Below are 144179 nucleotides of genomic sequence, written 5' to 3'. Positions count from 1 at the left end.
ACAGATTTGAGTTAGAGGTGAAATGAGCACAGGAGACAGGGATCTACCAATTTGTGAGGGAATAGGATCAAGAGGACAGAAGGTAGAGTAGGAAGATAAGAAGAGCTTAGAAATTTCCTCTTCATTTGTGGGGTCAAATGAAGAGAGGGTGTCAGAGGGTAGTGGGAAGGAATTGAGCGGATTGCTTGTCGAGGAAGAGGATACCATTTCTAGTCTTATCTTATCTTATCAATCTTGTCTTTGAAGTAGGAAACAAGATACTGAGCACTGATAGTAGATGGAGGGTTCGTGGTGGGAGGATTGAGAAGATGTTTAAATGTATTGAAAAGGCGTTTGGGGTTAGAAGCTTGAGCATAGATAAGAGATTGGAAGTATGTTTGTTTTGCCGTGTTCAGAGCATTTCGATAGGAGTGGTAGACAGAAGTATATGTGGAGAAGTCATTGGAGGTGCGAGTTTTACGCCAGTGACGTTCTGCTTTAGGGGACAGTTTTTGAAGATTGCGTGTTGCTTTAGTGTGCCATGGTTGACATCGAAGTCGACGTGTAGTATGTAGTGTCGCTGGAGCCACTTGATCAAGGGCCGTTGCTAAGGTTAGGTGAAAATGAGGTACTGCCATCTCAGGGGATGAGAATGTAGAGATAGGGGAGAGAAGGTGTTGGAGAGAGGTGGAAAATTGTTGAAGATTAATAGAATTCAGATTTCTGCGGGTATGAGGAGGCTTGGTAGAGTTAGACAGTAGAGAGGTTAGAGCAGTGGGGGTGAGTGAGTAGCTGATAAGGTGATGATCTGAGAGGGGGAAGGGTGTGTTAAGAAAATGAGAAACTGAGCATAGTCTAGAGAAAACAAGATCAAGGCAGTGGCCATCCTTATGAGTAGATGATTCAATCCACTGGGAGAGGTCAAGTGAGAAGGTTAGAGAGAGTAGTTTGGAAGCAGCATTGGAAGGTGGGTTATCAATGGGGATGTTGAAATCACCCAGGATGATGGTGGTGATGTCTGAAGATAAGAAGTGAGGGAGCCATGCAGAGAAATCCTCAATAAATTGTTGGTGTGCTCCAGGGGGACGATAGATCACCGCAACACGAAGAGAGAATGGATTAAAAATGCAAATAGCATGTACTTCAAAAGATGTGAACGTGAGTGATGGGGCATTTGGTAGAACTGTAAATGTGCACTGTGGGGAGAGAAGTAGTCCAACCCCACCTCCTTGTCTGCCTTCAGGTCTGGAGGTGTGGGTGAGATGGAGGCCACCATGTGAAAGTGCTGCAGGTGAGGCAGTGTCTGATTGCATGAGCCATGTTTCTGTTATTGCCAGAAGGTTGAGGTTTTTTGAGAGGAAGAGATCATGAATGGAGGTAAGTTTGTTACAAACAGAGCGTGCATTCCAAAGGGCACATTTAAAGGACTTTGGAAGAGAGGGGAGACAGGTGATGTGTTTGAGGTTTGCTATAGAGCGGTAGTGCATCTGATGTATGTGTGTGTGAGGAGTGAGGGGGACCTGGTTTAGGTGATATATCACCAGCTAATAGAAGCAGAGTGAGAGAAAGATAGTCAAGGGGATTGTAAGATGTGTGGCCTTTTATTTTCTGGCGACAGGTGGAGGTTGTACTTGTTAGAGATAATAAATAGGACAACAGTTCATGGGTGTGGACTAGAGGTGAGTGGAGTAATGCAGGTGCAATATGAACAAATGTTTGTGTGTTGGTGGAGGAGTGAAAGATGACACAGTCCTAAAGATCATGCCATGAAAAGAGACCAAGAAAAGCAATTTGTTAAACATTGTGATAAAAGGAGTTAAAGGCAAAAGTTTAGGGGATTAAAAGAATTACCTCTTTGCAGTCTTCCATATAGATAGACAAGTAATGCAGGAATAGGCTGTGGCAGGTGTAGCTTCTTGCTGGAAGTAAAATCAATTGAAATGTAGTCCAATGTTTGTCTAACTGTGTTGTCTAACTGTGCCTTTTCGTCCACTTTGTGAGAAAATCCCACTTAGTGTAGAAATCACACACTTCATGGTTTGTCCCGGAGAACATTTACTCCTTTTTTTGCCTTAATGACTTAGGCCCTAAGTGTTTAGCCAGAGTAGCAGGATGACACGTAAAACTCAATAAATTGAAGTTGTATGAAGGTGTATAACCTCTTTAAAGGAAATAGCTCCTGTGATTAAACACTTTAAGGGTGCAGTGAAATGCTGAGGTGCAGCTTCCTGCTTGTAATGTTATGTCTGTTCTTGCACCATTAAACCCGTTATAACAGTTACACACAAGGGTTGGCGATGACTTATAGCAGTGGTTACAGGATGAGCACAGTTTAGCATTTAATGATAAGTAGTGATGGCAGAAGATGAGGAGATTTGGATGCAGAAGGCCTCTCATACTATACATGATTGCCAAACCTTAATATCATTATAAAAGTTTAATATCATTATTTTATGTGTGGGATGCATTTTGCGAGAGTCTCCCGGACTCCAGGGCGAGTGTGGCAATCTCCCGAATTCTGCCCACTTCACTAGGAAGTGCCCCATTTCCTAGTGAAGTGGGCAGAATTAGATCCCAAACGCCGCGATTCCCGGTGAATCGCGGCATTTAGCCCCGCCCCCCGCTGTCAAATGACGCGATTTGCGTCATTACGTCACGGGGCCAAAATGACGCGATTTCGGCTCCCCGCCCCCCGCACTCCCACCTACTGCAGAGAGTCTCCCGGACATCAACTTAAAAAAGTTGGTAAGTATGTATAAATGGTGAGTGCTGATCTCATGGCTTATAATTGATGAGTTCTGGTGTCACTTCAGTCTTCATTAGAAAAGAATTGTACATACAATGCGTTCCCTACTGCAAATTATTTTGGCTATTAGAAGTCACTTTGGATTTCCTTACTTTATATGACAGCACTCCCTGGCAGCCTATGTTCTTTATATTGTCGTAGAATTCAGTGGTAACTTAAAATAACATTATAATGTACAGTGTGGAATACATTCCGCCATATATTATTTAAACTAGGGAATACAGAAGGCATAACTCAATGTATAAAAACTCAGGTCAGTGCCTTGGTTTTGCACTGGTGGCCCTGGATGGTCTTTCCAGCACAGGTGAAGGTGCCCACACTGTGCACGCGTGTAAATGTCACATGACCAACTTCCAGGCTTCTACCACATTAGGACCACCCCTTTCAATAAATAAAACTTTTTCATTTTTTTCTCTAGAATACTGCTCAGTTTAACCTCATTTATGGCTTACATTAATCCTGATGAGAAAGAGGGGACTGTTTTTATTACATGTGACACTTCTGTTATTGTAACGTGTGAGTGCGCCCTGATGCGCTTTTTCCAACAAAGCGCAATATTCAAGTGCAAAAAAAGCCAATTACCCTATTAGTATGTTTTTGAATTGTGGGAGGAAAATCCGCAAAACCCAGAGAACCCAGAGGAAACCCACGCAAACACGGGGAGAACATACAAACTCCACACAGATAAGGCAATGGTCGGAAATTGAACTCATGAACTCAGAGCTGTGAGGCAGAAGTGCTAACCACTGAGCCACCGTGCTGCCCTAATCCCTCACTCCACTCATCTCCTCCTCTTAACTAGTGCAAACATGTGCTCCACCTCTGGATCGTTTGGTTTACTGATTTCTACTGTAAACCCCAAGATAAAGACAAGAAGCATTGTATCCTACTGCTGACACCACATGGACAGCAGATCACGCCGGGCATCTGACAAGCTGACATATGCAAGGAACGGAATCCACATTTTAAGAATCTGCTGCGCCCAGGAGATCAAAGCGTTTTCTTCTGGCTGACTGGCATGCCGCCTGTTCCCTCCAATGCTGGCAGACCCTGTAATGAATACCAAGCATGGCATCCTAATGGTAGACAACAAGAAGTTTTCTCTGGATAGCAAATGTATTAAATAGTAGAACAAGGGAGATGAAGCTGTTATGGGATTGGCAATTTAAAGAGATGGTTTTCTAAACAAATGACATAGGTTGAATGTCTGTACTTGTTGAATGAAGCAAGAGTACTCCCATGTGGATGTTGCATTACTCCAAATTATTGCTTGATTATTCCAGTAGCTATTGTACATAGTTTATGTTCAGTTAACCAGCAATGGCAGTAGCACTGTTTTTGCTATGGGTAAAATAGAGTGGGGCTGTTAGATGGGGGCATGGCCCTTGTATTTTGGTTTGTAATCAAGACTGATAGAAGGCTGAATATGCTGCAAGATGGATCAGGTCAGGATTAGATCAGGGTTCTTTGAAAGACATAATAGATGTTTGCTCTGGAGGAAGCAGGGTTGGATATTCCTAATTGGAGACAGTAGGCTCAAAATCCTTGGTGCCCTAATCTACGCCCCATCAATTAGCTTCACCTTTTACAAATAACATTCTGGGCCTCATTCATCAATGAACACAAAACAGATGTAATGTGCTGGGTTTTTTTTTTTTTAAAAAATGCAAGTATATCAGATGTAGGCACATCCGTATTCATCAAGGAGTGGATGTAAAGATACATCTCTCGATTAATACGGGTCAAACAGAAAAGTGAAAATCAAAAATTAAATTAATGCAACCTGTTAATAATATAGTCATTAATGACAAAAAGTTGTTTTTTTTTCCTTCCATAAAATACTTCTATTAGAATGTTATTAATGTCTATTTTACATAAAATGCATCTTTACAGTTGCTCTTGATGGCAAACACATGATCCAGTGTGTATACGTGATGCCATCACTAGCAATGGGCATTTACATCAGACCTGTAGTTGGTGCAAGTGATATGACTGAAAAACATGTACCTTAGAGATGCCCAGAGCTTGAATCGGATGCTGCTTTGTGCACTCGACCTTGGGCTCACTGTACACTGTACGACTGCACTGCACACTGTACGACTCACTGTACATTGACTACCTGCATGCGCCCATTCAATTCCTGTTCCACTCATTTAATTGTAGGATGTAGAAAGGGTCCTTGAAGATGAATTGGACGTTACTGCATTCACTGGCGCCCGCTCCAGATCTGAGCACCCGTAGTGCAATTTCACGCAAAATACGGCATTTACGTTTTATAATGATTCAGGCCCTCTGCGTTTTTCGTTGCTGATTTAGGAAAATAATTGTTAGCATGTGGGCAGCACGGTGGCTTAGTGGTTAGCACTTCTGACTTACAGCACTGGGGCCATGAGTTCAATTCCCGACCATGGCCTTATCTGTGTGGAGTTTGTATGTTCTCCCAGTGTTTGCGTGGGTTTCCTCCGGGTGCTCCGGTTTCCTCCCACACTCCAAGAAACATACTAATAGATTAATTGACTGCTAACAAATTGACCTTAGTCTCTCTGTGTCAGTCTGTCTGTGTGTGTATGTTAGGGAATTTAGACTGTATGCCCCAATGGGGCAGGGACTGATGTGAGTGAGTTGTCTGTACAGCGCTGCGGAATTAGTGCCGCGATATAAATAAATGATAATAATAAATACCATACACTCACTGCAGGGGAGAAGCTACTTCTCAACTAGCTAATACATTGGCAAACAAATTATTTTGAGGCTTCTAATGCTGGGTACACACTACAGGTTTTTCACCCAATTAGTGTGCCGATCACACGACCGTTTGGTAGGATATCGCTTTAGTGTGTACGCTCCAATGATCATGTATTATTGTACCAAAGCACATCATATTGTTTGATTTGATTTTACAAACTTCCTAAAAATCACGATCAACGATGGAACAATGTCGGGCAAATCCTGCAGTGTTTACGCACTCAGGGCCGTCAGTGTGCATAGATCTCTATGGAGTGTGCAGAGTCAGGATCTTCTCAGCCGATGGTTATGACAGATGAAGATCACAGATCTGAAGGTAAATCATGTATAGTGTGTACACATGAATCTGCATGCTCATCGGGACTTTCCGTCATTAAAATTGTTACAGAAATGACATCTGCAGTAATCTTCAGTAGTGTGTATCCAGCTTAAGTCTGTAGCTTAGTTTATAAGACCAACATGTATAGAATTAATAAATGTTTGTGACTGTTAATAACTACCAATGGGGAATAAACAATTGTTTAATTACTTATTTTCTGGTTTTACTGCAGGTCAGGTAATTTGAAATGGATATTGTTACAGTTGTTATATTGTGATTGTTAATCCACAATAAGATACAGATATATGCTGAACATCACTGCCTAACAACACGCAATTATCTGCTCATTGTCTCCCGGTGTAGAAGACAAACTGATTAAAATATTTATTATTTTCCTGATCCACTTGATGAACACGTTGAGAGAACATAATTTATTGTGTACTTGTCATGTCTGAGATTAAATTCATGTCAGTCTCACCATATGCTGCCAGATACTCTGTAAATGTCACACTAGTTGTTATGCAAATGAAATCCATCTATGTATTAAGAACTCAAATAAAGATTATCAAAAAGATGCAGTATCTGTGTTTACTGAGCAAAAGAAAAGTCTCATAGGAATAGAATATGTTTCTCTTAGACTATTGATAGAAGAGGCAGTATTACCATATATTACAGGAGTTTATTTTACTTCTCAACAAAGTTACAGGAATAGTACTTTGCTAGGACTTATAGGTGTATCTGCACTATTGTCACAAGACCATGGCGCTTGTCACATGGGAGAGGAGATTCTAAGGCTTTCTGAGCAGGAGATTCAATCTACCTGGGCTGGAGGTGTGTAGTGAATATGGAACCTGATTGGACAGGAACTGTGGATATCTAATATCTAACAAAGTGAATCACTGCAGGTGAAAGGTCCTATTTCTGAATGACCGCATTTCTCCCAGTTAATTGTCATCCCTTATCGCATCGAAAAGGGATGATATTACACAGCCATTTATTAATAAATTATCCCGCTAGAGCGCATCAGATAAGAGGCTGTCACGGCGATTACTTTACTTTAACGATAACTTCGGGATCTGACCCAGAGTCCTTAATGCACAGGAGCAGAGTCATTCTCAGAACTTAACGGATGGGAGAGCAGGAGGGCTGAAGATCCCTCTCCTTTGATGCTTTCCCCATAGTGCAGAATGGTTGGAGCCATCTTTAGAAGGCGTTAGCCTTCAGGGTAAAGCTTGATAAATTGTCCCCATTGAAAATCCTGGGGACAGCTGTTTAATGCAATACTTAGTATTTTATATTATTATATAACATTCAGTAGTTATCTATCATCATCATCATCTATTTATTTATATAGCGCCACTAATTCCGCAGTGCTGTACAGAGAACTCACTCACATCAGTCCCTGCCCCATTGGAGCTTAGAGTCTAAATTCCCTAACACACACCGACTAGGGTCAACTTGTTAGCAGCCAATTAACCTACCAGTATGTTTTTGGAATGTGGGAGGAAACCGGAGCACCCGGAGGAAATCCACGCAAACATGGGGAGAACATACAAACTCCACACAGATAGGGCCATGGTCGGGAATTAACTCATGATCCCAGTGCTGTGAGGCAGAAGTGCTAACCACTAAGCCCCCGTGCTGTCTATCTATGATAGCGCCTGCATTAGGTTTTTGTTAGATAACCATGATACTTAAAAATACCGTTTCCACATGGTATAGACAGCTGAAGATGGCGTTACCAAGGAGGACACACAACTGTGAGTGACAGGGTTTGTTTTTTACCCAATAAGTCAAGATGCTCCAATATATTTAAATCAGAAAGTCTTATATTTAAAATCATTCCCAGTTCAATCAAATCATGCAGAACATCGCAGGCAAAAAAGTGGGATGGTAGGCGTATATGTTACAGAATGGCTCACAAGTTACAATAAAGTACCACACCCTAATTAGAAATCTATAGAGAAGGTAGAATGTTACTTCTGACCAATCATGTTCAAGCATTTGTATTTAAGGAACATTCTAAAACTCCATCTAGTGGTATCAAAACATATTGCACCTTTAACCAAGATAAAGTCTATTGCTTACAACGACAAAGGGGACAAACTCATTAAGGGTATTTATTGATGCACGAAGATATTCTTTGGATTTTGTTTAATGTATTATTATATTGTCTAATGTATTTACATTCACAATATTATCGTAATGTGTTTTAATTTAGATATGGAATAGGTCTCATTTTGTCCAAGTTCTGCTAAAGATAATGAAAGTTATTTTGGTCCTAGCACTACTTTATCCATGCATGCCAAATTGTCTCACTAGTTATTTTGTTCCAGTTTACGAGATAGGAAGATTTTCAATGAACCTTTTTATTAAAGCATCATCAGATAGCAATTATTTCCAAGTCACTGGATGACAATCGGTTGAATTTATATTGTTGATGGGACACTGTGAAGGGGGGCTGCCTACGCTAAACTATAGTGAGGGTGGCTTCCTACACTAAACTATAGTGAGGGGGTCTGCCTATGCTAAAATATAGGAAGGGGGGCTGCCTATACTAAACTATAAGGAGGGGGCTGCTATAATGTGTGAGGGAATAGAGGGCTGTCTTAATAGTACATGGGTGGAAGGTAGGCTATCAATTTAATGGTGGAGTTTAGGTGGGGGCTAATTATTTATTGAATGCTATTTTATTTGTGGGGCGATAGTGGGGCAATGTAATTTATTGGTGGGGCCTATTAAATTAAGATGTGGTGACGGGACCTTTAATTAATTTAATGATGGGGTGATTTAGGTCTATAATTGAATGTGGGGCTGAGTGTGGGAAGGAGGGCTATCTATTAAATGTGAATATTAATTATTTAATGCTGGGAATGGTCGTGGGAAAAGGTTATATTAAACGTAAATGGTATTAATTTATTTGCTGGGGCTGTTTGGAGAGAGAGTAGTAGGTTTATTTATTAAATGGGAATACTATTAATTTAATGTTGGGGTTGGTTGGAGGGAAATAGATCTATTTATCAAATGTGAGCACTATTACTTTAATGTTGGTGCTGGAGGGAGGCCTAATTATTAAATGTGGGTGTTGTTGATTTAATGGCAGGGAAGGTTGGAGTTTTTTAAATTTCATGTAACCATTTTTATCCCCACTAGGGCCTCCAACATTCCAGGATCCAGACAAGCAGCAACTGATCTAAGACACCAGCAGCCACAGGTGATGAAAGTGACAAGAACAGGTAGGAGAGAGCAGGACAGTCTGCCAACTGTCCTGAATCTGGTGGATGACTGTCTTGCTTAGTCAGGATTTGATCCGACTACAAGGACAGTTGGGAGGTATGTCCCACTTCACACTGTTCTGCACGTAAAGGCAGAACTGCGTGCACCTAACAGTAGTACACACAGTTTTGCCTGTCTAAAATTTATCTAAAATGATAATAAATGTCTTAAGTGCACCAGGCTCCCCAACACCTCCTTTTCAGCGCTACATGGTATTAGGTGGACCTCAGTCATTGGTTTCACTGGTGGTCCCTCCATGCCCCAGTCCGACACTACTAATGAGAGTAAGAAAATGACATGTAGAGACTCTTAGGGAAAGTGGCGGCTTACGGATTAAATACATGTCAGGTAATTTAAATTCTTCATTAATATGCAATATATGATTGGAACTGGATTATTATATCCTATTTAAGTATTTTGGATCACTCATCATCACACAAGCTGCACCTTGGGATAATATTGAAAGACTTTATTTAATCTATTTACATCAGCAAACCACAACCTTCCCTGAGTCTCTACGTGTCATTTTCTTAGTTGAACCCTCATTAGTGATCTTGGAGATTACAGAATCAAATGAGTTCTTGAGTTTCATAATTTATCAAAGTTATTGGAAAAGATTTGTTATCACAACTTACACGTGTGTTTGTTTTTATCATCCTGAACTAACATTAAGTCATTTTTTTACAGGTGTATTTTTAACATTTACATTCATCTATTTAGATGCGATACTGTTTATATATAAATACATTTTATCTAATATACCTTTCAGCATCGTGTTTGGCAAAATTATACTTTGACCAGTTTCAGCACTGTAATTTTTTTCCTTTGTTTATAGAATGTCAGGTTTACACTGAACAATTTTTTTTTTTACGTTCCTGGGTCGTCTAAAAATTCTAATTTTATGGCTTTGTATTGTTTTACTTTAGCAGTTACAACTGTTACATCAATTTAGGTCTCGATACATTTACTGCTACTGTAACGACAGAGACGTTTGACCACATAAATGTGTCAAAGATTTAACAATTCTGCTTCACAGTTTTCAAGAAACACCCTGTGAGCAATAATGTATTTTTCATTTTTATCTACAGTAGAGTGAACAACATTTTTACTTGGCTAAAGTTACACTGATTTATTTGTTTATAAAATAATATATTTAGCAGATTAGCATATTTTCCTCATTCTTTTTGTAAACTCGCCTATAGTGTACATTTCTGTTTAAAATATTGCCAATTATTGTCATTAAGGTATACATGCTTCATTAAGATTCTGGCCATGGTCTGTGCTATCATGTGTCTGAATTGCTGCCTGAAAGTATGATGTTTTCCTGGGAACCATCAATGTTTATGCATAAAAAGGTAACCATATGCAGATAAGCACAATTCATCATCTTTATCTATTTATATAGCGCCACTAATTCCGCAGCGCTGTACAGAGAACTCACTCACATCAGTCCCTGCCCCATTGGGGCTTACAGTCTAAAATCCTTAATATACACACACACACCGAGAGAGACTAAGGACAATTTGATAAGAATCAATTAAAGTACTGGTATGCTTTTGGAGTGTGGGAGGAAACCGGAGCACCCAGAGGAAACCCACGCAAACACGAGGAGAACATACAAACTCCACACAGATAAGGCCATGGTCGGGAATCGAACTTATAACCCCAGTACTGTGAGGCAGAAGTGCTAACCACTGAGCCATAGTGCTACTGAAATTATTAATGAGCATAGTCTCCAAAAATTACATTTTCTGAGTTTTTTTATGTGATCAGACATCTATAGACTTCTTTTATATTTGATCGTATACTCCAGTTTTGGTTGATATAAAGGTCAATCCTTTCTTATCTTCATATAAAGATAACAATAAGGCATCAAAATAATATTTCTTCATATTCCAATTTATCATCTTTTCTTGTTGGACAGTAAAGCATGACCCAAAATATGCTTTGTAAGGTAATTACTATCAGTACATTTTTTTGTTTTATAAGGGGTTTGTTCGCCCCTTTATACATTTGTTTATTTGAGCATTACTATTCCTTAGGGTTTTTGTAAACAGGTAACCATAAATAATTTATATGTACAATCAAGTGTATGTTATTTAGTGTTATCAAAGCTTTTCCTCTATACTACTCTGCAATGTCTGCTAACAAAACATAATTAACCTGAATAGCACTTTACGTATTGAAAAATAATTAACAACGGTATAGGAAGAGTGCTCGTTAATGGAAAATGTTGTAATTGAAATTGTACGATAAGAGCATACGTGATAGAGTGTGGTGCTCTGCTCTAACCTGCTGACCAATAAGTGAGAAGTGGCCCGAAAAATGTCTCTGTGATGGCAAATGACCTTAATCTGTACAGTGTAATATTAAAATCCCATGTTATTTATATAATCATCATCATCATCATCTATTTATTTATATAGCGCCACTAATTCCGCAGCGCTGTACAGAGAACTCACTCACATCAGTCCCTGCCCCGTTGGAGCTTACAGTCTAAATCCCCTAATACACACACAGAATAGGGTTAATTTTGTTAGCACCCAATTAGCCTACCAGTATGTTTTTTAACTAGAGGATAAAACAGGAGCACCCGGAGGAAACCCACGCAAACAATACAGATATTGCCAAGTATAAGAATTTCCAGCAACAAATGCTTGAAACTGTCCCTGAACATTGTGGAGAGCTGGCAGCTATGCCCAATCATTACCACCTAAGGGTATAGCATGTGGCAAAATGATAACACAAGGAGCACTTAAGCATCTAAGTCTCCACCCCCGAGGTACAGGACCAAACACATACCTCATAGCTTTCCTGATTTAGATGGGTCAGTCCCCATTTGAAGGGACTGTCCTGTCCTCCCAAAGTTGACTCCTTTGACCCCTGGAAACTTGAGGTTATTTGGGATGTAAGCATGATGAGCAGGAAAGAGCAAGAAACACTCCCAGGAAAGGTGTCCACACCCAAAGTAACATGACCATACCCTCAAAATGACTTGATAGATTCACTCAAGTTATCCCAATTACCCCCAATGTTGGGAGGTATGTATGCAGCCTTTTTTACAAGTCGAGGCCTGCACTTATTAAATTATCATTCAATACAGCCGATGTAGGACCGTCCTCTTGTATTTGTCCCCTTTTAGATGTAGCCTTACAGTAGCTGCTTCTGTCCAAAAATTGAATTGAACAGCCCCTTACAGCTCTAAATCAGATGGTGTAGTTTACACCAACCCCTCCCCACCTCCTCCATCAGCCCACTTGGGTGCATGAGTGCCGATATTTAAATTCAATTACCTTCTTATCAAAACATGTATCTATGCACATCTTGCTTGATGCCCAGACTGTAGTGTATTTACCCTGCCACCAAGACACAGTAATTATTCAGTTATACTATATTTTAAATGCTCGCTCTCATTAAATATTTTTCTTCCAGAATACAGCTTATCTCCAACATACAGAATGTAGGTAGTGATACTTTGAGGCAGTTCATATAGTGTCAAATAAGAACAGATGCTGTGAATTTTTTCAAGCATACGGCATGTTCAATAGTCCATATACTATAGAACTAGCTGAAGTCCTCGGTGTTGCGCAGGTTTAAATATTCAGGTTATTAAGCTATCAATGAGTTGGATGTAGCTATCAACCTTTTAAAAATAATTAGCAGCTTAGCATGAGGTGGCTGGCCAGTATCGCTTTTGTTTTTATATTAAATGTCATCCAAATCCATCCAGTAGAAGGCCCAGAACAGGCTTCCCGGGTAAAGGTAGGTCCAACCGGAACCCTAACCCCCTCAAACCTGGCCAGGATCCAACAGGACCACCTTGTGTTGGTTTCATCCCAATCGGTGCAGGGGTATCCGAATGCAGGCTCAGAAACTTCTCCTGTCCAGGTTTCCCCTTCTATACCACCGGTGTTGTAAGCGGTTTTGGGGGACTGTTTTCTCAGTGAGTTTTAACCCAGTTTATGGGGCTTAGGTCTGTATATCGGTTTCACCGTCTCGTCTTTTTTTATAGTATTTTAATTTTGCCTTTCTGCCATGTCAGAAAAGGGGGGCGTTTCTATATTTGTCACTCTGTCGGTCTGTCGCATTGTCTCAATGTTGCAATGTGGTCTAATAGGTTACTTTTTCGATACTAAATAACCATGTAAAATTTGGCAGCTTTACCTTGAGAGCTGTGGACGATATTCGCCAACAAACAAACGTCTTCATTTATATATATAGATACAAGAAAAGATTAAGGCCAGACTGATAATTGGATAAAGATAGTACTATGCAGTTGGTAAATTTTCAGAAACTGGGCTATTTCCTAGGATAGAATCTTCAAGCTTCAAAAAGTAGGATTGTCCCTGCAAATGTACTCTTTGGCCTTGTCCTGCAGCCGTGTGTGACACTATGCGCCTCGTGTATGAATTACATTGTGACACATATTCATTGTACCAGAAAATCCTTATGCACTAAACCATGTCTCTAACATTTCAATTTGTTCTGTCAGCTACTGCTTAATATGTTCATAATGAAGGTGTTATATACTACATTATTTTACTATCCTCTGTTTTAAATGAGAAGTCAGTTCCACATTTATAGTTGACTTTTTGAAAAGTCATCTCTCCCCCTTACTTGGATTATTATTATTATTTTAGTGGTTAGCACTTGTGCTTCGCAGCACTGGGGTCATGAGTTTGATTCCCGACCATGGCCTTATCTGTGCGAAGTTTGTATGTTCTCCCTGTGTTTGCATGGGTTTCCTCCGGGTGCTCCGGTTTCCTCCAACACTCCAAAAACATACTGGTAAGTTAATCGGCTGCTATCAAAAATTGATCCTAGTCTCTACCTGTCTGTCTGTATGTATATGTCTATGTGTGTGAGTGTGTGTCTATATTAGGGAATTTAGACTGTAAGCTCCAATGGGGCAGGGACTTATGTGAATGAGTTCTCTGTACAGCACTGCGGAATTAGTGGCGCTATATAAATAAAATGATGATGATGATGATGATGATATTATTATTATTATTATTATTATCATCATTACTACTACAACATAGCAGAGGAGAGTGTACTGGGAAGTAGACTACTTAGTTCAGGTAAGGGGAACTAAGGGGAATGGTGGGTAATATTTACTTAATGGGTAGCATTAGCCCTAAGATCTTACTCAGGAGTAGCTTAAACTCACCTGGAGACTTTCTGGATGTCTGTAATTGAATGTATACATGATATAATTTGTGATAACAAGCTTAAGGTGGCCACACATCTGCTGCTTGGGCCATAGCTAATTGTCCAGTTTGGTCACATACATGGATGTTCATACTGGACAAGATCTGGTCGTTCGGCCCTCAGGTTGAATAGGTGAATCACTTACACAAGACAACACATGTTCTAGCATGTATTGTATATGCAACCTTCATCACCTGCTCTGTAGCTGATGCAAGTAACACGACAGAAAAAAACAGTACCTTTGAGATGTCCAAAGCTTGAAATGGACACTGCTGTGTGGGCTCAAGTTTGGTACGTCCTTACTGTATGCTGACTATGGGCATACGCCCGTCCCCCTCCCTGTCCCACCCCTGAAATCGTAGACTATCGCAAGGGTCCTGTGAACTTGAAGATTGTGAATGATGTTGAGTTCACTGGTGAATGAACTGGGTCTGGTCAAGGCATTTACGTTCCGTAATGAATCAGGCCCACCATGTTTAGGGGAATTATTAATAATGCCATATATCAACTGGTAATGAATAAATAAATAAGGTTACAACCATCCAATTAGAGATTAAGCGCTAGTGTTAAATGACTAAAATTTCCCTAAAAATATGTAAAAGCAAACAAAAAAAAATATACCTAATACCACAATAATGCAAAAATGTTAAAAACGAATAAATTAATCATAAGTCATATATAGTAGGGCAGCACAGTGGCCTAGTGGTTAGCACGTCTGCCTCACAGCACTGGGGTCATGAGTTCGATTCCCAACCATGGCCTTATCTGTGTGGAGTTTGTATGTTCTCCCTGTGTTTGCGTGGGTTTCCTCCGGGTGCTCCGGTTTCCTCCCACACTCCAAAAACATACTGGTAGGTTAATTGGCTGCAATCAAAAATTGACCCTAGCCTCTGCCTGTCTCCCTCTCTGTCTGTCTTTGTGTGAGTGTGTGTATATATTAGGGAATTTAGACTGTAAGCTCCAATGGGGCAGGAACTGATGTGAATGAGTTCTCTGTACAGCGCTGCAGAATTAGTGGCGCTATATAAATAAATGATGATGATGATGATGATAGTGGGACTTGTTTTTTTCTCACAGTTTACACGTAGAGATGTTGTTTTAAGAGGGATTCAAATATCTGTTCTTTATGCTGCTGTTATCTTCTGTATTAAACCTGATGATGTAAAATATCCTCCGTGTTTTACTTCCTTGTAATATATGTAAAAGAACAGCAAAAAAACATATCAAAGTGCAACTAATCCTGATTGCTGTAAATAAATAAATGTGTAACGGGGAACAAAACTAAATTTCTCATGCAGAAAACTAAAGTGCAGGTGAATTTTTTTCCGTTTACACCCTGTGCATCGAATACAATAAATTAGTAGTGATTACAGGACAATCCAATGAACATTTAACAACTAATGCTGTATTACCAGAAGTACTGGCTCAAAGAGATGAAAATTCCCATGAATCCAGCACAAATAAAGGTGGGCATAATTCTACATGACTGGCGTACCCTGCGTGCTTTGGGATAATCGGATCATGCCAATAATCAAAATGAAATGTGCTCTATATGTATGGGCAGCCCGGTGGCTTAGTGGTTAGCACTTCTGCCTTACAGCACTGGGGCCATGAGTTGGATTCCCAACCATGGCCTTATCTGTGTGGAGTTTGTATGTTCTCCCCGTGTTTTGTGTGGGTTTCCTCCCTCACTCCAAAAACATACAGGTAGGTTAATTAGCTGCTATTAAATTGCCCTTAGTCTCTCTCGATCTGAGCGTGTGTGTATGTTAGGGGATTTAGATTGTAAGCTCCAATAATACAGGGACTGATGTGAATGAGTTCTATGTACAGCGCTGCGGAATTAGTGGTGCTATATAAATAACTTGATGATGATGATGCCAAACCTCCCATCATTCCCAAATGGAAAATCAAAACAGTTAAGGACACATTCTGGTATTAGGTCCTTTAGACTCCACCTTATTGCATGTCTTACATTCTCCACTTCTGTACAATATATTTTATTTCTGTGTTTACATAGAACCTAGTTGAGTGGCCATCTTCCAACCCCTCTACCACCCAGGGTCGTACTAGCCCACAAGAGTACTGAGAAAATCCCCGGTGGGTCCCCCAACTCCCACCGCTGCCTCCTGCTGGTGCCTTAATTACAGTGCAGCTGGGGTGGTCCATGCTCTGCCTTGGCACTCAGTGACAACGTTTGCTGGGCTTCTCCAGTCGGGGCTCAGCTCTGATGCTCAGTCACGTGAGGCTGAGTGCATGGTGTGTTCTGAATCCTGATTGAGGTAGCTCAGTCCAACTAGTTACTGAGTCCGAGCGCAGTGCAGTGCATGGGCCTCTCCAGCTACACTGTGGTTCAAAAAGGAGGAGGAGGAGGAGGAAGTTAGAGGAGAATGACGGTGGCTAAGTGGTTAGCACTTCTGCCTTACAGCACTGGGGTCATGAGTTCAATTCCCAACCATGGCCTTATGTGTGAGGAGTTTGTATGTTCTCCCTGTGTTTGCATGGGTTTCCTCCAGGTGCTCCAGTTTCCTTCCCCACTCCAAAAACATAATGGTAGGTTAATTGGCTGCTAACAAATTGACCCTAGTCTGTGTGTGTGTATGTGTATGTTAGGGAATTTAGACTGTAAGCCCCAATGGGGCAGGGACTGATGTGAGTGAGTTCTCTGTACAGCACTGCGGAATTAGTGGCGCTATATAAATAAATGGTAATAATAATAATAATGAAGGAGGAGGAAGAAAAGGAATGAAGAGGATAAGGATAAAGGCACAGTATTAGGGAGGAGGATCATCATCATCATCACCATTTATTTATTTATATAGCACCACTGATTCCACAGTGCTGTACAGAGAACTCATTCACATCAGTCCCTGCCCCATTGGGGCTTACAGTCTAAATTCCCTAACATACACACAGACAGAGAGAAAGAGACTCAGATCAATTTTGATAGCAGCCGATTAACCTATCAGTATGTTTTTGGAGTATGGGAGAAAACCGGAGCACCCAGAGGAAACCCACGCAAACACGGGAAAACCTTACAAACTCCACACAGATAAGGCCATGTTCGGGAATTGAACTCATGACCCCAGTGCTGTGAGGCTGAAGTGCTAACCACTAAGCCACCGTGCTGCCCAGAGTGGAAAGAAGGGGGAGGTGATTACTGCTGTTGAAGCAGAGAAAAGGTGGTTGGATTCAGGTGACTCTGGCAGGTGAGTCGCTTGGTGAATATGTAAACCATTCTCAGGTGTGTATTTTGTGTGTCCCTCCAATGATGGAGAGGGCAGAGGAAACCTGTGTAAAGTGCAGCCTCAGCAAAAGCTGCAGATCAGAGGCTGCATATGTGTATTGGTCTCTACGTTATATGGCCGTCACTTGGATGCTCTTTGCATTGTATTGTGGTCACTTGGATGCAATCTGTATTGTATATCAGTTACTAAGATGCTCTATGTATTGTATGTAAGTAGGATGCTTACTGTATCGTATATATCATACTTGCCAACTTTTAAGATTCCTCCGCCAGGAGATCCGGGGGAGAAGTCATGTGACAGGAGGTAGGAGGGGGCGTGGTGACATCATTGCGTGACCCTAGCCCCGCCCCCACTATGAAATGCCTTGAATTTTGGCGAATGCAGGAGCTTTGCCTACTCTTCCGGGAGTCCGGGAGGACTCCCCAAAATTCGGGAGCCTCCCAGGAATTCCGGGAGAGTAGGCAAGTTTGGTATATATAAATAACTAAATGTCTCTCCTCTGTCTCATCACGTCTCCCCTGTGTCCCTAAATAAAATACCTGCTTTGTCTTACATGCACTGCATCCCTGTTATTATTCCTGGAGCGTGCAATGTGCAGTTTCCTGTCTATGTTGACATAATCTACTCCTCACTTATTTGATTTACGTCTGGTTCCAATAAAGTTTGTATCAGTAAAATTTTAATGTTCTTTTTTCCAGCCAAGCAAACCGTGTCTCACAATGTATCTGAGTCTTCTATAGTTCAAGCAAACTATTACAAAGCTCCACCACATTGGGAGAGGGTGAACATGACAATCCAGCATAATAACAGCAAGGAATTGTTCCACTAATGCATTCACTTTGCCAGTGTTTTCCTCTCTTCTCTCCCTGGAGAAATTATTTCTCTATCCACGAACTAAGGATAAAAAATAGAATTTTCATGTGACTGTAGAATATGTGATTTATGTTTGTTTGGTCGTGTTTTTTTTATTTTTTACAATTTCTACATTTTCCAAAAGTTACGCACAAAACAAACAAAAATCTAATTAGAAAAGTCTAATAAATGCAAATATTTAGTGTCATCTAAAAGTAATAAGAATCACACAGCAAACTCCAGATTGAATACATGGAATGAGGAAGATTGTAGTGTGTATCTCTGGAGACCCTTTCAAGAAATTAAAATATTATATTCAGACACAAATTTAAACGTGCGAAGAGATAGAAGAAGTGATTTTTGTTAATTGCTGACTAATTTAGTTCATATAAAGATTATGAAGTTTCAAAGCAAACAGACATTTTGCTAAGCAGAAATGATGTTTAATATACAATATAGTTCATCAGGGAACAGGAGGTTCAGTCAAGAATACCAGACACAACAACTACAGAACTGGCGTGATGGGTTTTGATGAATAAGCAGCATTATTCAAAAATGATGCTTGCTTAATAAAATCATTATGCTGAATACTACAACCACTGGAATAACTTTTGATGCCTGAAATAAGATGCATCAAATAATCTGCTAATATCTCAGAACTGTCGATTCACAGCTTGTGAATAACGGCCCTTTTTCAGCAGTATCTGTAACTATAGAAACAAACTGCACTCCACTGATTCTTTTCATGGTTACAGGCATTGCTAAAAAAAAGCTCAATATTTTTGCACTGTATATGTAAATTATGTAAATTGCAGCACATGAGTGTTTCTGAGCTTTCATCAGGCAATTTCAGGCAAAATTCCTTTTTCGGGGATCATAAGTTACTATGAAGTGAGGAACCCAGCTTAATAAGTTTAATCAGCCAACATGATTTTTCAATGGAGTTACTTTTTAAAGGGGCTGCCACTCCTCTTTATGTCCTGCACGGTCATGTACAAAATAAGAGGGGGAGCTCCGCTAGAAAGTGCACTGTGCTGTTAAGTTATGTTATGCTGTACACAATACAGTAGGACTCAGTCCGTCCAGTTTTATTCCATAGAGTATAATTGAAGGTTGTCTTCTGTTCAAATCATCTGTGCCCTCAGACATTAATGTGCATGGTTCAAGCATAACATGCCGAGGGGCTTATATTTTATTCCTTAGATCCTCCTGGAGTCTTACAATGAATGCCATATGTCATGGAAGAACATGATTCCCAGGGCAGGTGATGATCGGGTGCAGACGTCACATTGATGAGAGCCCTGCGGATTCTCCAAAGCTGGAAATAGAATGTTATTTTTCAGTCTGGTACTGAACTTATACCCTTACGCCTAGTTACACCTAAGTTGTCTCTTCATTATGTTACTGCCAGTGAAATTGATGTGAAAACTGAAGATTATGTATAAACTTTGTTTTATATACATGTGCATTTGTCACTACAATCCCTCTGAATTAGTTTGGCAGAGTTCTCACATCACTACTCTGTGCTGTTTGCTGTTGGGGTCACCAAGAGAAAGCACAGGATTTTCCCATTTGCCTTTCACCAAAATATTAATATTCTATTTATATAATTCTCTATATATTCTACATACAGTAAACATTAGATCTACGTCTTGTTCTAGCCATCTCTCACACTGCCCTCCACCTACAATAATTTCTCCTCTGTGTCCCTCCACCAACCAATCATGTCTCCCCTGTGTCTCTTCACCTATCAGTCAGACCTCTGTCCCTTCACATCTCCTTTGTCCCTTCACCTACCAATCATGTCTCCCCTCTGTCCCATCACATCTCCTCTGTGTCCTTCCACCTACCAATCATGTCTCCCATCTGTCCCATCACATCTCCTCTGTGTCCTTCCACCTACCAATCATGTCTCCCATCTGTCCCATCACATCTCCTCTGTGTCCCTCCACCTACCAATCATGTCTCCCCTCTGTCCCTTCACATCTACTCTGTGTTCCTCCACCTACCAATTATGTCTCCCCTCTGTCCCATCACATCACCTCTGTATCCCTCCACCTGTCAATCATGTCTCCCCTGTGTCCCTCCACCTACCAATCATGTCTCCCATCTGTCCCATCACATCTCCTCTGTGTCCCTCCACCTACCAATCATGTCTCCCCTCTGTCCCTTCACATCTCCTTTGTCCCTTCACCTACCAATCATGTCTCCCCTCTGTCCCATCACATCTCCTCTGTGTCCTTCCACCTACCAATCATGTCTCCCATCTGTCCCATCACATCTCCTCTGTGTCCTTCCACCTACCAATCATGTCTCCCATCTGTCCCATCACATCTCCTCTGTGTCCCTCCACCTACCAATCATGTCTCCCCTCTGTCCCTTCACATCTACTCTGTGTTCCTCCACCTACCAATTATGTCTCCCCTCTGTCCCATCACATCACCTCTGTATCCCTCCACCTGTCAATCATGTCTCCCCTGTGTCCCTCCACCTACCAATCATGTCTCCCCTCTGTCCCATCACATCTCCTCTGTGTCCCTCCAACTACCAATCATGTCTCCCCTCTGTCCCTTCACATCTACTCTGTGTTCCTCCACCTACCAATCATGTCTCCCCTCTGTCCCATCACATCACCTCTGTGTACCCTCCACCTGTCAATCACGTCTCACCTGTGTCCCTCCATCTGCCAATCACGTTTCCCTCCAGTCCCATCACGTCTCCTATGTGTCCCTCCACCTGCCAATCATGTCTCCCCTGTGTCCCTCCACCTACCAATCATGTCTCCCTTCTGTCTCTTCAGATCTCCTCTGTTTCCCTCCACCTACCAATCATGTCTCCCGTCTGTCCCATCACATCTCCTCTGTGTCCTTCCACCTACCAATCATGTCTCCCCTCTGTCCCATCACATCTCCACTGTGTCCTTCACCCTACCAATCATGTCTCCCATCTGTCCCATCACATCTCCTCTGTGTCCCTCCACCTACCAATCATGTCTCCCCTCTGTCCCATCACATCTCCTCTGTGTTTCTCCACCTACCAATCATGTCTCCTATCTGTCCCATCACATCTCCTCTGTGTCCCTCCACCTACCAATCATGTCTCCCCTCTGTCCCTTCACATCTATTCTGTGTTCCTCCACCTACCAATTATGTCTCCCCTCTGTCCCATCACATCACCTCTGTATCCCTCCACCTGTCAATCATGTCTCCCATGTGTCCCTCCACCTACCAATCATGTCTCCCCTCTGTCCCATCACATCTCCTCTGTGTCCCCCCAACTAACAATCATGTCTCCCCTCTGTCCCTTCACATCTACTCTGTGTTCCTCCACCTACCAATCATGTCTCCCCTCTGTCCCATCACATCACCTCTGTGTCCCTCCACCTGTCAATCACGTCTCCCCTGTGTCCCTCCACCTGCCAATCACGTTTCCCTCCTGACCCATCACATCTCCTCTGTGTCCCTCCACCTGCCAATCATGTCTCCCCTGTGTCCCTCCACCTAACAATCATGTCTCCCTTCTGTCTCTTCAGATCTCCTCTGTGTCCCTCCACCTACCAATCATGTCTCCCCTCTGTCCCATTACATCTTCTCTGTGTCCCTCCACCTACCAATCATGTCTCCCCTCTATCCCATCACATCTCCTCTGTGTCCTTCCACCTACCAATCATGTCTCCCATCTGTCCCATCACATCTCCTCTGTGTCCCTCCACCTACCAATCATGTCTCCCCTCTGTCCCTTAACATCTACTCTGTTTTCCTCCACCTACCAATTATGTCTCCCCTCTGTCCCATCACATCACCTCTGTATCCCTCCACCTGTCAATCATGTCTCCCCTGTGTCCCTCCACCTACCAATCATGTCTCCCCTCTGTCCCATCACATCTCCTCTGTGTCCCTCCAACTACCAATCATGTCTCCCCTCTGTCCCTTCACATCTATTCTGTGTTCCTCCACCTACCAATCATGTCTCCCCTTTGTCCCATCACATCACCTCTGTGTACCCTCCACCTGTCAATCACGTCTCACCTGTGTCCCTCCATCTGCCAATCACGTTTCCCTCCTGTCCCATCACGTCTCCTCTGTGTCCCTCCACCTGCCAATCATGTCTCCCCTCTGTCCCTCCACCTACCAATCATGTCTCCCTTCTGTCTCTTCAGATCTCCTCTGTGTCCCTCCACCTACCAATCATGTCTCCCCTCTGTCCCATCACATCTCCTCTGTGTCCTTCCACCTACCAATCATGTCTCCCCTCTGTCCCATCACATCTCCTCTGTGTCCTTCCACCTACCAATCATGTCTCCCATCTGTCCCATCACATCTCCTCTGTGTCCTTCCACCTACCAATCATGTCTCCCCTCTGTCCCATCACATCTGCTCTGTGTCCTTCCACCTACCAATCATGTCTCCCATCTGTCCCATCACATCTCCTCTGTGTCCCTCCACCTACCAATCATGTCTCCCCTTTGTCCCTTCACATCTACTCTGTGTTCCTCCACCTACCAATTATGTCTCCCTTCTGTCCCATCACATCACCTCTGTATCCCTCCACCTGTCAATCATGTCTCCCCTGTGTCCCTCCACCTACCAATCATGTCTCCCCTCTGTCCCATCACATCTCCTCTGTGTCCCTCCAACTACCAATCATGTCTCCCCTCTGTCCCTTCACATCTACTCTGTGTTCCTCCACCTACCAATCATGTCTCCTCTTTGTCCCATCACATCACCTCTGTGTACCCTCCACCTGTCAATCACGTCTCCCCTGTGTCCCTCCATCTGCCAATCACGTTTCCCTCCTGTCCCATCACGTCTCCTCTGTGTCCCTCCACCTGCCAATCATGTCTCCCCTGTGTCCCTCCACCTACCAATCATGTCTCCCTTCTGTCTCTTCAGATTTCCTTGTGTCCCTCCACCTACCAATCATGTCTCCCCTCTGTCCCATCACATCTCCTCTGTGTCCTTCCACCTACCAATCATGTCTCCCCTCTGTCCCATCACATCTCCTCTTTGTCATACCACCTACCAATCATGTCTCCCATCTGTCCCATCACATCTCCTCTGTGTCCCTCCACCTACCAATCATGTCTCCCCTCTGTCCCATCACATCTCCTCTGTGTCCTTCCACCTACCAATCATGTCTCCCATCTGTCCCATCACATCTCCTCTGCATCCCTCCACCTACCAATCATGTCTCCCCTCTGTCCCATCGCATCTGCTCTGTGTCCCTCCAATTACCAATCATGTCTTCCCTCTGTCCCATCACATCTCCGCTGTGTCCCTCCACCTACCAATCACGTCTCCCCTGTGTCTCTCCACCTGATAATCATGTCTCCCCTGTGTCCCATCATGTCTCCCCTCTGTCCCTTCACATCTCCTCTGTGTCCCTCCACCTACCAATCATGTCTCCCCTCTGTCCCATCACGTCTTCCCTGTGTCCCTCCACCTACCAATCATGTCTCCAGGAGCATGGAGCATTCAGTGTGTATTCTCGTTGTGGGCATGGAGAGTGGGAGACACCTAAAGGAGTCTGGTTGGCTTGGACTCATCCTCAGTGTCGGACTGGGGAATGAAGGGCCCACGGGGGGACTGGAAAGCTAGGAGCCCACCAAAGGGGTGTGGCCAGCCATCATAGAGACGAGACCAGACACTAGAGGGGGTGTGGTCAGCCCACGAAGGACAGCTAGCACCGTAGTGTAGTATATAAAGAATGAAGTGTGTATATAAAGAGTACACAGTCTTGACCTGCCCTGTAGATTGGGTAGAAGGGTCACCAAAAATCGGGATTGTCCCACTAGACTCAGAACATTTGACAGACTGTCCTACCTGTTGTTGTCACTTTCACCACCTGTGGCTTCTGGTTTTTTTAGTTGCGGCTTGTCTGGATCCTGGAATGTTGGGGGCCCTATTTGGAAAAAAAAAATGGGTACATTTAAAAAATTCCAACCAGCCCCGGCGTTAAATCAATAGGACCTTCAATTAATACTTAGGCCTTCCTCTAGACCCAACATTAAAGTAATAGTATTCCCATTTAATAAATAAACCTATTTCCCTCCCTCCAGACAGCCCCAGCAATAAATCAACAGAATTTACGTATAATAAATATACCTATTTCACTGCCATTAAACAATTCATATTCACATTTAATAAATAGACCTCATGCTCCTCAATCTCAGTCCCACATTCAATTTATAGTCCCGAAACCACCCCTCTTAAATTAATAGTCCCCACTATAAAATTAAATTGCCCCACCATCACCCCACAAACAAAAAAGCATCCATTAGTTACCCACCACCTACCACACACACATTACATTGCCACAAGCCCGCTGTGCCATCACACACACATTACTGTGCCCCTTCATCACCATGCTGTGCCCCCTTATGATCACACTGCATCCGTCATGCTGCTTTGACAGCCCTTCACACTCTCCCATGCTGCTTTGGCCCCCCTTCACACTCTGTCATGCTGCTTTGGCCCCCCTTCACACGCTGTCATGCTGCTTTGGCCCCCCTTCACACTCTGCCATGCTGCTTTGGCCCCCCTTCACACTCTGTCATGCTGCTTTGGCCCCCCTTCACACTCTGCCATGCTGCTTTGACAGCCCTTCACACTCTGCCATGCTGCCTTGGCCCCCCTTCACACTCTGCCATGCTGCTTTGGCCCCCCTTCACACTCTGCCATGCTGCCTTGGCGCCCTTCACACTCTGCCGTGCTGCTTTGGCCCCACTTCACACTCTGCCATGCTGCCTTTATCCCCCTCCACACTGTGCTATGCTGCCTTTGCTCTCCCTTCACTCTCTGCCATGCTGTCTGTGTGTCCTCTTCACTCTCTGCCAGGCTGTCGTTGCTCCCCCTTCACTCTCTGCTAGGCTGTCTGTGCGCCCCCTTCACTCTCTGCCATGCTGCCTTTACTCCCCCTTGCTTCCGTTCCTTCACTTACCTTTTCTATTGGCTTCTTTCTTCTCATTTCTTCTCTTCTCTTCTGTCTTCTTGCCGACTCCTCTATGCGCCACTCCTCACTGAACGTCACGCCCGACATTCAGTGCGAACAGAGCACAGAGGCACCGTGCCGCGGTCACGTGAGTATTTATTTTATTTTATTATTTTTTTACTATTTTTTTTTTAAGTTACCCGTTCTCCCCACCAACGAAGAGGGGCGCGATCAGGGTCTGGGCCTATCGGGGGATACTCCGGCCCCCTGGGGCGGCCCAATCCGACCCTGCTCATCCTGATTCATAATAGAGAGGAGGGAGTCCTTTCGGCATAATAAGGTACCTGGACCATGTATTTACTGGTACCTGGAAGGACAGCACAGATGGAAAGCACATGGTCACATGCCATGCAAGGGAGACACACCTGGCACAAGTGATGGGGAATGTGGTGTAGTGCCAGTATCTCATATCAGCTCATATTGGCCCACTTTGACAATTGATTGCATCTTAAAAATAATTGATAATATAACTCATGCAGGGAACTGAACATTCCCCTGGTAAACAATTCCACCCAAATCCTCCGATTCAATTTTGGGTGAATATCAGGGTTAATTGCTTTGGGTCCAGCATTCACACTCTCCCCCAAAATCCTGGACATGCCCATTGTTGCCCCCTCATAACCATGTGTGTGTATAGGAAAATATTATAATGTGCCACTTAGAAGAGAAGTGACAAACAAGTAACTTCATTAAAAATGTAAGTTTTGAGAAAATAGTTTCCCCAACAATATTGCATTATGTGCTTGTTTACATCACTGTGGCCTTTCATGTCTCAACTGACCAATGGTGCTCAACCTTGTTTTCAGCTGGGTCCCCAAGTGTCAGAGTGACATTGTCCTTGGTCCCCAAGTGTCGGAGTGACATTGTCCTCAGACCCCAAGTGTCAGTTTTCTTTCCCAATGGAATGTATTGCATGTCTGGCAACAAAGGGATTACAAAAAAAGACACTTGGGATCCTTACACAGATTGAGCCCCTCTGCTATAGACTGTGGAGTAGCTATGGACAAGTGTGCTTAACAAGTCAAGAAATTGCCTTTCTGTAACAGAGTTCAGTTTGTGCATCACACAATTTATTCTGTGTGATTAATATGATTTTGCAAACTTTTTCCCTGTAAATCTATATCTCTGATTCAGTTTGTAATTCTTTTTCTTTTTTACTTTTCATCCTGTTGATCAAATGCGCACGACATTTATTTGTTCTATATTTTCAGCTCACATCTCTTCTCGACAATAAGTTTGACATTATAAAATTTTATTGCTTAAACTTTATAAGAGGCTATGGAGCTTTAAAGTGTATTATTATTCCTGGCAAATAATCCCAGTAAACTGAACATGTGCACACTTATAGATGTTTTGTCTTATTTTTTTTATTGGAAAAAACATAAACCCGCTGTACAGCGTGTGCATCTGTAAAAGGACAAAAAAGCTTTTTAAAGTCAGGGTTCATTTTAGGAGAAATACTGACTGTAAAAAGGGATGTCTGATGGCAGCGGAAAGATCAAGAGACCCATTTAGAATGCCCGCATAGCATTCAGCTTCAAGGTCACCCAAGGTTATTATTGTTGAATTATAATTCAGTTAAAAAACATGAATTGTCAGGAAATTCTGACTCACGTAGGGTCTGGTCAGATCTGAAACCCCTGATGGTCAGCTCTGCAAGTGATGCTATGCAAGGAGAATGGTAGTGAGGGCGATCCGTGGCAATGCAACGTTGATGACTTTTTTTCGCACGTCTTAGAGATGCACAGGAAAATCTACGATGTCGGGGTAGTGTAGTACCCAGAATTGTGCAAAGCCGGACAACGTGGTAATTTTTGGCAGCAGATTGCTTAGCATTAAATGGGTCCATTAGAATATAGTGGTAGATATAATGTATGTTATATTATATATATATCCCCTCCCAGGAAATATTATTTATTGCTTTCTGGGGGTCGTGGAAAACACTCTTAATTTCAAAGAGACCTGTGTTGAGAAAATCTAATTATTTAAATTATTTTCAAAGGTCGCCTTCTGTTAATGCCATCCTGAGGGTTATCACTGGCTGGAAGGAACTATGGTGTGATACTGTGTCTTCTCCAGTCACGTCCATCAGATACCTGGAAAGACACTTAGGATCCTTTTTATCAAAGGATGAAAAGCCCTATTGTTGGGGAACTCAGGACTAACCCTTTATATTAATGGCCACAGCACGAGAGCAGATATGAAATCACCATAAGTTCTTCTAACTTATTCATTGATAAACATTTAGCCAGATGTTAGAACTCAGATATCGTGTATTTGGCTGCAGTACCTCTATGTCACCAGAGGTGCTGCTGCTTTAATTTTGAACATTCCACTTTCACCTGCAGGAGTTAACCTCCTTCCCTTGGTAATCACCTGCACCTGCCTCACTATTTAAGCCTGTACCTCCCCATGCACCTTGCAGATCATTGATTGTTTTGCCTTGGACTTTCTGCATTGCTACATTCTATTTCTGTGATTGCTTAGTTCTGGCAGTTATCATTATTCAGTTAAGTTTCCTGTACCTGCTGTTGGGTGTTCATTTACTATTCCCCTGTACCCAGCCACACCGGGATGTTATTATGATACTGTCTCGTGCTTTGTACAACTTACTTTCTGTTCCTGTGTATCCTTGGTCCTGGCTGTTTACCATTGTCAAGCTAAATTCACCTGTACCTGCTGTTTAATATTCATACCTGTTATCCAGCTACACCCGGATGTTTGTTTATTATACACAGCTTTACCTGGTTTGTGTTTACCCTGCATTACCTGGATTCAGTTCCTGCTACAAAAAAAATTGTTTTATGTTTTCATTATACTCCTGGCTCCACGACTGTCATTACAAGGATCTAGTTATTGGAACAGAATTGTAACACCAGACCAGACTTTTCCCATCACTCGTAGAACCCTATCCTCTGACATGTCACAAATGCATAACGTTTTATCCTATTCTCCAGACATTCTGTGGATATGACATCTACCAATACTGACTCTAACCTACACCACAGACTTGAACTGGTAGATTCATAACTCTAGAAAAACAATAAGACATTGAGTATACATAATGTTTTATCCTATTCTCCAGACATTCTGTGGATATGACATCTACCAATACTGGCTCTAACCTACACCACAGGCTTGAACTGGTAGATTCATAACTCTAGAAAAACAATAAGACATTGAGTACGATAGTCTTCTAAAATAGTCTTTACTTTCAGGGAACGAAAGCACTCTCCAGCCTACGAGGTTGCAAATGATTGTTCAACATTTTCAAATAGAACAGAAAAACTGATGACAAAGTCTCCATTAAGCCACGTAACAATGAAAAGCATCACAGTGTTTTGGACCATAGCAAGAAGAAAAAAATCTTCATGGGAGAGACTGTGCAGCTCTGAAGAGACAACGTTCTTGATGTTCCTCTCACATTGGTGGACACATGATAGGGATAGGGCGTGTGTGTGTTTGATCGGGTAGCCTGTATGAAAAAAAACAACGTCTACAAATCATCTGTGCAGATTTTGTTTTTGTAAAGGGATTATGGAAACAGATATAATCCTTCTCTATTGTTATTTAAATTCCATTTCAAGAACGTCCAAGGTGGCGAGTCTGATGACCTCCAATGTAGAGTGTTGGTGTGTGAATGCATTGACAGGTAGCTTGAATTAAAAAGAATAAAATTATAAACCATAGGTCATATTTTTCTATTGTTATTTAAATTCCATAGAATAAATGTCCATGGTGGTGAATGTGTTGAATGACTGATTACATCTATATGATATATGACAATTTGTAATAAACTGAGCTCAGCTAATGGTTGCGTTATTTGTTATTTATGGGCTTTCTTTCATTTACCCCTTTTAATATAAATATGTTTAGGTTTTTTTGGCCTTGTTGGTCTCTGATCTGCCATCACAAAGCTGAATCCACTGACTGGGGTTTAATATTTAAAGAAGACTTTTCATGTCCCAGGGGAGAGTAGTCATGAATGTATAGATAGCTGAATAATCATCATCATCATCACCATTTATTTATATTGTGCCACTGATTCCGCAGCGCTGTACAGAGAACTCATTCACATCAGTCCCTGCCCCATTGGAGCTTACAGTCTAAATTCCCTAACATACATACATACAGAGAAAGAGAGAGACTAGGGTCAATTTTGATAGTAGCCAATTGACCTACCAGTATTTTTTTGGGAGGGGGGAAGGAAACCAGAGCACCTGGAGGAAACCCACGCAAACACGGGGAGAACATACAAACTCCACACAGATAAGGCCATGGTCAGGAATTGAACTCATGACCGCAGTGCTGTGAGGCTGAAGTGCTAACCACTGAGCCACCATGCTGCCCACTATAATGGCTTCTTCATGATGAATAGTCATTGGAGACCAAGGTTACAAGTCATAGATAACGGCTCATAGTCAAGGTACAGAGCAAGGAACTGGGATCCAAAGGAAACAAATATATACAAAATTCAGAGTAAGACACACAAATAAAACGTCTCAGCCAACCAGGGCAGCTGACAGATGAAAGCAGACACAAAGGGCATCTGTAAAATGCAATTATTTTCCTTATGTAGCATTCTGTTTTGAGATATCTCCCTTGAATCTTGACTTTGTATCTTTTTCAAATTCCTCTTTACATTCTTGGCATTATTATACATTAATATATATATATATATATATATATATATATATATATATATATATATATATATATTCACAACATGCTCAGTGCTGTCAGTTCGGATAATGCACTACTTTTGCATAGCCCAAGGGTTGCTGTGTACCAGTTAGTAGAACCTTGGGTACCCAATAGAATATATAACACAGAAACCTGCACAAGAACCTCAACTAGAGACTAACTCTGTTCTTTGTTCTCTAAAAATAACTCCCCTTCTGTCTGCAAGGTCCCCAGTGTATTCTCATTCACGTCCTCGTTACAGAATACTGCATATATTTTTATCGCTATATTAAAAAAAGAGTAGACACCAACATAGAAAGAGAGTAAAAACGTGTGATTTTCAAGGGAAATAATATGATTATATGCCAAGAACAATAACCGGGTTTATAGATCCTTAGCTACTTGCAAAGTTCCAACAATATAAATTTCACAACATTTGATTTATGACTAAACAGACATAGGTGAGCTGGATAAACTATAAATAGGGGGACTGAATTGTGCTTTTTCGGGCTTTTATCAGGCAGTTAGAGCTTGATTTGCACAGTTTGCTTGTGTGTGGCTGTTTTAATCATGGCAAAGAACAGAAAGTTCAACACGTACTGTATTCTCTGTCTACCACATTGGTCAAACTGTCACTGCTACATTTTGTATAATTATTCATCTAAAGAAAAGTTTTAGAAAAGAGAACTCATATCTTATCCGTTATTAGAACTCAAGGTAACTTCAGGACTTTATAACTTGTACATAAAAAGTGAGTTTGGAACTTTCCTTTTATTCAGTATAACTGGGGTCCTATAAACATTACCCAGTAATGACAGTCTGTAGGAAGAGCCCACCAGGAAATAATGCCTAAGGTAGATAGGATTGTTGGATTGTATTTTGGCTTTAAGGGAATATTTAATTTTCTCATGTTTTTTTGTTGAAATTATATCACATGGCCAAGTTTTGGATCCTCTGATAACTTCAAAGGTCTTTTCCACCCTTAACTGACTTTAATTCATTGACTTTTACGTACCTTCCCTGAATCTTTACTAAATATCTTGGTTTTGCATCTTCCTTTGTGCTTTTCAACACGGCTCTAAAAATCAGCAAGGCAATGCTGTGGATTTCTTTTGCCCAGTGATACAACACAATGCTGCTCTCTCGATACAACTATATCCAGTGTAGACAGCATGGCAGAGATCCATCATATCCAAGGGAAAGAAAACAATTAGGCAGCGCCAGGATACGCTTTCTGGTCTTCAGAGAAGGCTCTGCTAACTGGAAGAACCACTTTAGAACCACTAATTTCATTAAATTCAGCTCTACCGTTATTCTCCTAAACAAAATGACAAGACTGGATCTCCACCAACCTGCAAGTTTTTGGTGGCCATTGTGCAAAGAAAGGAGCACCCCTTAAATGTCCCCTCTCCTACGCACCCTCTCATAAGCCACTGAAACTGAGTTTAGAAGTACAGTACAGTATTGCAAAATGTTTATATATAGTAAATTGATGTTTCATTTATTTAATAGAGCTATTGACGTCATATCGCCAAGGCCACCAGCATTCTTGAGTATCTTCATATTTCTGAACTGGCCAGATATTAAGCTTGGAGAATTTTGCAGTGTGAATTTGGTACTAGAAGGAAGAAGGAGTTCACTTAGTAGACATTAGCCGAAAACTTAATGGACCTGATTCAAACAGCATTTTTATAATCCGCAAAATAACTCTGCGCATGCCCAGATCCAGACAATGAGCCACTGAACGCAGCCACGTCCAATTCATCTTCAAGAGCAAAGAACACTTACTGCAGACTACAATTTCAGGGAGGGAACAGGGTGGAGAAGGGGTGTTTGCCTGAAGTCAATGTACAGTAAGGGTGTATCAATCACAAGCGCACGCACCAGCGTCCAATTCAGGCTCTAGGAATCTAACAGGTACTTCTTTTTTTAGCCGTACCTCTTGCTCCAGCCACAGGTCTAGTCTAAGTGCCGATTACTAGTGATGACGGCTGTGTATGCTATTACATGTGTCTGCAATCAGATGCAACTGTACAAACGTATTTTACATACAGTAGACATTCATAACATAATAATTAGGGATGTGCACCGGCCACTTTTGGTGTCTCGTGTTTTGTGTTTTGGATTCGGATTTGCTTGAGGATTTTGGGTTTGGATTTGTTTCACAAAACACCGGACGAAAGGTTTTGGTTCGGATTTATGTTTTGGATTCGGAATTATTTTGAAAAAAACATAAAAAGTGCTAAAAACCAGTTTTGTGGGTTTTTTTCCACTCGTACGCTATTATTAACCTCAATAACATTCAATAACAATCATTTCCACTAATTTCCAGTGTATTCTGAACACCTTACAATATTGTTTTTAGGCCAAAAGGTTGCACCGAGGTAGCTTGAGCACATAATGGCAAAAAAAGTGGTACAAGATGGAATTGTTCTGGGCCCTCCCTCCCACCCCTCGCGAGATTCGACGCGAGACTTGGATGACAGAGCCTCGTTTTCATTTTTTTGCCCGCCGGAAATATCCGAACAGTGCTCGGATCCCGTTCGGATCCGCACTGTTCGGGTGGGCTCAGATTAGCGGAATCCGAGCCAGCTCATCTCTAATAATAATACATGTGCTTAATGGGAAAAAACTTTTTTATTTTTCTATGTTTTATCATTAATACCTATATTATTAACAGATGAGATTATTGAATAGTTTTTTTTCTCTGCGCTCTTTTGGGATTTTATATTCAACATAATATATTGGACAACTCCTGCGGTGTCTTGTCTGGTAGAGAACAGCAAACCTACACCCGTAGTTATCATCGCACGTATCTTCAGATCCACACCTTGTTGAATTTGGTGCGTACGTGCACCCGATTTACGTGCAATATAAAACAAATGCACATTTTGTTCAGTTTGCATGTCTTCAAGAGTCAGGCCCTATGTGTCCACACTCTGCACACTTTGATAAGAAAATGTTTCACCTAAAATATATTTACAAATATAAACTTCCTTTCAGAACAGCAGATGTTAGGATGTTAGGGACTAGAATTAATCTACCCTGGAGAATATTAATGCTTTCTGGGTATGAGACAGCTAACTATGTGAACTGAATATACACCTGTTAATAAATTGGAGGAAATGCTCTGTGCTTTATTAATATAAAGAGCATGCTTTGCAAATAAGGAACAGAAATGTTTAATTATCTTTCCATCCCACAGGAACAATATTTCTTGCATCTCTAGATTTATGAAAGACAAAGATCAGCTGTTTCATTTGAAATCAAATCCTTTACCACAGGGTGCTCATGAGTTCTGTAATAGGTTGCGGTAGTAGAATCAGGTTGTAATAAGGCTTTCCGTTATCTTACACATCCCATCATCATCATCTTATTTTATTAATATTCTGTGTTACAAATATTGGGTCCGATTTAAAAATCGGAGTGTGACTTAAAAAAGAGCACGGGCAGCACTCGAACTTTCTGGACCTCAGTCATAGAGGTATCTGAAATATTAGGGGATGAGGTTCCTGATAATCCTGCTTTTTGGCTCCTTAACAAGATCAATTCCCCAATTTCTAGATTTAAAAAATCCATTCTGAAACATCTCATTTCGGCTGAAAAAGCAGTGATGCCGACTTATTGGAGATCACCTACTCCCCCGGCCATTAGGAATTGGTTCCAGAGACTGGAATCCTACAGAGCAGTGAATGAGCTTTTACTCTCAATGTCGGATAAGCTTACAGAGTACTATTCCACTTGGTGCCTCTCGTTCGATTTACAGGAATCAGGAAAGTTTGCTCCCCTGAACAACACTGGTCCCCATCCTTCCACCTAGCTGAGACATGAGTCTCTTTCTATAACAGGTAACAATCCCCCCTCCTTCCTTTCCCCCCTCTTCCATTTCTTAGCCTCCCCCTCCGGCTTCCACTTGGCACCGTCCAACTCTCTCTATCTACTTCTATCGTTCACCTTTCTTTTTTTATTACAATATGTATCTGATTGCACCCATTTGGGTGGCTTTGTTATCCCTTTCTATGCTTAATTATTCCATTGTTGAAACTGCCTCAAATACTTAATAAAGATAAATTGCAAAAAAAAAAGAGCACAGAACTTCAGTGTATTCAAATCCAAGTGGATCTCAATATGCATTTCAATTTGAATCTGTACATGGCCTATATCCATATATAGATATAAACGCATATATCAAAGTTTGTGTAATTCTGAACTGAATAATGTACATGAGATAACTGGAATGTTTATATGTACCTAAATAAGTACACATTTTCTTTTTCACTTCTCTCCTACACTGTAAAAAAAATGTATTGATCAATTTGTACACAGGGACTGTGTCATTGATGTCACAGTAGCTTAAATGACTGCATACTCTGCTTTTTGTACATTATACGAACTGCAGCTAAGTCAGACGAGGCCTGGTCTGTGCATTCCGCTGCGGAACGCAAGTGGGAAGTACCGGCAGACGCTCAGACTGCTACAGGCGGCTGTGGTGACTGTGAACCTAAAACCTAAATGATAATTCATTTGTTCGAGTAAAACACCTATTTTTAACTAAACAACTATAGTCCTGCACCCACACTCATACTTGCATACAGCAAAGTGAGACACAGAAGATTGAAGGAATGACAAGAGGATCCGCTACAAAATCCAACTGTCAGAACCATCTTTCCTCAACTTGGAAGCCATCCGACGTGGAGAAAGATAGGATGGGAGCTTCAATTTGTGCAAATATCTAGTGTGCATATTTGAGCGATAACATGTGAAATGGACTAAGAGACTGTTTTGAACTTTTCTAAAAGTTGAATTGTGGCATTAACCCTGGAACATGCACATTGGTGGAAATTGTATATTTAGATGCAACATCGACAGAATCTTTAACCCATTAAAGATAGAATGAGAAATTGCTATAACAGGATATACTACTGTTCATTTGGGATTTAATAGCTGCCAGCTAATTATATCATACAGTTTAATGATTACTAACAATAAGGGACAGTCTAGCACTAAATGTGTTTGTTTTGAGCTTTCATGTAATTGAGAGTGAACATATATGTGCGTAAATATATATATATATATATATATATATATATATATATATATATATATATACACATACGCACACAGATAGATAGATAGATAAATAGATAGATAGGAGATAGATAGATAGATAGATAGATAGATAGATAGATAGGAGATAGATAGATAGATAGATAGATAGGAGATATATAGATAGATAGATAGATAGATAGATAGATAGATAGATAGATAGGAGATAGATAGATAGATAGATAGATAGATAGATAGGAGATAGATAGATAGATAGATAGATAGGAGATAGATAGATAGATAGATAGATAGATAGATAGATAGGAGATAGATAGATAGATAGATAGATAGATAGATAGATAGATAGATAGATAGATAGATAGATATGAGATAGATAGATAGATAGATAGATAGATAGATAGATAGATAGATATGTGATAGATTGATAGATAGATAGATAGATTGATAGATAGATAGATAGATAGATAGAGATAAATAGATATGTGATAGATTGATAGATAGATAGATAGATAGATAGATAGATAGATAGATAGATAGATAGGAGATAGATAGATAAATAGATAGATAGATAGATAGATAGATAGATAGATAGATAGATAGATAGCTGCACCTGCCCAAAGAGTTTATAATCTAAGAGTTGTGGAGAATCATTTATACAATAGGTAGTGGAATAAAAATTAAAGCTGGTGGTGGGGAAAGTGTGTGTGACTTCTGTATTTTCGTAGTATTCAGTCACTACTATAAAATCATGGTACGGTTGTAGAGATCTTACAATAGCTGCAGGCAATAATGACATTAACTATTAATATTAGCCAAACCTCTCGGTTCTGGTACTGAAGAAGGCTTTCATGGTGCAAGGACACTCAATTCAGGAATATATTGTAACAAAGGGAGACATTTATCTGACAAGATGCAGAGAAAACATACAAACAGAATAAAACATTGGCGCAGTTATGCACCTAGATTGAGATTAAACCAGGTAAAAACTTATGTGTAGTTTAAAGTTTGGTTAACTTACATGATTTGAAAGCTCCTTCCTCTCAGCAGACAGACAGGGTGTGTCTGTTAGTGCAAACAGAGCCAGTGATGGGTGTTTCCTTTTAAAGAGAAGGTGGGTGTGTCACCTGCTCATCAAGCTAAACTGGGGGAGGAGTATCATGTATAAAAGCTTGATTGTGTTATTTGTTCAGTGAGACTAACGCTGGGAAAGCTGGCTGGTCTTTAGAGAGCTGGTCTATGTCTAGCTAGCGTTCAGGGTCTCCACAATTGCTGTGAAATTCATATGGTGTCAAATACATTTTAACCATCCTGACAATAAAGCTGCATAAAAAGAAGAAGTTGTTCGCGTGTGCTTCAGCAGTAGCGGGCTCTTGCCACAATATATAAATATACACTATATGGACAAAAGTATTTGGCCACAGCTGTTAATTATTGAATTGAGGTGTTTCGATCAGACCCGTTGCCAGAGGTGTATCATCAAGCACCTAGCCATGCAGTCTCCAATTGCAAACATTTGTGATACAAACAGGGTCGTTCTGAAGAGCTCAGTGACTTCATCCTACTGTGATCTGGAGTAACTTTCCCCTCGCTGTGAAATGATCGTTCTATGGACGGAAGTCCGGCAGTGTCAGCAATGGACCATCATCATCATCATCATTTATTTATATAGCGCCACTAATTCTGCAGCGCTGTACATAGAACTCACTCACATCAGTCCCTGCCCAATTGAAGCTTACAGTCTAAATTCCCTAACATACACACACAGAGACAGACAGACACTAGGGTCAAATTTGATAGCAGCCAATTAACCTACCAGTATGTCTTTGGAGTGTGGGAGAAAACCGGAGCACCTGGAGGAAACCCACGCAAACACAGGGAGAACATACAAACTCTACACAGATAAGGCCATGGTCGGGAATCAAACTCATGATCCCAGTGCTGTGAGGCAGAAGTGATAACCACTAGGCCACTGTGCTGCCCCAGGAGTTCTTGTATGATAAAATATGACCGTGGGACCATACACACTAATGCGATATCTGAACTGTCGTTTATTGTGTGTACGATAATTGGATGGAAAACCTGTAGTGTGTACCCAGCTTAAGAGTCTTATATAGGGTAGTCAGATAGTTAATTGGTCATTAATTCATCGGATGAACTTGTCCATCCATTTGTATCCCGTTTTTACATAAGTGAGGGTATGAACGAAGGAGTAAAATAAAACAAGAATGAAAGCACTCAGTTCTTCTGTGTTATATAGTATAAAGTAATAAAGGTATATATTACATTTAAAACATTTCGATTGAAGGGCCTAATCTACAGACTGCTATCTCCCTGCCTGATTGAGCCCCTCATTAGTTCATTCCTCTTCCCACATCATTAAAGTCTTTGTGTATTGCTTCCATATACTGTGTTTCAATTAAATCAGTCTTAATCCTCTGTTTGTTCTTTTCTTTATTTGCCTTAGAGTTCTTATTTTTTTAATTATCATAAACCACCTTTGTTTGTTTTGTAGAGAATTTCTCTCATTTATTGTATTGTATTGATAGGATGAGATTTATGTTGGGGTCTTAGATACTTTTATTTGTACTAATTTAACACCTGTGTTGTGGGGAGGAGGGGGAGTATTTGACAGTTTTTGTTTAAAAAATGGTTTTATTTCTATGTATTTTCAGTTTCATTTATTTGTTCTTCAATTTTTTTTATTTTTTTTTCTATTTCGTATGTTTATTGTTATTGTTTAAACTTTAGTTTTAATGTATATCCTTAATTTTGGATTGGTGCTCAGTGGCGCACGCAGGGGGGGTTTCTGAGTCTCTAGAAACCCCCCCCCCTGCGCTAACTAAGTGGCCACTGTTCTATACAGCAGCCGCGGTGCTGTCAAAGAAGCGTCCGCGGCTGCTGTATAGGACAGCGCTGGCGAAACGGCAGCAGCTCTCTCTGGGTTTTTTTGGGTCGGCGGGGGGAAACCCCCCCCGACAATCCTCCGTGCGCCGCTGGTGCTAGTGCATACGTTAAAGCGCAGAGTAAAATTCGTCGCGTTTCGGCATTTGTCTACCTTGATGAATCAGGCCCAAGATGTGCCTGAGGATGCATGGGGACTTACGCTTATGCATTCTTATGTGTATGTACAATAAGGAAATGAGTATTTTACTCAAAAAATGCACTTACTTTACACAAGCCCCTGCATTCCTAATTAATTCTTCACACAGAGCAACTTTAAACTTTAATTTCTGACAGTTGCAGTAAGGAAGAAACTTATTGTTCTTTGACATATTACTGTGGCAGTAACTTCCTAGGCTGCTCATCTTGATTGCTACCTCTGCAGTCCATAAAACAGCTTGATTAACATTCTTTTCATTACACCTGCGAGGTCACGAAATGTGCCAAGGGCTGTCCGCAGATGGTCGTCTACAGACAAGAGACCTATAAAGTTTTAGGGTGAACAAATTATACAAAAATGTGACTTGCATTCACTACAGAATAAAATGTCTCTTTATAGACTGTGGCAGGAACACTGTGTAGTTAAAAGATAATTCTCCTTTCACGCCAGTGCCTTCCAATACCTCTATTAGGTCCAAATACACATTATTTGTCAATACACCATGAAACCGATTACTTAGGAGAATACAGAGATGCCTGACCTCTGCTGGAGTAATATTGTTCAGTTTTGCCGCGCGCACATTCCTTACAGAAATATTAGCTGTATGACAGATATTAATTATTTGGGCACTCTCAGTTAAAAGTTAAAGGTCAAGGGGCTAAAATAGAGTTGAGGTATGTCTGTTTTGTTTGCATTAAATAATAATTTTCTTACTGGTAAGTATACCAAAAAAGTAACAGTTACAGCTGTATAGATAATGTATACCATACTTGTCAACTTCTAAAATGCCTAGCGCGTCATTTTACCGCGACGGGTGGGCCCAAATGACGCGATTCCCCAAATATCTCATCATGTTGGCTCCAAATCCTGCCCACTGTACTAGGAGATCCAAAAGAAACAAAGAGAAAGGGAGCGCTAAACTTATAAACAACACTAATCATAAAATAAAAATAAACATTTAATAAAGTATCTAAATAACAAAAACCCAACATAAAACAATTAACATTGATAAGAAAAATAAAAAAATAAAAAATAAAAAATAAAAAATAAAATAAAAATTTTCATATGAATGTTAATTGTTTTATGTTGGGTTTTTGTTATTTAGATACTTTATTAAATGTTTATTTTTATTTTATGATTAGTGTTGTTTACAAGTTTAGCGCTCTCTTTCTCTTTGTTTCTTTTGGATCTTCTTGATGTACAGGTTCCAGAGCCTGATCTGAGAGCTGCAACTATATCAACCGTAATAATTGGAAATAGCTTGTTTATTAGGTTCACTAGCGCCCTATTCTATTTTCTTTTTTCCACTTTACTAGGAAGGGATGCAGGAGGATGCCCTACTATACTGGGAGTCTGGGAGTCTCCCGGACATTCCGGGAGAGTTGGCAAGTATTATAAATAGTCTTATAATTGCCTGCATGAAGTTAACCATCTTCTGGGCAGTTAAATATTTATAGATATTAAGAGAGGGTGAACACCTCACATACTGGCAGGAACAGGGAACAAACTTTGGGAAGTCTGACAGTTTTCAACACGGGCCCTGTAGTCATGGGATCTTCAACCCACAGGACAGCCCACACCAACAGTCATTTAAATTATGCAGGAAATTGAAGAAATAAAGGTGGAACGTGCTGAGATTTACATGTGATTTTTTCAAGAAATCATTTATCGAAACGACATGACAGCTACAGTACACCTAAGTATTTTTTCATGTTTATTTTGAAGATTGACCCCCTCAGGGGCAAACGCAGAATTTGCAGAGGGGGTTTCCACACCACGCCACCAGTGGGCGTGACCAGCATGCCTAGGGGCGTGGCTATAATTTTTGAGAGTGCTTGGCTGCTCTCCAACTCTTTCTATCCCTATAATATACATGGGCAATGCTGCATGCACTACTGTTAGGTGCACGCAGCTCTCTCTTTTCGAGCAGAGCCGTGTGAAGCGGGGGCAGGGTCCAGCCAACTCAATTATACAGTGCCCCAGCCTTGGAGGGTGTTTCCAGGCATAGGACCCCCCCCCCCCTCCCTCGGTTTGCCTATACCCCTTTAAGTTTAGGGCACTGCACAGAGAAAGCTACATGAAGGGGGTGAACGGAGTAGATAAACCACTCACAGTAAGCAGACACTGAGTGACCGTAAATTCCATTAACATCAGTCAGAGAAGATAGAGCTCAAAGTGCCAAAATGAATTTTTGTCTCTCTGAATTTCCCAGAAATGATTTAACACCACCATTTATGTCACTAGGCAATTTATCATCCTTGTTTTTAGTCAAACAGAAAATGGAATGGTAAATTTCAATACTGCGCAGCCAAGAAAGTCTGTGCCATCCAAACTTTGTACTTACTTAAAAAACATTGGTAGTTTCCATGAAAATATTTCACAATATGCTGTTATGAATTGTTACGAACATGGACACTGTTACAATAGGACATTTAGAGTGTGGACAGTTTCTGGGGGTGGGAAAAGCTCTAAGCCCCTTAGGTGACCCTCAATCCCTTTCTACAATAACATTAAATAAACACGCTTTTTCCTAACGCTACACTACTTTACCTTGTCAGATATAAGGGATAATGGGAAATAAAGTGGTGTTAAGGATAAGCTTGCGGTATAAGAGGCACGGGTAACAGGTTGACCTCCTTATGTGCCTGTCCAGAAAATTAAATGCATCCCTGACAACACTTTCAATTGAAGAATAAGGACACAGGCTACACCCTGATCCACTTAACCACGCCCCCCATTCTTCCCAAATCATGCCCCGTAAAACCCAAACCACTCCCATTTTAGACTAGGCCATTCCCTGTTCATGGTAGGTCAAGCCTCGTTTCAGTGCCCAACCCCAGGAATGTCCCAGAAAAACTGGGTCTATTGGCAGATATACGATGAAGACTTGAAATATGAAATCAGCTGGAAGCAGTTATCAGCAATGAGGGTGATTGTTGATGAGGGCAATAATCGTGTATGGGGGCAAATTTAGGTACATACAAATGGCAAAGCATGTACTTATGAGGCCAATGGTTGTATATATAATGCAATGGAGAGCTCTGTTTTCATGTGATGGGCAATCTGAGACCATAAGAGGGCAATACCAGTTTGTAGAGGGCAATGCTGATGTGTGGATCCGCCACAATACCAACTGTGGACAACAGGTGGCAGCGCAAAGACAACACTGACAACCGCACATTCTTTTTCACTTACTGCAATCATCAATTTGCTAAAGGTCATGTCAATTAGTACTAAGAGACCGCACCTGTATGCAGCCTTTATAAGGCCCTCACTCCTCCCAATCTTTGCACAAGCAAAGTTGGAATTTAATTTCTCTGCTGGTGCTTCAATGAGCATTGTTTTGTTTGCCTGTTTATAGATTTCACCTTCATCCCTGACTATTCTATGGTCTCCAACCCACTGATTTCAGCTTTGTCCCTCACAACCCGTCTTCGCAAGGCAAAGCGGCCTGGCTGGATGTGGTGTGTGTCTTGGGAGCCACTAACATTGTGACAGTTGATATTTTGATTAAATGTTAATGTGTGAACGAACATTATTGCTATAAGATGCAGAAGAAGACTCTGCTTTCGTACTTACATAAGAGGTAGGTATTTCCTAGGATTTGCCAATCGGTGCCAATGCAATTATTTTTTGTTGACACATAATTAGTTAGACAGAAAAAACACATGGGTCGAGAACCTTTTATATATACGCTAATTGTATTGATCCAGAGGAAAGCAAAACAGCTGCCAAATTAACCTCACAGGTGGAAACAAATTTCCTTCCTGACCCCAAATTGCAATCAGATAAATCCATTGGAACACTTGCCCCTCAAATGCCCTCTACTAATTTTAACTACAGACCGCACCCTCGGAAGCACATAGTTATAAATGGAATAGAGTTACTTTTTTCCTTTCTATGTACCATGGACTGGGCAATGCTTCTAAAAGTGCATCTCTGAGGCCATTAAGGGTTCCAGCCGCCCCAGGCTAACACACCGGTTGACGCCCCCCCCCCCCACCCCGACGGCGCGTGCCTTCCGCCCCAGCCAATACCTACATTTCTATATTTATACACAGTGTTTAAAGTGGAAACTTAGAACAGTTTTACAATTAAGGCAGTAGACAGGCTACCAGCCCACTTCACGTGTGTGTGTGTGTGTGTGTGTGTGTGTGTGTGTGTGTGTATATATATATATATATATATATATATATATATGTATTATTATTGACATCAATAAACGGAAATCCTTCACTGCTGCTGTTCACAGAAGCCTTGCATATTTCTCCATACACTATACAAAAGAGACCACTAGAAAGAAGAGCGCTGTGAAACTACTCAAGATAATTCACCACACACCTACAGTATACATACATATATATATATGCATAAAATTGTAAAATATTAATTAATACATAAAAACACACAGGCCCTGATTCATTAAGGAAAGGAAATCCCCCCAAAATTGTAACTTTGCACGTGGACAAAACCATGTTCCATTGGAAGGAGATGTAAATTAAAATGTGAGGACAGGTTTATAGTTAGGGTAGGGCATGTCCTGGATCAACTTTAAATTGCAGTGTAAACATAAAGCTAGCAAGTAATTGTGTGTAACATTAAAAAACAGCCAATATTTAACTTATGTGCAAAATAATGAACTAATATCATACTTGCCAACTCTCCCGCATTGTCCGGGAGACTCCCGCATTTTGCGAGAGTCTCCCGGACGAGTGTGGCAATCTCCCTGATAGGAAGGGAGAAAAATTTAGTTTAAACGCCGCGATTCACCCGGAATCGCGGCGTTTAGCCCCGCCCCCACTGTAAAATGACGCGATTTGCGTCATTCCGTCACGGGGGCGGGGCCAAAATGACGCGATTTCGCAGCCCCGCCCCCTGCACGCCCACGTCCCAGCCGGCATCTCCCGGGAAAAAAAAAAAAAATGTTGGCAAGTATGACTAATATGTACCCCTTGTATTGTAACATGGTTTTCTCCAGGTGAAAACTTACTTATTTTTTTAATTCCTTAAATGAATGAATCAGGTCCACATTAATTTGAAAGCACATTAAAATGTCACTAAAGTAAAAATCCACATTCAATGTTAGACAGATTTTGCTGTTCTCTCTTACCTGATCTTGCAGTGTAGACTACCTGATGTTCACTCTTGCTTGTTCTTGAAGTATTGTTGTCAGTTGGCTTCCGGAACCTTGGGGTCCTGTACTGAAAATGTGCAAAAATGCAAAATGTTAACAAACCCTGAATGATTCAAACACAACAATCCATTATGACCAAATAAAACAACCCCTTAGTACAGGCATATATAGATAATAAAAGATATGACAATTATTTAAACCCCCCCCTGAGTCATGATCTCACCTCTGGCCCCCATATAGAGGAAAATATTTATTATCCCCCTGCAACTTCCCCCCCCCAATTATTTGTGCCTGTGCCGCCCCCCCCCCAGTAATTATTGGTGCCTGTGCTGCCCCCCCCCAGTAATTATTTGTGCCTGTGCTGGCCCCCCAGTAATTATTTGTGCCTGTGCTGGCCCCCCAGTAATTATTTGTGCCTGTGCTGCCCCCTCCTCCCCAGTAATTATTAGTGCCTGTGCTGCCCCCCCAGTAATTATTAGTGCCTGTGCTGCCCCCCCAGTAATTATTTGTGCCTGTGCTGCCCCCCCAGTAATTATTTGTGCCTGTGCTGCCCCTTCCTTCCCAGTAATTATTAGTGCCTGTGCTGCCCCCCCAGTAATTATTAGTGCCTGTGCTGCCCCCCCAGTAATTATTTGTGCCTGTGCTGCCCCCCCAGTAATTATTTGTGCCTGTGCTGCCCCCTCCTTCCCAGTAATTATTAGTGCCTGTGCTGCCCCCCCAGTAATTATTAGTGCCTGTGCTGCCCCCCCCAGTAATTTTTTGTGCCTGTGCTGGCCCCCCAGTAATTATTTGTGCCTGTGCTGGCCCCCCAGTAATTATTAGTGCCTGTGCTGCCCCCCCAGTAATTATTTGTGCCTGTGCTGGCCCCCCAGTAATTATTAGTGCCTGTGCTGCCCCCCCAGTAATTTGTGCCTGTGCTGGCCCCCCAGTAATTATTTGTGCCTGTGCTGCCCCCTCCTCCCCAGTAATTATAAGTGCCTGTGCTGCCCCCCCCCAGTAGTTATTTTTGCCTGTGCTGGCCCCCAGTAATTATTTGTGCCTGTGCTGCCCCCTCCTCCCCAGTAATTATAAGTGCCTGTGCTGCCCCCCCCAGTAGTTATTTTTGCCTGTGCCTGCAAACGCATGTCTCCCCTCCTCTCACCCCTCCCCCTTCCTGTTAATAGCACTCCCTGGGCAGCCATTCACTCTTTTACTTACCTGCCGAGAAATGTGATCTAATCTTCTGCTCTTCTCCGGCGCCCGGCGGTGACAGTTGTTTCAGTGCGGGCGCGGTCTGTCTGCTTAGTGTGGTCACGTGAGATGTTAACATCTCACATCTCACGTGACCACACTGAACAGCGCACCGCGCCCGCACTGACGGCAGCAGACAGCTTCTGATTAGCTGTCATCTTCCGTCTTTTGCTTACTGGAGCTGAGCCTGTGTAAGGAGTCATAGGTGGACTCCATACACATGGGTGGACCGCATAAGGTAGGAATTTCGGGGCGGGCGGGTTGAATCAGGAAAAAAAAAAAGGAATTTTTTTTTCAACTAAACAGCGCTGCTGCGCCCCCCCCAACCCAGCGCCCCAGGCTGCAGCCTGGTCAGCCTGTTGGCTAATCAGGCCCTGTCTGAGGCACAATATGTCTGGTGGTATTGCGGGTATAATATAGAGATGAGCGGGCTCGGATTCCGCTAATCCGAGCCCACCTGAACAGTGCGGATCCGAACGGGATCCGAGCACTGTTCGGATATTTCCGGCGGGCAAAAAAATGAAAACGAGGCTCTGTCATCCAAGTCTCGCGTCGAATCTCGCGAGGGGTGGGAGGGAGGGCCCAGAACAATTTCATCTTGTACCTCTTTTTTTGGCATTATGTGCTCAAGCTACCTCGGTGCAACCTTTTGGCCTAAAAACAATATTGTGAGGTGTTCAGAATAGACTGGAAATTAGTGGAAATGATTGTTATTGAATGTTATTGAGGTTAATAATAGCCTAGGAGTGAAAAAAAAAACACAAAACTGGTTTTTAGCACTTTTTATGTTTTTTTCAAAATAAATCCGAATCCAAAACCTTAAATCCGAACCAAAACCTTTCGTCAGCTGTTTTGCGAAACAAATCCGAATCCAAAACACAAAACACGAGACACCAAAAGTGGCCGGTGCACATCCCTAGTATAATATGCCGGTAATACATACTGGGGTAAGGGACTAACAATAGTAATAGAAAATAGAAGTCCAGGTGACTTCAATGGGGCCCAGCAGCAAAATGGCCACTGTCCTAGAGGAATAAAATGTGGCCTTAAGTACAAACCTAATAACAAATATCATAGCAAATCTCTCCATTTTTGGAAAATGATTTACATTTATTTACATGATTTACATGATTTACATGATTTGGAAAATAATGAAGATAAAATGACTGTTTAGATCATTGAGATTAATGTTTATATTGCTACACATGCAGTTAGTATCCAATCCTATTGGCTACTGACTGAGGTTGTTGCAAACACTATTGTTATCTTTGACTTTATGATGGTGCGCAGAGAGAACTACGACAATTTTTCTATGGGGCTTGATACTTGTAGTTCGCCACATGGGGGCGCTGTATGCAGTGTCTCGATGATCTGTTAGTAGACAGTTGTATTGATGCTGCACGGGGACTGGAGGTGTCCGATTGGTTGTTGTCTCCACCAACAGAACAGTGAGACATCACACAGAGTGTTCCATTGAAATGAACATCCAAGTATCATTACTTCTAGAAATTCTAAGTGGCGGACTCCGTATCGACAGCACACACTTACTGGGGGCATTACTGGTGTTACAGTGTGTCTAGAGGTATTGATGGTATTATCATAAGAGGGCCAACAAAATGAAAGGTGTTAACCTATACCTGTGTCATATTAGTTTAAGGGCATCAGGAGCTTTTTTATTGGAACATCACCAGTGTGTGTTACTTTTATTTCCACGTAAAATAGCACATTACCACTGATCACACACAAGGCCTCCTCTTCTATCCTTGTCCGGGCCCTGTCTGGTATAACACCAGCCCGCAATGTGGGTTATGTCATGGTGAGGTTATACACTCTGTATAGCAGTGTACTTATACAGTACAGGGAATATACAAGACACCAGGTGATCCCAGAATGTGCTGTTCAATACTGTACACGTGACAAGGTCACATCATTTCAGCCCTGGACACGGCACAGCGGCCAATTGGGCAGAAACTAAAATAAAAACAGGGTGGCCCACTGACCCAGCCTGCCCAAAGCAGTCCAATATGCGACCAGATGGTGGCATACATACCCTGCGGACCAGCCCACCCCTGCTCACAACAAACTACATCATACTTGCCAACTCTCCGGGAATGTCCAGGAGACCCCCGAAATCCGGGTAGGTCTCCCAGGTCTCCCGGGAGAGCAGGAAAGTATCCCGCATACTGGAATTTACTTTGCAAAACTTTGGCCCCGCCCCGCAACAAAATGACGGTTTTGTTATGGGGTGGAGCCAAAATGACACGATTGACCACGCCCCACCCCCTTCCACCCTCCAACCACGCCCCGTGCCCAGGATCTCCCAGAATTCTTTTTTCAAAGGTTGGCAAGTATGAACTACACTCTGAGCCACACTCACGCCTCTTGTTTCAGCTCTGCCTTTTTCACACTAGATTGTAAGATCTCACATGAGCAGGGCCCTCCCTGCTCTTTTTTTTTTCAAGTCTGCATTTATTTTGACTACTTTGTATGTCCTGTTTCATGTATGTCCTGCTTTCCCCAGTGTACCTCCCTGCTAAGCATTGTAGCACCTTACAATTCAACGACAATACTAATAATACTTTATCTAAAAGTAATAGGTTGTTCTGTATGCAAAACCACTGATGTATAATTAGCTGCAGCTAGAAGTCTCTGAAAGATTAAGTTACAAGAAATCCATTAAGCCAACCTAATAAAGAACGACTAAAAATACCTTTTTCAACATAGAGCCAAAACTGATTAGTTCTTATCATTCAAGACAGTGAATGATGGGTCAAAGAAATAAATTGAAATTCCATTTGTGATATAAAAACCAGCAAATATACCCATAGCAAAACTTGGTACTTTCCCTTTAATGAATAATAAGTCTTAGTTGGGTTCTACTATGAGCATCTGGGTTCTGCCTGAATGTAAAGGGATTTTTCCCCTTCAGATAACTTTAATTTATTGGTTTGCACATGCTCTCCCGTAACTTCTATCACATACATTGGCACTTTTACCTTCTGTGCTTTTAAAGAACTATTTTGAAAATTAAACAATCAGGATAGTCATTTATTTATTTATTTTTATTTATTTCATTACTTATTTTCAGTGCATTTGGACATGACACAAAGCGGGCCTCTGTCTAAAATTGTACCCATTGTTGAGAGCAAAACGAAGCAGTGTTGTCCCCCGGACCACCTCTGATTGTAGAAATATAATTTAAAAAACAACACAGAAGCAATATAAAAGCAAAAACAGTGGATTTTCAGGCTTTTATGTAAGACATTAAAGCAGTAATCCCATGAAAAAAGGGGTGTTTTTTCTGTTTGTTTGTTTTAACATAAATCACTGTGGCAGGCTATAAGAAGAATGTTGATATTTACCATTTCCCTTGTTTTTTTTTTTAGTTCAGGCGGCTATTAATGATCTATGATTATGGATTACCATGCCAACCACAGTCACATAGCACATGATATAGTGAGCAGAGAGGCTTTGGAACGTCCCTCTGAGCTATATCTGCACTCTGATAACCTCCTTCTCCACCCTCTGCCTTTACAGTACATGAAGTAGACTCTAAGACTGTGTCTGCATAGCAGACTGACTGTGTCTGGCTGCCTGTTTTATTTGCTAATCAGAGAGCTTTTGAAAAGGAGAACATGAATTGTAGGAAGATAGCTAAGAAAAATGCACCAGATCATATGCATACTTAAAATGTACTTAACTTGCTGTTTAAAGAAAAAAATCTTCTACATAGGATTGCTGCTTTAAATGAAAGTAACCCTCAGATGAAAACCCCTTTAAGCAGTATGTGTTAGTAGGCACGTCACGAAACGAGGATTGGCATGTGTGGCATAATCTGCAGGAAGAAGAGCTGCTAGCTCTGTGCAAACCATCATCCATGCTCTCAGACAAACAATGAGCCAGAGGTCGCCTAAGCTTTGATTAATATTAAGGGTCAGCCATGGTACATGCTGATATACAAGCTGGTGGCTACCACTTACATGAAGAGCAGGAGAGGAGGATATAGCCACAGACAGGATTATATTTTCTCTCCCTGCTGAGACCTAAATCACAAGCTGCTTATTTACACAGGGAGATTTGAAGAACTGATGGAGGCGATGTTGAGTACTGACCCTATGCACTAGATTTATAAATGGCATATTGTGTTTGTACTAACTCGTGTAAAAACGTAAATATACATTAAAGCTGCATCAAAATTGGCAATTTCAAAATCTCAAATTTAATTAATTTTACATTTTATGGTAATCTAGAGACTACTGGGGGTAAATGTATCAAGGTCCAGTTTCTTCATCTCCCGCGAGATGAAGAAACCGGACTTTGATACATTTACCCCTACTGGTCTTTTTTTTATCATTTTTTATTTTTTCCAGTCGAGTTCCTTTTCTAAACAGAACTAATACATAAGATAATCTGCTTGGTTGCTATAGGTTAAGCCCATTGTGCACACAGCCAGAACCATATTTAAATGTAAACTTGTCATAGGCATTATTGATTGTACATTCCACATACGTATGGCCTTCTATCTAAAGCCACCTCTCCCATTTTTACTGCAAAGACAGGTGATTGATTATATATTTTATTTCTAAAATATTTTGCCAGGTTGAAATACAATGAGCATTACATTTTGTTTTCAAGTATATCCTGGGTGCATCATGTGCTGAATTTATGGTTCTAGAGAAAGGAAATTAGGCATCACAATTACACACATCCTTAAAATATGAAACAGCAGATGTGTTAAAATATTTTAGGCTGGAGGCAGATTTAACAGAATTCTGGTGGCCTGGAGGCAAGTATATTTATATATTGATTATTGAATTAAGGAAACATTAGCAATCTTCTGGAAGTGGATCTAAGGTGATAAGTGTTGTGAGCTTCAGGGGTGAGAAGTCTAGACAGATAATTGGGCAAATTGGCGAAAAAGTGTTTGGAGGTTTGAATGTCAAAGTGAGGGCAATATCCTCTTCACATACTGGTTTCAAGTAAAATCATGAGTACATTTTGGTGGGGGAGTATGGAACACGCAATCATTGTACCGGGGTTATATCTGGATTAAAGTCACTGTTATACCTATCCAGTAAAGAAGTATCACATCCCACAAAGTATTAATTGAATGCATTAACAATAGCTTCAACATCATATCATTCTTTATCATACCACTAGCATCGTAAAAGCTATAGGGATTAAATCAATTATGAATGACCTTCCAGGATTTGCAGTGATAAAATGGTCATAGTTTTGGGCTCTGCCTTGTGGATATATTCTGCAACTGCCTGTAGTTTTTATAAGCACTATTTAGTTTAGATCTTGTCCACAAGTCGGGTCTGATTTATTAAGGCATGCATACTAAGTGCAATGGGTCTGGTTCAGTAAGGAAAGGAAGGCAAAACAAAATAGTAACTTTGGTTGCATTGGAGTGGGAGGTAAATTTAAAATGTGATGGCAGATTTATATTTGGGATAGGGCATGTCCTATATCTACTTTAAATGTCAGTATGCAAAAAAAGCTATCCAGTATGTGTGTACTACATGAAAAAACAGCCAGTATTTTATTTATGTGCAAAATAATAAACTAATTGTAACGTGGTTTTGTAAAGAAGAAAACATACAAATCGTTTGTCTTACTTTCCTTAATGAATCAGACCCAATGTGGGTTTGTTTAAAAATGTAATTTGGGTACATGTACACCCGAATTCAACAAGGGGTGGATCTGAAGATATGTGTGGTGATGAATGCGGGTGTAGATCTGCACTACTCTACTAGAAAAGACACTGTAGGATACATCCAATACCTATGTGGAATATAAACTCACAAAAGAACGCTCAAAATAGAAAAAAAAAAAATTCATGTCACCTATAATATAGGCATTAATGATAAAACATAACAAATTAAAAAGTGTTTATTTTTGTATGGTTTTTACTTGAAATACATTTATTTGTATGTTATGAATCTCTACTATACATAAAATATTTTTTACAGCTCCAGAGTAATTGATCATGGCCCCCAGATGGTCTTGGGGCCCCAGACAACGCCCACTTCTCATATTTCTCTCTCCACTCCTGGCATGCTTCTCTTAGGTAGGTGTTGGGAGCCAGGCAGTGTTGTGCTGAGTTATTCTTGCAGCCAAGCAGGACCCTGCACTTACTATCAATGCATCCTTTTCCAAATTAAAATACGGCACAGCAAGTCGGATATAGGAAGTAACTTTGCTACAGTGATTGTTTAAAGCAATAAGTCTTACTATGTCTATCACTTTTCAGTCTGTTGCTCTTTCGTCCCATCTGTTTTTCTACACAGTTTCCTAAACTAATCCCATCAATGGCTCCTTCCACTGTAACATTTGTATGTACAACGCCTGTTATTAACGACAGATTTTTTTGTGATAAAAGTGTACTATATTGCATTATGAAATTGTTTTAGCACTATGATAATTATCTGTTCTCTGCCACTGAGATACTGAAATTAAACTCAGTGCAGCGAACTACAAGCTGTGTTTCTAATGGGTAGGCTGAGCAAAAAACAGTTTTTATATAATCATTGCTTCATCCAGTTAAGGTGGTTAGTAACCCAATTCTTTTTCACCCACAAGTACAGTAGATAGTTAAGTTTAAACTTAATATGGCTTTCCTTAGTATTTTATTGGTATGTATTTTTTCAATGGTTCATAATATTATATGATGTTATATAAAGGCTCCTATTTAATAATATGGTGTAATGTCCACAGAGGTGCTGTAATTCATAGCAACCAATCGCATTCTAGCTGATAATGTGCTAGTGCATCTTAAAAAAGTAAGGCAAATATCTGATTGGTTGCTATTGGTTGCAGAACAGTTGTACACATAAGACCAGTTCCGCAGCATGGTAGACCCTCCCCCTTGCTAGAAAATGGCACGACCCCCTCTAAATGAAACCAGTGCCCCCACCCATGTTGCTTCTTACCTTGACAAGTGGAAAGACCGGGCAGCACCATTGGCTCCTCATATTGGGATTGTGTGGCTTGACTGTGACATCATAACCATTGGCGCCCTAGGTAACCTCCTAGGTTCGCCTAACAGTAGAGCAGGCCCTGCATAGCACCATATTATTAAACAAGCCACAGTACCGAAACATCTGGCGCCACGATCATGTGAGTATACAAATACTCACATGACCACAGCGCTGGCAGCTTCCCTCCTCTTTTTGCACTGAATGTTGGGCGTGACGTCATCACGTCACGTCCGACAGTGAGGAGCGGCGCACAGAAGAGAGAAGAGAGAAGAAAAGAAAAGAGATGAAAGAAGCCAATACAAAGGTAAGTAAAAGAGCGGAGTAAAGGCACAGCGTGATGGTGAAGAAGAGGGGGGGGGGGATAAGGCACAGTATGGTGATGAAGAAGAGGAGGGGGAAGGCACAGTGTGCTGATGAAGAAGAGGAGGATAAGGCACTGTGTGGTGATGAAGAAGAGGGGGGATAAGGCACTGTGTGGTGATGAAGAAGAGGGGGGGTAAGGCACAGTGTGCTGATGAAGAAGAGGAGGATAAGGCACTGTGTGGTGATGAAGAAGAGGGGGGATAAGGCACTGTGTGGTGATGAAGAAGAGGAGGATAAGGCACTGTGTGGTGATGAAGAAGAGGGGGGGGTAAGGCACAGTGTGGTGATGAAGAAGAGGGGGGATAAGGCACAGTGTGCTGATGAAGAAGAGGAGGATAAGGCACTGTGTGGTGATGAAGAAGAGGGGGGATAAGGCACTGTGTGGTGATGAAGAAGAGGGGGGATAAGGCACTGTGTGGTGATGAAGAAGAGGGGGGATAAGGCACTGTGTGGTGATGAAGAAGAGGGGGGGTAAGGCACAGTGTGCTGGTGAAGAAGAGGAGGATAAGGCACTGTGTGGTGATGAAGAAGAGGAGGATAAGGCACTGTGTGGTGATGAAGAAGAGGGGGGGGTAAGGCACAGTGTGCTGGTGAAGAAGAGGAGGATAAGGCACTGTGTGGTGATGAAGAAGAGGAGGATAAGGCACTGTGTGGTGATGAAGAAGAGAAGGGATAAGGCACTGTGGTGATGAAGAAGAGGGGGGATAAGGCACTGTGTGGTGATGAAGAAGAGGGGGGGTAAGGCACAGTGTGCTGGTGAAGAAGAGGAGGATAAGGCACTGTGTGGTGATGAAGAAGAGGAGGATAAGGCACAGTGTGGTGATGAAGAAGAGAAGGGATAAGGCACTGTGTGGTGATGAAGAAGAGGGGGGATAAGGCACTGTGTGGTGATGAAGAAGAGGGGGGATAAAGCACTGTGTGGTGATAAAGAAGAGGGGGGGGGGGGTAAGGCACAGTGTGGTGATGAAGAAGAGGGGGGGTAAGGCACAGTGTGGTGATAAAGAAGAGGGGGGGTAAGGCACAGTGTGGTGATGAAGAAGAGGGAGGATAAGGCACTGTGTGGTGATGAAGAAGAGGGGGGATAAAGCACTGTGTGGTGATAAAGAAGAGGGGGGGGGGTAAGGCACAGTGTGGTGATGAAGAAGAGGGGGGGTAAGGCACAGTGTGGTGATGAAGAAGAGGGGGTGGGAGTAAGGCACAGTGTGGTAATGAAGAAGAGTGGGAAGAGAGACAAAGGCACAGTGTGGTGATGAAGAAGAGGGCGGGAAAAGTACAGTGTGGTGATGAAGAAGGGGGGAGGCACTGTATGGTGATAAAGAAGAGGGGGGGAGGCACAGTGTGGTGATGAAGAAGGGGGGGAAAGGCACAGTGTGGTGATGAAGAAGAGGGGGGAGAGCAAGAAAGGCACAGGGTGGTGAAGGGAAGGGACAGCATGGCAGAGTATGAAGGGGGAGCAGCGTGGCAGAGTGTAAAGAGGGGCAAAAGCAGCATGGCGGAGTTTGAAGGGGGGCAAAAGCAGCTTGGCAGAGTGTGAAGAGGGGCAAAAGCAACATGGCAGAGTGTGAAGGGGGCAAAAGCAGCAAGGCAGAGTGTGAAGGGGCAAAAGCAGCATGGCACAGTGTAATGAAGGGGGGCAAAAGCAGCATGGCACAGTGTGATGAAGGGGGGCAAAAGCAGCATGGCACAGTGTGATGAAGGGGGGCCAGGTGAAGGGGGAGAAAGCAGCATGGAGGGCGCAGTGTGATCACGAGGAGGCACAGCGTGGTGATGATGAAGGGGCACAGTAATGTGTGTGTGATGGCACAGGGAGATTTTGGCAATGTAGTGTGTGTGAGGTAGCTGGTGGCTAATTAATCAGTGCTATTTTGTTTGTGGGGTGATGGTGGGGCAATGTAATAGTGGGGACTATTAATTTAAGATGGGGTGGTTTAGGGTTATTGAATGTGGGGGTGAGTTTGGGGAGATGTGACTATGAATTATTTAATGGCAGTGATGGTTGCGGGAAATAGGTATATTTATGAAATGTAAATACTATTAATTTATTGCTGGGGCTGTTTGTAGGGAGAGAAATAGGTTTATTTAATAAATGGGAATACTATTATTTTAATGTTGGAGCTGGAGGAAGGCCTAATTATTAATCATGGGTGGTACTGATTTAACACTGGGGCTTTCTGAAATTTTCTAATTGGGTTGGGTAAAATAGAATTTCACACATAAGAGGTGGATTTTTTGGTTTTATGTCCATGCATGACAATGTCTTCTTCTTATCACTGGCAAGAATTGCTTCCACTGGTGGAGGACTTATACAAATAACATCATCTTCATCATCATCCTCATCAACATCCTCATTCGGGCCATCGTCAGCTGGACAATATCCCCCTCATCCTGTTGCAAATAAAAAGTGGTATCCTACACAGACTTATCTACCCCTGAGGAAGCCTACAACTAATGAGGTGAAACGCGTTGGGTATAACTACCACATATGAGTGATGATCATCCTCCTCTACACTATTATGTTAAGAAATATATTTCCGCTTGATTGATATCGCCAAATGCTCACCCGCTGAGCGGGATTCTACAGCTTACAGACCGAGACATCTCTATCTGGAACTCTTCTAACCCGCTGCTCATGCGCATACCTGCAAACATCGGGGCAGTCTAGAAACTGGGTGGCCCTGCATCACATGGTGAGGATGGCTCGATCAGCTGGATAAAGAAGAATCAGCTAACTACAAACTGTGAGTTCCTCTCTATCTTGGATTCATATTCGGATTCTATTGGAACTTTACTAGAACTGTTTCAGATATTTATTTCCACTCGGCAGATATCTTTGCCACATATTTTAACAGGACTATCCATGTTAACCAATACAAAGGACTCTTCATCGTTTATTTTTTCATGCTATTGAATATACTATAAACGTGACATTTATCATTACTCCTTTTGATATAGACCATGGGAGAATGGGTTTTTAAGTGATTGCTTGCATATATTTTGCTATTAAACTCTGGCCAGAGTAATAAAAAGGGTATCTTATTCGTTACAAACAATTTTATTTCAGATTTATTTGTACACTGTGGTTCAGTGTATTTATGCATATAAATTCACAAACAACTATATCTCAGATCATATTTTATATTGTGGTGGAGCGCCAGGGAACTATATATATCTTGCAATTCCCCTTATTAGACTTTTGGAAAAGCAGCTAGAGAAACTGAAGGAGGAGATGAAACTAAGCAATTACGCTAACTATGTAGGACTTGTAGATCAAGTACTTTATTCGCTTCGCCAGGATCCGAGAGTTATCAACATCTTGAAATCGGATCATTACATTTTGGCAACTGTGCATGATCCTAGGTTTAAGAGCTATGTCTTCTCTTTCTTTCCAACTGACCCAGATCTCAGGAGATGCTCCTGGTCAGCAAGATGACAGCTCCAGTGGTACATGACATGAAGACTCATCCTCCCTCAGTTTCTTTTGCAACTGCTGCTAGGAAAAAAACTTAGCTTTCCCAAGACACCCAGTGGTTGTGCAGACGAGTCAGCACAACATTTTGACATTTGGTCTGGTCTAAAAGAATTGCCCAAAAATCATGACAGCTCTGTCATAAAATGAACTACAAATTCCGCAGGGAAGGCCTTTACCGGCAATTACATCAAAGTGCAGAGACTTCCGGAATGGTGGATTCCAGCAGGGGTGAACTAGTATTGTGTGAGGATGATGTACACACTGATGAGGGTGAGGATGATGACACTGTAGATTGCAGGTGCTGAGATCTAGCTAAGAGAAGGGAGCTAGCTGGTATACTTGTTAATATTTTGGGTAGAATGGCATGTTGGCAATTTTATGTTTTTCTACAGTAAACTTTCACCTTTATTAGAGAGGTGGGTTTTTTTCTTTAAAAAGGTGCAAGCTTTTTTTTAAAAATTTTGTTTCCCTGACTTAAAACCACTTGCACTTGAACATAGGCTTTAGCACATGAGGTAGAGGGATTAGTATTATCATGACTGACACTGGAGAGGGATAAGAACAATGTGACTGAAGACTGGAGAATGACAGGAGCACTGTTACCCCTGTTTCTGTGTGACCAATAGCATTGAGATTGGAGAGGGACAAGAACAATATTACTGAAGACTGGAGAGTGACAAGAAAAATGTGACTGGAGACTGGAAAGTGACAAGGACACTGCCACCTCTCCTGTTCCTGTATGAGCTATGGCACAGTACAATGTCACCGGACACTTTTAAGAACACTGCCAGCCCTATTATTGGAATTTCGGTTTCACCACTAAACACTGCCACCTCTGCTGTTTGTGGGTGACCTATGGCACAGTAAAATATCACTGGAGACTTTTAACAACACTGCCAGTCCTATTATTAGAATTTCTGTTTCAGCACTCAACTCTGCCACATCTCCTGTTTCTGGGTGAGCTATGGCACAGTATAATGTCACTGGAGCATCTGAAGAACACTGCCAGCCCTATAATTTGTCTTTCAGCACTGAAAATTGCCACCTCTCCTGTTTCTCTGTGAGCTATAACTCTGTAGAATGTCACTGGAGACTTTGAAGAACACTGCCACCCCTCCTCTTTCTGTGCTAGCTATGACGCTGCCCAACTGCACCGGAGACTGCCAACAACCCTGCTAGCCCTTCTGCGTCTCTTTGTGAAATAGCGCCGGATCTCCCTGGAGGGCGGTACTTATAGAATCCAAAACTTGCGAGATCCGATCATACAACAATGACGTATTGCCTCGTTTTCAGTTCCGAGGGCTCGCGAAAGTACATAGTCTCAACTCAGTAATCGAATCGGCTATGTTTGAGTGGGCTCGGTTTTCCAAAAATTGAGCGCGAGCATCTCTAAAAATAATAAACTCATTAGCACCCCTTGCATTGTAACATGGTTACTTCTTTTTTTTGCCTTACTTTCCTTAATGACTCAGGCCCTTTAGTAGCCTTGTTCAACTTTACACAACATTTTTAAAATACCAGTCTCCTTCACCCCCCGCCCCCCCGAATAATAATAAGCTGATAACTTATTGAAAAAAATCTCTGGGTATTTTGTTTAAGTCTCGACTTCTCCACCGGTTGTCAATGTTTCTCTTTTCTATAACATTGCTGCAATTATCAAAGGCCGTTAAGTTAACCAGAGACAGGAATGTAAATTATGGATACATCATTTATTGAATAAGTACGCTATTTAACATGATATTACCTCTCTTCACAGCCTTTACCCGTCCTTGAAGTTGATTAAATTTATCACCTTTTTAATTTAGGAAATACTTGACTGAAGAAGCAATCTAGCTTTGAATCTTATATCACTGGCCTGGGGGACTTCAGAAAAATTTGATTTGACATGACATTGTATTGCAAGAACGTTTTTCTACAAGTGTACAAATTTAGTATGCCAATCATACGTGTCTGCTCTGACAGCCCGTTATATATGGGAGAGTTTAGAGGTCCTATTTATAACAGCTGCGTGAACTTTCTCGCAGTTTGTCCTTTTTAAAGACTCTTTACACAGTACAGCTGAGTTGTGTGTGCCACAATAATTTGAGATTTCAGTCAGTTATAACAACCCAAGCGAATATATAAATATCTAAAAAATAACCCAGTGTTTTGTTGTTTCGTTTTTTCCGGAATAATTTTAAATAAAATTGGAATAAAAAGCGCAATTTATGCCCAGGCACATACTTTGTGCACGTGCCCACTACATACAGCGGAGGCAGACATTTTTTAGGTATTTATGAGAATGCAGCTTATAAATTTATTACCCGTGGTGAGTCACCAACACTTTGTTTCAGTAACGCCACTTATGCAGTCGTTTAATAAACTTTTAGGTTAAGAAGTGCTAGGTCACTTCCTGGCTTTAGTTGTACGCAGTGTAGTCATTTTGATTGTTGCCCATTTCCCCCTGCAGACCAGAGAAGGACGATGATGGTAGGGTAGGGATGTGAGCCAACCATGTCATGCAACCAGTCTCTTCGACCAGATACGTCTCGCTGCTGCCGAGTCACCAGGCCAATCACGGTAATGGGATGCAGATTGAGGGGCTTTCTATCCCCTTTTATCCCTTCATCATCATCATCACCAATTATTTATATAGCACCACTAATTCCGCAGCGCTGTACAGAGAACTCACTCACCTCAGTCCCTGCCCTATTGGGGCTTACAGTCTAAATTCCCTAACACACACACACACAAACAAATAGACAGACTAGAGTCAATTTCTTAGCAGCCAATTAACCTACCAGTATGTTTTTGGAGTGTGGGAGGAAACCAGAGCACCCGAAGGAGACCCACGCAAACACGGGGAGAACATACAAACTTCTCACAGGTAAGGCCATGGTTGGGAATTGAACTCATGACCCCAGTGTTGTAAGGCAGAAGTGCTAATCACTTAGCCACCGTGCTGCCCTTTTAAAATAATGCAAAGGTACAAATTGAACAGTACATAATATGCATGTCAAAGATGAAATATTCATAGTGATGACAGGCCAGCCACATATATGTGGTTAGCATATATATGTGGCTTAGTGGTTAGCACTTCTGCCTTACAGCACTGGGGTCATGAGTTCAATTCCCGACCATGGCCTTATCTGTGAGAAGTTTGTATGTTCTCCATGTGTTTGCGTGGGTTTCCTCTGGGTGCTCCGGTTTCCTCCCACACTCCAAAAACATACTGGTAGATTAATTGGCTGCTATAAAATTGACCCTAGTCTGTGTGTCTGTGTGTGTTAGACTGTAAGCCCCAATGGGGCAGGGACTGATGTGAGTGAGTTCTCTGTACAGCGCTGCGGAATTAGTGGCGCTATATAAATAAATAGCGATGATGATGATATATGACTGGTCACCTTTAACATGGTGTTTTATAATAAGTGTATACATTGTTTTGTTCCTCTTTGATACATATTTATTATATAGTTGTCATTTCTTTCAATCCCTAATCAATGGAAAAGTTTGGAGCAAGCGATCCCAGGGTACAACAAGACTACTCATTCAGTTTTTTGCCAAACAGTCAGAAATGGTCCACCGTGGACTAGTATAGATCAGATCTTCAATAGGATCCTATCGGGGGAGCTGGAGAATTTAGATCACGTTACGCGGTTGAATAAGAGGTCGCAGAAGATTTTTTTAAAAAAGAATTCCCTAGTTCTAGACATTCCGTGGTTCATTTACATAAAGGAAATTAGGAGCTGTCAGTTTTGTAGAAAGACAAGAAAAATAGAACTCCTTCAAGGTCATTTTCACACTCTGGCTTGTAGCAAGGCAGTGACAGTGTTAACTTGACATTAATTTGGCAAAAGCCTGAAGCAAATATAGAGAAACTGCAGAGGATTTTTATGGACAAGTTTGTGCTCCTGCTGTGGCTTAAAGCTATATAATGTTAAATATATATTTATACACAGCAAAATAATAATTAAAGCATATAATTATAAACAGCAGAAAATACAGATTATTATTATTGTTTTCATTATTATGTCTATCTAGGTACAAATATTATATTAGAATAAAATAGTTTTACATTAGTACGTTTTCCACTGTTGCGACCCAAAATTGCTACTAGATCATGTCTTGTTATCATCAATCCATCCCCCTCTGCTGTGATACTAACACAAAATTTAATTCTAGTTGTAGCACAGTTTTTTGTCCTAATCCTATGATTTTAGGATTGCCAGACATTTTGGTCTCAAGTTACCAAATAGGCCATTGGAATAGCTGTGTATACCGGTAGCTTAAGTTTCTTTACATTGTTGAAACAATGTTTTAGCTTTCTGCAACAATATTAAGCCATATTGCTGCAGAGAAGCTGACAATTTTTCATGTCCGTCAATCATAAGAGAACAAAAGAATAAATAAACATATTTGCAGATTATCTTATCTTTTGAGAATCGTAAAAGAACAACAATCTAATCAATTTTGTGAACGTGATTGAATTGTAAAATGTTCTAAATATTTAATTGGCTACAGGTTAGTCTAGTACTTTAAAGTGTTCCAAAGCTCTGATTGGCTACAGGTTGGTCTAGTACTCTAAATTTGTACAAAGCTCTGATTGGCTACAGGTTGGTCTAGTACTCTAAATTTGTACTCTGATTGGCTACAGGTTGGTCTAGTACTCTAAATGTGTACAAAGCTCTGATTGGCTACAGGTTGGTCTTGTACTTTAAAATGTTCCACAGCTCTGATTGGCTACAGGTTGGTCTAGCACTGTAAATTGTTCCACAGCTCTAATTGGCTACTGGTAGGACTAGTACTGTAAAGTGTTTCTAATACTCTATTTGGCTAGTGGTTGGTCTAGCCTTGTCTATGTTTTAACGCTTTCACATACCTGAGTCTTACTTTGACAAATTGTCTTGTTTCAAACGTTATGCTGCAAAAAGTTTTCTAAGGGTTTCCCTGTTTTCAGATATGCAGTGTTAAGGATAAGCGCTGACCACAACTGTCTGTTTGTTTTTTATACCTTTATGTGCACTTATATTGCCATGCAGCTGGTACCATATATAACATGGGATATACTGAGCGCAGGCTTATTTCTTCCATAAGCTAGCTAACAATTTGGGACCTTGCAATACCCGGTTTCCTTCAGGGCCCTACAACACCTCCTCTACCAGGAGGATACATTGACACCCAGGTCACCTAGCACATGTAAGAAAACTGTTCAACAGGTAACTGTGGACAAATGAAGTGTTGCCCATAGCAACCAATCAGGCTATAGCCGCCATTTTCCTTGTACAGTTTAGAAAATTGAAGCAAATGTCTGATGTCTCCTGGGCCTCCTTCTCTACAGTTCTAGTTTCTCCCTATCCCCCACTTATGTCACACTTTTTAACCACAGTCACAGCCAAGGTTTATTAATGTTTCTTTATTATTTCTTAATTGGCTATATTTTTTTTATTATATCTTATATTTTGTTAGCATTCTCAGCGCAATGCCGCAAATTGTGACAGGAGGTGGGGCTATGGTAACTCGATGGGGTCAGATGTAGATGTTTATAATGAGGTTTATAGGAAACCAACAGAAACTAGTAACAGGATTTATTTTGAAAGATATTTTAGTCTTTGGCAATTTTGTGACAGATAAAAAGAACTGTGAGAGCATTGATCCAGTAGTAGATCAGCACTTAAGCTACTGTATATGTTGCTAGTAAGGTGCTTTACACTGAGGCATTTCAGGTGCTCTAATGCATTGTGTTAGTCACCTCCCAACATAAGCTGTATCAGAAAAATTGCAGGCAGTCTGCGCAGTCTCATCGTAGTCAGACCACAGTGCATATGTGGTTATTCACTATAAAAAAAAAATTAATAACTTTATTTATAGAATACCAGCACACGATGTATACTTACAAAATAGAAAGCCAAAGTAAGTCAAAATAAGTAAAAAAATAGATGTCTAGAGGGGCCTGAATATACATAACAATTATGGCAAGTAAAGTGCACCCTCAGTTAGAAGAAGAGAACTATATCATCATGTTATTTACCAGGCTATTGAATGACAAACCAGAGTGTGAGGGCTATTTTTCCATTATATGAAGGAAGGGAAGGGAAGAGAGGGACTCAAAAGGTGTGTGTGTGTGGGGGGGGCTGACTGAGACACAACATGGGACTCCCGGCGGCCATCGCTCAATGAATTAGGGAAAACTGAATTCACATATGGCTTCGAATTAGAGTTCACTAGAATTTTTAACTTGGGTCACTCTATTGACCTCAATGCATTCAAAAGCATTAAATGGAGCAAGAAACATCAGGAAGAACACCCCACGATGCACCACTAACACAACGCACCCAAATGCAGGTGAAAATGCTAGTTATGTTGCATTGGAAACATATGTTTAACTAACGTTAACTAGTAATTGTAAGTATTTTAAAGCCTATGGGCATAAGACATTTGCACGGTCTTTCTCTTTCAACTAAGCATATTTGCTGCATATAGAGACACGTTTGTAACAGGTCCATATAAAATGAAGTTCTAAATCTTCAAAGGAAATGCTAGAAAAGCTTTAAATAACATATTTTGTCTCTACATCAAAATCAAAATGATTAATCTACTATCCCCAGGACAAAAGCAGAAATGTTCCTTATGCTGATCTGTTAATGCCCAATGAGGACTATAATAATAGATTCTTTTAAAGTCAGACTTGCTAAAAGTAATCCAATCAGTTAGAAGCATTGAGCAATGGTGTATTTAAATGCAAATCTGTAGTACACTGCTCACAGAATGTCCCACATGAGCACCTTTTACAAAAAATAAACAAAATACTTGAAAATAAATAAATACTTACATTTTCTTGAAAATAAAGCAAAATATTGCAGCTATCCTTCAATCATGTGTTACTAGAGTAAGGTGCACTACAAGACCGCCATCTAGTGGTTACACTATGGTAATTTCTCCAAGACCTTGCATAGGCACAGTAATAAGCAAACATTAACTGTTCATCTGTAAAAATAAATAAATGTTGTTTGGGGTATAATGCAAGGATATAAAGAAACTGTTGGTTACATCTCTGATGTAAGTTAAACAGAACAAGTCGCAGAGTTCTCTGATGACAGTTTATTGCTTTTTTACATAGTGTCTCTTACAAATCATCATCATCACCATTTATTTATATAGCGCCACTAATTCCGCAGCGCTGTACAGAGAACTCATTCACATCAGTCCCTGCCCCATTGGGGCTTACAGTCTAAATTCCTTAACATACACACACACACACACACACACACACACACACACAGACAGAGAGGGTGACAGACAGAGAGAGACTAGGGTCAATTTGTTAGCAGCCAATTAACCTACCAGTATGTTTTTGGAGTGTGGGAGGAAACCAGAGCACCCGGAGGAAACCCACGCAAACACAGGGAGAACATACAAACTACACACAGATAAGGCCATGGTCGGGAATTGAACTCATGAATCCAGTGCTGTGAGGCTGAAGTGTTAACCACTGAGCCACCGTACAAATGGCGTTTCACTTGGATCCCCTTATCTTGTGGGCAGGCTTTCCTAAGCTTGCATGCCCACAGTTTGTCACCAAATGCCGGTGCCACTAGTAGGCAATCCTAGGCATTTCCTAGGGCACCAAAGTTTGGGGAGCATCTAAAATACTGAATGAGTGACATAATTTTACTCATAAGTGTATTTATTTTTACAGCAGTGTCCCCTCATTATATGCCAGGTGCTAACATTAAGGGGCAGCAATCAGCAGCTTCTTATCTGATGAAGTCACTTGTGATGAAACGCGTTGGTATCTGTCCCTGCGTTAGTTTGAGTGATGTTTGATGTCCAGTGTCGCGTGTTATCAGTCAACACCCAGAGGTACTGGTTGAACAGTCTTGGACACCTTCTTGTGTGATAAGACTCTACCATGGTTAGTAGATAGTTCTTATTTCAGGTTTCATGTTAATAAAAGTGAATTGTGTTATGATACATTTTATACTTCTTTATAGAATACTTCCTAGAGCGCTTCTTATCCAAACAGAAAAAGTGGAGCGGCACAGAAGAAGCATTTTGGTGTATTGGAGTCTGGTCCTTGTAATTCCCTGGTGGAGATATCTTGAGGTGTATCCTGAAAAAGTTTTTTTCCTGTTCAAAAACAACAACAAGAGGGTTCTGAGCAACTGACACTCAGTGGTTGTGTGATCAGATTGCAGTATGATCGCTCCGGGGATAGATTCCTCTACACCTTGCAGATCTTCTACTGTAAGGTCTGGTGAAAGACAGCCTGGTGGAGAGCATAAGATCAGGGAGGAACCCTGCTTGTTTTTGGCGGGGAGGGGGTTGCAAACTACTTATTGCATTACAGAGCTAAGTAATAAAATAGTAACAGAAACTTGGTTCTATTTAAAAAGCACTGTGCTCATTAAACAAAGAATAGATAATTAATTAATTAATTAATTAATACTAATTAATGTTTTATATCATCTATGCATATCTCTCTCATTCCCTTACCACTGGCACTTCTCTGCCACCTTTAGTGGCTCTAGAGTCTACAGCATAGCTTCCACACTCTGCTGTTCTGCAGGTCATTAAAATGTGAAATATCATTTCACTAAGGACCAGCAACTTCACTGAAGCACTCATGAATATTGATTATGCTTTGAAATAGCTGTTTCCACTTTCTGAAGGTGACACGTACATTCAAATAATCAACTGGGTACTTTTCTTGCACCTAATATTTGCTCTTGAGAAAATTAAGAGGTACCTGACAAAGCTACTGTCATATATTTAGAGATGGTTTATATCCTACCAGCAGACACTCAGCTATGAGCCTTTCACCCCCCCCCCCCACGCCCACTATATACTATATTTACTTTTGTGTATTTTTTGCACTCAGCTTCACTTGGCTTATTAAACGGATCACAGCAATCTCACTCATTTAGTTTTCAGCAAAATCTGAACTGTATAGTAGAACAGAGACGTGACAGAGCACTACTGAGGGTGAAGTTGAAGGGGAGAAGGCTGTCACACCTGCAATAGTCGCGGTTCTTGTCCCTACTACTAGCTTACCCTCAAGAGTTCACCTGAGGATGACTCATTGTCTTCAGCCTTTACCATGGGAATACGTCAAGATTAAAACCTTACTACATTTTTCTTTTATGTTTTCTTTCTACTTTGGAGAACAACTATTCTCTTTTATTCTAAAGTCCAGTTTATACTTCTCCCTGTCCCAATTGTGCACTCCCATAAATCTTGCTTCCCCCAAAAGCCTTGCCCACTAGGCTGCAGCCTAGTCAGACTATTGGATAATCAGGCTGTGGCAGGTGGTGATCGCCATCTGGGTGGAATGAGGAGATTGTCTGGTTGGGGACGTAGTGTGAGTGGGCCTCCCTGGGTGAGTGGATTCACCACCATGAGGCTCATGAGAGAGATGCCTCCAACCACAGTTGTACTATATGTGGACTGCCCTGGCATTTGGGTCCACTCCTTCCTGGTAGCTGATCCTGCCCAAAGACCAGCCATACGATTAAATCACCTGCTGGGTATAAAGGTGCAAAGCGATATGGAATTTGCAGGCGTTATATAAATAAATGTTGATAATGATGATGAAAGGGGCTCAACTCTACCGTCCTGACGGGCTCAGCTCCCAACCTGTCATTCTAAAATAAAATCCAGTTAAAAAGTTCTTGCCAAGATAGCCTTTGACTCACATGTCCCAACATACTATAGCAGCCACTGATATGTTATACTGGGACATGTAGTTCCACCGCAGCTGGGTTATAGATACTGGATATAGAATTACTTTGGATGTATGGTGGAAATAGACCTCCTGTTTCCACTATGAATCCACAGTCCACAGTAATTCAATATACAAGGGGATGCCATAGTAAGAGCCTTTTATGAATTTAGCAGGTCTGTGGAGGAGCAGTGCTTGGGCCCCCTCGTACATGACAAGGGGAGAGTGGAGAGTGCCTATACCACAACATTTTCCCCCAATTTACTTTTCTGCCGTCAAAAGACAGAACGGAGGGAAGCAGATATTACAGCAGTTGTCTGCATATGACCTTACTTACACCCCTGTTTATAAGAGCTACTTAGATCCTGCTATCGCTTTCCACAAAAAACATCTTCTTTTTTATTGTAACATTGCACTGTCCAAGAAAATGACTTTATATAACCCAAACAATGGAAGTTGACCAACTTCTGTCATGCTTCATGGTGTTACATAGCCCATCAGCTCCATTGTTTACATGCCTATCTAAGAATATAAATATGAATACACAGAACAGCAGAGTTGAAATAGATTCAGAGATCAGAAGCGCCATGCCGGAGCATGACCAGACTTCATTTTAGAGTAAGACAGCAGGCACTTAGAGATAAGAGGCTGTGACTGGCAATCCGCAATTCAACGGAGAACAAAAACTGTCAAGATGTTCTGTGCTCCTTTCCCCAGTTTGTGTTGAGAAGTATTATAAAAACAAAACAAAAGATTAAAAAGGGCTAATTAGCCAGAAGAAAGCCAGTACAGTACTTTTAACTTGACTGTGGTGGCGGAAACTTGAACTATTGCCATTATTTTCCTGCATAGTTTAAAAGCAGAAGATAATTTTTTGAGAACTGCTTAATTATTTCTCTAGGGTTGTTTTTTTTTTTTATTTTAGCTGGGTAAAATGAGATAGTAGCACTTCTTTCACAGTTCATGTGTCTAAAGAAAAGTACACTTTTATAAAAATAATATTTTATCCTGACCATTTTAAAGGAAAAGTGTCCATCAACACCTGTGTATATCCCAACATATATATTTGTATCTGGGAGACTCTTGGGATAGATTTACTGAAACTTATAAAAAATGGTTGCCCGTAGCAACCAATCAAATTCGAACTATCATTTATCTAGTATATTCTAGGTTGCTATTGCCACTGTCTGCCTCAGGCTGCAGTCCAGTATCTCCTCTCCAGAGGCTGAACTGCTTTTCTGAGATCCTGCCTACAAGGGGTTAAGTCTTCATCATTATTCCTGAAGCCTAATCAACTGTGTCTGGCCTTCAAGAGAATTTCCTAGCAGTCTGGGCCAGTTCATCAATTTTCTTTGCTGCTGAAGGTCTCCCTGTGAAACTTTGTTTTGGATCCTGACTTTTCCCTGGCATTTGACTACTGCTTTGTTCCTGTTTTGCACCTCCTTCTGTGACTCAGAACCCGACTTCGTTTGACCTTGCATCTGCTTACTCCCTATTATTATTGTGGATCTTCTGGCTTCTGACCCCTGACCTTTGCCTGATGCTCCCATCGATCATCCAGTGCCTCCTGGCTAAACCTGGTAACATGTATCTGCACTTCACCATTTGTACCTGGTAATCCAGTGTCTCCAGCCTCATCTGTTAAACCTGGTCATCTTGCTCCCCTGTGCTGCAATTCACCTTTCATATCTAGCATTCTGCATTTAACCATTATACCTGCTATTCCTGCTATCTTGAACCTGCTGCTTCTATGAAGTATGCTTGCTATTAACCATTGACTGCACTTATTTGCTTACTGTGTAGACCGTGTTATTAATAAAGTCAATCTGTTTCAATATCACAACTTTCTATGGTGTGCATACTCTTCCTTTTTAGAAATGTTAGTAACTCTAACCCTTATCTACCTTTGCAGCAAACGTAATTGTGGTGTGTGCTGTGAGATGTGAGACCTATTGTTTGGGGGGGGGGGGGGGGGGGGGCTTGTTTTGAAATGTATGAATATCTTGCATCCCTGTAAAAAGGACCCACCACAATCATCTGTCTTAAGGCCATATAGTATACCCAGGGCCGGTGCTAGGGTTCTTGGCGCCCTAGGCAAAATTTTGCCGCTCCCCCCCAACACACTAAATAAATAAATAATTTGATTTTACTTACCTTTTCTTTCTCTAGCTGCTCCTCTCCTTCTTCACACAGGAGGCGGAGCGATGCATGCTGGGAGGGGAGGGGGGCGACGGGAAGAACTTTATTCACACTGTCTGTCAGTGACAGACAGTGTGATACTTCAGAGGCGCTGCCTGACAGACTATCACAGGACGACTGACGTCAGTGATCATGTGTGATGAGATGCGCCGCGGACACTGAAAAACAGCGCTGACTAGATTAGAAAATCTAGTCAGCGGCGCCCTGCAGGTCCCGGCGCCCTAGGCAACTGCCTAAGGTTGCCTAATGGGAGCGCCGGGCCTGAGTATACCTCCCAACAGGTCGGTCCCTGGCAGCAGGAAAGGGGGCGAGTCCACATTGGGGTGGGCAAGTGACCACGCCTCTGGAGCGCTGTCTGGAACTTTGTGCTAGGCTGCCCATTAAAAATCTCCCTTTCTCCCAATGTTTTCATCCGGGTACAAACATGTCCCAGGAAGGACAGATCCCTAAAACCAGGACTGTTGGGTGGTACGACATAGGCAATTTACAAAAGGGCAAAACATACATCATCTGCAGTGCTCATGCAATTTGCTTGTATATTTGCATATTGAATACACCTGTTTTTATGGACTTCATGGATAAAATAGTGGCGTCTACAGGAGTGAAACATTTAGCATTTTCTGAAGGTATGATCTGGGCGGATGGAGGATGTTCCTTGCTGTGTGCAGGCTTGATGCAAGAATGCACCTTACTATGCACCCACATGCAAGAACAAGATTGCATCTTCTAGATTAAGATAATTTAAATGAGGTTGAATAGGTGGAGAAGGAACATTGAGGGGAAGTCTCTAGTTAAAGGGTGGCCACAAGCATTTTCTCCACACATACCAACTTATTTTTTTCACTGACACGGTGGAAGCCAGGTGTCAGCACATACTTTCAATGGGAAGCCTTTTGCATGTTCCGGGTGCAAATATGTGGATTTCCATCTCCATTCAATGATATGTTTCCAATATACAAAATATTATTTTTGTCATAAACATAGCCCTGATGTCCCCTCACTCATAAATAATTTACCTATCACCAGATCTTGCAGTGCATAGGGAAGAGATGGGGATATGAAGCCCAACCTATTATGTGAAGAAAAAAAAACATCAATATGTACTCTATTTCCACCAGAAGGAGGCAGAAAATGAATAATACTAATTTACAGAACTTCCTAAGGTTGGGGAATATGATGAAAACAAACTGTGCAGAGTTCTGTTTCAAGGGACACTATGCCTTCAAATTAGTATTTTGCTTAAAATGAGCTAAGAGGGGTATAAGAAATGTACTGGCCCCATAGCAAAATTTGAAAAGGGCCAAGTTACCCCCCCCCTAAAGTTGGGTACACACAGACTACAGGTTTTTCACCCAATTATAGTGCCAATCACATGATATACGACTGTTAGGTCCTATATTGCATTAGTACATACTTGCCAACTCTCACGGAATGTCCAGGAGACTCCCGAAATTCAGGTAGGTCTCCTGAACTCCCGGGAGAGCGGGCAAGTATCCCGCATACGGAACTCACTCATCAAAATGACGCGATTAGCGGTGAATCACATCATTTTGGCCCCGCAACAAAATGACGTTTTTGTCACGGGGGCGGAGACAAAATGGCGCGATTCACTGTGCCCCGCCCCCTCCCATCCTTCAACCACGCCCCCTGACCGGGATCTCCCGGAATTGCCTTCTCTAAGGTTGGCAAGTATGCATTAAGTGTGTATGCTCCAATGATCAGGTTTTATCGTACAAAAGCACATCGTATCGTTTCATTCAATTTTATAAACTTCATAAGAATCACTATCAACGATGGGACAATGTCAGGCAAACTCTGCAGTGTGCACGCACTCACCACCAGCAGTGTAGGCAGATCTCCATAGAGTTTACAGAGTCACGATCATTTCAGCAGATGTTTATGACAGATGAAGAGCACAGATCTGAAGGTAAATCTTGTAAAACGTGTATAGTGTGTACACATGGATCGGCTGATGATCAGGACTTCAGTCATTGGTAAAATCATTACATATATCTCACCGGGAGAAATTTTCTGTAGTGTGTACCCAGCTTAACACTGTATTGTACTATTTATATTTTAGCAACCTGGCTCCTCATGACAATACCCCAAAATCATAACTGTTCCACCAACTTATGCAGGAGGTATGCACATGTGCAGTGACATCACCACTCAACATTCCTCCACATTATGCCCTATATCCTGCCTTTGTCACACATTATGCCCTAGACCCTGCTCTTATCACCCATTATGCCCTATATCCTGCCCTTGTCACACATTATGCCCTACACCCTGCCCTTGTCACACATTATGCCCTACACCCTGCCCTTGTCACACATTATGTCCTACATCCTACTCTTGTCACACATTATGCCCTACATCCTGCTCTTGTCACACATTAGGCCCTACATCCTGCTCTTGTCACACATTATGTCCTACATCCTGCCCTTGTCGCACATTATTATGCCCTACGTCCTGCCCTTGTCGCACATTATGCCCTACACCCTGCCCTTGTCGCACATTATTATGCCCTACGTCCTGCCCTTGTCGCACATTATGTCCTACATCCTGCCCTTGTCACACATTATGCCCTACATCCTGCTCTTGTCACACATTATGCCCTACATCCTGCTCTTGTCACACATTATGTCCTACATCCTGCCCTTGTCACACATTATGCCCTATATCCTGCCTTTGTCACACATTATGCCCTTCATCCTGTCCTTGTCACACATTATGCCCTACATCCTTCCCCTTGTCACACATTATGCCCTACATCCTGCCCTTGTCACACATTATGCCCTACACCCTGCCTTTGTCACACATTATGCCCTACATCCTGCCCTTGTCACACATTATGCCCTACATCCTTCCCCTTGTCACACATTATGCCCTACATCCTGCTCTTGTCACACATTATGCCCTACATCCTTCCCCTTGTCGCACATTATGCCCTACACCCTGCCCTTGTCCCACATTATGCCCTACACTCTGCCCTTGTCACACATTGTGCCCTACGTCCTGCCATTGTCGCACATTATTATGCCCTACGTCCTGCCCTTGCCGCACATTATGCCCTACACCCTGCCCTTGTCGCACATTATTATGCCCTATGTCCTGCCCATGTCACGCATTATGTCACCCCAGCCCTACCCTTATTATACTTTATACCCCCCAACCCTATCGTTGTCGTTAGATCCATAGATCTTAGATCCACAGGGGACCCTAATGAATCCAGATTCTGGAGAGTTTTGGTAAAGTAAAAGGTTGCATTGTATTCAAATTTGATGTACTTCAATCAAATCTAAATTATTAGGTAAAACTGAGGGTTGTAAACTCCACAACATCCCACCTGGTTTATTAAGCCCCCATTATTGCTATAGTAATGAAAGCTGTGTTGCTCTGTCCTAAGTTATACCACTATAGTCAGGAGATATTTTGGCCCGGGGGGCAAGACTCCACTCAGCAGCCTATAAGAAACATTTTAAAGGGAAAAAATACAGATGGCCCAGTGACCCAGCCCAATGTAGCCCCCTATGGGACCGGCTTGGGGGGCAGATGCCCCTTTGCCCCCAAGCCCAGCCAGCCCCTGACTATAGTCTGCACTGTGATACCACAGGGAGTTCAGGGGTAAAGAGGAGAGCAGGTCTGCAGGTTTAGTACTATATCCACTACTAGGAATCTCTAGTTACGCCACTAGAGTATAGCTATAGACAGCGTCAATCGATAAGGCTAAAGTTGAAGTTTCACATGTTTTTTTCCACTAGATAAACACGATTCTACAGCCAACTGTCTTTTCCAGGCTCAGAGAGCAAGTCAGTGCTCTGGGAGAGGAGAGAACCAGAGTGAAATGTGGAATGCAATTAGGAAATTCGTCAGCCGCTGCTTTTCTCCGATTGCAGTTTTGTGTATAGTTGCTTGTCTCCAAATGTTATCACACCATCTGCAGTCTCATTTAGAGCTTCGCTTTGCAGTCTCCATTTAATTCATTAGTTTTTGAAGCATAAATGAATCTATGTAGTCGACTCTGCAGAACAAAAAAAACACCAATTACCACATGTTGTAAATCACGGCAGCAGCTCTTTAACGAACTAAAGCTAAAATGAAGTGGAATATATAATATTATATGAAACTATACTGTTTGCAGACTCAGATATAACTTTTCTGTCCCCCTAGGCTTACTGTGCGCCAGCCCCCCTCCCTTTCCTCCACTGCTGCTGTTCCTCCACCACCATAATTAAACTGATCATTATTTCTTATTTTTGGGAGCTGGTCTGTGCCTATAATGAAAGAACCTGAGACAGCTGTCTAAGGAAGGAGACATTTTGGGTGTAAGCAAATGTAGGTGATTAATAAAAAAAATATATGAGGCTCCTTCTTTGATAACATATGTAATAATAAGTAAAGTAACAATATTTGTCTTTTACTTACAAAATGCAAATGTTGTTTTTGCAAAATATAAGATGGGTGAAATTCCAGTTGCCGCCTCAAGCACTGGCTAGTATTCCTATCAGTGCTAACAGTCCCGATTTTTTCCATTACTGTCCATAACTCCTCACGTTTTGAGCAGTAGGTGCGTGGTCTGACTTATTGTTATAGTTTAGAGGGAGGGAAGACTTCCATCATGAGAACACGAAGATCCCATCAGAAATGGGGGGTGGGTGCAACGGGTACTATTGTAGGTATGTATCTGACCCCATTAGGGATGTTTAGAACCCACATTATCAGAAGACACCAGAGAGGAGTTCCCCATAGCTAGACTTGGCCCCAAAATGTTGGGAGTGGGTTTGTGGCAGCCCCCATTAAAGGTAGGCTTTTGGCATTTTCCCAGTGTGTTCATTCTATGGCTTCTCATTTTTTGGCTGAATTGTATTGTGGGTGCCATAGATAGAATAATACACTACACCTAGCATTAGAAGTTAGTTTTGCGCATCACACCAGCCACATAGAGCTTTGGTAGAACTAGGGCGCTGATTTTATTGATGTTGTTGTTGTTGTAGTTCACACTAGAGTGGTTTATAAATATTAGACGTGGAATAGATAGACTAGTGGGAGGGCTGTTACATCTCACCCCTTTAGAAGCCATTGTTGGTAGATCCAGACAACTATCAGGAGGAAGCTGTGTCCCTACGGTGACAATCTCTTGTTCCATTTCCATTTTGGCTATGCCCTAAAATATTTGGGCAGGAGTTTTCTCTATCGCACCCTGGCCCTGAGCAAAATCGAGGTGTTGGCAACAGGCGTGGGATGTAGTTTTTCTACTCCAGCCCATCTCCTTGGACACTTCCTTTGTCTCTCTACTCCGCACCTCTAGTGCTGAGTAATTGCTGCTGCCTTCCCCTAGGCCGGACCGAAACAGCATGTGCAGAACAGTTGCTAGAAAATGTTACTGTCAGGTGGACTAGTTGAGGCGAGTGGTATCTAGTTACGTGGTCAGAAATTTATGAGGAAAAGAGTTGGTGAAGGCTTTGAAGATAAGGATGAGAAGATTGAAATGAATTCTAGAGGAAATAGGGAGCCAGTGTACAGGGGTGCAGTGGATTAGGAGTGGCAATAGAGGAAAACCAGTCTTGCTGCAGCATTTAAGATGGATTGTAGAGAGGGAAGACCAGTGTGCGGGAGGCCAGAAGGAAACTGCACTAGTCAAGGCAGGTGTAAGAGTTTTCTGCAATGTTTCAAGGAGGGGGTGACAAGAAAACGAGGAGTGAAGCTGAGGACAATGACGACATAAAGGCAGCAGGCTTGGGGCACAGGGGAGAGTGTGATATTGTTAACCATGAGGGGGAGTAAAGGAGTAGTGACAATAGAAGGGTGGAAGATGATGAGCTTCATTTTGGACATGTTGAACTGTAGGTAGCATTGTGATGTCCAGGCGGAGAAGCAGTTAGTTGGACACACAGGATAAAAGAGAATGAGAGAGGTGAGGGTAGGGTAGGAGAAGTAGATTGTTGTGTCTTCAGCATAGAGGTGGTTGTCGAGACTGAAGGAGCACATTAATTCACATAAAGAAGAGGTCTCAAGAGAATAAACAGAGCCAACAAAAGAGCCTTGAATAATCCAAAGACGTAGAGGGACTGGAGTGGAGGATGTGCCAGTAGTTGAGATACTGATGAATCATTCAGAAAGGAAGTAGGTTAACCAGCAGAGAACAATGTGAAACCCAAGGGAGTGATGTGGGTGGGCGCAGAAGAGGGTCGTCGACTGTAATAAAAGCAGCAGAGAGGTCAAGAAGAATGAGGGAGATTGCTTGCAGAGGGTTGAGAAGAGATTGATGGGAGAGAAAGGGGGTCGGGAGGTTGTACAGAAGGTGCATGAAATAGGTGCTTTGTGCAAAACAGTGTCAGAGGAATGAAAAGGGGAGCCAGGTTTAAATCAAGATAGTCAACGAGGTGGAACACTAAAGTGCCACAAACAGGGGAATGCAGTCTGAAGGAGGGGGGCCGGGAATTATTAGTATAGGGAAGAAGAGGACAGGGGAGGAGAGAGGGAGAAGTTTGGAGGAAGATGTATAGGAAAGAACGAATAGAGTTCAGTAAAGATAAGTAAGCGAGCTTCAATATAGTCAGTCCAGGACTGCCACGTCAAGAAAAATTGATTCGGTTGATCATACATTATGCTAGGGATATTTTCGGGTTTATAATTTTGCCAAACGTTGTTAATTAGGGCTTTGGTATAGGGGGATTCAGGATTTCTCCAGTTTTGTGCAATTAGGCATCTACCTGCTGTGAGAATGTGGTTAGGGAGCCTCCAGATTGATCTGTGGACCCCAGGCGGAAGACAAGGCAGGAGGTAGAAGGAGAGATGAAAGAGGACGTTTAGATGTGCCGGAGGCATTGCTGTGTAATCTGTTCTACCATGACATCTACCACTGTGGGTAATAACAGCTTTGTGCTGTATACTTGGAATTATTGCCCATGTTGTTCTGGGCATGACCCTTTGTACTGGGTTGCCATCGGTGGGTGTATTTCTCCAGCCCAGTATTACTATCCAAGGATTTCTGTCACATCTCCTGGCTTTATTTGCTATCTTTACTTCCCTTTCTGCTGCCCCATTGGACCGCTATGATGTGGTAAGGACGTAATATCTTCTAGTTGTTACCTACAGAGTCAGGGATATCATGATAACGGAACTTTACCATGCAGCGTTTTATAATGGTTCACATTGTGGTGTTTGGAACTGTATCAACCTCTCCAAAGTCTGAACAGTGGTCTAACATACTTAGCTTAACTGGACCTGGCAGTGAGTATAAATCCGCTCCCAGCTTGCTTCATGGTGCTTGTAGGTAGTTTGAGTGCCAGTAGAGGTTCCCTTGACTGGTTGCATATACTACAAGCTTGTATAGCTTCTCGTATCTCTTAAATCATCTATGTCCAGAATAACACAGAGCCAACCTTGCGAAGGCCTGACTTTGTCACTGCATGGTTAGTATATATTCTAGTGGTCATGTCTTGGCACATCCCTTCTGTCATGATGATTCCATGGCCCATGTAATCTGATTCATCTCTGTAATTGTGTTCTCTGACACAAATAGGTGCTTCCTCTTGTGATCGGGCAGCACGGTGGCTCAGTGGTTAGCATTTCTGCCTCCAGGGATATCATGGTAACAGAACTGTACCTTGCAACGTTTTATAATGGTTCACAACTTCACATTGTGGTGTCTGGTACTGTATCAACCTCTCCATAAAAAAGCTGCACCAAATCCATCACACTCGGGTTCAGATGTTGACCAGTTTTGAGTGAATAGATACAAGCCTTATTCACATTACTACCGCAATTAATAATCTGTCTGGGGCCGTGAAAGAGCTTTCAGGAAATTTGATCTCAGCACTTGGCCAGATGCAAAATATGTTAATGTCCCGCCTACCGGTGCCATCCACATCAGGTGACAGCAGCCGCACGACAATGCCTAGTACATCCTAGCCACCGACTCCGCCACGTGCTAGTGTCTGGATCATGGGAGGAAGATGGACATCCACCAGCCGTAACACTGATCCGGAACTCACACCAAAGAACAAGAAAAAATAGTTTTGTGCTAATTTTATTTAATTTATTATCTTCTTCAAAAATAAATGTGCCATTTTGCACATTTAAACCTTGGTTTCTTACTGTCCTAATACATTTTATTTAAACGTAAAGCAAAATTTCATGCAATCTGGTAGTAGCAGTTGTGGTTAATAGTAATTAGAGATGCTCACTGACCCCCGTGTTTTGGTTTTGTTTTTGGTTTTGGATCTGGATTACCGTCGTGTTTTGGTTTTGGTTTTGCAAAACCGCCATTGCGTGTTTTGGGTTTGGTTTTTGTTTGGTTTTGTTTTGCTATTTTGTTGGAAAATTTATGTATTTGGGCATAAAATTTAGTGCTCCACCTGTTTCTTGGATAAGTAATGTAATTGTAAAGCTAATAAATTATTTAAAAAAAACAGTTTAATTCCTGGTAGGTAGGCCTTCATTAATTCTACACACAAAAGAGATTGTCTTCCTCTCCATCTATGCATTTATAGTTAAATATGTAAAGAAATGGACAAAGGAAGTTTGGTTTCTGTCTCTATAGGCCCCCCTCCACTTGTCGAAAATACAAAAAAATTCAGCCGTTATAGACAAAGCCATTTTGGGGTCACTGTGTGTATGACACCCTACCCTTAAGGATAAATTGCCCAAACAGCAGCCTTTCAAGACAGTACGTGATATGGAAATGCCCCAAATCCCTTTCCTCTTTGGGGGTAGATTGCACCCTACACTTAAATAGAAAGTTTTAAAAAAATGTTATCGTCATCATCTTCATCCTCACCCTCATCAGTATGTACATCATCATCACAGACTATCAATTCATCGCCGCTTGAATCCGCCATTAGAGAACAGTCAGTGCTTGCATGTCTTGGATGGTGAAGGCCTTTCTCGTGGAAGATGTAGTTCATTTTTATAAACATCATTTTCTCAACATTTTTGGGAAGTAACCTTCTACGGCGATCACTGACTAAGTTCCCTGCTGTGCTGAACACTCGTTCAGAGTACACACTGGAGGGTGGGCAGCTTAAGTATTGCAAAGCAAGTTTGTACATGAGTTTCCAAATTGCCTGCTTTTCTTCCCAGTAAGGAAAGGGACTGTCTGAGATTTCCATATCAATTACCTCTTGAACATAATCCTCCACCATCCTTTGCATGTTAATACTCATATTGGATAGAGTTATGGGCAAGGTCACAAATTTTTTCGAAAAATCCTTCAAACGAGCCCAGATGTTAAACTGTTCTGGTCTGCCCTCTGCGTCTTCCCTGCTTCTTTTTGGAAAATTCAATTTTTTACGAGCAGCAGCTGCTTGAGAAACTGAAGGAGGACACGTCGTCAAGCCAAGGTCCAGTTCAGCGGACAACTTGCTGAGCAATAGCTCCTTGCAAAAGTTCACATCTCGTTCATTTTGAAGCAAAGACTCAGTGTAGGTCTTAAACCTTGGATCAAGCACAATGGCCAAAATGTACTGATCCGAGTTCAAGATCTTAATAACTCGAGGATCATTGTGAAGCGAATTAAGTACTTGATCGACAAGGCCAACATACTTTGCGGAATTGCTTGCTTTCATCTCCTCCTTTAGTTTCTCAAGCTGCTTTTCCAATAGTCTAATTAAAGGAATGACTTGGCTCAAACTAGCAGAATCTGCACTCACTTCACACGTCACAACTTCAAATGGTTTCAGCACCTTGCACAGCACTGAAAGGATTCCCCACTGTGCAAGAGTGAAATACACGCTTGGATGGCTTTGCGCTGTTCCTCCATCCTCTGAAGCATGTACATGGTGGAATTCCACCTAGTTACCACCTCTTGCTTAAGTTGGTGGCAGGGCAAGTTAAACTGCTCTTGGAGCTGCTGCAATCTCCTACATGCTGTGGCAGAATGCCTGAAATGGCCTGAAATCTTACAGGCCACCAAAAGCATCTCCTGCACCTCACGGTTATTTCGTAGGAAGCTCTGCACCACCAAGTTGATGGTGTGAGCAAAACAGGGAATGTGCTGGAAATCAACCAGCTGTAATGCCCGCACTATATTGTTGGCGTTATCAGAAATGACATACCCTGGGGAGAGTCTGAGTGGTATAAGCCATGCATCAATCACATCTCTCAGTTTGCGTAACAAATTATCAGCTGTATGCCTGTTAGTGAAGCCGGTGATACATAGAGTGGCCTGCCTGTGACAAATGTTACGTAGTGGTGTACATGCTGCTGCTGTTCCTGCTGGTGAAGTTGAATGACCAACCCAGTGGGCTGTCACAGTCATATAGTCTTTGGTTTGGCCACTTCCACTTGTCCACATATCTGTGGTTAAGTGGACAGTGGGCAGAATGGCATTTTTCAGCGCAATCTCTACATTTGTACACACTTTTTGGTAGAGTTGTGGAATAGCTTTACGAGAGAAATGGTGTCGCGATGGAATTCTGTAACGCCGACACAAAACCTCAATTAACTGTGAAAAAACCAGCTGCGTTTATTGTGGATATTGGACACAGATATAACACTAACATGGCAGCCATGGCGTCTGTGATTCACTTGGCGACTGGGTGACTGCTGTTATATTTGCTTCCCCTAGCAAATGATTGTTTCACAGTTAATTGCTGAAATATAGGACTGCTCATTTGCTTGGCCTGTCTCTGGGCTGACGATTCACCCCCAGCAGCAGCAACAGCAGCAGCAGTGGGACTAACGCTTTCTTCAGAGGAAACAATAATAGTGCAGTAGTCATCTTGTAATTTTTTTGGAAGAACTTTCAGCTTTTCCCAACACTTTGCCATGAACTCTCGTCAAATGGCGTAACATAGATGAGGTTCCAAGATGGTTAAGGTCCCTCACTCGACTGACTGTGGCTTGACATACACTACAAATGGCTATACAGTTGTTGTCTGGATTGGGGTAGAAATAATTCCACACATAAGAAGTGGATTTTTTTGCTTTATGGCCTGGCATGACAATGGCTTTTTTCTTGTCACTTGCCAGAATTGCTGCCACTGGTGCAGGACTTACACAAACAACCTCATGCTCATCAACATCCTCATTAGCGCCCTCATCTCCTACACAAATCTCCCCCTCATCCTCTTCTATTTCCATAGTGGCATCCTCAATTTGTGTATCACCGGCTACACTCGGGCTGTTCAGGCACACATCGGCAGAACTGCTGAAAGGGACCCTCTTTATGGGTAGACTAACAGAATGCTCACGATTAGACATCCCACTGTTGGATGGACTCTCCACAGGGATTCGTGTCATTTGTGATTCAGAGCAAACATTATCCTCTAATGCCTTACTGTTATCTTGCAGCTCGGCTTTGACGCGTAACAGTAGTTGTGCACCACTTGTAGGCTCGGTAACTTTTTTGGATCTGCCACTAATAGAGAAAGCCTCATTCTCTCTTTGCCACTGCATGTGTAGAATGGCATGATGGCAATTATTTTTTATCGCCACTTTACTTTTCCTCAGTTACACTTTTTTTTCGCTTCAACACAGTAAATTTTTTTGGGGGATGTGTTTTTTTGACTGATTTCAAAAGACTGTGTAGTTTGACATTGCCTTTCCCAGATGACGTACTGGGAACACTACCATCAGGACTGGTGACAGAACCTGGTTGCTCATTCTGCTCATATGTGGACTGCTTTGAATCCATTCTGAGCCCAAAGCATTTGTAGTGCTACAAATTGTTTTAGATACTGCTGACAAATATGACTTTTGACAGCCAGAAATATTAATGCAAAAGAATGGGGGACACCCCAAAAGCACTTGGGAGTGCTAAATATTATTTTTTTAGACTGCTGACAAATAAGACTTTTGACAGCCAGAAATATTAATGCAAAAGAATGGGGGACACCCCAAAGCACTTGTAGTGCCAAATATTGAAAAAAAAGACTCCTCTATCCTCCTCTCTGCTCTATCAATTGTTATCAGAATTGTAATCACAATGGTTATCAGAATTGGATGAAGAATAAGGCATATTCTCTGTCCCTGCTCTAATCAGCCTGTGACTACACCCTGCTCTCTCCCTCTGTCAAATGGCGATGGATTGCTGTGGAGGCGTGTATTTATAATTTTCAAATATCGCGAGAACCGAGCCCCGAGATCTGACGACGTCACAATGACGTTCGGCCTCGATTTGGAATCCGAGCGGGCGGGAGAGTACCGAGCCTACTCGGCTCGGTACTCGGATAGGCAAAGTTCGGGTGGGTTCGAGCCCGCCCATCTCTAATGGTAATATACTTAGTGGGTTCATTGTGGTATAAATAGTAAAAAAAAATTGGGTTCTACTTAGTGGTGTAGTACCTATTAATGGTACTGACTACCCCGACAGTGAAGAAGATGACATGAGGACACTGATTGCATACTACAACGACCTGAAAAAAAAATGACTTACCAGGATGCAGGTGACTGGATGGGGCGACTCGCTCTGTTAAAGACTCTACAAAATGATGTCATCAGAAATCGCGACTTGTGTTAAAGCGGCGATGGACGAACACGCCTGTCAATAATGTAATGTAAGTATTATTTTAGGGGTATTAGGGTTAGGAGTTAAGGTTAGGGTTAACCCTAATCCTAACCCTAACCTCTAATATAATATGTGTGATCCTGGGCACAAACGCTTCTCAACTGTTTTGCAGCTGAATAAAGTTGCCTTTTTGTTGCAGGGGGGGGGGTCCTCCTATGTAGGGGCCCCAGTCTGGCATCTAGGCTGCCCTGTTTCTAATCTGAGACAGCCAAAATGCAGTGTATGAGCCATGTTTGTTTATGTTTGTGCACCAAAACCAATCTCTTAATTTGCTTAATAAAGAATATAAATAAAACATATTTTGAATAAAAAAATTTTATTTTCCCACCCAAAGAAAAAGTTTGTCATGTTATAGTGTTGGATGTGAGTTGAGGTACCCTGTAGATTGATGGTGCTCAGCTCATGAGTTAGATAATGCATGAAAAACTCATTACGATAATAGATAAATAATTACTTCCAATGATGCAGTTCACACCAATGATTTCTGTCATCTTAACTCTTAACACTGAAAATGTTAGAAGTCAGCACATTCTATTTCCATACTCTGAGCAGTGGCGGATCCAGGGGGGGGGGGGGGGCGTATATGTTGCCTATAGCAACCAATCAGATTCTAGCTGTCATTTTTGTAGAATGTACTAAAAAGATGTTAACTAGAATATAGGCAACATCTCCACTTTTTCAAACCCGCAGCTTGATAAATTTACCCCCAGGGGAGCTGACTAGACAAGTGAGCACAGATCGCCCATTCAGCTTACCCGAAAAAGTTCTCCTCACACTTGACTAATATCAATAGTACAATATAACTATTTGTGAAACATGTATATTTCTTGCTCAATGCAAAAGGGAGTCAGAAAGAGGAGACTGTGAAGAATTATTGTATAACATGGACGAGAGGGGGTAAAGTGAGATACACAACCCACTGTCTACAAAATCTTTGAGAAGGAATAAATTATTATTATTATTAATAATATAGATTTATTAGACACCACAGCGCTGTAAAGTGGGGGAGATCAGCTCTTAATAAAGGTGTCCCCAACAGGATAATGGTTTTGATCTGAATTCAAAACCATAGAGATAAGTTGGTGGATGGGTTACGGCCATGTGGTTTGTGTCATCACGACCCAGGCCCCACTGAGCAACGATTTGCATCATCCCACAGTGGTGGGCTGGGCCATGATGAATCAAATCGCATCAAAACATGTCATCAACACCCCGCCCACTTCAAATGTAAGTGAAGCGGGTTACAGGAGGGTGAACTACTTTGCTGGGAGCCTGGGACAACTGCCCGAAATTCGTGACACTACGAAGAGTAGGCTGGTATTGCTCAGATCCAATACAGTGCCCAGCATGTGCTTATTACCGTCACACACTTAAAGCAACAGTACTATAAGATGCAGCAAGAACAATCCTCTCTGGTGATGAGTACCTAGATTTCCAAAGAGCACTGTATATATATACATATATATTAGAGATGCTCAGGCTCGGTTCCTCGGAAACCGACACAGGCGAACTTAGGGGATCCGAGTACCGAGACGAGGCAGCTCACAGAAGGGGTAGTAGCATAGAGTGTAGAGCAGTTGGGCAGGTAAAGTTAGTGTTAAACAAATTAATCAGTGACATTCTGAAGAGCTCCATAGCTCCATTGTTAAATACAAATACTAGTGCAGGCAGGGTTGGTGTAATTCTGCAGTCGAATTCTACTGTGTTATATAGGTAACACACAGAAAGGAGAGCTCTAGTTTTAAATCTCATTGCAGAAAAATACAAATAATAGTGCTTACAGGGTTGATGTAATTCTGCAGTCCAATTCTACAATGTTATATAGGTAACACACAAAAATTAGAGCTGCATTGCTAATTGTCATTGCTGAAATACAAATACTAGTCCTTGCAGGCTTTTCTTCTGAATTTGCACCAAAAAGTGTACGGTGTTATATACACCCAAAGACAAGAGCTCCATTGCTCCATTGCTAAGAGTCATTGCTGAAATACAAATAGGAGAGCTAGCAGGCTTGTCTTCTGAATTTGCAGGCAAATTCTACTGTGTTATATAGGCAGAAGAGGGCAGGTAAATTTTAGCCCGGGGGCAAGACTTGACACAGCAGCCTATTAGGAACATTTAAAGGAAAAAAAATGTAAGTGGCCCAATGACCCAGCCCAAGGTGGGCCACTATGGGACCAGCCCGGGGGGCAAATGCCACCCTGCCCCCCAGCCCAGCCTGCCCCTGTATATAGGTAACACACAAAGAGGAGTGCTCCATTGCTAAGAGTCATTGCTGAAATAGAAATTATAGGGCTGGTTGTCTTGGTCTAAATCTGCAGTTACATTTTACTGTACCCAGGCCCGGCGCTCCCATTAGGCAAGGTTAGGCACTTGCCTAGGGCGCCGGGCTCTGGAGGGCGCCTGGAGGGTGCCACAAGAATGTAAATTACTTTAAAACTGTGCGGCGACCGCTGACCATACCTGTCACGGCCGCCGCACAGCATTCAGATGCACGGGGGAGGGGGGAGAGGCTATTGCTCACCACCGCCGCCTCTCTGCTCCGTCTCCTCCCCTCCACTCACTAGTGTCAGTGAGTGGAGGGGAGAAGACGGAGCAGAGAGGCGGCGGTGGTGTGACAAGGTAAGGAAAGACGGGGTGAGGGGGGGGGGCGGCACCTATTTTTTCAAAATGCCTAGGGCGCCATGGACCCTAGCACTGGCCCTGACTGTACCATAGCTCACTCAGAGACAGGAGAGGTGGCAGGGTTGAGTTGCTGAAACATAAATTGTAATAATAGGGCTGTCAGTGTTATTCAAAATCTCCAGTGACATTCTACTGTGCCATAGCTCATACAGAAACAGGAGGGGTGACATTGTTGTTGTCACTCTCCAGTCTCAGTCATGATGATACTAATCCCTCTACCTCATGTGCTAAAGCCTATGTTCAAGGGCATAGTGGTTTTAAGTCAGGGAAACCAAACTGTAAATAAAAAGCTTGTACCTTATTAAAGAAAACAAAACCTCTCTAAAAAGGTTAACGTTTACTGTAGAAAAACATAAAATTGCCAAGATCCCATTCTACCTAAAATATTACCAGGCATACCAGCATCAGGTAGCTCCCTTCTCATAGCTAGATTTCAGCACCTGCAATGTACACTGTCATTGTATTCACCCTCATCATTGTGTACATGTTCCTCAAACAATACTAATTCATCCCCGCTGGAATCCACCATCACAGAAGTCTGTGTAATTTGATGTTATTGCCGATAATGGCTTTCCTCATGGAATTTGGCGTTCATTTTATGGCAGAGCTGTCACGATTTTTGAGTTATTCTTTTAGAGCAGAGCAAATGTCAAAATCATCATCATCATCACCATTTATTTATATAGCGCCGCTGATTCCGCAGCGCTGTACAGAGAACTCATTCACATCAGTCCCTGCCCCATTGGAGCTTACAGTCTAAATTCCCTAACACACACAGACAGAGTGAGAGAGAGACAGAGAGAGAGAGAGAGACAAGGGTCAATTAGGATAGCAGCCAATTAACCTACTAGTATGTTTTTGGAGTGTGGGAGGAAACCAGAGCACCCGGAGGAAACCCACGCAAACACAGGGAGAACATACAAACTCCACACAGATAAGGCCATGGTCGGGAATTGAACTCATGATCCCAGTGCTGTGAGGCAGAAGTGCTAACCACTTAGCCACCGTGCTGCCCAAAATGTTGTGCTGACTCATCTGCATCACCACTGGGTGCTTGGGAAAGCTAAGTTTTTTCCTAGAACCAGCTGCCAGAGAAACTAAAGGAGGAAACATCATTACAAGATGTTGATAGCTCTTTGATGCTGGCGAATCGAAATAAGTACTTAATCTACAATTACAATATAGTTAGCAGATTTGTTTAGTTTAATTTCCTCCTTCAATTTGTCTAGCTCCTTCTCAAAAAGCATAATTAAGGCAATCACTTGACTCAAGCTAACCATGTCTGCACTCTCTTCACAGGTGACTACTTCACTGGACTAAATTACATTCCCCCTTAAATTCTAGTCTTCTTGCAACTGCTGCATTCTCCTACATGCTGTTGCAAGAAAATGACCCTAAAGTTTTCGGGACACAGACAGCATCTCCTGCATGTCATTGTAATTTTTTAAAATGTTCTGTACCACTAAGTTGATTGTATGAGCAAAACAGGGAATGTGATGGAATTCCCCCCACTGTAATGTTCTAACAATATTGGTGGCGTTATCAGAAATCACATATCCTCAGGAGAGTCCAAGCAGGATAAGCCATGTTGCAATGACATCCCTTAGTTTTTAAAACAGGTTGTCAGCGGTATTACCTCTGACCTGCGCCATTACCTCTGACCTGCGCCTTGTCTCGTCTCTGATAACCCCCTCTCACTCCCGCCTTCAAGACTTCTCCCGTGCTGCTCCCCACTTATTGAATTCCCTACCACGCTCAATCAGACTTTTCCCACAGCCTTCAAATCTTTAGATGCTCTTTGTAAACCCATCTCTTTTTTAGAGGTGACCTTATCCTCGATAACACTATTGACACTAATAATAATATATATATAATAACAATAATATGCCTCTTAGTCAAGCAGATTATTCAGAGTTGCCTGCCTCAGAAAAATGTGACGCACTTGGGTACATGCTGCTGCTGTTCCTGCTGGTGAAGGCGAATCACCGACCCAGTGGCCTGTCACAGTCATATAATCTTTAGTTTGTCCAGTTCTGCTTGTCCACATATCTGTGGTTAAGTGTACAGTGGGTAGAATGGCATTTTGCAGCCCAATAAATACATTTTTACGAACCTTCTGGTAGAGGTGAGGAATAGCTTTTCTAGTAAAATAGTGTTGTGATGAAGTTTGGTAACAGGGACACAAGACCTCAAGTAATTGTCTAACACCAGCTGCATTAATAGTGGATATTGTACGCAGATCTAATACTAGCATAGTCCCCATGGCGTCTGTGATCTGATTTGCGACTGGGTGACAGCTTTCTTACTTTCTTCCTCTAGCAAAGGATTGTTTAACAGTCAATTGTTGTAAACTACTAGTAGTCTTCTTCTGGGTTGAAGATCCACCCCCAGCAGCAGCAGCAGCGGGACTAATGCCCAATAATTCTTCAGAGGAATCATGGTTCGTGGAGGAGTCATCTAGCCTTAGCAACTTGGATGCAGGACTAACTTCCATCACTTGTGAGGATATTGATGATGAAGGTGTTGGGGGTGTAGGATTGCAGGTGCTGGGATGTAGATGAGAGAAGGGAGGAAGCTGATGCTGGACTGCTTGTTTTTTTTTTTTTTTAAAGATAAGTTTATGATTTTCCCAAGAGCTTTCCATGAACTCGCTTCAAATGCCGTAACATGGATGAGGATCCTAGATGGTTAAAGTCTCTACCTCTTTACAAATGCTACAAATGGCTAGACAACTGTTGTCAGGATTTGTGTAAAAATGATTGCACAAATAAGAGGTGGATTTTTGGTCTTATGCCCAGGCATGACAATGGTCTTTTTCTTATCACTGGCAAGAACTGCTGCAGTCTTTGTTTGAAAATGTATGAAAATAGTGTTAGTGAGGTTAATAATAATGTAGGATACAAAAAAAGAGCAAAATTATGTGATTTTAGCAATATTTTTAAAAAAAAAAAAATACAGATTCAAAGCCAAAACCAAAACCAAAACCAAAACGTGCTTTTTTTGTCACAGTACTCACCGGAACTAAGCTCCGGCACCTTTTTTGTCGACGGATTTTCCAAGTTTTAGAAGTAACCTTTGAACATTTGATGTTTGGTCCACGTGGACTTTAATCGCCTTGTCAAGCGTAGCAGGTTGGCGGCAAAATCATTAAAACGGTGCATGCGGGCTTCTCGTGTGTCGAGTCTGATGCATGCGTACATTGTCCGCGGTGGTTTTGATGGCACTACTTGGCTTGTGGCGCTGCTCAGCTTGTGATTGGTCGTGTGGCTGCGCGCTGAGTGCTTACTGCGGGCGGCGACCTTTATGTTTCCTTACACAACTGACGTGTGTGGGTGTGTGTACAGTGATTGACTACGTGATGTGAGTTCCGGCACCTTTTTTCTTACAAAAAAAAACCACTGTATATATATATTTATATATACATATAGACACACACACACAGACACACAGACACACAGACACACACACACACACACACACACACTTAAGAACACAGTATTTGTATTTTTTTAAACAATGCAGCAGAAGCAAGTTTTTTTTCCCTCCAAACTAAAATTATTGTCACATAAAACAACTGAAATAGACTGTTGGGTATAATAAAAAAAAAAAATCTACTTTTGTTCCAGCGATATGTATTCTGAATACGTCTCGACCCTTGTACTTCATTAGCATGATCACCATCGACCACTTTAAATAAATAATTATCCCTCTTAGAATTGCAGGATTAACACCGCAACAAAGAGACTTCCTCATACAAAGCTGAGGACGCATAAAACAATCAGCGCTTTAGAAGGGCGATTTAATATTTATGCATAAAATTTCCCCGCAGAATTAATAGGACTTCCATTAATTATAATAATTACCGCATACAGTTTCAAAGAACATTGCTGAAAATGTAAGAGCCGAGTCTAAAGACGTATTTACATTAATAATTCATACGGTGCTGAATTTGATTGTCTGCTGTGTCATCCATGTCTAACGCGCTATTGTGTGGAAGAGTAAAATAAATATTGCAGAACGGGCAGATAGCCATTGATGTAGACATATTCCTTTTCTTATGGGCAGCAGTGCGTGAAAGAGGAAGTGGACAGCTTTCTGTCGGTGCACCTGTCCCATAGTCACGTCAAGGCTGCCATTTTGTTGCCTGGACCAAAATTCATTGGAACTCAGCCTATGCGTTCATTCGGCTGAAGATGTATTCACCCGAGTAAAAAATTATGCCTTATGAATATTCATGACGACTGTAAAATAGAGGACTGAAGCTCCCTTAGGAATCCATCGCAGTGTTTTTCCCCTGTGACGCTGCCAGTCGGTACTCCTCCATGTCTGTAATGGCTGGGAGTCTGACGCTTGGATATGATGTCAGAGTCAAGCGCCACACTCAGACCAAGGAGCAGAGCTGCCCTCACCTCCCGTCTGCTGAAGTAAGAAGCAGTGGGGGGCAAAATGCCCTAGGAGAGGGCACCATTTCTGAATGGCACCCACAGAGTTGCGGCGGCAGCACCGTATACAAATAGACCCTACCATTTAATGTCACAAGAGCCTGGGGTGTAATCCCACATCTGGATAGATGGGTGAATCCAGTATTAGGTCATACTTCCCCACTCTCCCGGAATGTCCAGGTAGGTCTCCAAGACTCCCGGGAGAGCAGACAATTCTCCCGCATCCCACCCTCCACAACAAAATGATGCTTTCGTCGCAAGGGGAGTGGCCAACATGACGCAATTAGTCGTGACCCACCCCCTCCTGGAGGACAAAAAACTCTATGTTGGCATGTATGCTTTAGGTTATGAACTGGGTAATTGTGCAGCATTTGTTACTCAATAAAGAACTGTTCACCTTCCTTGCACCTGCCGTCTACTGATATTAATAATGTGTATGTGATCACTGTGTGACGATAGAATCCCAAATTAATGTTTTTATGGTGATTAAACATCTTAGATGATGAATAAAACAGGACTATGCTAAGCAGATTTACACCAGTCTAACTCTGCAATAAACCTATATGTTGTGTTAACTTACTGCTAAATTAATTGATTTTATAATACAGTTTTGACCAATAAAGTAGTTTAGTTTAATTTTAACTATCTACCTTTATTAGGGATACTCCTCACACGGACACAAAGAAGATTCTAAAGTGGAGGAACAGCAGTCCAGGAAGCAATCCAATGTGTTATTATTCCTTCCTGAAGCAACCAGTCAACTTGATATTGGGTAGAACAGGCCTGGCCAAACTGTGACTCACCAGGTGTTTATGAAACTACAAGTCCCAGCATGCCCTGCAAGCTATTGGCTGTCAATATACAAGCAAAGCATGCTTGGGTTTGTAGTTTTACAACACCTGGAGAGCCACAGGTTGGCCAGGCCTGGGGTAAGACATTATTTATTTTTTTAAATAAGATACTACAGGATAAAGTGGACAAACCGTCACAAACATCGCCCTAAGTTCTAATGTGTCCAAGTTGTATTGAACATTCTACATACCACTGCATTTAAACTATTGGGACTTTAAGGATATTAACTGGACATTTGGGACTTTACTCATCATCATCATCATCTATTTATTTATATAGCGCTACTAATTCCGCATCGCTGTACAGAGAACTCATTCACATCAGTCCCTGCCCCATTGGAGCTTACAATCTAAATCCCCTAACACACACACACCCACAGACCGAGAGACTAAGGGCAATTTAATAGCAACCAATTAACCTGCCAGTATGTTTTTGAAGTGTGGGAGGAAACCCACGCAAACACAGGGAGAACATACAAACTATATACAGATAAGGCCATGGTCAGGAATCGAACTCATAACCCCAGTGCTGTGAGGCAGAAGTGCTAACCACTAAGCCACCGTGCTGCCCTAAACTCATGTCCACTTTCTTCAACTAAAGACATTTGATCACCATAAGAACATTAATTCAGGACTCTCTCATCACACGGAGATCATATAGAAATCATGAAGATATCACACATAGACGGCAGGGTGCTGCGTTGGTCAACAGTTTATTGTTCTTCCTTTTGGAGTTTGGATACTTCATTTTTCCAGCTGCTCCTAAATTAACAAGCCACAAATACCTCATGGGAAATACCAGAGTTCAGTTAACCTGTACTATCTTATCTGTTACTCAATGATGTCACTAACTATAGGAAGTGATCCTAGTGAATCCATAATATTCTAGTAAAAGATGGTTCAGCCTGTCAAGTGGTTGCTCCTAAAGTGTTGTACGGTAGTGAAAAAATACAGCAAAAAAAGAGAACAATGGAACAAAAAATAAAGAATAATAATATAAATAATAATAATAATTAATGATAATAATTAATAATATAATAAAGAATAAGTTCAGAAATAAAATTTACTCAATGAACCGGCAGTTATGGCATGAGAGAAAAATAACGCTTTGTACTCATTAAGGATGGAATAATCCTTAACAGCTATCACATTTCTTGAAAGAGAATACAGGTAGCTCTTCTGAATGCTGGAACGTTCAAGTCACATTCTAGCTGTCCACTTCTTATGTCATTTTACACTCTCCGCAGTCTAATTGGCAACAGTAGAGGATTAAGTTGATACAAGGATAATCAAGGATAAACTTAGATGAACCGTCACACATGCTGCATCGTTGTTCAGTGTCAAACTAAAACTAGGTCTATTATTAATCAAATGGCTCATTTTAAAAATTACGTTGTGTGAACTCTACCTAGCACCGTGCTAGAGAAAACAAACAAGAAATACTCCAATGTGCTCTCTCTCTCCGCTTATTTAATCTCTGTTAAATATTTTTTTCCAGCTAAACAAAAATCTAATTTTTGCAATCAATCCAGTTATTCCCATCAGAGATGCAAATTTATGCACCACCCTACCCATATACTGACATGCAGGCAGGCCCGGCGCTCCCATTAGGCAAGGTTAGGCACTTGCCTAGGGCGCCGGGCTCTGGAGGGCGCCACAAGAATGTAAATTACTTTAAAACTGTGCGGCGACAGCTGACCATACCTGTCACGGCCGCCGCACAGCATTCAGATGCACGGGGGAGGGGGGAGAGGCTATTGCTCACCACCGCCTCTCTGCTCCGTCTCCTCCCCTCCACTCACTAGTGTCAGTGAGTGGAGGGGAGGAGACGGAGCAGAGGCGGCGGTGGTGTGACAAGGTAAGGAAAGACGGCACCGATTTTTGCAGGGGGGGGCGCTGATTTTTTCAAAATGCCTAGGGCGCCATGGACCCTAGCACCGGCCCTGCATGCAGGCCAAGATATGGGGAAGAGTGTATGTATAAATATGGGCATTCCTGCAGAAATAGGCACGATGCTAAGGTGGTATTCGGGCTGAAGGGGTACATTGTTATAGGTTTGTAAATTCCCCCCCTTATTGGGTGTTATTTACTAACAGTTAGAAATGAGCAGTGACCTAAAACAACTAAACAGCATTAGCTTTGATCAAGTCCACGCTAGACAGTGAAGCCAAACGTCTAATTGGTTGTTGTTGTAGACTTTCACCCTTTGTAGTGAATAACCCCCATTCAGTTATAAGGAGCCCAATGTCTTCATGGGTCTAGCAATGCTCTCATTGTTCTTTCTGCCGCTTGTCTATATTAAAAATGCATCTGTGTTGATAAAGCCCCACCTCAGTGATCTCCTCATTCACAATGGAAACTTGAAAGAGCATTGACAACACAGCTGAGAAAAGGTCTCCCCCGGACTCTTAGACATCGGATCGGAAGATTAGGAGGAACGCCAGCCCCCAATTAAGTAATAGTCAATATTATTGTTTACAATTACCCACTAGCCAAAATGAATGTACAGTTTTGGTGGGGATATTCTTTAAGCTTCCTTCCGTCTGTGGTCATTCTAAAACATAGTGACTGATAAACATCAGATATGTATCTCGTGATAACACCAGATAGGACAGGGAGCTGTTTGGTATCTTTTCCTTGTATGCTAAAATATATGTGGTCCTGTCAAGGTTCAATGAGAGGACCTATAAGTTAAATCATACTTGCCAACTTTTCCTTGTTCCCCTTAGGGAGATCCTGGGGGAGGTAGGTGTGCTTGATGAATCGCATCATTTTGGCCTTGCCCCCTAAACAATTGTCACAATTTTGGCCAATTACAGCAGGGGCGGGGCTAGAATGATGCAATATTTGCATCATTATGCCCCGCCCCTTAACTATTGCAGGGGCGAGAACCGGGAGGTTGCCCTACTCTCTCGGGAGGTCTCACAGAAATTCGGGAGTTTCCCGGACATTCCAGGAGAGTAGGCAACTATGCGTTAAAGAGAAGCAGCTAATGATCTCTCGAGACTGAAGTGTCTTTTACATTTCTGTCTCCATTACTGAAGTCATGTTGTCTTACCTGTCAGTCTTTGATTAAATCTTGGTCTCCATGAAAATGGCCACCTCCATAGGCATCAATACATGGACATAGGACACAATTTCTGAACTGTGTCATCATGCCACAGATGGCGAAGCCAACCACGTCTTGTACTGGCTCAGCATCAGCGAGAATGCCAGACTCTTCAGGGAGTGAGGGAGAACACCCCTATTTCAGGGAGTCTCCCTGACATTCAGGGAGAGTTGGCAAGTACGAGTTAAATATAGTAGAAATGTAAGCTTTCCTATTATAATTTAAAAACATTGCAAACAGGGGTGGAACACTACATCACTGGGCCCCATAGAAAAAGAGGATTTATGTACTTACGCTAAATCCGTTTCTCTGATTCCGTCTGGGGGACACTGCTTACCATGGGTTGTGGAGGGAGCTTGGGGGAGTTGGCACCTAACTAGTTAACTTTAGTACTGCCGACAGACCCCTCCCCTCTACAATCCTCCTGCCTTCTCTTGTTCAGTTAATTAAAAAGCCCAAGGAGGAAAGGCCAGTCAAACAAGAGCACACAGAAAAGCAGAAGGGAGGGATCGCAGTGTCCCCCAGATGGAATCAGAGAAACAGATTTAACATAAGTACATAAATCCTCTTTTCTCTTTTATTCAGTCTGGGGGACACTGCTTACCATGGGGACGTTCTAAAGCAGCCCCTTAAGGGTGGGACTACTCTGAAAATCCCGCTCGTAAAGCACTACGAGCGAAATTAGCATCCGCGGATGCAAATACATTAAACTGGTAAAATTTTGAAAAGGTGTGGACAGAGGACCAGGTGGCTGCCCTGCAAAGCTGGTCCGCAGAAGCCCCATTTCTCGCTGCCCACGACGCCCCTACCGATCTGGTGGAATGGGCCGTAAGTCTCTACGGCACAGGACGGCTAGCCTTTATGTAAGCTTGCTTAATGGTTGCCGTAATCCATCTTGCAATGGACTGTTTTGAGGCTGCCCAGCCTCTCTTATTGGCATCATAAAGAACAAACAGGGAATCAGTACGTCTAATCTGAGAAGTTCTTTTGACATAAATGCGGAGAGCCCTAACCACATCTAACTTTTCCATAGACTGTTGATCCGAATGGGAGGTAGATGAGAAGACCGGAACTACAATTTCTTGGTTCAGATGGAAAGCCGAAACTACTTTTGGAACAAAAGAAGGGAGGGTTCTTAACACCGTTCTGTCCTCGTGGAAAACCAGATATGGTTCCCGACAAGACAGAGCTCCTAATTCCGAAACCCTACGTGCAGATGCAATGGCCAAAAGAAAGAGGACCTTCCAGGTCAACCACTTCAAATCTGCCACAAGTAATGGCTCAAAGGGAGGCCCTTTAAGCATATCCAGTACCAGGTTGAGATCCCATGGTGCTGTAGGCGGAACGTAGGGAGGCTGAATATGCAAGACTCCCTGGAGGAAAGTCCTAATATCTGGTAAATCTGCTAATTTCAGATGAAAAAATACTGAAAGTGCCGAAACCTGGACTTTTAGAATACCTAACCTAAGCCCTGCTTCCAGGCCATCCTGAAGGAACGCCAACAAGCGAGGGAGACGAAAGGAGGACGAGTGACATGTCCTATTTTCGCACCATCTGATGTAGGCTCTCCAAATCCGGTGATAGATGCGAGCTGAAACTGGCTTTCTGGCTCGCATCATAGTGTTTACTACGCTGGAGGAAAAACCTCTAGCCCTCCAGAGGCTGGCTTCTACAGCCATGCCGTTAAACTGAGCTGAGGTAAATTCTGGTGACGGAAGGGACCCTGCAGAAGAAGGTCGTCTCGAGACGGAAGACGGAAACCCTGTTCTTCCGCCATAGAGATTATGTCCGCATACCAGATTTGGCGCGGCCAAGATGGAGCTATTAGAATTACTGGCAGACCGCCCTGCCTTACTCGTCTGAGTACGTGAGGAAGCATAGGGATCGGAGGAAACAGGTATCCCAACCTGAACTCCCATGGCATTGTCATAACATCCACTGCCACCGCTAAGGGATCTCTTGCCCTTGCGCAAAACCTCAGAACCTTTCTGTTGTGTCTGGAGGCCATGAGATCTATGTCCGGGAGACCCCACCTCTGAACCAGAGACTGGAAAGTCGGCCTCCCAATTTCTTATTCCTGGAATGTATACTGCCGATATCGCTGGAACATGCTGTTCTGCCCAAACCAGAATTTGAGCTGCAATTATCATTGCCGCTGCACTCCTGGTTCCTCCCTGCCTGTTGACATATGCCACGGCCGTGGCATTGTCGGACTGAACTCTGACAGGATGGCCCTGGAGGAGGGACTGGGCCCCCAGGAGGGCCAAAAGAATAGCCTTAAACTCTAGCACGTTTATTGACATGGCTGATTCCTGAACCGACCAAAACCCCTGGAGCCGGAGGTACAGTATTACCGCCCCCCAACCCTTCAGGCTGGCGTCCGTCGTGGTTATGATCCATGACCATGGAGCGAAGGACCGGCCCACTGTCATGTGATCCTGAATCAGCCACCACTGGAGTGATTATCTCGTCCTCGGGGATAGAGAGATCCTTTGGAGATCTAAGCGTAGGTGGGATCCCGACCATTTCGTCAACAGATCCCACTGAAAACATCGAGAATGAGCTCGACCAAAGGGGATTGTCTCGAAGGAGGCCACCATCTTTCCCAGCAGCCGCATGCACAAGTGCATTGAGGGGCTGGGGGAAGACAAGACCTGAGTTGTTATGTTCTGAATAGAACTGACCTTCTCAACAGGAAGGAATACCCTCTGCTGGCTGGTATCCATAATGAGCCCTAGGAAAACCATGCGTTGACACGGAACCATCTGGGATTTCTTTAAATTTATTAGCCATCCATGGCCCTCGAGAACCGCCAAGGTGAGGGATAAGTGATGACTTAGGCCATTTTCTGTGGAGGATTTAATGAGCAGGTCGTCCAAATAAGGCACGACCTGAACTCCCTGAAGGTGAAGACATGCTGCCATCACCGACATGATCTTCGTGAAAACCCTTGGCGCCGTTGCGAGGCCAAAGGGGAGGGCCCAAAACTGATAGTGGAAGGATCCCACCGAGGATCTTAGGAGGGACTGATGGTGGATCCAAATGGGAATGTGAAGGTATGCGTCTTTCAGGTCTATGGACGCCATAAACTGATCCTTCTCTAAGCCGTTTATTACCGACCTTAGGGATTCCATCCGAAATGTGTCCACCCGTAAGTGCACATTGAGGCCCTTTAGGTTTAGGATGGGACGAAGGAGCCGTCCGGCTTCTTGACCAGAAACAGGTTTGAATAAAACCCCTGTCCCTTCTGGAACCCTGCAGATAACTCTTTGAGAAAGAAGAGAGGCGACACAATCCTGTATCGTCTGCCTTCGTGATGGACCTCGGGGTAGCGGAGTTAGAAAGAAACGATGTGGGGCTGGTCCCCGCAAGTCTATCCTGTACCCTTCTGATATGATACCCCGGATCCAAGGATCTTGGGAGGACGCTACCCACTGTTCCTGAAACAAAGACAGACGTCCCCCCACTGGCGCCCCCTCCGGAACAGAGTGGTCGTTAGGATGCAGGCTTCTCCTGGGTCTTGGAGGCCTGGCGCCTAGCTGCAAACGAGGATCTCCCCCTGGCAGAGGAGCCTCGAGAATTGGGCTGTCTGCCTCTAAAGGAGTGTCCTCTAGGAAAGGAGGTTCCCCGAAAGGGCTGACGAAAAGAGCTGACCCGAGGGTTCTGGCTCCTGCTAGGGAATACTGGCAAAGAAGTGCTTTTGCCTCCAGTCGCCTGGGAGATCAGGGTATCCAATTCCAGGCCGAACAAACCTGCTGCTGAAAAAGGAATGGTTTCCACAGACTTTTTTGGTTCTGCATCTCCTTCCCAGGATTTCAGCCATAACGTTCTTCTTGCTGAGATAGAGGCAGCCTGAATAAAAGAGGATACAGCCGCTGTGTCCTGGGCCGCCTCATAAAGGTACCCCCGCAATGCCTCCTTCAAATGCAAAGCCAGGGGAATTAACTCAGAGTCCTGTAATGCCTCTGCCAGCTGGTCTGCCCATGCTTCCATAGCTCTAGCAACCCAAGCTGAAGCAAATGTGGGCCTAAAGGAAGAACCCGCAGCCGCAAATATAGATTTCAGCTGGGATTCCACTCTGCGGTCATTAACATCCTGCAGAGATGCAGACCCTGGGGCTGGGAGTAAAGTGTGTTTGGCCAATCGGGCTATTGGAATATCCACTTTGGGAATAATCTCCCAGCGAACCACATCCTCTTCCTGCAAGGGGTACAGGGAAGAGAACCTTTTGGGAACAATGAATCTTTTATCAGGCTGTTTCCAGGCTCCTTCTGCAACATCCTTAAGTTCTACCGAAGGGGGAAAACGGATAGCCTTTCTTTTGGCCTTCTTAAAAAGATTTCTGTCTCTAGTAGGATCCTCCGGTTCTGGGAGGTCCAACGCCTGTCTAACTGCTAAAACCAAATCGTTAATAAATTGGCTTTTAGAGCTTTCTTCCTGTCCCAAAGGAAGAACCTGGTCAGGATCAGAATTAACTTCCCCCTCTTCCTCTGAAAACCCCTCAGAATCTGACAGCACCATAAGGGTATTATCAGATCTGGGTCGCTTTCTTCTAGCAGGCGAATTGTTTGGGGATTCAAGCAACTGGTTCAGTTTATCCAAACCCTCTATAAATGCTGCGGACCATGGCGGGTCTGTAGCGACAGTGGCTTGGTCCGTCTGTAATGAGGAAGGTCCTGGTATAGACGTTCCGCTAGAACCAGAGGAAGCAGGGAGGACCAACAATGTACTTGGATTATTAGCCACCGAAGTTGCCACACTAGACCACAATTGATTGGATTGAAAAACCATCTGTGCTAAAGAGGAAACCGACTGTGTCAGGGAGGCCACCCAGGCCGGTTCCTCCGATGGAGGGGCTGAAACCTGTTGGGATTGCGCAGGGGGGACCCCCACTTCACAAACAGAGCAGAGCGCCGACGGGTCCTTCTGCCCACAAGGTAATTTTACATGACATTTTGAACATGTGAAATATTTTGCCATAGGGCCCTTTCCCTTATCTGACATTTCTAATAAAGGAAGGCACACCAAACACACCGACTAGAGAGAGATATAAATGTGTGGAGAGAAAAAAGTAAACTACAAGAATTAACTGATCTAAATATAAAAGTTGTACTTGTAATATTTTAAAACACAAAATAATACATAAGCAGGTAGGAGAACTATAATATAAATCTACTAGCCCACTTGTACACAGCAATATGTGTTTAAATAAATCAGATACTCAGCCCATAGGCCAAACAGGGGAGAAGTCCAACAGCAGTTCCTGGTGCCTGCTCCCTCAGCTCTGTTCTCTCTTCCCGGGCTTCTCCTTGGCGCCAGAAGACTGGGACAGACCATCTCTCTCTCTGGAAGGGGGGGAGCTCTATGTATTAACTCCCCCCCTTCAGTAATGCTGCTTCTGCAGCGACTCTGTGGCCAATAGAAAAAATAAAAAGAATTCTGTGGCAGAGTAGTGGAGACCTCAGCGGAAGATACCCGATGCCCCCTCCTATGCATGAGGGGGGATCCAGGTATAGCCCCCTTCTTTGCTTGCAGCGCCTCTGTGCCCTTCCGAAAATCCAAGATGGCCACCGCTATATGAAACATCCGATAACCGGCGCTTTATGCCTGCAGTGGCAGCGCCGGTTATCGGGGAGGCTCCAGGAGTGACAGCGGTCCTGTGAGACTGCTTGTCACTCCCAATTCAGACCCTTGTTCTTGCTGTCCCTGTCAGTGAGAGACGCTGGCTCCCAACTGACAGGGGAGTGCCTGCCGCTGTTCTGCTGTGAGTGTGTTCTCTATAGTAGAACACACTCCAGCGCTGCCACCTGTAAAAAAAGGAATAAAAAACGAAAATAATGAAATAAAAGAATAAATTTACACTAAAGCACTAAAAAACACTGCCCAACTCCGCGGGCACCTAAAAAAAACAGAACAAGAGGGGGCAGGGGGATTGTAGAGGGGAGGGGTCTGTCTGCAGTACTAAAGTTAACTAGTTAGGTGCCAACTCCCCCAAGCTCCCTCCACAACCCATGGTAAGCAGTGTCCCCCAGACTGGATGAAAGAGAAATATGGGTAGGTGCCTGTCGATGAGGTTCGTCTCCTGAGCCCCCTTCTCTGCCCTCAAAAGTACAGAGCTGAGGCCTCTTATTCGCATGCTCCCAGTATGATGTTCAGAAGAGGCAAGGGCCTCGGAAAGGGTGGGGGGGACCTGGCATTGGGGATGGTCAAGAAAGGGGCTTAAACCATCCGGTCATTAAGTGGTTAATTTTGCCTAACACAGGGGAACGTTCTGTATACAGGACACTATTTTATGTCATCACTGCAGTCACAGCTTTGTTACAGGCACCTGTTGCACTGGTATCTGCCACTTTCAGGCCCATCTTGACTGTGCCCCCAATAACATAACATCTGCCCCCGTCATCGGGTTTCCCCCCACCCCAGCTGCTGTATTGTGAGAATTATACCATATGAAAAAGTTACAGGAGGGAGAGAAAAAACCAAATGTTCTATAAACTGATCTCTGCAATCAGAATTTAGGAATGACATTATAGAAGTCAGGGAAATTCCTGCAACAGAAATGTTATATATAGATTTTCCTAATAGTTACATAACAAAAGACCAGGGATCAGTTTGTATGATTTTAACATGACTATTAATACAGCAAATCAGATGAATGGGAGAATGCCATCTGTAGTGTTAATTATAAGGATACAAACAGAAGCTTTCTGCTGACAATAAGGGGTGATTCCAACGCTCGGTGGTCCAGTTAGATCGTGGTCAAGAATAAGGGGGGGTTAGGGTCCCGGACGGACCTTCCATTGGTGTACGCTGGCCAGAACTTTGATCTGGGGAGCCCTGTTCTGGGCCTTTCACTGGATGGATTTGAATGACAATTACTACAAAATCAAAAACGACACTGGGCAGCCACCTCTTGGGTGTGTTGGAAGAGCTGCTAATTATTTAATAGGTTGAGAGTTGCATCCAACTCATTGGTAACTTAATAACTTGAAGATTTAAACCTGGGCAATGCAGTGCACATGTGTGTGTATAATCACAGTATGTGACAATATGCAGTATTCCCCTCTGTAAGGACTATAGCTAAAAATATAAGTAAAAGAACTGTTATACAACAAAAGTCCAGAATAGAACTTTAAAATTTAATGATCAATGATCTTTTTCAGGTCTTTCAATATTAATGTACACTAAGAACACCCAGATGCACGTCCCAATAATTAACAATATTAATGAACACTGGAACCATGGAAACTCCTTTACTTTTTGACATTCATATTAATCAATCAATCGATATATGAACAACAGTCACCACAACGTTGATGTCGCAGGAACTGTACTAAATGGCTTTAAATAGTAAAAGTCATTTGAAGTTGGTATACAAGCTTTGCCTCTATGATGGAGGAGGATCATGGTGTGTGTAACCAGCTATAAAACACAGTAGAGAATCGGCGGCTCTAAGACTCCATTGTTTCGGCAGCTACGTCGCTGCTTCTTTGAGCGGCACTTGATGGGGAGCTGGATAAGTTGGTCACTGTCAGCCGTTCTCTGCTCTTAAATGCTTCTTTAACTGAAAATGAGCGTCAGAAAAAAAAATGGGATATAATCATTAATGATCTCTTTGCAGTTTTATTAACTATCTGTCAATTTGGTCCCTGTTATCATTACCTGCCATTTGTTTGATAACTACCCTTTTTTTTTTCTTTTTTCACTGACTCACTTTTCCACCACTTTAATAGAAGACCATCACTAACTGAACACACTGGGGACATTTATTAAAACTGCTGTACAGGTCACTGCTTCGTTGACTAAAGTGATCAATCAGATTCAAGCTGACATATTCAAGCAGAGCTTCAAAAAAAATAAATCCACACAATCATCTGGCGGTAACTATTGCCACCTTTTGTTCCAAAAATATACCCCATTGCTGTTTTTTTAAATATAGAGTAAGGTTCTGTGTAATACAGACCTATAACATCAAGCTAATGGCTTTCTATTATACTGATTTGGTCGTTGCTGCCCCCTTGCACAGCAGCCAGGTCTCACTTGGTAACGTGTCTTGCTCCCTTTATTGTGTTATCATGGCTCAGCACAGTGAAAACGGGATTTATACTTACGATAAATCTTTTTCTCTGAGTCCATCTGGGGGACACTGCTTAACCATGGGGGGGTTGAGTCGGGGGGAGGAGTCTGGCACCCAAAGAGTTAACTTTTTTCAGCTGCCAGCATATCAACCCCGCCAATTCCCCACATACCTCAGTTTGATTACCAAAGCCCTTAGGATGATAGGCCAATCAACCAAGACACACCACTCAACAGAGGGGGGAGTGGAGATAAAAGAAAGCAGCTAAAAGACGGGGGGGGGGGGGGGGGGTCGTAGTGTCCCCCAGATGGACTCAGAGAAAAAGATTTATCGTAAGTATAAATCCCGTTTTCTCTTTCATCCATCTGGGGGACACTCCTTAACCATGGGGACTTACAAAAGCAATCCCTCTGAAGGGTGGGACCGCTCTGATCTCCTTGCACGTAGAACACTACGGCCAAAGGAGGCGTCCCCAGACGCAAATATATTAAATTGGTAGAATTTTGTAAAGGTATGTATCGAGGACCAGGTGGCTGCCCTGCACAGCTGGTCCGCCGTGGCTCCATTACGAGCCGCCCAAGACGCCCCAACCGAACGGGTAGAATGGGCAACAATACGGTTCGGCACAGGGAGATTAATACGGACATAAGCCTCCCTGATAGTCAGGGTAAGCCATCTGGCAATAGTTTGCTTAGATGCTGGCCATCCCCGTTTGGAAAAGTCAAACAATACAAATAGAGAATCTGTCTTACGTATCTTTGCAGATCTCTTGAAATATATACGTAATGCCCTCACTACGTCCAAATATTTATTTGTCTTTGTTCCAGGAGTCTGAGGCTCCTCTCTGAATACTGGAACAACTATATCCTGATTTATATGAAAACCTGAGACCACCTTAGGGAGAAGGGACGGAATAGTCCTTAAAACTGCTCTATCCTCATGAAAAACCAGATAAGGTTCCTTGCAGGATAAAGCTCCCAGCTCCGAGACCCTTCTGGCCGAGGCGATAGCAAGTAGGAAGACTGTCTTCCATGTCAAGAACCGCCACTCTGCTCCTGCAACATGCTAAGGACCAGATTAAGATCCCAAGGCTCCGCAGGATGCACGTAGGGCGGCTGGATGTGAAGCACTCCCTGTAGAAAGGTCTTAACATCCGGAAGCTCCGCCAGCCGCCTGTGGAAATACACTGATAAAGCAGATACCTGAACCTTTAAGGTTCCAAGTTTAAGCCCCGCCTCTAAACCACACTGTAAGAAGGCGAGAAATCTAGCCAGACTAAAGGTTTTAGAATTGTAAGACTTCTTCTTACACCACTTTATATATATATATATATATATATATATATATATATATATATATATATATATATATATATATATATATATATATGCGCGAAATACGGTGGTAAATTCTGGCTGAAACTGGCTTCCTGGCATTCAGGAGAGTGCCTATTACACCCCCCGAGAACCCTCTCGCTCTCCACAGACTGGATTCTAAGGCCCTGCCATTAAATACAGCTGGTTCAGCCTCTGACGCAAGAACTGTCCCAGGGTCAGCCGATCTCTTCACAGCCTTACTGGTAGTACCAGAAAGACAGGATGATCCTCCGGACTGACTCTCCACGGGACCCTGTGGGGCAGGTTTTACCTGCAGCCCCAAGGCCTTGCTGGGATGTCCATTACCAGTGGATCCCTTGTTCATGCGCAGAACTCCGGGACTTCCCTGTCTCTTGTTCGGTTTTTGTCCAGCAACCACTAGCTGAGGACCTACCTTCTCCACTGGTACCTCGAACACGGGAATGCTCCTCTGGGGAGGAACCCTGCACAGGGTCAGGTCACGAAAGATGTCACCATCTTTCCCAGCAGCTTCAAAGACCTGGCTACTGACAGCCTCTTGTCTGACAGGATCCTGCCTGTCCACTCCATCTAGGACCTCAACTTGTCCTGTGGAGACAACATTCTGCTGCATACTAAGTCCCTCACTAGTCTCAAGAAAATCATTCTTAGACAAGGGATTCTCTGTGACCCTTTCAGACTCCAGAAGTTCGGTCATAGACTGAACAACCCGTCTGGCCTTAGCACCCCGAATGGGTGTGACTAAAACCTTTTACCTTACTGGAAATTCTAAGCCTGTATAGCTTCGTTTAAACGAAGCAAATCGACAGCCCTGAGCCCTTTCTGATTTAACAGAAGCCAGCGAGGTAATATTTTTCAAAACCTGAGGTGAGCTGGTCCCATGAATACTATCACGATATTCTGGGCCTACTCGTCTACCGAGGACCCTGTCTGCTGCTGGGCAAACCCAAGTAGCCGTCCTCCCACCCCACCCTCTGTAACCAGAGGTGGGTGGTAGTCATGCTGCTGGTCTATCCGGCAGCTTGGCGGAAGAAGCTCTCCGCTCCGCAGGGGCAAAGGACGGCCTTTCCCTACGGGACTGTCTCCTGGATTCCACGGCCCCTGGATTGGTAGTCTGGCCTCTGCCAGACCCGCCCCCGTAAGGAGGCTGTCTGAAAGAACTAAACCTAGGCCTAGCCCTAGGTCTTGGAGTATTTACAGGCAAGAACCACTTCTTGCCCCCTGAAGCCTGTAAAATCCAAGAGTCTAATTCTGGACCAAATAGCATCCCACCCATATACGGGATGGATTCTAATGATCATTTAGACTCTGAATCCGCATTCCAAGCCCTTAACCATAACGCCCTTCTAGCTACTACAGCTGTAGCTGAAATAGACGAAGCTATGGAGGCCGAATTATGGGCCGCTCGCTGACCCGGGTACAGGTAGTGTAGTCTGACGAACCAATCTCGCCACAGGTGCATCCACCTTTGCCACCTGTTCCCAACGGGTCATATCCTCCTCCTGAAGGGGATACAGTACGCCAAACTTCCTTGGCATAGAGAACCTCTTATCTGGTACTTCCAAGAGGCCTCTACAATATCCCTCAACTCAGCTGAGGGAGGGAACCTGACCACCTGCTTAGAAGCCTTCTTAAAAAGGGAGCGGTCCAAGGACTTCGTCTCCTCTACTTGAGCAAACCCCAGGGTCTGACGAACTGCTCTTACCAGATCGTCCATACCCTGGTGCCTAGAGTTTCCTTCTGACTCTATAATGGACACATCTGAATCGTCTAACAATTCCCCCTCCTCCTCTGAGGAACTCTCAGAGTCTGACACTGACCACAGCGCTTTAGCTGTTTGTCTACGTCTTTTAACACTACGCTTGTGTCTGGGGTTCTCCAGTAGATGGGTAAGCCGGTCCAGGCCTTTAGCCACCGCTGACCAACCCACCTCTCATATCTAGGAAACCCCCGGGAGGGCTGGGGAGGGAAATAAACCGACCCCTGGGGAAAATGACTCATCTGTCATTCCTGCTGTTATACCCTGAGAAGCCACCGATGTAGATGGGATCTCAACTGGTTTAGATAACAGACTTACAAGGGTATTAACTCCCTGTGTTAAGGCAGCCGCCCACTCAGGAGGATCTACCGTTATGGTGGAGGTGTCTATAGGATGTTTCACAGGAGCCACAGTGCAGGCCGCACAGAGCCCCCCTGATCCAGCCGTTCACTTAATTTAACATTACATTTTGAACAGACATTATGTTTGGTACGTGTTGTTTTGCTTTTATCTGCCATTACAAGATAAGAAAAACTGAATCACGTTTCAAAATTCACAAACACTTCTCCAAATTATCAGAAAAGACAGATTAGGTTATTTAACATATTATAGTATTTCTGATTTAAATAAGACAGGCTTGGAGAACTCTATAGTTTTTTCATAAACAACAGTTCTCTCAACACATCATTGTCTTATGATATACATGTCTACACATGCACACACATACACACAGAAGAAAAATAAAAGTGATACTCAGCGGGGAAGATATGTGTCAACAGTGCACTGCTCTTCCAATGACTGCTGCAACTGTCCTCCTTTTGAAGCTTGGCGCCAAAAAGGGATCTTCCACGCGCTCACTCAGCAGGGGGGGGGGGAAGCGGTTTTCCTCAAACACATTCCCCTTCCACTGGCTCTCGTTCTGTGTTATTTACCTTAACAGCGTTCTGCCCTTTCTGTTAACTTAGGGGAAAACCTGTTAGAATGTGTTCCCCGCTAGCGCTATCAATAGCGCGCCATCCTCAAGAATTCACTGCCATCCCATGGGAGGAGAAACTTGGTATACTCCAGCTGGCTTCCGGGGAACCTCAGCAGTAAAGGCGCTTATTGCCTAATGGCAGCGCCCGTCCTGCATCAGCGGGGAGAGTCTCTTGCCGACTGCTTCCCGCTGTGAGAAGCGTTTCATCCCTCTCTGTCAGCGGGTCCGCCCCCCTGACAGGCGCTTCTCCCACGAGTAAGCTCCGTTGTGCACGGAGCCTCTAGCCGCTATCAAAAGAAAAAAACTGCCAAAGAAAAGGAAAAAACCTATTACCAGTGAACTCTGTTCACTGTCTCTCTGGAGCTCTTCAGGTGTGACCTACTTCCAAGGGCACCCAATTCAAACTGAGGTATGTGGGGAATTGGCGGGGTGATATGCTGTCAGCTGAAAAAAGTTAACTCTTTGGGTGCCAGACTCCTCCCCCCGACTCAACCCCCCCCATGGTTAAGGAGTGTCCCCCAGATGGATGAAAGAGAAAAGACAAATTACTAAAGGTTGGGTGTTAGGAACCGAGGCGGCCACGGGCACCACTGCGACTCAACTCTTACCCCGCTGAGAGTCCCGGCCGTCTCCCTAGTGACCGGGACGTCACTTTCGCCAGCTGGTCCGACCGTTGCCAGGACAACGGCCGGACGCCGATTCCCTGCACAGCGCACCCCGGCTAACAGGACGCAGGCGTTGAAATCTATCCAGCCTGTGGGCTGATTAATGAGGCTATTGATTAATTAATCCAGGCATGTGTATCGTTACAGGGCTTATCCCTGATTGGTTGCTCTATGTATTTAAGGCAGTGAGGACTGAGCCTCACTGCCGGTTATAGCGTTTCTGACCCAGTCTTGCTAACCTGCTCCTGCTTGCTGTACCTTGTCCTGTGGATACTCTGTTGGATTCTCTGTGTATGACCCCTGCTTAGACTTTGGACTCTGCCTGTTTGCTCCTGTCCCTGACTCTTTTGGCCTGTACCTTGGATTCTGCTACCTTGCTTGTGACTCCGACCTTTGGCCTGTTTATTGACTACCCTGCTTGCCTGTGACCCTTAACCTCGGCTACCGTTTGACTATCCGCTGCTTTCTATCCAGTCTCCTGGCCCGCCGCTGTTGTCTGCATTACCAGCCCACACTACATCAGAAGCTAAGTCCTGAGGGCATCTGAGTACCGGTGAGCACAACTAGCTCTAAGGGAAAGGCGGCTGCTATAGGTGAAAACCTCAGCCATCTAGTTCTGTGGGTTGGTGATCAGACCAGCAGCCTAACATTAGGGAAGAAACTAGCGATCACACCTACAGTCCTACAATGTAGGAGCATTCACTCAAAAAATGATAAAAGTTTTATTACTTTGTTTTTGCTAAAATCTAGCCACATAAAATATGTAGAAATATCATACACAATTTTATACAAATTGAATGACAATGTTTAACCGATTAACAAAAGACCTCATCGCTTAACTGTCTATAGCCTCAGCAAGGTCATTAGTTCTGAACAATTATTATAAATAGTGGTGGTCCCTCCGCTCACCCCAGGTGGTGGGGTCACTTTGGCCAAGCAAACAATTTCCATAGGGTCATTTTCAGTCTTTGACCTCATTTTGGAGCCCCGCGTTCTGTGATATCAGCCAATGTGTCCAATATTAGCTGCATCGTGGCGGTGTGTGTTTGGCCGGTTTAAGCAGCGATATTTGAGAATTCTATAGTGAGCATTGTGAAGCTCTCAGATAACTGTACTGTCATAGACATCAGGCACTGTGCCATCCACTCACCAGCGGCAATACTGCTAATGTCCCATACTCTCAACCCGTCCTTCTGGCCTCCAAAAGCATAAATGAAAGGGAAATCTGGGCAACACGCTGTGCAGAACATTACGCCCTAAAAACAATAAAACAAAAAAAATCATGTATGTAAATATGCTCAATCAAGAATATAATTACCAAACCAATGTGTATAAAGAACAATATATTGACTTATTGGATATTATGGTACATGTGATACAACCCATAGCAGCCAATGAGACCTTAGCACTCATTAGTTTACCTTGCACTGGAATGAGAACAGATATATGATTGGCTGCTGTAGGTTACATTTAGGTTTGCTTCAGTTTCCCGTAAGTCTGGGAGAAATGAAGGGTGACCTTAAAACGTAGATTACCTAACGATACTGCTACTGCTTTCGTAAATGTTCACTCCTAATATCAGTGGGATGGAGGAGGCAGATTCAGCAGATATTCTAATAGTGTCAGTGATAAGATAATTACTGTGACTGTATGAGGAAGGAAAACACACTTATGGAGATTGATAAATTTATAAAGACAAATTTTGATTTGGTATATCAAGGACAACATTTTGGTTTACTGAGTCTGTAATACAAAATCTCAAAGTCTACAGTATTTGTATAGATAAATTTTAGAGGGAAATTCAGTTCCCATCGATGTCCTCCGGAAGATACATTCCATAGAGGTACACAGGAATATCCGTGATGTGGTGACATAGTACCTGGAAATGAGAGCAGCCGGGCATCACCGTAATCAGATTCCCCCCTTAGCCTCCTGGTTGCATAATCGACATGCCATGTATTAAGGATATGCTGGTCTAGTTTGTATTTTTGTTTCCTCTTTTAGAGGGCCTACCAAACCCTTATAGACAAGTCCACGCTCAAGTGCTCAGAGAAAATATGTACTAATTATTATTGTCTAAAAACCACCTACATATTCTACAGAGCTGTTCCATGCATTACTTACAAAGAGTAACCATTACATAATTTTAAAAGCTTACAATCTAAAAAAAATATGATATATAAAGACGGGAGGGAACGTACTGCAAATCAGAACATGCTGTAAGAGTAGGTCTTATAGATACGGTGGAATGTGTTATTATGGGGCCAAATTATATGCTTGTCTGGAGACTGGAGTGTTAAAAAGCTGAGAGTGACTGCTGGCATTAGGAAGTTTCAGGGAAGAGGTGCAGCACAAGAGAAGCCCTGGTTGTCAGTGAGAAGAGATGAGCAAATATATAATAAAGGCGCGCTGGTTTGTTCCGTATACTAAATACTAGCACCAGGGCCGGATTTACCGCTAGCCAACTGCCTAGGGCCCAGCGGACCCTCCCAGGGCCGGCGGTGAGCAGGGCAGGCAAAGCAGAAGGTCACTTCCCTCCGCCTGCCATCCCCCTCTGTCAGCCGGCATAATAAAACAAATTGCGGCAGGATACACATTCAGTGGTAGCAGAGAGGAGGAGAGACTGCCAGGAGGCGCCGCGCAATCACGACACTTTTTTTTTTTTTGTAATCTGTTTCCGGCCACAGTGAGGACTAACCGAGGAGCAGCGCACCGGAGAAAGAAGGTAGGAAGACAACAAGACCAGAAAAGAGGAATACAAAAGAGAAAAAGGCAATAGAAAGTTAAGTAAAACAACGGAGGCACAGAGGTGATGATGAAGGGGCACATGTGATATTGTGAAGGGGCAAAAGTGGCAATGAAGGGGCACATGTGATATTGTGAAGGGGCACAGTGTAATGATAGAGGGATAAAAGTGACAAGAGCACATACTTGGATTTATGTGTATTATTTTTGCAAACAACTTAATAAGTATTTCTGCCATGACTTAAATACTTATTAAGTTGTTTTGACCCAACTACTTAAAAAACGGGACTACTCGGTACTTATTTAGGGGTGCCTTTTTCTGTAGGAGGGTGGCTTAGCTTTTTTCACATCGTAGGTAAGCTCCCAAAGATGCAAACCACGCCCCCAATGGTATGGCCACACCTCCGTTGGTGCCGTGGCGGCACATACTTTCACTTCTGCTTAACTATAGGGGTATATGGTATGCTACAAAAATATAGTGCTATGGATTGTTTCAGGGAGGAGGGCCCCAAACCAGTATCCTGCCTAGGGCCCAATGAGCTCTAAATCCGGCTCTGACTAGCACTGGATAGAACTCATAAAACAGCCGTTGCTGATCTCCACTGAGCAGGAATTTCAAAAATGCTGAAATTCTTGGCAGCAAAGCTTGCACTTTAAACACAAACTTGATGGTGGGTGGCTCACAGTACGACAAATAACGGGTTATGTTGTATTGTATGTCCCCTCAGAGTCTTACCATTTTCATATCCCGGGAATGAACGAGACTTGGTTTGTCCAGTAAAATGTCCCAAATCTTCACATACTTGTCTTGAGACGACGTCACCAGACATCCTCTCACTTGACTGCTCAACTCAAGGCCTGGATTTAAAAAAAATATAAATAAAAAAATTCTATAAAAAAATAAATATATACTTTTGCCATTTATTGTGCTATTATAACAATGCAGGATTTCTTTAGTGTAATCTCAATTCGCTCAGACTGATTGTGACTGTCATTGTGCGGCACACATCACGATTAATTTACTAATACAGCCCCTATTGTGTGTGTTCCGTTATATCAGTATAACCCTAACACTACAGATAATGGCTGTGCGCTGACATTCCTGTGGCACCAGCCTCAGCTGATCACTCCGGCAATTTCGTGATGTCCCAAAGTTTTGATGTTGGACTGAACTATATCATTCATTTCTGTGCTGGCGAAAACCCCGAGTCTCGGGGTGCCAATCCCCACCGTATAGTTGCCAAGTGTTGGAAGAAAATTAACCTTTAAAGTGAACTTGTCGTGCGGTTTTGAAAAAGCGATCATTAATAGAACAGTCTGATTAAATGACTGACTGCACTGTACAGGTATTAAAACACGTGCCATTCTAGAGATAATCTGTTCTATATGTGAGCTTCTACATTTGATACAATAGCAAGTTCCTGTACACAGCAAGATGTTACACACTACAACATTGTAGTGGGGGAAAAATAGTAACACAGTTTATACAGAATGAAGCGGAGAAAGACTTAATCGCTATCAACTGTGTTACTGTTTTCTTGCTTATTTTTACGCTGTTAAAAGAGAGGAGAGCTGGAAATTCTCAATTTCTTCATCCCTACGGTTGTTATCAAAATAAGTAACAGGTGATACATACCAGACACCTCCCCATCATGAGCCTTCAAAGTGAACAGGGGCTTGTCCGACCGCGCATCTAAACAGTACACAAACCCGTCTTCTGTGCTAGCCTAGAAGAAACATACCGGACAGCGATATGTTAGCAAAATAATTAGACGTTTTCAATAAAACTAAAATACAACTTATCTAGCAACACACCAAACAAAACAATAGAGTCTGCCACGATCAAACCTTCCGGTTGCACGCCTACGATAGATTTTTCCCCCCCCAGAAATCTACTATTTTTAATTCACCAGAGGTCACGGCGACAGCTCAGCTAAAAGCTATAAATGAGAAGCGAAGTAAGTAGACTGAACATCATTTTCACAGTCTATCTGTTTTTAAGTTTGGTAAATGTAACTTAGCTGTTGCAAAAGTTGAATTGGTTTGATTGTAAAAAGGTGGTTGCCTAAGAGGCGATCAGAGCACAAAAATATATTCTGAACGGCTATAAAATTTGTGGCTTATTTACAGAAGTTACTTCAAGGTAATCAAGAACTTCAAGCTAGTACCACACCAGCTAAAAAGTGTCAACATTTTTCACCTTAAAGAACTGCAGCATTTAATATCTGTGTTTCCCTTCTATTATAATCTATGTAGATAGTTTACTCCTATCAACACTTTTTGTTGCTTGTATGACACTAGCATAAAGCGAATGACTTACAAGTGGTCTTTGCATGCATTTAGCCGCCAGTATAATAGCACAGATAACACTTAAGAACACAAAAAAAAAATAATGTGAACCCTACCAATAAATATGGAATGGTTTTTTTTTTCTGTAAAGGATAACTCCACTCAAAATTGATTTCCCTAATTACTAAAACTTATCGGGAAAATCCTAATATTTGAAATAGGGTTTCTGCCTGAAATTGGCTGTTTAAACTTGGAAACGCACCAGTTGCAGCAATCTGACAGATTGAGATGGTTTAACATTCCTTAGTAACATCTGTAACCATGGAAACAAATGATAGATAGAACTGTCAAATAGCAGCAACGGTATCTTTCTGAGCTTTAATATCAGGACTTATTCTAGTACCCAGTATAATTATTTTAATTAACATTATTTTTGAGCCAAGTTACCCTTTAAATAAAAGAGGAAATAACTATCATTGACAGGCTATGATAACATGGGAAATTTAGTTTAGCAAAAGCAGGATAACTGTATTTGGTATATCCCCATATTAAACAGTAAAATATTGTATAACTAGCTAGAGATGTAGGCTCTACATCTACTGTGGAACTACAAGTTCCTGCAACGTCTGCCAGTTTGCCACAACAACTGGAGAGCCTGTTGATTTCAAAGGCTAAAATAGAGTAATTAAATAAATTCCGCTTTCATGTTTAACAAACACTAATAAAGATCCTGCAATGTCAACTACAGCACGCCACCCGTCACTTTGAAAACATTATACATTGGCGCACTAAATTTACGTTCCGTTTGTTTTAAATTAAAATTGCAAGTATAACCGGCAAGTTGATTGCGTCATTTACTACGGCACGAAATCAGAAATAGAGAAACATAACTAGATTCTCCTGGCAGCTGATTATGATCTAAGGCAAATCAATTTATCACTCTGTGCCTCGGGCAAGTTTAAGACCTTAATCTCTGTAGAATTCATGGCCTGAAACATTTTGTTTACTGGGCAGAGGGCGCCAATCTGTGACATTGAAGCAGAAAAACGTATTTAGCTATGCATATTTTATATTCATTTTCAGTGAAATAAAAATAAAAAACTGCACTGCCCTTAGGTGGGCAAAATTAAATTTAAATTCAGAACAGTCCAATTAAAATAAAATCCTATAGAGAAGTTTAACACTTTAAACACATAGGGGCTTATTATGGTGCAATGTGTACAAATGTGCTGTAACCCCTAGCAACCAGATGTTAATCTTCTAAACTATATTTTAATAGTTAAAGCAAACAGCAGCTTGTTTGCTATAAGCTACAGCACATTTGTGCACAAAGCACAATGTTATTCCATTATATGTATGGGGAAACTATGGGCCTGATTCATTAGTGATCTTATCTGCCGTTTTTTGCTTATCTTAAGCAATTCCACTCTGTGCATGCTCAGAAAAGGGAGATAAAATGCAAAATCCACTGCGTAAGTGAAGAATTTCTTAAGTTAAGATGAAAATCAATCTTAACTTCACTCTTATCTCCCTGTTTCTTCTTAGAATAAGCATCTTAACTTTTGCACAAGAGAAGATCACTAATGAATCAGGCCCTATATTATTATCTTTTATTTATAAGGCGCCACAAAAGGTCCACAGCGCTGTACATGATCCATAACACATTAGATGATACATGAAAAACAAACTACAAAGACCAACCAGACATAGTGAATAAACAAATTATACACAGGTAACACAGTAATGCAGATCAAATTATTTATGGTATAGTGAGCAGGAAAGGACTGGCAAATTTTAGACGGGTGCAAGACTCAACTCAGCAGTTTAAAGGGAAAAAATGCAGGTTGTCCAGCTGTATCATGTTACTATATTAACAGGCTGAATTAGGAGCATGACCAGGCAAGTTGTATACTGAAATCATGCAACAAGGGTCTCCAGCATTTCAAATCGGGAGCCTGTTTGTGGTGAAGGGTCCCAGGGGAGTGACGTCCATCATTCAGGTAGGGGAAGAGTGAGATATTCATCTTAGAAAACTAAATATCCTTCAAACTATTCTGTACAGAACTTTTCTCTGCTAATTAGTATGAGCAAAAGCGGTCATTCTGCAGGCTTGGCTGTGGCATAGACTGTAATGAAACAGTGCCCCCCAGTGGGCAAACTAACACAGAAAAGCTGACTGCCGTGGCAAGTAAAACCTATTCAACTAAACACATCCCCGACAAAGAACAATCTTTGTCTTTATCCGGTAACACGTACTCTACAAATATATATTACTTTTGGAATAAGTAATGTTTCAGCATTGTATATTTTAAAGAGGAAACTCAATTTAAAATGACATTTTTAATTGCTCTTTCTGCCTTTGCTGGAAGTCCCTCGCCAACCATTCCTTATACCAAGCAAGTTCTTGGCGCCAACATGCAACTTATCTCCGTCAGTAAATGAAAGCTGGTTACTGATTGGAGGAACAGGAGCGCAATGTACCATTGAGGGGGGAACAAAAAAAAACGTAGGACTCAGTCCAGCTGTAGCTTGTTGGCGCGTATTAAATTTAACTTTTTTAAAGTAGAAAATTCCGTTAAGTAAAATGTTATCTTTTGCCAGAAGAAAAGATGATAAATCCTGATAAATCCAATGTAACAAAAATAGGATTTCAAATACACCGCAGGGACATTTTGTTCAGTTCTAAACAGCAAACACGAGTGCGATGTACAAGTCATTTTTCAGTGAAGTCTTACAGGCTATTTGACACTAAACTTGTCCAGATTATTTATGATGCAGAGATTTTATTTACGGCGAACAAGGAGCGAGTTCCGAGCTGCCTTTAGATCTCTGGTACAGATTTGTGCGGTAATTGAGCAAAGTGCTGGTATTATTCAGCCCTCTGTTGTGCACTTTATAGAAACACACTGAGCAGAGTGGCTACAGAAACGTATTAGTTTTCCCCGTCACCCACTGGACCCTGAAGCACAGAAGGTTTTGTATTTTCAAAACGAACAAGGATTTCTTACCATAGAATACATTAGTTCTTCAATTAGGAGCATCACATAGTGAAAAACAGGTAAACATTACTACAATTTTTTTTCATATCACACTCTTCAACCCATAAAATACACCCCAAATTTTATTTTTTAACAGGGATTCTTTAAATGGCTTTATGTGTAGTTTTGTAATAAAGTTTGTACATACATTTCTGCTTTCACCTTATTGATACGTTTCTATCCCCTGCAGGTAAAAACTGGTGACAACTTTTTGGAATGTCGGCCAACGGGACTCCAAATCTTCTAAACCAGAGGTGTCAAAACTCCAGTCCTCAAGATCTACTAACAGTCCATGTTCAGTATTTCCTTAATCATGCTCAGGTGAGTTACTCTATTTGGCTGGATCAGTAATTGTCCTACCTGTTTCTACTGGCAGAAATCCTGAAAACATGACCTGCGGGAAGCTCTTGAGGACTGGCGCTTGGACACTTCTGCTCTAAACCTTTCGAAATGCACAGCATAAAAAGTAGGTAAGACACAGAAAGCCTCATTTAGAGTAGAGCGTCCTTCCATTCTTGGCACAAATCTACAGATTTCCATACTGCACAGGCGCACAAAAATGCATCCGCTTATAGACCTGCACTGATCTTAGATCTGCATAGTCTTACGCCCAGAGAGATGGTACAGGGGCGGGTAAGGATAAATTGAGTGCATTAAGGACGTGTTCATGTAAGTATAGCATGCTCACCATAGGCAAACTGAGGAAGGGGGGTTCCTAGTGCCTGGAAACCCCCCTCCAAGCCTGGGGAGCTGTATAATTGAGGTGGCTGGACCCTGCTCCCGCTTCACACGGCTCTGCTTGAAAAGGGAGAGCTGCACCCAACAGCAGTGCACGCAGCATTGCCCATGTATATTATGGGGATAGGAAGAGTTGGAGAGCAGTCAAGCACTGTCTAATATTATAGCCACGTCCCCATGCACACTGGTCACGCCCACTGGCGGCGTGGTGTGGAAACCCCCCTCTACATATCCTGCGTTTGCCCCTGCTCCCCCTGAAGATGCAACCTAATGAGATTTGGACGTAACCACAGTTATACTCCTTAGATGGCATAGCTCTTGTGTGTAAGAATATGCAGCGATTACAATGACACCTGCAGCTCTATCTAGCGGCTTTGGCAGATTGTGTATTGGCCCATACTTCATTTATAAAAAGTAATAAACGACAGATGAGGTGTTTGTATTTAATTACATTTTGTATTGAAAATGGGATTTCCATATTTAGAATTAACACTGTCAAGACGCGGCTCTCTTTTGTGTATACAAACCTTCATTACGTTAGATTGTGTACAAATAAGATAATTAATGCGACTTGTGCATTTATATCCAACACCGTGAAGCTGCACCCTTACCTGGGTGTAAGTATACGCATTGTACGTCTGACGTATAAACACCGCTAGGCTTTGAGTTGGGTGTATATCGAGATACATGTGACTCAACATAGACAATAGTTGCACTTTAAATTGTCAAAAAAAGGTATATTTTGCATCAAGGTAGACTGAACCATTTAATGAAATTGTCTAATTTTGTTAATAAAAAAAAAAAAAGCAAATTAAAACACTTACTAAAAAGTTTCTGGGACAGAAATGATTCCATGTGACTCTCTCGACTTGACCGCTAAATCGCCAAGTTCTGTGATTTTGTTCAGGGCTTCTGCAGTCATATAATATCACCGATCTGAAAGATGAGACAACAAGCATTAGCTTATAGGAGAAGTATGCTACAAACAAATAATTAGGAGAGTACATATTGTGATACCCTTATGGGTGGTAAACTATGGAGGCACTAGCCTAGGGAAGCACTATTAAATGGGTAGCAAAGAAATACGGAGGGTTGGCAATGGGGGATAGGAGACCAACTGTCCCTTCATTTTACCGGATGCGGATAACTCAGCGCCGACTTTAGTACACAGTCCCGTTGCTATCTAACTTTATAACCATTTACGGACCTCAGCGATACATACAAGCAGACATAATAGATTTTCCTTGATATGGCTACAAAGGGGTCCAGAGGGTGATGTCGGATTAGGACGGTTAGCCCATCGTCACGTGTAGTATGTTACTGTACACATATAGCACTAATCCTGCAGATCCCTGGATCAGACCAAATTAGTTAACACTGGTAAACTGCTCTATATTACACTTCTCTGTCTATTCTTTTGCTTGTTTGGCACCACATTGGTCCTAATTACAGGCAGAACGTTCAGAAACAAAAAAGGTGGAGAAACATTTTAAGTTAAGTAAAACCTGTACCTGCTACCTTGATACTCTTTAAGCCGACAGAGACTGGGTGATTCAGTTGTTTGGTCTGATCGCTGAACGACCCAATGCGATGGGTGGGCCAAACGACCGAATCGCAAGTGGTCTTATGTTTCCTGTGATGCGATGACCACATTGACCTGTGCGTGTGGTCATCAGCCAACAGGGTTTTCTATTGATCAAATGAGACCCAATATTGATCGTTAAAGTGTATTGATTTTTATAGCCTTTAGAGTAGATTTGTTAAAAAAGGACTAAATCTGCCAACAAAATTGGCAGCCGATTTACTTCGACATCTTCCTAGTTTTTATAGTTTCCATGGAGACCGAAGTACTTTTGAGTACTTGTTTTTGTTTAAATGCACCAATGGCATTAGCAGATCTGTACTACTCAGTAGGTTTTTAGTGCAAGCTTTACAGGTTTAAAGTTTTTTTCAGAGTTTAATTAAATGCCTCCTGCAATGTTTTTGTTTTTTTTTTTAACTTTGTTCTGTGCTCTTTAGTAAAGAATTTAAATAATCAGGCTGATTATTTGTTTATTGTGATTCCACTAGGGTGCGGAATAGAACTGCTGTGCTTTTTCCAACTGTATCCAGAGGACGGATTACATTTCTATCCCTGGCAACACTGCTGGATGGTACAAATACATGGCGGAAAAGCACAGAGGTCACGGGGGATGACAACAACAGCGCATTTAGTAAAAGTGAGTAGGAGAGGGAGAGAGAGACAGAACGGTGAGCAGTCAAAACTGTTTACAGATTTCAAGAATCAAAAAAATATACTTTTACTTTTTTCCAGGATTGCAATTCCTCATAGACTTAGACACAAGCGTATGAGCACCGGGCATCAAAAGGCAATTGACTATATGTGTGTATGTACAATGCTCGGCGTCAGGGGACCACAGAGAAAGCCGATTTATTACGCCGCTCATCATAAAATACAATTCATATTTCACCAAGGGTTGAGCTGTGCTAGATAAATGTTCTAAAAAACACCAACACAGGCCCATCTGCCGCAGAGCTAGACAGAGTCCCAGACGTACTGCAGTTCACATTGTCAGGATTCAAGGTCCGTCCAGCACAATTAACAGATGGCAGTGTCTATTTCTGTAGCATTTTGCTGTATTGATGGCGATTTTGCCTTTGGTTATCATTGAAAAAGGCTGCCACGCCAAAGCAGAAAATCAAACGCACTTAGACAGCTGGCTAGGATAAAAGTATACTGAAAAGAGGAGACTATAAGCCCAGTATGGACCACAATACTGACAAAGGTGAGCATTTATTTATCTACCAACCCCTACGTTAAACAACATTACATCAGTAATGTAATTTTAGTGATATCACTTAATGTATGCATCGGTTTTCATTGGGTATTCTTGTTCCTTGACAATAAATGGGCAGCACGTGGCTCAGTGGTTAGCACTTCTTCCTGACAGCACTGGGGTCACAAGTTGAATTCCCGACCATGGCCTTATCTGTGTGGAGTTTCTATGTTCTCCCCGTGTTTGTGTGGGCTTCCTCCGGGTGCTCCAGTTTCCTCCCACACTCCAAAAACATACTGGTAGGTTAACTGGCTGCTATCAAATTGACCCTAGTCTTCCTGTCTGTGTCTGTGTGTGTGTGTGTGTGTTAGGGAATTTAGACTGTAAGCCCCAATGGGGCAGGGACTGATGTGAGTGAGTTCTCTGTACAGCGCTGCGGAATTAGTGGCGCTATCTAAATAAATGATGATGATAAATAAAAAAAAAGGGGGGGGGAATCAGTGAAGAACAATAAATCACAAAATCTTCACATTTATAACCCTTACCGATATATTTGTGTTTCCTATACTATTTAAAAGGAACCCTAAGTTACACAAACATAATATAATTAAGGGCGTCTTGTGCAGAGGGAACGGATGAAGTTTCAGGTTATCCATCAGTACAAGTTTGTTCGGTCTCACCTAGGTCTGCTTTTTGTCATATGGTCTCTGAACCTAGAGGCACCCTAAATAATGTCAGTCCATCCTTTTGCCACGCCAAGCTGCTGTAGTGTGATTGGATTTTCACCATTAAAGCTATGTGAACACAGGCGTCCATATACGTCTCTCCTCCGTTACGTTTTCAGCAGTTGAGCAGAGCAGAGACTGAGGGGGTAGATTTACTAAAGCTTCAAAAAAGGAAAAGTGGAGGTGTTGCCCACGGCAACCAATCAGATACTAGTTATCACTGTTCTAGAACGTACTGGATAAAAGAAAGCTAGAATCTGATTGGTTGCTATGGGCAACACCTCCACTTCATTTTTAGAACTTTAGCAAATCGTGATAAGTATAGGACGCGCTAGTGCAGCGCTCTCTTTTCAAGCCAGACGATGGAAGATGTAACACACTAATTTCTCCAGTCCCAGCACTATCACTGTCCAAGAAACTTGTGTCACCCCTTACGGACTTCTTGAAACGCATTTTGAGCACAGAACAAAAAACAAAAGCACAGGAAAAACATGCAGCTTCCTACAAGCAAACTGTTAGTTATTGCCAGTGGGATATTGGGAATGGGACCTAAAGCTTGAGGTTATTTCAAAAAAGAAAAGTTGAGTTATGTAGGGATTCTTTCCAGTAACAGCATTGGGAAAACTGGACTTACTTGTCAAACGACCCAGATATAAGTGTCTGTGGCTCAAAAGGGTGGAACTGCAACGTCTGAACCTTGAGGAGAAAGGCGCAAAGACATTAGATTAAAAATAATTGATAACAGAATAATTTTCACACTTAAAAGGATTATTATAGAAATTTCTAATAATCGTCCTATAAACTCGCTGACACAGAAAAAGTTTTAGGAGTAGAAAATGACCATGTTCTATACACAAAATATTTGTTATTGGTACAAGACGACCAGTAAGCCCATTTCATGTAATCTCAACACACGGCTCTACCGGGACCTTGTTTAGGGGTTAAATGTGCAAAATAGACTCAAACGCTTAATTTGACAATATAGTGACTATTCTAATACTTTGCTAGATACACACTAAATTTAGCAGAGGGCATTATGGGAGCCAATTAATACTGCCACTTTATCCAGTTATGGTCATTAAGAAATTGAGTTTTTATTTTGTCTTTTGCTGGATCAACAATTAAAATTTAGCAAAAGCTGAACTGTGTTTTATTCTAACCTAAGTATATCCCTCAATAAACGTCTCCGATCTGTGTCACTCTCTTGTTTCAACAACACACACACAATTGGAACGCAAGCTATCATGTTACCATGTCCACAGCCGCCCCCCAATCCCCTTATAGATATGTGCCCTAACATTACACGCTCAAAATCTTACTTACATCCCATGCACAGTATTTTGCCTCATCCCTCCGCCTGTCCAGGCCCCCTGGTCTCCCCCTATCCTTCTGTGATGCAGCAGCTCCCAGTAATTGACAGGCTGGTAGCCACCACATCATGACGAAAAAAAAGCAAGTGAGTTAGTATTCACTGTGCTATGGGGGTGGGGGGCAGCAGAACATTCACTGTATTATGGGGAGAGGAAGGGGGTGCGCTGTATCCACTGTGATATGGGGGAGGGGGCGAGCGCAGTATCCACTGCGATATAGGGGAGGGGGCGAGCGCAGTATCCACTGCGATATAGGGGAGGGGGCGAGCGCAGTATCCACTACGATATGGGGGAGGGGGCGAGCGCAGTATCCACTGCGATATGGGGGGGCGAGCACAGTATCCACTGCGATATGGGGGGGGCGAGCGCAGTATCCACTGCGATATGGGGGGGTGGGCGAGCGCAGTATCCACTGTGATATGGGGGAGTGGGCGAGCGCAGTATCCACTGTGATATGGGGGGGGGGGGGCGAGCGCAGTATCCACTGTGATATGGGGGGGGGCGAGCGCAGTATCCACTGTGATATGGGAGGGGGGGGGCCAGCGCAGTATCCACTGTGATATGGGGGGGGGGGGGGCGAGCGCAGTATCCACTGTGATATGGGGGGGGGGGGGGGCGAGCGCAGTATCCACTGTGATATGGCTCTCCTGGCAGGGTCTCTCTCTAGTTTTGTATCTGTATATTTCACCATGCAGCTCTAGTGGATAAATGATATACCTTAGCAATGCGAGTTATACTGTACCTTGTCCGTGTGCATGGTAAGACTGGCAGCTGGTTTGCCCACAGACAGATCCCACAGAAGCACTGTATTATCAGCCGAGGCACTGGCCAGGACATTACTGCAGGAGAAAGAGAAACAATACCGCTGTCATGTAATACAATATAATAGTATAGCACGGAGTCCTTTTGGAGGACATGGAAAGAGAAGAGCTGGAGAGCAACAGAAGGCTGAAACCACCGCTAAGAGGTTCATGGTAGGGCGGGCATAGTGGAGAGGCACCTGGGCACTCTGTAAAGATGGCGAACCCAGTAAAATGAGATCGGATCATCGAGTCAGAGAGAAATACAGGACAAACAATTAGTAAAAGGGATGAAAACCCTTCTGTTCATTGTGACTTTAAAGCAGATACAACATTTGTACTTTTCCAATGTACTTAAATATTTTATTTTTGAGTAGTATTTAGGCTATGACGCAAACAAATGCAAAAAAAACAAAAAACAAATTACACATAAACATTTCCGAGAATAAAAGAGAACCCGAATTAAACACAGATTTGTGTCATTAGCAATTGGCCTAAAATATGTTTTTGATCAAATTAAAAAAGGCAGTAAAGGTTCACTAATGGATTCTCTGAGACTTATTTTCTCTATAGTCCATCAGTCGGGAGTTATTAAAATGCTTTTTGTGCGCACAAAGGAACTAAACAGACAATTTTGGAAACATGTTATTTAATGGTTTATCATTTATGATTGACAACTACTTATGTGCAGCTGCTAGTGAAATTCACCCTTTAATTTATTCTCCAAAACTGGAAACATGTAGCTCTCCGGCTGCTGTGAAACTACAGGTACCAGCATACCACGCCAACCTCTTTATTATGAGACCTGGCTGTGCTTGCTGAAACAGCTGGAGAGCTACATGTTACCTCTTCCTATAACCTAGGGACAATCCTTTTTTTATAATAAAACAATTCTGAAAACAATCAAAGCCGTATCTAGGAACATAATTAATAAAAATTGAGGATTTTTGCAATTTATACCCTGCAAACGCCCAAACACCAGTATATTGAGCAATAAGAGACACGTTAAAATGCAGAGGTCAGTCCGGAACGGAGCCAATGCTAACTCTGCAGTAACAGTTCAATGAGATTTAAAATATGGACATTGTCTTCTCATTAATATGTCTTAAACACTTAAATGTCACTGATGCATTCAAGACATTATAATCATATTGCTTAACCAATTTTTATGGTATTTGTAGTTATATTAGGTTAATCATATAATTACAAATTAACTAATAGAAATTACAAATACCAAAAAAAAGTCCTAAGCAATAGGATAGGCTGTTACAGGAACAGAAGCAGTTGGGGCAAAGTTAAAGCATGTCAGGGAACAACATATACAATTGCCCGGGGCAGATCTCACAGATACTTTTCCCATTCACACTTTGGCTTTTTAAACGTATGATCTAGCTTTGTCTGGGAGAGGAGACATGTGATCATAATATAATGCCAGCTCTCTGATACAGTCTAGCCCAAAAATTCCATGCTTATTCTGCATCAGAAAGTTAAATGCAGAGTGGGTGCAGCTTGCCGAGAAGGTGCGACGTTGCTGCTCCCAAACAGCCTTTAAGACACCAATAATCCCCTTTGCATGGAACATGGGCAACGTTAAAAGGCACAAAAACACCCCTTAAACAGGGTAAGAACTAAATAAGACCAACCATTGCCTCCAGGGGAAGCCCGCTATCCTGCCACTGAAACATTCAAAATGCAGATTTCAGAAGATTAATCTAATAGGGGAGAATCAGAGGCATCAACCCGCCAACACTTCTGGGGAGTCTGTACCAACTAATGTCTACTTCTACGGCCTTAATTCAGGAAGTAAAACAGATTGTTTCAGAGGTAAAACAAAGAGCTGAAGAGGAAAATACAAAGATGAAGGAAGATTTCGCCCCATATACGCAGCACCTCATCCCTGCAGGATGCATGAGACTGTATGGAAGCATCGATATCTGAGGTTTTAAAGGGTGCAAAAGGTCGGATTCTAAGACAATAGGCGGTGGATGGGGTATAGCACAGGTCATCTGCTCACCATATCCCATACATTGTATATAAAAGAACATACAAACTCTGAAGGTTGATATCGATTTGCAACCGAGTATATAGAACAGGAATTCTATATATTAGCAAAATCGAATATCTACCAAGCACTGATCAGTACGATATATTGTGAGGGGTGACTTCAATACCCCTGGATTCATCCTCTAAGTTATACAAAATCTCATATACAAAATCTAGGAGAATCAGGCTGCCACTACGTAACAATCCGTTAATTGACTGCTGGAGAGCATTACATCCAACTGCTCCCGATTACATCTTGTGTAATCCTGCTCCTATGTCTCAGACCCAGAGACTTAACAAGACCATAGTAATTGATACACTAATGCAAGGCCAATTAGCATCAAATATAACCACTTCCTTTCAAGACAATAAGTCAGATATTATTTCTCAGGCAACAGTTTGGGGAATGCATAAATGTGTAATAACGAGTAACGTTATTAAAATAGACTCCTGGCTAATTAAAACAAAGGTTCAGGAACTCCAGACTCTAATTTCAGAAACACTGTTAGGGGGAGATTCAATTCGGAGCAAGGTGTCGCTGGAACATCCTCAAAGACATCTTGCGCCGATGTCCAAGTGAGTGTGAGAGACCTGTGCAGTTTAGTTGATTTTTACCATCGCCGTCTGAACTGACTTTGCATCCTGACTGGTATTCATTCCGGCTTATTGCAGGAACAACTATTTGTTGACGCCTTACACATTAGACTTGTGTTAGGACTGGAGGGAAATTGTCTTCAGAGTTCCGCTAGAATCTCCGCACTCAATATCAACTTCAAGGTAGGTTCATCTACCGATATCGGACATCTACATTGCGACTGTTTATTATAAGATTGTCTTGTGGGAACCATGTTTCCTAATTATTCTTTCTAGTCCAATATTGTGATTGACAGTGTATAGAAATTGTTTGAAAAAAGTTCCTTACATCATATAAGTGTATGAGCTCATACTTTAGATGTATGGTTTGATCCAGTACTCCTGCTCTTTAATATTTTGTATTTATTTTTTCAGATTTTTTTATTTTTATATGTAAGTAGCTTTTTTAACATTTTGTGTCTGAATCTCCTAAAGCAGGAGTGTCCAACCTTTTAGCTTCCCTGGGCCACATTGGAAGACGACAAGTTGGTTTGGGCCACACATAAAATACACTAACACTAACGATAGCTGATCATCCAAAATAAAATAGAAAACATAGTTAACATATTAAACTTACTTGGAAATGAAGTAAGTAAGAGTTAGGAAACCTGTTGCAGAATCATGATTAAAGCAGTAGTCCCATTACTAGCTGCAATTTAACTTACCTGTATCTGCCCCTTAGTGGGGTTCGGGGAATTAAATGCCAAAAACTTTTTTTTCCTCTCTTTCTGCACCCATGAATCATTTTTTTTATTGACCAGTTTGAAATGGTCACCGATATAGGTAGCATCAGGAGGACTAATAGAAATCTACAGAGATTTAAAGATAGGGTGGCGGGAAAAATGGCTCATGGAGCAGCCTCCGATGAGGGTAACAGTGGGTGATAATTTCACCCTTCTCAGCACTGCACATTTAAAATGGTTTAAAATATTAAAAATACAATCATCTCTTAATATTTATATTAGATACATACAGAGAACACAGCTAGTTCATAATTGCATGGTGCAGAAAGTCCAAATTCAGAGTAACAACAATAAGATACTGGACAATCTTTCACTGCTGCTGATAGTTCGTGCGGGTGACTCCTCTGTGCTGCGCTACGCAATGGATGTCGGGTGTGATGACGTCACCCCCAACATTCACTGCGAGCACCGCACGGAGGAGGAGACCAGGGAGGGAGCCGGAGCGCCAGCTGACGTGACCGCAAGGCAAGTATTTTTTTTTTTGCAGGATATTTTTTTCATTAACAGCGCTGCCCCCTCGCCACAACCACTGGGCCACATTTACAGACAGGCTGGACCGCGGGTTGGACAACCCTGTACTAAAGCATCAAGTTGTAACTATATGGTTGTCCTTGGTAAGATTTCTGACATTATTTTTTTATATTCTTTTGTGCACAGATTTTAATTTGGAACCCATTACCTGCGCTGTTCATAGTGGCATTTAAAGTTGGCGAGCAAAACAGATTTGTCGATTCTGTATTACAGAGGCATTTTAATAAAATCTTTTACAGGGTGGTAGTGCAGCTTTGAATAAATATAAAGTAAACAAACAAATAATTAATTTACCGAATTTGCTTATTCCATGCGAGATCTAGGACTGCGTCAGAATGACCTTCTTGCGCTTCCCCTGAAGTGGCACCCTGTAGGAATAAGGATAACAATGTTACATCTATTGATGCTAGCAAACCTGCATAAAAGTCACTTATGCAGACAAGTGCCGAGACTTCACTAGCGTGCAGAGCAATGTGCCATAGCGTGCCAACAGATCGCCCAGTATCTCAGAAAGACTGGCTAAATTCTTGCCAGATCTTACAAACAAGGAGATTATCCCGGCACATTAGTTTGGACAGCATAACATTTGTACACTTCTTTATGGATTTTCCTAAATATAAAATAAATTGAAAAAAAAAAAAAAAAAACTTGCAAAACTAATAAGCCAAGTACTACATTAAACAATATCCACCAGTAAAAAGTGTAACAAACTGCAAGAGTAACACAGCTCACTTTAACAATACTTTTAGCAAAAACCAACAGGGTTGCAAATGCTGTCTAAGGCCAAGCATTATGACACAGCTGCCAATCACGGTTACAATCACTGTCTCTGGAGAGGTCTCATTAGACTCTGGCTTGTAGTGAATGGATAGGTCGCAGTCTCAGTGCCGTCTCTGGTTGGTAGGGAAGGTACAGGTCGTAGTCTCAGTGCCGTCTCTGGTTGGTAGGGAGTGGACAGGCCAGTCTCCGTGCTGTCTCTGGTTGGTAGGGAATGGATAGGCCGCAGTCTCCGTGCCGTCTCTGGTTGGTAGGGAATGGATAGGCCGCAGTCTCCGTGCCGTCTCTGGCTTGTAGTGAATGGATAGGTTGCAGTGTCAGTGCCGTCTCTGGTTGGTAGGGAAGGTACAGGTCGTAGTCTCAGTGCCGTCTCTGGTTGGTAGTGAATGGATAGGCTGCAGTCTCCGTGCTGTCTCTGGTTGGTAGGGAATGGATAGACCGCAGTCTCAGGGATGTCTCTGGTTGGTAGGGAATGGATAGGCTGCAGTCTCCGTGCTGTCTCTGGTTAGTAGGGAATGGATAGGCCGCAGTCTCCGCGTTGTCTCTGGTTAGTAGGGAATGGATAGGCCGCAGTCTCCGCGTTGTCTCTGGTTGGTAGTGAATGGATAGGCCGCAGTCTCCGTGCTGTCTCTGGTTGGTAGGGAATGGATAGGCCGCAGTCTCCGTGCTGTCTCTGGTTGGTAGGGAATGGATAGGCCGCAGTCTCCGTGCTGTCTCTGGTTTGTAGGGAATGGATAGGCCGCAGTCTCCGCGTTGTCTCTGGTTGGTAGTGAATGGATAGGCTGCAGTTTCCGTGCTGCCTCTGGTTGGTAGTGAATGGATAGGCCGCAGTCTCTGTGCGGTCTCTGGTTGGTAGTGAATGGATAGGTGGATAGGCCGCAGTCCCTGTGCTGTCTCTGGTTGGTAGTGAATGGATAGGTGGATAGGCCGCAGTCTCTGCGTTGTCTCTGGTTGGTTGTGAATGGATAGGCTGCAGTCTCAGGGATGTCTCTGGTTGGTAGTGAATGGATAGGCTGCAGTCTCAGTGCCGTCTCTGGTTGGTAGGGAAGGTACAGGTCGTAGTCTCAGTGCCGTCTCTGGTTGGTAGGGAGTGGACAGGCCACAGTCTCCGTGCTGTCTCTGGTTGGTAGGGAATGGATAGGCCGCAGTCTCCGTGCCGTCTCTGGCTTGTAGTGAATGGATAGGTTGCAGTGTCAGTGCCGTCTCTGGTTGGTAGGGAAGGTACAGGTCGTAGTCTCAGTGCCGTCTCTGGTTGGTAGTGAATGGATAGGCTGCAGTCTCCGTGCTGTCTCTGGTTGGTAGGGAATGGATAGGCTGCAGTCTCCGTGCTGTCTCTGGTTGGTAGGGAATGGATAGGCTGCAGTCTCCGTGCTGTCTCTGGTTGGTAGGGAATGGATAGACCGCAGTCTCAGGGATGTCTCTGGTTGGTAGGGAATGGATAGGCTGCAGTCTCCGTGCTGTCTCTGGTTGGTAGTGAATGGATAGGCTGCAGTCTCCGTGCTGTCTCTGGTTGGTAGTGAATGGATAGGCTGCAGTCTCCGTGCTGTCTCTGGTTGGTAGGGAATGGATAGGCCGCAGTCTCCGTGCTGTCTCTGGTTGGTAGGGAATGGATAAGCCGCAGTCTCCGTGCTGTCTCTGGTTAGTAGGGAATGGATAGGCCGCAGTCTCCGCGTTGTCTCTGGTTGGTAGTGAATGGATAGGCCGCAGTCTCCGTGCTGTCTCTGGTTGGTAGGGAATGGATAGGCCGCAGTCTCCGTGCTGTCTCTGGTTAGTAGGGAATGGATAGGCCGCAGTCTCCGCGTTGTCTCTGGTTGGTAGTGAATGGATAGGCCGCAGTCTCCGTGCTGTCTCTGGTTGGTAGGGAATGGATAGGCCGCAGTCTCCGTGTTGTCTCTGGTTTGTAGGGAATGGATAGGCCGCAGTCTCCGCGTTGTCTCTGGTTGGTAGTGAATGGATAGGCTGCAGTTTCCGTGCTGCCTCTGGTTGGTAGTGAATGGATAGGCCGCAGTCTCTGTGCGGTCTCTGGTTGGTAGTGAATGGATAGGTGGATAGGCCGCAGTCCCTGTGCTGTCTCTGGTTGGTAGTGAATGGATAGGTGGATAGGCCGCAGTCTCTGCGTTGTCTCTGGTTGGTTGTGAATGGATAGGCTGCAGTCTCAGGGATGTCTCTGGTTGGTAGTGAATGTATAGGCCGCAGTCTCAGGGATGTCTCTGGTTGGTAGTGAATGGATAGGCTGCAGTCTCCGTGCTGTCTCTGGTTAGTGGTGAATGGATAGGCCGCAGTCTCCGTGCTGTCTCTGGTTGGTAGTGAATGGATAGGCTGCAGTCTCCGTGCTGTCTCTGGTTGGTAGTGAATGGATAGGCCGCAGTCTCCGTGCTGTCTCTGGTTGGTAGTGAATGGATAGGCTGCAGTCTCCGTGCTGTCTCTGGTTGGTAGTGAATGGATAGGCTGCAGTCTCCGTGCTGTCTCTGGTTGGTAGTGAATGGATAGGCTGCAGTCTCCGTGCTGTCTTTGGTTGGTAGTGAATGGATAGGCCGCAGTCTCATGATTCTTGGTTCAGACTCTAACATAGCTGCCTCCACAGTGTGTAGGCAACAGATGCACTTTATGTTACATAAAAAATATATTTCTATACAACTATAAAACAGTGAAAAATATATACTAGAGATTACACTCCCATAAATCTTCTCAGGTATTATTATCCTTTGTCAACATAATGCTTTCCTCTAAATAAAACGAACACTGACGGATTCACATAAATCTGTATTTTACAAGATGACAGCTATAAATGACTATGGAGCAGCTCACTGTGTTACATTTCCCTGAACAATACACTATTCTATAGAGCTTCTTTGCTTATAATCCAGTAACAAATTACCGAGCACCACTGAACAATCCTAACATTTGTCTCCAATCTGTTTCTCATCAAGTGCAGCAACCACATTGGCATTTATTGTCAATTCTGCGATCCAATTCCATTACCCATGAGCTGTAACTGGCCCTCAATGGGTTATATGGAAAATAATACACATACATACACAATTACCTTTTTCCCTTTCTTTTTTTTCTTTTTCATTTTCTTGCTTCCAAGGGAGAAGGCAGGCTCTAGGCAGTCCACCAGATCAATGTCCCAGACGTCAATGACGGGGGTCATGTTACCGACAGCTACGTAATTTCCTGGTGAAATAGAAATCAACAGATCAGACACTAATAACTGGAGCAAAATAATAAAAAAATAAAAATAAAAAAAAAAGCTGTTCTAAACCTACGGTAATACAAACAAGGGCTCATTTAAAAGTGTGTTGTGCTATACCCTACTGCTTTCATTTTAGTCTAAATTGCACAACACTGGTGAAAGCCAACGTTGGGCACATATTTGCCAGATCCCGTTGCTTGGCTCAAGCACAATAGAATAACAGTCCAATCTGGCCACATACATGGGTAGCCAACTTGGATGAATTTCATGGAGATCCCAGGGGTACAATGGGCCCCAATAGGATCGCTCCCACCCTCCACACACACACAGATGAACCACATTTTCAGGCATGCCCAATAACCATCCAGTTGGCCAACATCGGTGTGAGTAGCCACCTTAATTCTGATTGGGATGAATGGGCTACTGAAATGAAATCGCAAAACTCTGCCTAATCCAGGTGATTGTATAGAACAAAGGAAAAAAAAACAATACGAATACAACTTTTGGCTTACACAAGCTCGCTATGGAGTTTTGTTTTTAATTACAAGCTGACATGCAAGAGATGCGTTTCATAAATATTTTCGCTCTTTACCAATTTCCAAGTTCTCCAAGGCTCACTTGTAACAGTTGCTAATTGACCCTAGTCTGTGTGTGTGTGTATGTTAGGGAATTTGGACTGTAAGCTCCATTGGGGCAGGGACTGATGCGAGTCCTGTGTACAGCGCTGCGGAATTAGTGGCGCTATATAAATAAATGATGATGATGATGATATAGTGCCATGAAAAAGCGTTTGCCCCTTTCCTGATGTCCTCTATTATTGTATATTTTGAGATCATTAAACAAAATGTAATCCAGGATAAAGTGAACAAAATAAATGTGACGCTCCAAGCTCACGGATAGATGACCAGTCTTTCTCCTTAAGAATTCTCCGATGCACAGTAGAAGTCATGGTTCGTTCAATTATGCCAAGTCATCCAGACCATGAGGCAGCCCAGCCCTCCCACACCATTGTCGTACCACCACCATGTTTGACTGTTGGTCAGATGTTCTTCCGAGTGGGATGTTGCATTTGCTTAAGCCAGACATGATGTGACCAATGTCATCCGAAAAGTTTGCCATGTGGTTCCATGTTTGTAGATCTTCCTGATGCTTGTTGGCAAATGAGAGACGAGCAGGTATGTTCTTCGTGGTTAGCAGTGGTTTCCACCAGGTACCTCTTCCATGAAACCCATTTTGCAAAGTCTCTTTCTGATTGTGAAGTCCGAGGCAAGAGAAGTTTGCAATTATTTGGATATTATTGTAGGATCCTTTGAGACTTCCTGGATGATTTTATGCCTTGGGTAACTATAGGCAAAGCGCCCGCTGCCGTCAAGATTCACTACTGCTCCAAGTGTTCACCATTTGGAGATTGTGGCTCTCACTGTGGTTCAACGGAGCCCCAAAGCCTTAGGAATGGCTTTATAACCCTTTTCAAACGGATATTGACTTTTTCAGATCTCTTCAGGGATTTCCTCTGATCGTGGCATAATGTGTTTATTGACACTTTGTGCTGGCAACTTGACCGATGGTAAGGGTCAAAACAAGCGAGGTTTATAATACGCAGTGCTGTAATCAATACGGACTATGTTCACTACGCAGAATCTGTTTCTCTCTTTAATTGGGTTAATTTAACTATGGGGCAATTTATTCCCCCCCCACAGTGCCAGTTGGTGTTGGATAATGTTGTACACTAAATAAAAACATAAAGTGTTATTTGTTCATTTATATTAGATGGTCTTAGATCTAAAAGCCTCATTAATAGAAGAAAATCAGGACGGGGCAAATACTTTTCGCAGCACTGTTTATGTAAATGCTCCAGTCTCAGTATATCAGTGCTCCCAGGTCTTCTATATCGCAAGTACCAGTAGTGCAGACACCATGGAGGGGGGAGCGAGGAAGGCAGGCACTGTAGAGGGGACACTAGTAAGGAGTGACAACAGCTTACAAAGAAGCGGATATTGATGATAGCGGAGCAGAGACAGACCAGCTTTACATAGAATGTCTGAGCAGAGTCATTTACATATCAGATATGTTCTTTCATAGGGAATAAAAAAAAATATTACCAAATATTATAGTAATATTTTGCTTTTTATTTAAATTAATAAAACATAGGCAATCCGCATAACAGGTCCAATTGAAGCAAAAGTGTGGGTGCCACTCACTACCCCCCTAATGACAGCAAGATCACTCTGCAAGGTGAGCAGCTCAAAATAGAACTACTCCCAAACTCTTCTCATTGGTCTAAGAACATTTTGAAATTCACAAATTAAAAATTAGTTCAAACAATCCATCCAGATAACCTGAAACGGGCAACTAGGCAAAAAGGTTCTGTACCGCAAACCAACCAGCTTTTCTTTTTATGTTCTAAACTGTACTGAAAAAGTACTATTATAATCAGACTGTGGGTTCCAAAACCTTTGTTTGCTTTTGCACACACACCCCTACCCCCTTGTGACTGGAAACCTAATAAAAACAAAATTATTGTTAGGTCACCGAATTATCTCTTCCAGTTCTGTAAATTTCCCAGCATGGGTGGCATTAGTGGGAAGGCCGTGCAACTTGTGCAGTATAAAAGCTCTTTGTACGAGGCTAGATCGATGTCCTGTGTCCTTCGCCTACACTGGTTTGGGAAGAGATCTTGCTAACGAGCTTGATGACATACAACAAACAAAGTCGGGAACATGCACAAAATGTAAATACTCAATGTGAGCCAGAAGGGCTAAGAGTTTATTATATCATTTATCAGAAAATGTAGTGAAAATGAAAAGGGAGGAATCACAGTTATAAGGATTAACCCATAACATAACTGTAGTGAACAAAGCAGAATCATAAGGGACTGCATTGTAAAGACTGTATATCAAATGAATCCATTTATAATCTGAGCTTCTCTGTAATAAAGCTACAGAATTTTCCACCAACTTTTTATGCCGATCGATGGTCCGATCGCTCAGTCCATGGACTGCATACACACTTGCCTTGTTTTAGACGATAAAGGGAAGAGCGGACATCCAGTTAGCGACTTTTTTTACAGCCATGTTGTCGTGAGCAATGATTTTAATTTCGTACACACTGAAGCAACATTGATCGGATCGGTCGGAAGTTTATACACACTACACAACGGAAAGGAGATTGGAACGAAAATATTTAACGGTACGACCAACCAAATGAGGCGGCAATCGTCCATTTGGGCAGACTTTCGACCATCGTGTCGCTACACACACTGACCCGACTTTCGAGCGAGCGGTCGTATGTCGGCTGGTTGAGCCGATTATTGGACAAAAACCCTGTAGCGTGTACCCAGCTTTAGGGTGTAATGCAAATGACTTGCAAAGCAATGTCTGCTCTCACAGAGTTAGTGACCTAGCTCAATGTGTAACATGTGAGGCCATAAACACTGGCCCGTGTTTATTCTGTAGCCCTGCAGACCCAGGAACTACAAGATAACATTGTCACCATTAGGGGAAACTGTACAGCTTCAAAGACCTCATGGGGTGAGCTATGTCCTGGTAACAGTGGTTTATGACACCTAAAAAGACTTTAGGGAACAGTCTCAGCATGGGGGTCTTACACCAGAAGACATGGGCTGGGACCACAAGATGGCTTGCTATATTTAACATAGGCAAATATAATTCTATTTCTAAAATACCACTAACATTCGATAAAATTAGTGATCAAACATATTCATAGATAGTATGATGTAGGGCAGCTCATAAATAAAGCTGTATGTCACGCAGGGAAAGAGAGGAAATGAGTATCAGCTCAACTAATACACTTGACTTATCTCTGTTTGGTAAATTTTTTTTAATTCATGATAAAATTCTGTATGTGCGACACTCCCCAGAAAAGATATGTTACATTATAGCATTGGGTATTAAACAGGGAAGATGTAAATTGTGGTTGAAAAATGGTGTCACAGACCTACCATGGAGGCCAACCCCATTACAAAGGCAGAAGTGGAAGCTGCTCAAATCAATTTATAGGCCATAACAAAGGGAAAGGTGGAAAAAGTGTCTTTAAAAAATAAGATCACTTACAAGATATTGTCAGACTTTTGGGAAATCAATCAACATTGATAAACTGTCCATCTTCAAAGCCAATTTCCCAGATTATACAACCCGTATGCAAGTTTATACTCTGAAACTTTATTCATTTTATTTTACATGTTTCGCTTATGTTGTCGTCTTTTCTTGTTTTTATAACCTGTACGCATTGTACTCTTTTGTATATTAAATCTAAAATGTAATAAGTGCTGTCCTTATTGCTGTAAACTACTTCACTTCCTGTTTAGAAGAGGCCGATTGCTTGGATGTGTTAACTCTTTAAATACCAGTTTGGGAAGTGTTAACTCTTTTAGCTAGCAGAGCACAGAGTGTGCGCAATTGGGTAATTAAGTCATAGGCGTTCTACAGGCCTTATAGGTAGATTGTGGCAGAGAAGAGGTGTGAAAGTGTGCGCCTGTGTTGGGGAAGGGACCAGTTAGATCTGTACCCTTAGGGATAGTGAGTGCCAGATTGAATTGCTAGAATCCTATGTGTCTCCTTACAGTAAACTTCCAAGTCACGAGTGCGGTTTGAGATGGGTAAAGGTAGCCAGGAGCGGTTTCCTGACAAAACAGAGGTGATATATTGTTTGACTGCTGATTATTTGATAAGTTATCTCATCAGGGAGCTGGCAGAGACAGGAAACACCAATAAAACGTTGCCAAATTTGGCTAGAAAGTTCAAGGGATTTAGTCTGTTGCGCAATTAAAAGTTAGCACTAGGGTTCTTCCCACACCCCCGGAGCAGTGGGTGCAATCGAATAATAAAAATGTTATAGTAAAAAGACATTTTGTCCCTGTCGCACTACAAGTCCCAACATGGCCAGACTCCTATTAACTGTCTGAGCATGCTGGCACTTGCAGTACTATAAGCACCAGCATAACCATGGCTGCCAGGGCATGCTGGCACTTGGGGAACCGCAAGCTGGGACCTGTAGTGCCCAAAGAAAAATGTAATAAAAACAGACACACACCACTGTAAAAATTACTTTACTTGAAATAAAAACACCCCTACACAAACCCTACTTTACCCTCTTTATTACTCGCCTACATCCAGCAGTCTTCATGTGTCATAGATCCAAACAATCCTTGCTTGGAAAAACAAATAACCCAAATACACCACGCTGAACTAGGTCTTTGCTCCTGGCATCAGTTCTTAGTTGTGCTGGTTCTATTTATAACATGGGGATATCTCACATAATGGCAGGGCAACCCCACGCTGCGGGTTTCCTGATATAGTGCTACCAGCCCCAGCTCTTAAAGCTGGCAATCGTAAAATTGGGAGGACCAATTTTTGTCCCCCCACTTTTGCAAGTACCAGCCTAGGTGGTATCACGGTATAGCCAGCCGGCGGCATTGTCTGTTTTAATTTAATGCTTTAAGTTGACATTGTGACGGTCAACTTTACAACCTGTCGACCTAATGAACATGTCAACATTCTGACTGTCAACATTAGGGTGTAAACAATTTCATTGTCGACATTTCGACCACATCCCATTAGATAATGGTGTCGTCATGAAGGAGGATTTTTTTCTTATGCACATGAATCTTCCTGTAAGACTAATAAAGAACACTGCACTGAGCCTTTCAGAGCCTAAAATGACTGCTATATATCTACATACACACAAAACCTTTTCAGATGTTTCCCATAATCCTCTGTGTCCCCCTAAATCAATATGGCAACAAGTCATGCCTGTAGGATTTTCATTAAAGTTTATATAAATATCCATTATAGTTGCTATTATTTGATGTAGTTAAAGTAGCAGCTTGGATCCCCCGCGTGAACAGCTCTAAAGATATTATAAACTTATTGTGAGATTCATCAATAAAACAAAGCCTGGATCAGCCAACATGGAGATTGTGCCAACTCTGATTTCATGTAATAATGTCAACCGAGAGGAGAGAAATAAAGTTTTACTGCACATAACCAACACTTACCATCTTTTACAGATCGCCTTCTGGGGCTTATTATAAAGTCACCAAGCAGCTAACAAACCACATTAGGACTATTGTGTATTAAAATGTTTGCTGACCGTTAGCAACAACGTAAAAAAAAACCAATATTTAAGTAGAAGAAGGTACAGATGCTTTAGATTAAATGCCTTAATTCACTGTAACCGTTATCCAAATTGGCTCTGCAGGGATTGACTTTTATTCTGGGCATGACAGACAGAGCAGACAGTCTGATGGCAGATTCAAAATTTCACATCTGATTTTTAAGCAAAGGCAGTTAGCACCCTTTGGTGCAAATCCATTCATAAACCTGTAACCTGCCATTCATGTGTGAAACAGGCCTTGACCCACTTCTATTACACTACTAATTTTAATGTGTTCCAAATGTTATTAAATAAACCCAAATGTAGGCAATAGAAAGAAGGATCACTTCATACAAGCTAAATATTTTTCCTTGCATCTGAAGCTTTGCTCGTTACAAAACGCACAACATGATGCCTCCATTTATTGCACCAGAATCAGAGTGACAACCACTAATTACAAACGGTTCATTAGTACGAGTGTTCGTCATCATCATCATTCGCCAACCAGCTCCTGACCACCAGGATATAACAAACTTTTTCAGCCACATCTGCAACTACGTCCCAGTCTGAATCTGTATGTAATTGCTCAAACATTCCCTTGATATACATTGCCTGCATTAGAGAACCCCTTCGCTCCCCCGTTTGGCCTCTTAAAGTGTAAGGGGTGGAAGTAGCAAAAAGATCACAAGTCTGAATAGCCAAGGTTGCGTACTCTCGCTTTCTGAGCATGCACAGGGCGAAAACACACACAGAAGACACAAACAGGCGCACATCTCACTCAGACCCTGCGTGACTGCTCTGCGCGGACCCTGTGACATCAGATTTAGAAGGTAAATTACTGTGGTTATCAAGGAAACGTGACACCCTTGAGGGCAGTATGTAGCTTACCTGTAGATTCTTCAGGACTTGGGTCAAAGTTCAGCCACTCAGTGCACAGGGGATACGCAGGTAAGATAACGTCATGATGTACATAGAAAGAGTCCTCCTCATGGTTGTAAACTGGAGAATAAATGCAGGAACATTTATAGAAACACAGGAGAAAATCCTTATTAAACAGGGTCTTCTGTCGGAGAACTCAATTATAATACCGCTACACATGACCATGAAGGTTGTCTGTATAACTAGCCCCCACTAGCATTAAAGGTTATGCTTCCCCTTTAAAGGTAATAATGGATTAAAATGCAAACAAATATAGCATATAAAGGCTACAGAGACAGGTCATTTGCACCAGGAGGTAAGAATTAGGGACTGAGTTGAAAGATTAAGTGCTAAGAAGCAAAAAGCCAAAACCATTCAATTTAATTTAACATCAAAGAACACAAAGTGTGGCCTCATTTGTGCTGAGCTGACGGCTTAAGGGACTTAAAACACATAAGCAATTAAACAATAACAAGGTAGAAATAGATGAAGAGTGTAGCTCTTCTGTAAACGGGTTTCAAATGTCGCCATTTATTAATTTTAAATATTCTGGATTAAGTGTTTCATTTATTTATTAGAATTCCCTTTGCTAAGATTTGCAAATCAGTATAATGTTGTTGCCGCTGTAGGACCAAAATACGGACCTTACATTTACCAACTTCTCTGAAGCATTGTTCCCCTGTTCCAGAGTGTGTTGGGGGCAGCTCTGAGTGATAAGTTGCACACGCACTGCAATATTGCTATACAGTGCAACATAAGACAAAAAGTCATTCTAAATCAAATGGACTATTAGCAGCCGTTTGCCTCGGGTGACGAATAGTGGTATTACACACAATTTGGCTAAGTGCATAAGAAATAAATAAGTAGAAGCTACTACGAGGCAGAGGATTAAAGTCCAAACTATTCCAGCTTGTGTCCTGCTTCAGACGAACAAACACTCAAAAATATCACTATTACATACCGTATTTCAACCATATAGCACAAGACAAATAAAGATTTATAAAATTGTCCGATTATCAATTGGATGAGAGGATTTAAGAGAAAATGGGTACGGCTGTCGTACAACTGCCACATTAACTTTGTAACTAGAATTTCTGGGGTATTTTAGCTATATTATTTTAAGAGTAAGACTGCAGTCCTGCGATTTGTTTGATAGTAAAGTAAGACTTTTTTTTGCCGCTGAACTATTAAAATACATAAAACAGCACAATATAGAGCTATACTGATTGCTTACCGTGGATTTCAAGGTTACAGTGATCTTTCTCGGCCCGTCCACACACCAGAAGGTTATCGGTGGGTTTAATGACAAAATCTTCTGTTTCATATTGTTCCTAAAATAAACTAAGTGTTACAAGGCCAAAAAATGCTGAGTGATTGAGTTATTATGATCAACATTAATTTACGGAGCACAAGAATACTCTGCAGCTCTTTACAATTGGAAACAAACACAGTAACAAAATATAGACTTGGCAGACAGAGGTAAGAGGACCCTGCTCGCAAGCTTAAGATCTATAGAATAGGAGTTTGATACATGAAGTTAAGTGACACATAGTGCATACTGGAAAATAGAACATCTATACAGATTAACTGTGTATTATGCTTGTGATTCATGACTACACAATAGGATACTTCCATTAATCAATGTTTTCTGTGGATTTAGGGATAGATGTTAAATGTATATGAAATCAGAAGCCGGGTATTACCAGTAACTACATCCATTCCCTTTTAGGGGCAGTGGTAATGTTTGTCACGGTACTCTTCATCATTTAGATTACAGGTTATATTTGCAGTGGCTTAGTGGTTAGCACTTCTGCCTCACAGCACTAGGGTCATGAGTTGAATTCCCCTCCATGCCCTTATCTGTGTGCAGTTTGTATGTTCTCCCCGTTTTTGCTCCGGTTTCCTGCCACACTCCAAAAACATACTGGTAGGTTAATTGGCTGCTATCAAATTTGACACGTGTGTGTGTGTGTGTGTGACACGTGTGTGTGTGTGTGTGTGACACGTGTGTGTGTGTGTGTGACACGTGTGTGTACGTGTGACACGTGTGTGTACGTGTGTGTGTGTGTGTGTGTGTCTGTTAGGGAATTTAGACTGTAAGCTCCAATGGAGCAGGGACTTATGTGAATGAGTTCTCTGTACATCGCTGCGGAATCAGTGGCGCTATATAAATAAATGGTGATGATGATGATTTTGCATCTTTAGCGATTTACTACAATAATGGCTCATTCTAAACCGGCAAGAAAAATATTTAATATAGGTAAAATGTGATTTGAATGGTACTTTTTGTGATATTTTGATTGTCATGATCCCTCTGGGAAACGGAGGCTGTCTACACTTATACGTACCGTATCTTTAAGAGTGATGTATGCATCGTGGTCACTGCTGGTGTAAACCGTGAGTCCGGCCAGACTGTCACCAAGGTTCCCCACATCTAAGAAGAACAGAAATAAAGACATTTTAATGTGGCTCTACAGGCGTTACTCAGACGAAACAAGATAAAAGATGAACAACTGCAGCTGTACAAGCCAAAAATGAAAGTAAACAGGAATTGGATACCGCCATATAGTGTAGGTTGCTAGTAATTGTTTTATTACATGTCCATCTTCTGCAAACCCAGCAGTATAGATTAAGGCCTTATGCATTTCTGCCTTGCTCCATGTATCATTGACAAATCAATTCTTTCTAATCAATCCAGAAAAAATTGTCTCATCTCACAAGCTGACACGGCAAATGTAAATTGATTAAACTGTAATTACTGTTGCAGTAACCTCGCTCCTACAAATCTGTTTTCTTGTATTAACCTAATTGACCTGGGAAATGGTTTTATAAGTAACTTATTTGCGCAACCACAATGGGCGACAGCTGTCACCTAACAAATCCAAAAGCACAAACCACAATTTTATATGAAACAGACAACTTTTGTAGGGATAACATTGCTCAATACGACCATGTACCCATTGGCATTGCAAAATGTTTTATTCTAGCATTTATGTCTACTGGTCTGACATTACAAATCATAGTTTCTAGCGGTACCATACCTTTTGGCACATGTACCTGCGTTGCGCTACTTGTTCCAATTCAATGCATTGGAAAGTGTACAGATGCGCTATTCTGTAAGCGTTAAAAGGTCCATAACGGTGAGTGATTCATAGGTGACCTGTTTTTTGAGGTTGTCCCTCCTCCCTGAGTATTTGGGTAGTGTTTTCTTCCGTGCCTTTTTTTTTTTCTTTCTGTAAACGACGACCAGTGCTCCCCCCCCCCCTTTTATTGCACCCTATATTCTTAGAAAATGTTAGAGTCCCTGTTTTTCAATGAAGTAATATTTCAGCAAAATGCAAAAAAAATAAAATAATTGAGAACGTGACCACTTTCAGATTACTATAATTTAATGTTTTACGTAGTCTCCTGCAATTTCTGCAAAATACATTGCTTTTTAAAGTGTCTTAGACTAGAGTATTTCAGGAGATGAGTGTACTGCTCATGTGGGAGACAGTGACCCGTCCACTACTATGATTATGTTAGTGAGGACAGGGCTGCATGTGACAGTCTGTGTTGTCAAATAAACCTCTGCAGGGAAGTCTATATATCACCATTTATTTATATAGCGCCACTAATTCCGCAGCGCTGTACAGAGAACTCATTCACATCAGTCCCTGCCTCATTGGAGCTCACAGTCTAAATTCCCTAACACACACACACACAGACATATATCCAGCTTGTTCTTTATAAATTCCTTCTATGCTTTTCAGCCATGTCTTCATATGATCATACAGAGTAGTCTACATTTGCCGTCTTGGGATGCGACCAAGTTCTTCTCATAGGACAACATGGCTAAAATCACAGAAGAAATTTAGCTACAAATAAATAAAAATAAAAAATATATTTAGTATATTTAGACACAGGAGGGCACGTACAAGCCAAAAACTGAAAATCATCGGTAGATGGTGTACCCTCTTAACAAACAGCGTCAGCAGAGGTACAGTTTGGAGGATCCTGTACCTGATTTTCCTTCCTCGTCATAATTGTCCAGGTCGTACTCTGCAAGTTCATCATCCTTCAGCTTGGAAATGTTTTCCTCTTCGTCCTCAGCTGGCTGACCGGCGTCGTCTTCAGGTTTCTCTGTACTGTGCATCCCATCTTCTGCCTCCTCACCAGCCTCATCTTCATTATCATCATCATCAACGTCTCCTCTGAGGAGTCATGAAAACAGAAACGGAGAAATGTTCAGCACTGCTGTGACCAACACTAAGAAGTTTTGCTGTATGTAATTCAAAAAAGGATCTATGGCTCTTTCCACTGCAGGAGTACAAGGAGGGGAGAGCTGGAGAAAGGTTTTACTACCAAGCGAGTATTTTATTTTTATCCTTAAAAGGTTTGCTCACCCCCCTCCCGTATTAATTTGGTGGAGATCGCTCCCTGCTATCTCCACATTGATAATCAGCCCTTTATTGTGCAGTCTGCAAGATAATTAATAGAATTCAGCATCACAAGCAAAACTTGACAGAACCACCATTGTCAAAATCAACGTTCAATGGTACAGAGGGGTGTGAGCATATGTGAGATCTCCACCAAATGTCTACATGAGGGATAACGAAGGTGTCGGGGAACTAGCTAAAGAGGAGTGGCTAACCCAACCTGTACATTGATTTTAAATGAAACAGCCAAGCCCCACATGTAAACAGTTTCTGCACCTCTATAACATTGTATCACTTTACTGATAGGTTGAAAATAATAACTGTAAAATGTACAGGCATTGATAAATGTACATACCTGAGAGAATAACATAAATAATTAAGAAACTGTCAGGGTGGCTATAATTTTATTATATGATTATGATTGTAAATTTAAACATAATTTTTCATTTATTTTTATTTCTAAAGGAAGTGCTGTTCCTACTTAAATGTATTGTGCAAATGAAACAGCTATGTGCTGGTACACCACTCATTTAAATATGATACAATAGGTACAGTATAGAGAGAATGGTGGGGACTAATCAGTGCAATCATTTATAATATAGGAGCACAAACTTATGTATTATGTTATATAGCACATTTAAACATTAAAGCTACCACCTAGGTCAGTGTTTCCCAAACCCAGTCCTCAGTACCCCTAACAGTGCAGATCTTCCAGGTGACTAGTGAGATAATTATACCACCTGTGGATCTGTTACAATGTGTCAGTCAGTAATGAATACACCTGTGCTCCAGCAAGGAGATATGGAAAACATGCACTGAGGACTGGGTTTGGGAAACACTGACCTAGGTAAATAATTTATTAGAGTGCCACTCCCCTTACCCAGAGCCCCAGAGGCAGCAACTAGGGCTGGCAAACCAATTTAGCAAATTTAATTCCCAAACTCCAGGCTTGCGACTGTCCCATGCCACCGTAACTACCATATGACAAGTCTCAGCAAGTGCATCTGTGCAATTTGGCCATGCTCAGGTATAACCAGATTGTCCACAGATCCTGGTATTCCGTGAAGAAACCCAACAACCAGATAGCACCCCAGGCTGGTAGCATAAGATAGAACCTTCTCAGAATGTTATTTTTTACAGTACATGTTACTTACGCCAACTGTTCTTTGGCTTCAGTAATCAATTTATTTAGCTCCTCTTTGCTGAGCTCAACCTAAAGGAAAACCATTAACAGAAAACACATAAAAACATGATTGAAATTACAGAAGTACCTTCATTAAAATACCAATATACAGTATATATTAATACACAACTAAACCCAGTATACAATTTAATCCAACATGAAGACATATTGTAACATTCACAGATGTCCATGTAAAAGTTACCAAATATTTAACATGATATATAATGCTGTTTGCGGCTTCCTTCAATATATACAGGACATCTGGGTTGCATTAAAAGTTTCTCATCAATATCCTTACTCCCTATATCTTTAATTGATTGTGAAGTAAACTGGAAAATAAAGCAGACGTTGCAATATCACATTTACATGTATGTATTAGAATGTTCACTCACTAAGGGGTATATTTACTAAGCTGCATGTTTTTAAAAGTGGAGATGTTGCCTATAGCAACCAATCAGATTCTAGTTATTAATTTAGTGTATTCTACAAAATGACAGCTAGAATCTGATTGGTTGCTATTGGCAACATCACTTTTTCAAACTAGCCGTTTAGTAAACATACATCTCCTCCTGGTCATCTTCATTTTTCTTTACACTGGAATTGCGCATTTGCAGTTTGAAGAGCTGCACATGCGCACAGACATCTCCGCTCTGTCTCTGCAACTATAGTTGCAGACAGTGAGCGGTGAGTGACAGGTAGGGATCATGTGATCCCTCCACACATGTGCTGTCCAGCTCTGCTCTTCGGAGCAGAGCAGACAGCACTGAAATCTTTCAAAAATGATCATGTACGCCAGCTTCATGATAAGTTTCCGAAAAAAACTTTTTTTTCGAAACTTGTTAGATTGCGGAAGGGAGCAGTCACCATACTGTAGAATGGTGACTGCTCCCAAAAACGAATGCAAAGCAGCAGATATCCAAGATATCTGCTGCGATGCACCATTCATAAATATGCGGGACACAGAGGGACCTTAACTTCACAGTAAGTGCACCATAGTGCACTATCATTATTTGTTAAATATGCCCCCCTAGAGAGTTGTAAAACAAGAGTTTAAATTTGCAGGTAGATGCGGGTATAGTTTAGAGCAGGGTTTCCCAAACCCAGTCATCAGGGTTCCCTAACAGTGCAGGTTTTCCATATCTCCTTGCTGGAACACAGGTGTATTCATTACTGACTGACACATTGTAACAGATCCACAGGTGGTCCTAATTATGTCACATGTGATCCGGAAAACCTGCACTGTTGGGGAGCCCTGAGGACTGGGTTTGGGAAACCCTGGTTTAGAGTAATGTATATAGACAGATAAAGCATTTATAGAAAAACTGTGGATAGATGCTTATTTCCCCCCTTTAAAACGACCAATAAAGCAGATCTTTAAAAGAACCAACCACAAGAACTGCAATTAGTCACTAGTAAATATAAAGACTCAAAGTAGAGTAAAACAAGACACCTCAATATAGAAACTTTATTGTGTATACATGTGCACCTTAAAATAATGTTGCCTATTAGAATAACCTGGCATGCTGGGACATGTAGTCCCACCACTGTGGCTGGCTTAGTACAGTGAGCTGTAATGTAGTTGTGATGTAACCCTGGAGAGCCCCGTGTTACCGTCTGTGCTACATAATAATAAACACAATGGCCCCCACCTTATCCGGGACCTCTTTGGCGACTCCCCGCTGGATCCAGGACACACAGGTGATTTGACAGCTCATAGTCTGCACCGGACGAGGCTCCTGCGGGCGATCAGTGAGAGAACAGCGGACACTTCCGGTCAGCAATGGCGGCTCCCATCTGCCACACGTGGGTTCCTGTCTGATTCTATTTCCGGTCACGTGACAGGCCTGCCTGAGCTGCTGATTGTAAACAAATACAAGGATTAGTGGTGATGGTTCTTCTGATGCTCACCCTGTAGATTGTGCTCTGTGCTCCACCAGCTCATTAAAGTGGATTTATGGGTTTTTGTAGCACTTTGCAATAGTAAAGGTTCTTTATTCATTCTTGTCTTGGTGCTTCTACCAATAGTACCATGAGAGTAGACATACTTGTGTTTCTAAATAAATCAGTTAAACTATAGATGGGCAGATAGATTGCTGACCTTGACACTGAAATTGTTATATTGTCTTTATGTAAATATATATATATACCGATCAGCCACAATATTACTACCACTGATAAGCATATTTGCCAACTTTTCCTCGTTGGCTTCAGGGAGATCCCAGGGGAGGTGGGTGTGCGGGGGCGGGGCTTGATGAATCACATCACTTTGGCCCTGCCCCTAAACAATTGTCTACATTTTGGCCAATTACAGCAGGGTGCGGGGCACGATATTTACGGCATTAAGCCCCCCCCCCCCCCCCCCGCCACTTATCTATTGCGGGAGCGAGAACCGGGAGGTTGCCCTGCTCTCTCGGGAGGTCTCCTAGAAATGCGGGTGTCTCCCGGACATTCCAGGAGAGTAACCAACTATGCATTAAAGAAAAGCAGCTAATGAATCTCTAGAGACTGAAGTGTCTTACATTTCTGTCTCCATTACTGTAGTCATGTTGTCTTACCTGTCAGTCTTTGATTAAATCTTTGTCTCCATGGAAATGGCCACCTCCATAGGCATCAATACATGGACATAGGACACAATTTCTGAACTGTGTCATCATGCCACAGATGGCGAAGCCAACCCGTCTTGTACAGGCTCAGCATCAGGAAGAATACCAGACTCTTCAGGGAGTAAGGGAGATCACCCCTATTTCAGGGAGTCTCCCTGACATTCAGGGAGAGTTGGCAAGTATGCTGACAAGTGAAGTGAATAACATTGATTATCTCTTACAATGGCACCTGTCAAGGGGTGGAATATTTTAGACAGCAAGTGAACAGTGAGTTCTTGAAGATTATGTATTGGAAGTAGGAAAATGGGCAAGTGTAAGGATCTGAGCAATTTTGATATAAGGTTCAAATCAAGATGGCTAGATGACTGGGTCAGAGCATCTCCAAAACGGTAGGTATTGTGGGGTGTTCCCGGTATGCAGTGGTTAGTACCTACTGAAAGTGGTCCAAGGAAGTACAACCAGTGAACAGGCAACAGGGTCATGGACGCCCAAGACTCAGAGATGTGCGTGGGGAGCGAAGGCTAGCCCGTCTGGTCCAATCCCACAGAAGAGCTTTTGTATCACAAATTGCTGATAAAGGTAATGCTGGCTATATAGAAAGATGTAAAAATGTACAGTGCGCATATGGGGCTGCGTAGTTGCAGACCGGGCACAGTGCCAATGCTGACGACTGTCTACTTCCGAAAGCGCCTACAATGGACACATGAGCACCAGAACTGGACCATGAAGCAATGGAAGAAGGTGGTCTGGTCTGGTGAATTACGTTTTCCTTTACATCATGTGGACATCCGGTTGTGTGTGTGCGTCATTTTGCTGGGGACAAGATGGTACCAGGATGCACTTTGGAAAGAAGTCAAGCTGGCGGAGGCAACGTGATGCTCTGGGCAATGCTCTGCTGAGAAACCATGGGTCCTGGCATTCAGGTGGATGTTACTTTGACACCTACCACCTACCTACACATTGTTGTAGGCCAAGTACACCCCTTCGTGGGAACAGTATTCCCTGATGGCAGCGGCCTCTTTCAGCAGGATAATGCGCCCTGTCACACTGCAAAAATTGTTCAATATTGTGATTACATCATGGATACAGTTTAGACCACGAAATTTACGAGCGATGCAGGGCTGTGGCTACACATAAATGAGGACATTAAGAAGCTTATATTAAATTTTAAAACTACTGAAGCAAAAAAACAAACAAACATTCAGTTAGGGTTCAGGCTGTCCTAGTCGAATACGTGGTAGGTAAAAAATAATTCATCCTTAATTTAAAATCCGGCTTCTTTAACACCCCCCACCCCACTCCCACACACCAATGTTTATGCCCCATGTTTACGAAACTCAACTCCACTTGGCTATTTTAAAAGGGTCATGGCAATCTTTGTCCCTCATTCCGTTTTCACCAAAATCTGGACTGTATAACAGAACAGAGGCATGGAGGGGGCTGTCATCCATCTGTCAAATTATTCCGTAATTTGGGTCTTTATCAGCACTAAAGAGCAACTATTTCGTATGGGATTATATCTGTAAATCAACACATCCAGAGTGTGTTTAATATTGTAGGTAAAACTTCTCCCTGCTAATGTTATTTAGATATTGCATTCAATAATCAGGTGGACATCGCTTTACAAATCAGTATGATGTTCTCTCCCTTACATAACCTCTCCTACCCTCTTAACATAAACCTAAAATATATGACGCCAGACTTGCATTGTGGCAGGGTTCTCTTACCTCTGTCTGTATGTATTACCCAGTATTGTCTTATTAATGTTTGTTCCCAATTGTAAAGCGATACAGAATTTGCTGGCGCTATATAAATAAATGATGATGATGATGATGAAAATGAAAGGAGTTTATTTTGGCAAACTGTACGATAGAGGAGAAAACATCAGGCAATGCGGAAAGGCCCAAAACGGATATCCCAATGCGGGTCAACTCCTCCTCTGGATATCAACAACGTGGGTAACAACTTCACCCGAGCACATATATCTAACTTTACCAGGGATCAATTTTCCCGGGCAATGCAGAACCCGTAACCCCTCTGGGCTGAAAGGAGTGCAACCACAAGTAGACCTACAAGGGTGGTACCTGCACCGAAACTATAGTTGACTGTTCAAAGGCAAATGGGTTCAGAATGCCCACCACATTAATTCTGTGCCCACCAATCATTGGCAGCCGACTGCACTGCGTTTTCCAGCAACAAAAACTATCCAGGACCTCCAAAAATACGAACGCCATACCAGGCCAGGAACTGTCAAAAAGATAAAAACTGCACAAAACTAGAGCAACACAACATCCCGTAGTAGGTGCCAGAGGATTTTCAGAAACATCACAATGTGCAAATAAATGGAACAGGATCCAGAGCTATGATTTCTGAACAGAAACTCAGCAACTGAGGGGAGGTTTCCTCCAGCTCTGTTGATAATGGACAGAAGGTGACAATATTTGATCCCAATGAAACCAGAGACGTTTCTGCCAGTGAGAGTCCTTCTTTGCGATATATAAATAGAACGAGAGAATGGCACCAGGAGACACAGAGAAAGTCCTTGAATAAAACTGTCTGGTCATTGTCCCCACTTGACCCAGGACAAGAAGTAAGATACAAAGGGAAAAAAGTGTCAACCAGTAGCTACGGAAAGAAAACAATCTTACTATCTCACAGTGGCGACAGATAAGGAGAAAGCGGATTCATCAGAGACCCAGAGAGATTCATGTGCCCATAAATGTTGCTGAAGACAGGGAAATGTGAAACAAACAG

General features: G+C 42.4%; 1 protein-coding gene across 1 annotated transcript; it reads right to left on the bottom strand.

Moving 5' to 3' along the window:
- Positions 1-98070: 98070 nt before the first annotated feature.
- Positions 98071-140634, bottom strand: PWP1 (PWP1 homolog, endonuclein). The gene is made up of 15 exons (XM_075210190.1): positions 140472-140634; positions 138794-138852; positions 137224-137414; positions 135570-135655; positions 134456-134552; positions 133192-133302; positions 126040-126170; positions 122511-122584; positions 118209-118305; positions 116731-116792; positions 113419-113530; positions 108166-108256; positions 107266-107387; positions 104935-105040; positions 98071-98516 (listed from the first exon to the last, which is right to left on the bottom strand). Exons 1-15 carry the CDS (start codon positions 140535-140537, stop codon positions 98404-98406), a joined length of 1518 nt encoding a protein of 505 aa, XP_075066291.1. The 5' UTR covers positions 140538-140634; the 3' UTR covers positions 98071-98403.
- Between the last annotated feature and the right edge of the window lie 3545 nt (positions 140635-144179).

The sequence above is a fragment of the Mixophyes fleayi genome, chromosome 4, assembly GCF_038048845.1.
Source record: "Mixophyes fleayi isolate aMixFle1 chromosome 4, aMixFle1.hap1, whole genome shotgun sequence".
Lineage (NCBI taxonomy): Eukaryota > Metazoa > Chordata > Amphibia > Anura > Limnodynastidae > Mixophyes > Mixophyes fleayi.
Note: the sequence above shows the minus strand (reverse complement) of the source record. Positions and strands in the feature narration are given on the sequence as shown.

Coding starts and splice junctions, on each gene's coding strand:
- PWP1 (XM_075210190.1), bottom strand. CDS start 140,537: ATGAGCTGTCAAATCACCTGTGTGTCCTGGATCCAGCGGGGAGTCGCC. Junction 133,303..134,455: donor CTGTAACCTTGAAATCCACG/GTAAGCAATCAG, acceptor TTTATTCTCCAG/TTTACAACCATGAGGAGGAC. Junction 105,041..107,265: donor ATTCCCGGGATATGAAAATG/GTAAGACTCTGA, acceptor TATTGTTTTTAG/GGCGTAATGTTCTGCACAGC.